A 144,179-nucleotide genomic window follows, 5' to 3' on the forward strand; every position below is an offset into this window, starting at 1 on the left:
TAAGGATAGCGATAAGATATAATTCATAAACAATTGGAATATACTTATCAAAATAAAGTTAACTGCAGACATTTAACTGGATAATTGGTAAGAGGTCAAGTACAAACTACAATCCATTTCAGTTTCTACTCGACCTTTTAACAGCACTGAGGAGAACTAAAACTATTTCAGGCTGCGTTAACTTTGGACGTTCACGCGCTATAAGCTTCGTTCTATCTTTATCGCTCATTACAAGCGTTCATTTACAAGGAAGATAGAATGAAGCTTACAGCGCTCAAAGCGTAGCGCCTAAAGCGAAACGTCTGCAGGTTAATTAACTTCATTTCGATAAGTGTATTCCAATCGCTCGTGCATTATACATTAATTTACGCATTAACAACCGTGAAGACTCACATAGGAATTTTACTTGTACTGGATATGAGATTAATCTAATGATAGATATGTTAGATGTATCCAATGTTGGGTAGTATCTCGATACATGTATAGAGATACATTTTGTGTATCTAACCTGTATCGGAGGTACATTCAAATTCGAGTATTTTTATCTGTATCTAGATAAAAAAAACACAGCATCTGAACTGATTTTCAAATACATTTTTCAGATACATTTCCTCAGCATAGTCATAATTCCATTTTGTATATGTATAACTATTGATTGATTTCATTTCGCAGAAAAAAAGCAGCTTTGCTGTTGCAAAATTCTATAACATTATTGGTCTTTTCCCTTAGTTCCTCACTGAATCTAAATGCAAATCAGTCATATTAAAGAATTTTACAGTTACACAGCTGCTTTTTCTGCTGACTGCAACCAATGATCTTAGATTGTGGAATTTCTAACGCATGTATAGTTAAGCTGGAAACACAATGTTTGAAGCATTTTTAATTTGTAAAACTATGATGAATAATGATGAATAATATCGTCTTATAATTCTTATTCTAAATCGTTTTACGATAATTATAAATTTTTTTAATTATCTAAATGTAACAAAAATGAATCAATAAACGATTCATTTAATAATTAATACATTTTTTACACATTACCATTATTACAATAAAATTAATGTAAGAGTATCTGAAATGTATCTGAAGATACTTTTAAAGTATCTGATATCTCTCTCTGTACCTATATACATTTTAATATGTGTATCTATATCTGTATTTAGATAAATTTTCATACATATAACTGTATCTGTATCTAGATAAGTTTTAAGAGTATCTTACCCATCACTGCATTTTTATTTTACTGCAATTATTTTAAGTTCGAAAATTTTATTTTTTTAATGTATAAATAAATAGTACTGTATTTTTTTCAACTAAACAGAAGAAAAAATTTCATGTTATTATTTACCCATTTTGAATATCGATTAGATGAAAAATGAACAAAACAAAGCATTAGGTCGTACACTGAAAAAAATTTCTGGTTGAAAATGGACGAATCAGAATTTTTTGTTAAATTTATTAGAATTCTAATTGAGATAACTGAAATTCTGGTTGATACAATATTTCTGGTAAAATCTATAAGAATTCTTATTTTTACCAGAATAATTATATCAACTAGAATTCTAATAGACTTAACCAGAAAATTCTGATTCGTCCATTTTTCATCAGAATTACTATTTAATCAGACCATTTTTCTCAGTGTATCCGACTTTATTTTGATAAGATTCTGAAAATCCACCGTATATATCGTTATAAAGTCTACATAGAAGAGAGGCTAATCACATGACCCTGAGGAAAAATTATTTCAGCCAAAAATATAGAGAATGACGTGATCAGTTGACGCCTATTAAGAATACAAATCGTTTCCATCATATGGCGTTCAGCATGATCAACAGTTGAGCGCTCGCTGTTATTGGTATATTCTTCTAGATCAATCAGACTTTTACATCAGATTTTTAGAAGAATACAACAATAGCAGAGAACGCTCACTCAACTGTTAATTCTGCTGAACGTAGTCATTGGTCCACGAGAGCAAGAAATACACTGACTCATCACAAAATAGCTGCAATGATCACGTGATGAAGACTATCAGTCGACGGTTTCCATCAGGCTCTCTATGCGGATGCGTTTCATTTGGCGCTTACAATGCTCGCGAGCATCATTTGTCCTTGTTTAATTTGATAAACAACAAGGATGAAATGATTCCATGAGCGTGGCGAGCGTCAAATAGAACGCATTCTATGTTAGAAGATTAACAGTCGAATAAATTTACACAGGTGATAAATTTATTTTATACACAATTGAACGTTTCGAGTTGCACGAGTCATCGCAAAATACTCAAAATCGCATTAGATCACGCGCATTGTTTCTCAATTGAAATCGCGCGGCATGAAATAGAAAGATACAATAAATGCGGGCGGAATGGGATGTGCATTGTCATAAAGATAAACGTATGACGCTGTAAAAGTTGCAGCGGCCTATGATACATGCACTATCATCCGCGAAGCATCCTCGCGGAACCAAATTCACAATTTCGCGTATAAATCTTGGTGGAAGCGCCGCGCTGACCGCCTTCCCCGATGTAACCGCTGCACCAATATTGCGATGCTGGCATTTTCAGTGCATAGTACATGCTGGATTCGCATCCCGTACGTGAAGCTGATACGTACGACTGCTTTAAGCGCCGCATATATCATCGGCAGTTCTTATTCGACACAAATGTCGGACGAAATGCTCGTAAGCTTCCAAATGGACATTTTTATTGGTCATCATCAAGACGCGAATGCCAAAGGAATGCATAAACGATAAACGCATCGTAGATCTGCAACTGCAGTCTACAGATAAATATAAATATAAAATGGCCATTATAGTGCGACGTACGATGGGACGGTATTCTCAAAAAATTTATCTTACGATAAAGTCCGATAATAAACAACGGATACTTTAAAGTCCATTAATGTATAAATAAGTAAATGTATATTAATATTGATTGGTTATAGTAACTTTCGTTAACGAACATGCTCGACTATAACATAGGTATGTCAAGAAAGAAAATGTAATTTCAGGCTAACTGAAAACCAATTCCAAAAAGATAAATACCTCAAAGGCGACAATAAAGTTTTAATTGTGATCCTACGAAAACCGTTCCGCTATTTTAACCGTAAGCGCAAGAGATTAACGAGATCTGTGAAGTGTAATATAACTTGGCAGGCGTGGTAACAACCGACGTAACGTCGACGACGTGACTCTGTGGACAAACAAATAATTATATCTCTATGAAGAGAAGCGCTGTATTCTATTTGGAGAACACTCCGCTTCCGGTGCGCGCAAGTTGCACGCGCGCAAAAACACGGAGAAGAAAGAGAAGGAGAGAACGTAATCAAGGAACAAGAAAGTTTCGCGAACGGAATCTCGCCTGCGGATCGTCGGAGGAGTCGAAGAAGCTGAGGAGGAAGGCAGTCGAATTAAAGACAATGATAAGTTACGGTCGCAATTATTGAAGTTGCCTCTCTGAAGAGCTTCACGTCGCACATTTAGAACAAAGAGGACAGAGAGTTCTCAGGACTTTTTTCACCTCAGTCCCGAGAGAAGCGCCATTGAAAACTTAAGAAAATGTATTAATTTGTCAGCGTCCGCACCCAAACGAAAACGCGGACCAGTTCCGCAAACTGGCAGGACGTTAATTGCGACCGAAAATACTGTTCTTACATTCACTAAGCGAATGCTAATCGTGGAAGGTACCACATTACCTTTTTGTCGCGTAACGACTGAAGGATGGGATCTTATCGTCGCTTTGCACGTGTCGCTAATAAAGATCCCAGTTAATTCCGGATTAAATTTTTCCTAGACTCAAGCCGCGTCGCACACCTTCTTGTGAGCGAAACGTGGTCGGAATTATCTCACTTGATTTGATCACGCATTCTGCAATTAACTAAATTAACCTTCCAAATTGCGACGTATATATACGGTATAATGCTAATTTTGCATTATTTTGTACAATACTTTTAATAAATTAAAACAATTACGTCCAATAGAGAAAACTAATCAGTGAATGCTCAATAATTCTTTAATATGATTGGTTCTTACCTTTGGTTCTTTGCTGAATCTAAATGTAGAAACCAATCATATTAAAGAATTACTGAGCACTCAATTTTCTCTGCTGAATGCAGCCGAATATAAATCAATATTTTCGATATTATTAACCCTTTCAGACTCTGTGTAATGTACATTAAATTTGAAAACATTATCCGTTGAAATTATTTGATTCTATCAACATCATTTGAAATCTGATGTACATAATAACATATATGTTGAAAAAATATTCAAATCTTTGAAAAAATTATTTAGTATGAATTACTTATTAAAATGCACATGAATTGAATTTAAAAAAAATTTTAATATGGTTCCAATAAAATCAGGTCTGAAGGGGTTAATTTTTACTACAGTTACTTTGATGTAGCGCTCTTTTGTTCTTTCTTTGAGTTTGGAGTAAAAAAATCACTTCCACTCGGCCAAAAGCCCGGAGATCACGAGTTGGCTAAACCAACGGGCGACGCTATCATGCAGAAGCGTTAATAAACCATCATGAATGTGAATAATTAACCTCGTAGGCGGTTTTGCCACTGCACGATAATCCCGTGCAACGGGCGAGAATCGCGATTGCACCGAGAAAACGGGGGCTAACAAGTTTAACGCGGATGAGAACTTCTTATCGCTATGCCGTTGCACTTCGTTCTGCCTTCTCCGGAGGTTAGTTCCGCGCGCGATCATCTTGAGCTACTTAGTCGCTCATTAGTCATACGAGACCTGACAATTTTCCGGCGCGCCTTGGAGTAATCACGCGTTAATTAGCGCGTTTCCCTAAGTTCCGTTGTCATAGTTGAATTTCGTTGCAATTGCTAGCCATTCGATGCCATTTGTATTTCCTTCGCTGCGATTTCTTCAATTTTATGACAAAATTGCTCATTTCTATCTCATACATCGTTCATTTACTTTGAAAGTGCACAACTTAACGAAGTTTTACAAAGAACCATTTTTTTCAACTTAATAGTAAATTATTGACTAATCAAATAATATCAGCAAAAAAAGAATATACTCTTAGAAACTCTTATATGATAAATAATCATTTTGTTATTTTTGTTTCACAATCTTTAAAAAATTCTTTTTGAGTTGTGACGATTTTGATATTCTATAAAATTATAACAAACCTGAAGTAATTCATCAAAAGTATACCATAATTCGAAATATTTCCAACAGTTTATGTTTATCTTGATCAACTAAAGCTAAATTCAAAATAATACAATTTATTTAAATTTCGATTATCAAAACTGTTTTTTAACTCTAAATGCTCTCTGAGAGCAGAAAAAGTCTCTCCTTTTTATTCACAAAAACAACGCAACTCAAAATGTACCATTCTTGTAGAAGGTAGATATTACGATCTCCTTAAAAACTTTAACAACAACACAAATGATATTTGGCAGATATTGGAAATTAAGTAAGTTTATTTTTAATGATTAATAGAGTCATTTTTACCTAACTTATTCACGGTAATAACTATAAGTAAATTACATTTTTTAGTTGTGTCACTTTTGAAGTAAAGAAATACAGAGAGCATAACCGATCAAGAGGCTTATGTCTTGGTTAACGTAATTGTAGGGATTAAATTCTGAAATTTACTCCCAAAATCAATACGATATCGCATTAAGCTTCTGATCAAGTAATTCGATCTCAGATTATAATAGGCATCGTCTAAATCAGGCTTAAATTACATTAATAGATAGCGGATATCGATTTAGGTGTTCGCATAGTATGTAACGTGATGATGTAAGTTGCTAATCCATCGAACAATAACCCGTCGATTCGGTGATAAATTCGCGTACGCGGACGGTCCGCCGCCGATACGAAACGACGTAGGTATCTACCCGCGTTTATACCGGACGCGCATTATCGGTTCCGGTTGCGTCCCGTATTTCCCCTGGGCGCTACGTCGGGACTGCGATAATTCAGGTCTCGTTATACAAGGGTTTCTCCCGGAGAATTATTTCCATGGATATACCGACCAATTGTCGATGCTCAAGGTATTGTCTCACCAAACAGTTGATATCTAACTGGGGGGAGTTGCTCATTTTTGTACCGAGATCTAAATAATCGATAACAAATAAATGCGATCTCGTTAATGCGGGAATTGTGAATTTCGCGCAATTATCTGATACTTTGAACATACGAAATATTTTACTATATTGAATTTGAATTTAAAGATATTAAATTCTATTCACACAAAATAAATAATTCTTCATTTTATAAAAAAACCTACGATATAAAATAATAAAAAAAGTATTTCTCCATTTTTTATTTAACTTTTAACTTATTTATGTAGAAATATTTAATATTAGGTAAAAAACAAAAATATTTATTTATTATATTCGATATATTTGTTGTTTAAAAGAACATTTTTTTAATAGAAAGAACTGAGATTTAAAGATTAAATTTATACTTGTAATACTATTTAGCAATCGAGTTAACATCCTATTTAGTCAATATCTTTTTCCATCAAGAATGGACATCAACTGTAAATCATCGCGCTTTAGATCAAAGTCAATTGCAATTATGTGCTCGGCGGTTAAAAGCGTATGACTGATCGAAACGACGTAAAAGAGGAGAGAGAAGTCTTCGTCGAACTTCATCTCCGACAACTGAACGCTGATAAATGCATCTCGAACTCGCTCCGAGCAGTTACGGATAGCAGGAAATGTTTCATTTACTTTTAACTTCTCAACTTCTAGATTTACGAATTAATAATTGGATAATCTAATCACTCTACATTTATTCTAAAGTAAAAAAAATCTTTGACTCAATATTTAAAAATAAAAAATTTTTATACAAAGAATTCAGTTTTTAATTTAAAAAAACATTAGATAATTGGAGTAAAAATCAATAAATTAGAGTCCTATATCGGTTGAAGCTAGATCTTAAATGCTTAAATAATTCAGACTAGGTACAAGTGTCGTATATATGTCAAGTACATATACACCATATTTAGTGATTCAAGATTGAATTATTTAAGCATTTAAGATCTAGCTTCGACCGATATAGAGCTCTGATTCATCGATTGTGTTTCTCACATATACCTACGGCCTAAAAATGAGATTATTATGGAGTAAAAATGTTTTGGTAAATTTTTAATAAAAACTTTTATTTCGTGAAATTTTAATAGATCTTTCGTATTATTTATTGTTGTCCGTTTGGCCACTCTTGCATAATTTAATACCGATTTAATTTATTCGAAAAATATTTTATCAAACATTTTATCAGCATAACGAAGAAACACGTTTTCGTTAAAGTTATTTTGCACTAAGAATAATACCGCACAGCATAATTAGAAAAATAAATAGAACTGAGAAAGAGAAAATATTTACTAACAATAACATAGCAAATAATTGCTTTACTCTTTTTAAAAACAAATAGTTATTTATGTAAGCAAAAATATAATCTTATTGATATACTTTCCTAATGCATACTATTTTTTTGTATTATTTTCTAACGTTAGTTCTAATAAAAAAATATACGATATATATTACTTTAATAAAGAAAAACATAATTTATTTCAGAAATAAAAGAATTGCTGAATTCTTTCAGCTACTAATTGAGTTAAAGGATTACTTTTTATTTGCGCTCACGTTTCAGTACGAATTACTTTTCCGTAAAGAGATGAATCTGTAGATATTACTCGTTACAAACGCTACTGAGATTTCTCGCTGTCTCATGGAAAGCTACAAATGAAGAAAGGTTCGAGTTAAAGAGCTTTTGTTCTTATGCGCGTAATATTCTGAGTGGCACGAATGGCTTCAGTGAGCGGAGGAAATACAGTGAAGTTGATAAATAACATTTAAAATACGCATACGCGTTTTATTATATTTCTTGTACAATTAATCGCATTACAGGAGAATTCAAATGTCCCTATATCTCACTATTTCTACAATTGCAAAAGTATTATAAGATTATTCTATATAAATAGTACAGAGCTTGAAAGTAGGTACTACTTTCAAATTATTTAATGATAAAGCAATTAAGTATTTTTTTGTAATATAAAAGCAATGATTTAATCAAAATATTCTTGTTTCTTATACAGAATGTGAGATAAATATAAGAAATAATATATTATGAGAAAATTCAAAAAACAATTTTTGCTAAAATATCAGAAAATTTAACTGGAATCACACAAACCTAAAAATAATTTTGTTGAACTTATTAAAATAATTATGAAGAATTTTTGTTCAAGCAAAATGAACAATTTAACAATCAGTTTAAACATTCTACAAAATTATTTTTAGATTTGTATCTAATTAAATTTTAGATACTATAACAAAAGCATTCTGTGTGTGTGTGTGTGTGTGTGTGTGTGTGTGTGTTTAAGTTTAAAAATCGCGCAGTTTACTTTGTAGAAAATCCGTCAAACTAAACGTACAAGTAATCGGACGTGCATTTATTGTTACCACGAAATCAACATCGTCTATTTTAATAGCCAGCTTTACGCATTCTATCTATGGAATGGAATGTACGCTAAGAGAGATGTTGAGCAAACAAATTTAATCAAGTGCTCGACTGCGTTACCGAGAGGAGGCGCCATATCACCCTCACTAGCCAGAACTGACTCCGACCCACCACCAGAAATGGGTGGAGAGACGAAGTCACCCCTCTGAATGCTAGCACTCTACCGATTTGCCTGATCGACGTGGGTGTAGACAGCTATCCGAAGTTTACTAAGTTCGCCGCATCGGATCAATGAGCAGCGATAACGAAAGATAATAGCTGCACTATAGACGAAACTGCAAACGGGTGAGTCTGCATCATCAACTTCTAGAGAAGTCTCGCCAGAAGAGCGAAAATCGTAGCAACGTTAATAATTAAGTGAAAAGGGATATGAATAGCGAGTATGAAAAGATACTTCCAACTTCTCCAAATTGAAAATTTAATTAACTCGTTTATCATAATAATTAAGATAAATGATATATATATATATAAGCTGTTTAAGAGAACATCAGAAATCATAACTTTCTATCAAGCAATAAATTATCAACTGCTTCTTCGTTAAATGCTTTTAACTTATCACGTATAGGTACAAAGTTTCTAAAATGATCACTCACAATATTACTTAACTAAAATTATAGTAGATATAATATTAGCACATATGTAGTTCAATATTTAAGGATATATATCATAACTGGAAGCATTACAAAAATTATAAAAATTTCATAGATTGTTCTATTAGGTATTACATCTAACAAGGGAAGTTTCACAACTGTCCGGAACCGATTTGATTCTCCATGAAATATGTTGTTAAACACGAAAATCTAAGAGACACATATTTTTTATACGTGCGCTAATTCATGTTTAAGGGGTGAAACACCCCTTTGAAGAAAAACTGTGAAAAAATTTTTTTTTAATTTTGTTTGTTAACAATTGTTAAACCAAAAAAAATTTTTTTTTTCTTCACAACATTGAAGTACTCTTGAAACCGTACGACTTTTGTTTAAAAAATTTCTTTCCATCTTTTACTTCCGACGGTATTCGGCTCGAAATATATAGTAATACCGTTTTTCTTCAAGGGTTTCACCCCTTAAACATGAGTTAGCGCACGTATAAAAAAATATGTGTCTGTTAGATTTTCGTATTTAACAACATATTTCATGGAGAATCAAATCGGTTCCGGATAGTTGTGAAATTTCCCTTATGAGTAAAATTGGAACACAATTTTCTTATTGGTTTAAAAATTAATTAATTTTTTGTTGCTTAATTCTTATGTGAAACGTTTTGTAATATCTAATTTGATGAGGAAGTAGCATTACAAATTAAATCAATTTTTTTATATATAATAATAAAACTTTAATAAATATTCGTGCGAAAGTTCAGTTGAATCCACTTACTCATTTAAAAGTTATCTACCTAAAATTACAGCAAAATATGGTAACTGCATGAACCATTAAAAGCTAAATAATTTGTTATTGTATTTTTTGCAGCTGCTTTCAAGGTGTACCTTTTTATAATAAAATTTTTAGAGATTGGCTGATTTTGTTCCTTTTTTTTTGCTGATTTTTTAACTGATATTTTTAGCTGATATTATAAGTATCAGCGAAATATCCTTAAATCGATTGAAACTTATATTATGAAAAAAAAATACGTGCATACAAAGAGCACAGTGAAATCAAACAGTTGAACAATTACGAAAATGGACTATAAATTAAATACATATATCATTAAGATTATTTCCATTAGATGAAATAACAGCGAAATGGATTGCCTGTAACAACGCTCACCGCATGTATTACGAAGTTGCTAATGATCATGGACGTTAATAGTATAATTACGGCATGTTAATCGTGACTCAATGTTTATAGAAATTGTCAGAATGTGACAACTTATTGTGATTGACTGCATCAAGACAATCAAAATTTCTTCGAGAATTGTTATATTTTCACTGTTCATGTCCTACTAGTATTTTATGTTGTCTCTATATATATAAATGTCTTTGTACAGTCAGAAGCAATGAGGTTGCGACACTTTTTTTCCGATGAGTTTAAGAATATGCGATCAAGTGTAGGATGCAAATCCCTCTCATGTGCAATGAATAAATATGATCGTATGAGGTTTGTCAAATGTGTCTTTACAATGTGTAGCATAATTTTAAATGTTACGTGTCACGCGAAATTCATGAAACGTGTTAAATATGTTTAATATATATTATATATTAATTTATTAAAATTATTATATTGTTTATAATGTGCTCTACTGACATCGTATTTCATGAATTTCGCGTGACACGTAACATTTAAATTTATATTAATAATACAATGATATACAGATTAGGCTCCTATGAAGTACAATTTATTGAATTTTGAATAAATATATCTCCTGAAAAAAAAATCGATTTGAGATGGTTCAAATAGATTTTAAAGGGACCGTATAGTAGTAAATTAAGTAAATAATACCGTTAATGGATTTGACAACAAAAATTTTCTTAATTTTTAATTTAATTTAAAATATATCTAGTTGAAAATGGCTTTTTTGGCAGTTTTAAGTTAGGATATCTCGAAATCTTGACGTGATAGAGCAATTCTACAGTCGGATTCGAATTCAGCACACAAAATTACATAAGAAAACATTGTTACATCCCATTCAACAAAACCAGGCATGTGTAATTAATATCTCCTACGGTTTATGTCTTCTTCTTACTTATCCTGATCAAACCGAGGTATTATATAAAATTGTTAAATATCGAATTCGAATAGGCTTTTGTTAAATAGGGCATGTTTTTTAACTATTTCCTCGACGGCGAACACCTAGACATCCACTTCCTCGACGGCGAACGCCTAGATACCCACTTTCTCGACGGCGAATATGTAAACAACACCTAGACATTTAATTTCTCGACAGAGATTACCTAGAAACTTAGTTCCTCGACAACGAACACCTAGACGCTTAATTCCTTGACGGCAAACAGCTAGACATCCACTTCCTCAATAACGAATACCTAGACACCCACTTCCTCAACGGTGAACACTTAGACACCCACTTTTTCAATAGCGAATACCTAAACATCCACTTCCTCGACGGCGAACACCTAGACACCCACTTCCTCGATGACGATATATCTGTATAATTCCTCGACATCGATCGATCAACAACGAATCTCTGAAACCTCAACACTCAATCCTCGACGACGGTCTCGATTTCATTTTGAATAATTTGCACCGCGCGAGTCACAGCTGTCATGTGTGGACTGCGTTCGGAAACATCACTCGGGTGCCCCCGTGTATCGTTTTATCCTTATTTAACATTGGGTGAATAACAAGGATGAAACGACACACGGGGACAATCGGGTGATGTTTCCGAACGCAGCCCTAATCATATGCAAATGTGCAATGCTGCCAATGCTGGTCTGCTGATTAAATCAAAAGCCATCTATTATCAAAAAAAACGAACCGTACATTCTGGACGGTCGACGACAACAATAACGTATCTTAAAATCCAGATAAAATTCAGACATTTAGAACTTTATATCGCAATATCTCCGCTTGTAGGGCACGTAGAAAAAAAATAAAAACGCTTTTATTATACAATCCGAGCGGTAGCTATCGATTGAACGTATATTGAACTTGAGCCGTTATTGAGATCCGATAATCTCAATCACCCGCAACTCGCCGACTCGCGTAAAGGAAGCACGGCAGTGTCGCTGCGCTTGGCTTAGCACCGAGACACTACCGTGTCTCCAGATCTTGGTTTATATTTCCTTTACACTTAATTAGACGAAGAAATGAAATACTCGTTCGTTTAATTTCACACAAATACGCAAGTTGTTAATTTCAATAATTACGGATAAAATATCTTTCTTAATTACATTGCAGTTTATGTTGTTCATGGAGAATTATATAATACGTAATTAAAAAATAATGCACGCTAAGTACTTTGTCAAAATTATTGTTTATCATTTAATTGTTTCCATTCTCCATTATTTTACAATATTGTAAATTGCTATGATATTAATAATAAAAGTAAATAATTTTACGGTAATTTTATGTTGAAATAAATTCGGTAATATGCGCAAATGAGATTTTTGTTGTTTCAATTGTTTAATTTTTTCAAATATTCTATTTATATTTAGTCCAAAAAATATGTTTTCCGATAACATTTTGTTAATAATAACAGCGTTTAACGGAAATTCATTGCCACTGAATTTAATAAAGTTTATTAATATCTTAACTGAGCAAAGCGCTTGTTTGATATGCAATTTAGTAGTGTATCGAATGAAATAATTATTAACTATATCGTACAATTATGTACAATTAAAATTTCAATCTAATATTAAATGACAAGAATAATCGGTATTAATAAATCTCTCTTTAAACTGGAATATATCTTGTATTATGGTATTGAGAAGTCGACTATATCTTTCGTATTTTTCCTCGGCTTTTCAGCGCTATATTCGCAATCAAGTTCGCAAGCATGCATTAAACATTAACTTTTAACTTTATTATTTACTATTTATTATATTCATGCCAAAAATTTGTCAAGAAAAATAAAGTTGTAACTTCAATATATCAAAATAAAATTTGTTTAAATAAATAATAAAATTAATATTAATATTAGTTGAATTAAAAACTGATTAAATACACGAATATGTCGGGATAGTTGTCAGCAGAACGATTACATCTTTTTTGTTAATGAAAATCTTTATTATATTTCTTATTATATCACAGCAAAAAAAGTGATATTAATAATTTTATATTTTTGTATATGATGTCCCATTTTTGCATTCTTATTACAATTAGCTAAATCATCAAATTTTTCTAAACTATTTCTGTTTAAGCCAAGAGTTTCCATTTGGCAAAAATAGATCAATTTTTAGAATCCTCTTTTCTTAAATATAATATATTTTAAATATAGAAATTATACATATTTTAAAAATAGAAATTATTAATATAAAATTACATGAAAACCGAAACGTGACAAAAAAAAATTAACCTTCTTTACTATCTATAATCGACAAATTATTATTAATTATACGCTGTATTCATTAATTTTGACAATATTTACTACCTAATTCTTCTAAGCTTTAACAAAAAATGACTGAAATTACCACACGTTCAAAGGACACTAATTAACTCAACGATTTGACCAGATCAAAGTTCCTGCGACGAGTAGTATGTTAATAATCGACAATGAAGAACCCATCCACAAAGTGAAGAGCGATTTTAATGTGCCATGCGCTTCTGCGTCGGGTTCTGTGTAATCGATTCACGAAGGAAAGTTAAACGACCCGTTGAATATCAAAGATGCAAGAGGGAACAAATCCTGAATCTTCCCGATGCATGATTACAGCAGCAAGTCAATAACAATCATCCTCTTTTTTAAATTTTTACATAATACACATATTATCCAATATTCGATTATTTTCGCAGTAATTTTAATCGATATTCGATTATTAGGTATCCTTTAAGATACAATATTAAAATTTATGCCAAAAAAATGTTCTCTCATTACTAAGGAATATATTCCTCTTATTAAGTGGCCAGAACGATTTTAAAAAAAAAATGGCTACAAATAAATATATTTAATTATAATAAAACACATGCGCCTTTATTGTAATTAATTATATGCAAATACAAGCGATATTCTTGGGTCCATTCGGGATGAGTCGAATCCGATAGCAATAGAATCTTAAAAGTGTTACTAAAATATATTTAGCAACGAAAAACTTACGAAATTTTTATTTAGAACTCACATTTAATGAAACTTTCAAGTAAAATTATCTACATATCAGATAACATAATAAGTTGAATTGTCAGTTCTATTAATATCGGAGTACCTATTCGACTTGTCCCGAGTCCTTTATGTATATATCTGCATATTTTTATTAATTATATTCATGCAGTTATCAAAAGGATAAATCTTTTTCACAAAATTGTAAATCAATAAAATCTAAAAATTTGTTAAATAAGATTACAATTTGCGCATATATTTTACATTACAGAATAGTTCAATTATTTAAGAGCTAATCTCAATGTCCTCTTGATGTCTTCAGATGTCCTCTCAATAGCGGATCTTCTGAAATTGATTTTTTAAAAGAAACCAAAAAATTACAGAATAAAATATACTTATTTGTAATTACATTTCTTGTCAATTAATTGAAATTTAAATTTGCACGTTTTATTATTCAAATTACTCTATAAATAATCCCCTATATTCATATCTACTGTACCATTCTATTGTTACTAAAATAACATGAATGCTGAAATTAAGTTTTAGACGAGGAAAGGAGTTATAATAAGAGATTAATCTCTGAGGTAATTTTTAGAATAAACAAAAAACGGATTGAACTTGCAAAACGACACAGATTTACTGAGTCCATTGTATTATGACTTAGTCGCTAAAGATTGACGTAACTTTGTTTAATTTGCTGCTGATAATATGTATATTTTTATTTTTGACATTTTATGTTTACATTTAATTTTTATCAGTGGATATGCTCTCTATTTCTCCTATAATATTCCTATTGTACTTGACCTTCTCATTACAACGATATCTCTCTCTGTATTCACATCTTTGTAACAGACCATCGTTCAGCTTTTCGCTACGTAAGTTTTTAGTAATTTTGATTAATATAGTTTTTATTACAATTAATTAAAGTTCTTTTGAATCATTTATTTTAGTGGAATTTTTTGAACATGGACTGTTTATATATTCAGTAAAATATAACAGACGACTTTTTGGAGATTCAAACAATGACAATAGTTTAACGATGTTTTGACGATCGAGCGTTTTTACTTTAATTTGACATCATGAAATTATCTTAAACACATATTTTCTACACTGAAGAGGACCCAATACTAGGGCTGAAACGTCTGTATCACATTTTTTTAATATACATTTTGGACCTATACACAAACAACTGGTGTCGGCTCGAATTTGGCAATTCCTTTACACATTAACGTATCTAATCGCTTAATTTATTTGGAGAGTCTTTCGTATTTTTAATTTTACTGAAATTAATACTTATAGGAGAACATTCACAGAGGAAAGAATCTTCTCTCGGAATATAATATTGAACTATCTTTGTATAACTTGTCCTTAGAAAATGTATGGTGGTCATTGACTCAATGCTAAAACCATTACTGCCGGGAACCTCTGAGAAAATTCAGATTTAATTTTTGCCATGCAACAGTAATTTCTAGCTTTCAACGAGAACTAGGCGTCACGGATGGATCTCACGGAAAACGAGAAATAACTCTCCATGATGAAGAACATTACGACTTCCCACTGGTACGAACCACGCATTTGCTAGCGTCCACCTGACGCAAAGAACAGGGATAAAAAGATCTTTTCATTGAGACAAGAACGTGGAAAGAATATAGTGATATTTCATAATGGCATTTAATAAATGTTGATTATAAAATGTAATATCATTCGTCAAATATTGAATATATAAATATTGAAATTCGTGAAATTCATAAATATGTTTAAATTGAAAACAAGATAATATACCCTACTTTGTAAATTTTACAACTGACGATTCCAAACGAATCGAATTTTACAATAATTTCATCAAATATTTTTGGTTCAATAATATCAAAACAAGATTAATATATGTTTAAGAAATGAAGAACCAATATCTTCGTTGATTTTTCATATCCAAGTCTCACATTATCATTTAAAAAAATCTTTATTTATTATATATCAAAAGTACGAAATAATTTTTTAAACATAAAATGGTTTGATTAAGAACTTCCCGAATTTATATATTAACGACTTTCTAAAATTAAAACTAAAAAATTAAGAAAAAGTATTCATTTAAACGCGTTGTATTTAGCAAATTTCATCATCTTCTTTCGCGTCATTCACGTTAATTAATTCATCCTTACAATAACCTTTATTACACAATTTTAATATAACATACACTGTTATAAATCTATAGTGTAATTTAATCCATTTTAAGTCGCCACTGCTGCTCAATATGTCGTTATTTTCTACTAAAATAATGGTTAAATTTAACAGTGTCAAATTTAACTATATTGTTTTAGTATAAAATAACGATACATTGTGTGGCAACAATGGCGACTTAAACTAGATTAAATTGACATATAGATTTAACAATATTACATAATTAATTTTAATTTTTGTGTTACATTTATCATATAAATAAATTTAATTTACGTTAACGTTTATTTTGTTTAACTTTAATATAATTTTCAGCCTTGTACCTATTTTTTAAAATAAATTTAAGATAAGAATATTATATAATCTTTCTATTATCTTTTCAAACTTGAAAAGGTAGCAGAAATTTATGACAACCTTTCTCTACCCATCCGAGAAAAATGCTAGTTGCCCTACCTACCCGGAATATAATATGTGTACCGGATGATAATATACGTCTATCTATCCAAATTATAATATGCTTATTATCTGTATCCAGTATACCAATTACAATATGGATATACGTACATTGTTTACGCGAATACAATGACGCGACTTATAAGTCTTAAAACCCTGACTGATTCAACGAAATTCATAATCCGTGTGATCATCCAAAATTAAAGGAATATACTATATTACGTAAATTAGAATATTAATTTGAGAATAATAGATATATAAGTCGATAACGACATTAGGTATATCGTCTTTAATTACATGCCATCGCATGTATAACAAAAATACTTATGTAATTTTTGTTTTATATATTGTACATTGGCGTTGATATTGGCTATATTGGCCGTATAGATGCTTTATTTATACAGCTGTACAAAGATTCTTTGAGCATTGACCCTACCTTTTGTTGATCCTGGCAACACATTCTAGCTTTTCAGCCAGAGATAAAGGAGAAGAATTCCGTTTATCCATTAAACTTTTCTATCACAGATTACCATTCCCAATCTATTATTACTGGTCTACCATTGCCGGCAGATAATACGTCTACGAAAAAGTCGATTTTGAAGTATCTAAATATTTAGCTATAGATACAAATCTAAAAATAATTTTATCAAACCATCAAAATAATTATGTAAAACGCTTGAACTGCTTGTTAGAATGTCGACTCTTTCTGCAGCATTATACTCATCATGCTTAAGATTATTACATAATTGTTTTGATGATCCAACGAAATTATTTTTGAATATGTATTTAGCTAATTTTTAGTTACTTCAAAATTGTTTTTTTCGTGTATGCTCGATCGTTATATGCGTCGATCATACCACGATGCTTCGCAATAAATAATTAATTAAATAAGAATAATTAATTAAATAAGAATAATTAATTAAATAAGAATATTAATTTGCGTACAAATTATTTTAGTTGACCGAAAATATTACGCATGCATAAATCATACTATTGTAGAATGTACGAGCATTTTAATTAACAACTACTTCGCGTTATTTTTACACGAATAATTTCTATTTCAATCAACATTATATTTATAAGCTTGAAAGAAAGAACAAACTCGATTATAAATACCAAAAATGTATCTCACAAATATCAAGGATTAAATTTTTTGATATGAACAGATAAATGAATATTTAAGGATAATGAAAATTACAAAGCAAATTAAAAAACTCTATAAACCATTATTATTGTTACTCGAATATGATTTCGCATATAACGCCGTACATAATCCACGCAATGTAATGTAACGTCCGAATCTCACCGAAAGCAACTCAGATAAAAAATAGAATAATAGATAACACAAGATCCGGAAAGGATAATAAATTCCTCTCACACATATATGCATATACTGAAAAAATCTTTGGGGATACATATAGTGCTTTCCTACACCAATTTGTACATATAATATTTAATTTTGGAATTAAAAAATTGAAAAAAGAACAGAAAAAGAATAATAAATCAGCTTCATAGCAACTTCTACAATTTTTTCCGTATCAAATTTTTCAACAACAAGATAATTCTTCAATATAAAATATAACTATCTTGTTTTTTATTTTCATTTTTATCATTTATAAGAAATTAAGATTTTATTATATTCGGAATCAAAAAATAAAAAAGTAAATCATTAATTTATATTGATAACAAAATTCTATTAATAAAAATTGAATAAAATTATACATTTGAAAACTATCAAACTATCAAACTATCAAATACATCGGAGAAACCGGGAGAATGGTCAACCTACGGATATTGAAGACACCAAAAGAGTGCAAAACGTAAATAAAAAATACATCAATATAATTTGACGCAACTCAATAAACTCTATTTTATGAGCTCTGTGCATACGCGTGAATATATCTTCAAGCGTATAAGTAAATAATTGTGACAAATAATAAGAGATTCCAAAATTAATTATTTATCTCAAACTAATTTAGCATATCTATTTTAAGGTAATGGATCTATAAGATGTAATATTAATCTGTATTAATTTTATTGTAATTTGATAATTTATGTATCCCGATACATCTAATATATATCTAAGATTATCGTAGATCCATGACCTTAATAAAAAAAATTGCTTTTCACTCACCGACTGATGCGCAACGGGCAGAGTTATCAGCCACGTAATTATGATGATACTGTAACACAAACATATAAAATTTAAATTAAAACAACGTTCAAATAATATTTCATAATTTTTATGCATTAAACTTTTCATTCACTTTTCAATTAGATGTTTGCTAATCACATACTTTTCAAAAAAAATCTCTATAAGAGCAAATTTATAAAATTTGAAATTCTATCTTTTTCTCTAATCATTATTTGTAAACCAAGATAAAACAAATTGTAAACCAAGATAAAACAATTTGTGTAAATCGAGATAAAACAATTCAAGTAAATAATTAATTGTATCTAGAGAGATAAGAAATTGTATTCACCCCAAGGTTGCTCCGCCGGTGCCCGATGCCTCTCTCAGACCTCCTCCTCCTCTCAAGATTGGATTGTCTCCTTCTCCTCCACAGGACACTCACGAAACACACTCGCGTATAATACGTACGCTACAATCGCGTGCGGATTAATTATTAAAAGTCTTTCGCGCAATACTAGGATATTTCACGTTTATAAAATGATAGACTTTCTAGTTCGATCAATGGAATCAGATCCTCGAGTTGACGAGTATATGCGGGACACACAATAACTATCAAACAAAGGTTAAGACCCACGCGGAAGAAGACGATCGATTATATTGAGTTCGTCACCTCTATTCACAAATCACGTTTAAAATTGACTCAAGCATACGCCTTAGCTACAGTTCAGGTGAGACTCAAGTGATGCTGTACCACAAGCGATATCGATGAGGCAGGGTAGACGTGACAAGAGTCTCTAAGAGAAAGTACCATTGCCGATGTCTAACAACCTAGACAATCCAGGAAATGGGATCCAACTCTCGTCACGAGGTAAACCGACAGCTAGGCTCTGACCAAGTCAGATTAAACGCGATTCAATACGCCTTGAGAGTTGTTGGTTGACGTAAACAAGACCAAAGAAATGGGCAACCCAGAGACGAATCCAAGTCAATCGGTCGGACTCTTACCGCCTAGGACCGAACCGTTTGCCGACAGACAGAACGTATTTTCGATCAACCAACAGCAACAATAGTTGCTAAATAGCGCGACACTACACCATTGCAGAGTGCATAACGTTACGCGGCTGGAATCACCTCGTGCCCGAAGCACTTGGTGTGAGAACGTTGTTGTAATGACCGTGGCCATCCACGCCTTAATAAGATTCTATAGATACTGTTAAGATATCGAAGATGTGATTCCTCTGATTCGAACAAGAATTCAATCAAACGAGCTTTAAAAAAAATTCACTAGTCCGATAATTTAAATTTCGGCATCCCCGAAACAAATGCGCGACGCGACAAATCCGCTGCGGTTCGTTTATTCAAATAAATCGGCGATGATGGTTCAGATGAAGAATCTGAAAAAAATAATTATAAAAAATATTATTCTTGAGGCTTTCACGGGTGTTACCTATGTGACAATCTTGCGTTTCGCGGGTTTTCTCCGTGTTCAGATCCATTCTTGGATCTGGAGAAAACCCGCGAAACGCAAGTTTGTCATATAAAAAATATTATTCTACGTTTTCAATGATAGGCATTTGTACTTAAATCGGTAGACAAAATGATATTTAAATCAACGAAAATTTTTAGGCGCAACGTAAGAAATATTCAAATTTAGATATGGTTAATTATTATTATCCATAAAACTATAAACAAGAATTCTTATATCATATAATCATAAATCAATAATTCTTATTATCTAAATAAATACAAAATGCATAATAACTATTTCAATAATATTCAAGTTACCTAGATACTCTTACGGTGTATTAATCAAAAAAGTCAATCATAAGGGCTGATAAAATGAAAGAGCTTTCCTTCTTTACTTGTAAAGTGAAAAAGCTTACAAGAATGCTGTGTACTATTAATAAATCATATAATTTAATTTAATTTATAATTAAAAATAAGTTAAATATTACACATCGTTCCCAGCTATATTTATTTTTGTAAAAATCAATTTAATTTTGTATCATCAAATTTCATCCAATTTTACTTTTCAATATTTTTGAAAATAAATGATAAAATATACGTAATTCTATTAAAAATGTTCATACCTGCGTCCCTGATGTAACTAACTATTATATGTAATCGCGATTAACTACGACAAGCGATTTATGATGACTTATCAGATAGAGACATCCAGATATTAGATGGACTAATCCAGAAATCTGGCAAAATTTGTGACCGCTTAAGATTTTAAAGGAAATTTTAATCCGCGAATGATTGAGATTTAATCCGACGAAATCTTTTAATTTTCAATTATGTATATATCGAACGTAATATAATAATCCTCCTCTCATTATAAATAAAATGTATATACTTTCTAAAACTTTTACAGTGACTCTCATTCTGAAGAGCGAAATCTTAAATATTGAAAATTGAGCTCCGCTTTTTAAGACTCGTTCAATTTTCACTCGTTAGAGTGAAATTCTATTGCAAAGAATTTAGAGAGATAAAAGGTATTATGTATATTATTTTATTTAACTTGTATCCATTGTTGATATTGGCATTCTACTAAATTATGCTCTTTCAGTTAGATTGGATTTTTTGTTGTTTCTTGTCATATCGATTTTGACTATATTTCACTAAACATCAATAGAAAGGAAACAAATGTCTATTATCGGATAATCGTCATAAACATTATTCATATTAAGTGGCCTATAGACAATCAACATTATTGCACAATATTATTGATCACCTATGATCATCTAAGAGATTATATTGGCTACGTTTACACTGTACGCTTAATCCGCGACCTATACGATAGGTGTCTTTGTTTAATATACAGGATAAACAAGGACGTTTATTGTATAGGCCGCGACCTAAATGCATGGTGTAAACGTAGCCATTGAGCTTTCACGAGCTTTTACTGTTTTGAATTGTTTAAAAGAGGCATAAATAATATATTGTACAAAATGATACTCATTGTTTCTAGGAGCCATTTAAGACATACGCATCTATCATATCACGAAAGACGTATGATAATAAGAAATTAAGCAAGAATATTGATTGTACTATATTAATTGTATAGAATTTTAATAATTGCATAAAAGAATATTAATTGAACAATTTTATATTTTGCGTGATAAATCCGTTCTTGATGCCTACTTCATTTAGATTTGACTTACACACATACTTCATCTAAATTTTTTTTATGCCTACATTTCTTCAGCTTATACATATCTATAATTCATAAAAACACGGTTAATTAGGATATTTCATGATATTTCAAACTATATTTTCAATAATCAGACGTTATTTTGAGGTAGAAAAATAACGCGAAAAAAAAATACAATAGTCATAGAACACAATAACTATATTCAGCAGAGAAAGCAGTTTTGTAACTATGTAATTATTGAAAAATTCTTTAATGATTGGTTTATATTATATATTTGAATCCAGTGATGAACTAAGAGCAAAACTAATCATATTAAAGAATTTTACAATAGTTACAAAAGCTGCTTTTTCTGCTGAATGTAATCTATTATATGAATATCGCCTTCATGATGTGTCTCGTGAATTAACAGAAGGAACGAATATCAGCACGAGCAAAAAGAGAGTAGAGAGAAGAGAGAACAAAAGAAAGAGAGAGAGAGAGAGAGAGAGAAAAGGAACAAAGGAAATTGTAACAAATATCCGAAACGGTTACTAATCAAACTTGAACTACAAAAAAAGAGCATGTTGCTCCGATACACTCACGAATCACATCGATCGTGGGATTGCTCCCGCATGTTGCTAATTACACAATAATTCGTAGAAAATTCTCGCGTCTAATAGTTGCTCATAATTGTTCCGATCGCTTTTCGAAGAGTAACGCGAAATACACGGACTGGTTCGCGCCGGCGTCATTGCCTACCGTCCAAGGATGCGTTCCATTTGGCGCTTACGAGCATCATTTGTCTTTGTTTAACATTTGATAACAAGAATGAAATAATTCCAAGAGCGCTGTGAACAACAAATGGGACGCAGCCCGAGTGTCGCCATACGAATGACTGCGCGACGACTCCGCGTAAACAGCCGTACGCCGCCGGCCGCGCGATGCGAGAAATAAACAAACGCCAAGGTCGCATACCGACTGATAACGTTTACCGAGAAATATCTACAATACATACCGAATGCTCCGTTCTCTGCAACGAGTGATAATTCGTAAACACCGTATCACTCCGATACTTTCTTTGCACGACTACATTGCGCGAAGTAGTTGCCGCCATGACACACGCGTGAATCGTTTACCGCGTGAAGTTAGCTGCTCTCGCGAGGAACGATCGTGATCGCCGCGGCGCCGCTTTCTCGTTTGAATGTTGACGCGAATATAAATGATCGAAGCCACATATCACAAGGTTTGTTCGCGTCGCAAGCTCCAACATGCTCCAACATGATCCCACCATAGCTCCTACTCACTCTATCAAACGCGTTGGAGTGAATAAGAGCTATGGTAGGAGCATATTGGAACATGTTGGAGCATACGACGCGAAAAAACCTATAGTCGTCCTTATTATGAAATATTTAAAACGTTTTCATTGCGTTTAAAATCTAAATATTCTGTTTCTTGCATTACAAATTAATTTTCATAAACTCTATCATCGTAAATTAAGTTTAACGATTACTTGAACAAAATTTAGTCAAAATAGGTTTTTAAATCTAAATAAATCAAATAAGCAATCAAGTCGATGATTGTTATCTAATAAATAATATGCAAGTTACAATTATTTATTCCAAGATTTCTCCATTGTCATCCGACGCCTATCCTAGATCTTCTCTCTTTCTATTTCTCTCTCCTCCCTCTTTCCTCCCATTCTGAGATTAAGTTACCAAGTCCGATGCACACAAAAAGACGAAAACGGGGTTAATTACATTGATCGCACGACACATTACTCTCGAAGTTGAAAGTAGTTAAGATACGCTGAATAATTGCTTCTTGTAATTATAGTGAGATATAATCGCATTTCGAAAGATAATACGATAATACACGGAGCAGCATGACTTGTGCTGAGATCGTATCGACCAATCGATTTTATTATACGAAATATTTAACGAATGATGAAATAGATTCGAATGATTTGTCCTAGAGAAAAAACAAGTTTTAATTTCCATATAAAGTTACTCCGATTTTTATTTCACATAAAGAAATCGCACGAATTTTTCGACAAACAGATAATACTTTGATAATACTTATATGAATTATTTATCATGAAATTAATTATTCGCAAAGGATGACGGCGTTTTTGAAATAATGCAATAATGAGCTTTCCATACAATAAGCAATATTTCTGTTGGTATAAATGTATTCGCGACACACGTTTCTATCTGCAGCTTTCACAATATAATACAATATGATATATCTATAAACATCTTATTATTATAATTTCCTATATAAGCTATCTGAATTATTTTGAATAAACATTAAGAGAAATATATTAGATATATAGAAATACGCACTTTATTAAATATTTTAATATAACTCACATATAATTAATTCTGGGATAATTTATATACAACAAATTTGACGATAAAATATTTCATATTATTTTATGTTTTAAATAATGTAATTATTAATAAATTTGAATGGACAAGCTATCGAAAATTAAATACAATCGACATAAATAATACAACTAATAATTACATAATTATCTGCGTGTTTTTTTACTAAATATATTAATTTAAAATATGTGCTACGACTATGAAATATATTCGATTTTATACATAACATATATATATTTGAAAAACAATCTTATTTTTGCATCATCTTGTATAATATTTAATCCTGACAAAAATATTTAAACATTCAGATTTGTTCGTTATACGATTTGAAAGGACATGATTAATTACGATCGCACGGCAATCTCGATGGTCACATATAATTTTGCAATGAAAGAATACAGCAAAAAGTTACGAATTATAATTCCATTTATACACAAGGTATGAATCTCAAATAAATGTAAGATTAATGAGTGATCGATGTATTTATTAATTAAATTCGATATTGAAATGTATATTTCCAATAGTAGACACATTATCTCGATGCGCTTATAAATTATCAATTGCAGGAATTGACAATTAATCGCGCGTGCTATTAATAACGTAATTGTACGTAGGGAATGCTTTTGGCATTTCATACTTGTCGCAATTGCGTCTCGAGATGAAATGCGAAATACACGGAGTGGTTAGCGCTATACTGTCTGCTCTTTCGAGTACTGCCGTACGAATGATGACGCGACGACCGACTGTAAACACTGTGTGCTGTACGTCACATAAACAGACGCCAAAGCCACATGCCCCAGCTGAGTTGTCATTTTCATAAAATATTTCCTATATGAAAAGACAAAAATAAATACCAAATATTCCTTCCTTTACTTTTCAAAAAGAAACTTTTGATAAATTAACTATTATCAAGTATTTTTTAAATGTGTCATTTAGCGTACATCACGTCATTACTTCATGCTTTTAATTAAAAATTAGTGAACGAATTAAATTAGAAAATATAAAATTTAAAAGATACAATTTTTAAAAACCAATATTAGAGAAAACTCACTCGCTATTATCGCGTAATATAACGATAATCGTTGTCATTCTATCATTCGGATATTTGTTTGTATTGTATGAATTCATGCGAAAGCCTGATCGATAAATGCCTATTGCCGGATTTACGAGCTATTATCACAAATGTTAATAAATATCGAATCATTGCTAATTATACAGAATAATCACACAATCGCGTCTCAAAATACATATTTAATACTTTATAAAATATTTATCATGAATAAATTCTCTTTTATATTTTCAGTTAATTTCAAGAATTATATTATCAAAGCATCGACAACTGCATAATTAATATTTATTACAATCATTACGTATTAAAAATATGATGACTTCATGCACGGCAGAAGAAAATGTAAACTTGAAATTTTTGTCGAAATGTATATATTTTCTTTAAAAGAGAAGATATGTAAATTATATGTATACTTTTCGTATATGTATATATTGTAGCTATATTCTTATATTTTATGAATCAATTCTAACGCAAGCGGCAATTATAAAGTACGAAAGAAAAATGTTTAGCATAGGAAGAGACAAAACAATCACCAAGAGAGCTATTCATGTTGATCGCTCCTAACGGTGAAATCGCCGTCACCAAAATATGAAGATTATCCGTATATTCAGCGACACCCGAGAGAACAATGCAACTATTGAGTAGAGTAGGCATGATTATTGTATGTAGAGTTGAAGAGAGAATTCAGATTTGACTAGGTTAACATCCGTAGTTATACACTCCAGTATAGCTACTTACTATATATAAACTTCGGCCAAATATTACTAAAATATTATTAATAAAATAAAATATTATATGCATAATTCAATTCTTTACATAAAACAAACAAATTTATTAAATGATTATGATTATATATTATTAAATAAATTTATTTAATAAATTATTTATATTACATATTATCTCCCAAAATAATTTGCAGATTAACAAATTGTAAGAATTATTAATACAAAATTTTTTAAATAGATATACGAATTAAATGAGAATAATCGATTGATATATATAAAAATGTTACATCGTAGCAGGAGACCTCAAAGAATTCTTTTATTGTATTGTCAAATTGATATCCCACGTAATAATTTTAAGAGTTATCTATAATCAAATATATGGACAGAATAAATCCACAAAGATTAAAAATATTCAAAGTGAACATTCATGTAAAATATCTAGACAGAATTAATCCACAAAAACTAAAAATATTCAAATTGAACATTCACGTAAAATAGCTTCTATCTGTGACACCGTTTAAATTAATTGGCTATATGGAATCGTTGATTTCCTTCCAAGCGAGTGACGAAGATTGATTTGGCGAAAGAGTTTCATTCCTTAGAGAATTCTACGAACATAACGAAGATAAATTGATATGTCCACAAGTTATGATTTAATGCAAGTTTCTCATCTTATTGAATAGTACTCATATTATTGAATAATGTAGAATTAAACCTAAGATAGCATTAAATTTTGCAAAACAATATCGTACACGCTTTATTTGAAAGTTTGATGAGATAAGAGATAATTAGAAGGAATCTGATTTAACAAGAGGTAAACGCTTCTAATTAGGATAATTATTCTAAAATTGCATCATTACGTAATAATATAAACTTCTACTAAATCTATTTAACAAACTAATAATTAGATTTTGAATTGAATTGTTAACTTTACATAACTTTAAATGAGTAATACGTACATTGAATAAATAATTCACTTTACGTAAATTATTATAAACAACGAATTTTTAATATATCCAAAGCATAAATGTAAAACATTTTTAATAAAATATTAACATAATTAATGATCCGATTTCTTTTATAAAAAATACCTGTTCCTTCGTAAAAAAAAATTGATCTCTCGTGTAAAAACCATAAAGGTTGCAGCGGCAACGTGTTGTCAGATAGAGCCGGAAAATTAAAGTTACTGAACGAAGAGTGCTTTTGGAGATTAACGGCCGGATTACTTCAAAATGGATTAGTTGCAATAAAGCTGATTTAGAAAATGATATAATTTTGAAGAGTTTCATTTGATAAATTTACGAATAAAAAAGAAAGTAAAGTTAATTATCGGGGTCATGAAAACGACAGTGATGTAAAGAACGGAAAACCGACGTACCATGCATTTATTAGTTAAGCGATTTTTGAGCAGTAAAGCTCCTTTATTTAAGCTGCTTTTAAACGACTGAAGATTTCCCGGAATTTTATGTAAAGGGCAATACAAAATAAAAAATAGTCGATTACGATTTCATGTTATTTCCTGAGTATTTTTACGAAAGTATTAGTTTTCAGCACAGGAGAATATTAAAAAGCACGATCATCGGATTTGTAGATATAACGATAAAAATAGAAATAGCTTCGATTGTTCTATTCGCTGAACATGCTGATTGCTGCGAAAGAAACGAAAAACAAGCACAACTTTACAGATAAATATTGTTCGTCATAAGCAATTAAAAATATTTTTATTATTGATTCGCACTGTTAACCAATATTTCCTGTATTTTTAAAACAAACCTTCTAATAGGATGAAAATATAATATTTACAATGGATATTTAATTTTGGATCAATTGAACGTTTTACTAATCTAAGCTATTTATTAGCTTATTTTAAACAATTTTTGTTGATAAACACAATTTTCAGTGTTGGTTATTTCTGACGCAAAGTCAATGCTTTACTATACGAGAACGTTTCTGCTGAAGTACTTGCTGATACCGCGACCATGGTTTTGGCCGCGGTAATTATTCGAATTTAATTAAAACTCGCATTCGAAGTGAGCTATGCCGTGGTGAAGTCATTAATTAAATTTAGGGGCGAATCGCGCAGTGCCTTACCATTGTATATGTAGGTAGATATGTACGATAGATACGGAAGAGATCGTTATTGCAAGTTCACGAACTCGGTTATAACTTTCAATGAATTCAGTTTCTTTTAGTAGCGCCGGAATTTTCTTTTCGGATTCGTCTGTGTTACCAGTTTCATCTCTGCTTCCGATATAGACGCATTTCCCCGGGAATTCTATTCGCGATTCAAGTATAACATAATTCTGGAATAAATTTCTGTACTCTCTTATCGCTAGTAAAATGGTAGGCAATTAATACATGTATTAAAATTTGTTCAGCTACCAAAATTATGAGATAAAAAATCCAATTGTGAGAGAATTAAATTGTAAACAGAATCACTTTGATCAAATTTAATTTCTTTCATTTCAATATTTTTCCTCCGGATGTGTAATATTAATTATAAAAAATTAATAAAAAGTATGATTAATTAACCATAAAATTTATTTACTTATTTATCAAAAATACATGTTTAAATAAATTTTATCAACTCATAACTTTTCAACACAGAAATCAAATTCTTACGATAAATCTTATATTTGTATCTTCCTAAAGAAAGGCTTACATTTCAACATTATTATTATTATCATTATAACATTGTTGAAAATAATATTTTATTAGTGCATAATTATTTGGACGATATCTAACATCAATAATTCATGGCTGTAACATTATATAGTTTCTGAAATAAAAACTTTAATGTTTAAAAAAGATATTTATTAAATTGTTGCAGGAGCGATTTTCACCGAGGACCAGAAGGATAGTCCGTCGGAGTTGGCATTCAAATACGCCATTTACAAAATCAACAAGGATAAGACTCTATTGGCGAACACGACATTGGTTTACGATATCCAATATGTGCCTAAGGACGATTCGTTTCGCACGTCCAAGAAAGGTATGAAAATAATCAATATGGCCTCGTAATAAAAGTGTATAAACAATATTATTCTGAGAGGATTAAATATTATTTCAATAGTTAATCATTTATTATTATCGTGAAAGAATTAATTATTATTTAGAGAATAAATGATTATTCATCTATTACTCGTCTTCTTCGAGAGTCATGCCTGTATCTTGCAACTCAAAATAATCTCTATAGGGTACAGCGGGGCAAATTGGATAGCGGGGCATTTTGGATAGTTACAATTTCACGCATATGCTTGTTAGTTACGGGAGAAACGCTGCTAAAAATATAAAGTGTAGTAATATGAACAATATATTAAAGCTGAAAGAAAGAAGCAATTTATTTGCGGTAGTTGTTTTAGAATGTTCTACTAATTTCAAGTTTTTACATTATAAAGTTTCATTTTATTTCCTAAAAAAAATTTTTTCCTAAAAAAAGTTTTAAGTCTGATTTTAAATCTTCGCTTTTGTCAACATGTAAAGTAACCGGACCTTATACGGCATATGTTTTGTATATGTTTGATTAAATATACTGTGGGACCTCAATTTTTTCTAAAATACGAAAATTTTTTAACCTATCCAAATTACCCCTCTTTACTCTATGAGAACATATAGATGCATCGTACATAATATTGATAAGGCACGAATTTGTTATCTAGGTAAATTGAGAGTGTTTCGAATATTATTTGCCTCTTAAGTAAATTTAATAAACGAGAAAATATTCTTTATTAATGATATATCCTTCAGTAGACTGTAATATCATTATTGCTAATAAAAATTCATAATTAATGTAAAATAATTAAAATGAAATCATAATCATTAAAAAGTAAAACAGTAACAATTAGGTAGAACAACAGATGTGATTTTCTTATATCGTTAAATTATTGTTTATAAGTTGCACTTACAAGATACACAACAGCGATAATTTAGAAGTGACAATGATTGATAGCATCGCAAACTTACAATTAATATAGTTGATTTTAGTTACAGAGTAATTAATTGTAACGTATAACAGCTTTACAATATCACAGTCTTCTTATTTTTTAATCAATTTACTTTTATTCTTTTTTTTGTAAATAATGTGTAATTAAAAATGTATCTACTAATTTTTACTGTAACTGCATAACGATAAGAAAAAATCCGTCAATAATTTTTTCATGCAAAGGAATTGTTAAAAATTATCTTTAAAGAGAAAGGCGTCAACTGAATTCAGAAATATTGATTGCTTCATAATGTCATCGATTTGATCAAATATATGCATAATAAACATTATTTAGATTTATATTGAGATATGTTACATTAAAATAATACATCTTAAGTAGTCCACAATTTTTAAATTTCCCATTCAATTTTATTACTGTTTCCCATGATACATTATTTGAAAAATTAGACTAATACTTGAAAACACATTGCGAGAGAGATCAGAAATACAAATAAAAACGTTGATGAATGAGATCTCTATTAATGTTATTAAAAATATATATACCAATTCTATTAAATTGTTGCATGGAAAACTTATTCTCTGAATTACTTTGAAATCTGTACGTTTTTAATTAACTTTGCGATGAGAGTATCCATAAAGAATATAATTATTCTGTAATATATGGAATGTAAAGCATGTTATTCATTAATTTTCAAATGATGTATTTACAAGAATACTTCAACATAGCGTAGGATAAAACCTGAATTCATATTTTACGTGCAGTATTAAGTGCAAGAGCATACGAATATAAACCAAAATATATTTACTCCGTGCAATTTATACGATGTAAAATATAGGTATACCTGCTTCGCCAGCACGTGTCAGCTAGCGATTGTGAATAGTGACATACTAGCTAAAACCAGCTAATTAATTAATCCATTTTAATATAATCAAAAGACTGGCGGTTAGAGTATGACGTGAATCTCCTGTCATTGGAGCTTTTGACACGCGAGCTTAAAAGTTGGCAGGAAGCCTAGTGAAAGCAATTCAGTTAGCGACCGGCTATAGCGTGAATTACAGCGCGAGGACGTCGCACGCGACATGATGTAGCTTCAGATTTATGTAAAATAACACGAAACCGGATCGACTCCGAGAGCCGAAACCATAACAATGTCTCTCGCGCAATCGCGAACGCGGCGGATAAATCTCGACGAGCTCGACCAGTTATGAATTCGCCACGGGGCAATGTCTCTTCGAAATGTGTTTTCTTACAAAATTCTACACTGCGTAGTAGAGATTCCATTTGTTTGGTTTATCCCCACAATTCTCAAGTCATCTTTGGCAAACAATAAAGGACACAATAAAGAAGCCATTTTGTTATCCGAAAGAAATAAGTATACTCACGATTTAATAAAATTCCAGTATGATTGACGAGAATGTGTACAATTGGCATTATGGAGGCAAAAGTTTCTTTATATAAAGAAGATTCTGTGTAAGCTGGGAAGAACTGCTTATATACGAACCGTACGAATATGGTACAATGATTAAATGCAAGCATTAAATTATGTAACTATCCGGAAAGCACATAAAATTTTCTTCTTAAAACGTGCGGCGAAGATTCTCAACACACTGAACAAGCGAGATAAAAGAAGTCACGACGGACTCGTGTTTATGTCGCGAATTCTAAGTTCACTAAAACATATCTCAAGAGTCTTTTTTACAGAACAGAATTCAATAGAACAATGAATGGCTATAACAGGGTAGTGTCCAAGGCAAATACGAAAATAATGAATAGAGACGTATAAATATAAATGTCATGAAGTTCTGCTAAGGAAACTATTCAAGCCTCGTCTGTAAACAGCCAAATATATATCAAAGTAACATATAAGTGAGAAGTATACATTTATCAGCGCTTTTTCTCAAAACACCGAGGGGAATCTTGCGATCATTTACACCCTCTTGAATTTTCTCAAGCGGGAAGTATCTAGCCATAAATATGTCTATAAAATCCCATTACGTATAACAAGAATCCACGTATTTTTTTTCCTCCATGGCGTGCTTAAAATGATATCCACGGTTGGAAAGATTCCTCCGCATCCCTTCCGGCCGTCCTCACTGCTGCGTTTCCTCTCTCGCGGACGGGGTTGAGCCGTGTCGAACGGCGCAACTTTTTCAACATTTCTTTTGTAAACTGGCTCACCCCGCGATAAATCTCTCATGTCGCCCGGGATAGGTGCCTATATACATTTTCTCATTTCTGCACATCTCTACGCGAGTTTAATGTTGCGTACGCGCGAATTCGGTTGACTCGCGCCTAATATGCCGTGATGCATTTCGCCTAAAAGTAATCGCGGCTGATGCTCACGCCGTTTGCGTTATCTTCGCCTAATGTGTCCACGGCCTGGATTTCTTCATGCGAAAGTTTTCAAATGGATTTGAAACTCCACTCTGCTCTACCACGCGCAAAATCGGCTCCTACCGAGGCAGGATCGGATATTTATGTATCATGAAAACTGAATGGAAAAATTAAAACACCGTTCTTCCTCAATATATTTTATGATTAAAAAATATATTTTTTTTAGAACAAAACAACAATATACGTTATTCTTTTTCTCTCTCTTTTCATTCACGGAATATTCAAATCGTAAAATAAACAATCCTCCTCGTGTAGTCGGGCTTATCGAAGAGAGTTTTTATCATCAAATATAAACAAGTTGTATTTTAGAGAATCAACACAGGATTCTTCTGTTATTCTGCAGAAAATTGTTACATAAGGATTCTTTTTTCCGCACAATTATGTCGGAGCTCTCCAAGTCGAGAAACGAGGAACAAAGCCTCGATAGAAAATTGAATTTGCGGCGAAATACTCAACTCGAGAAAATCCTGTATGAATTTTTCAGGACATCTAGTACGGATTACAAAGTATTGTGACATCTTATTGTCGGAAGAATGAATTATATGTCAATTGGTAAAACAATTATCAGAAGAGCGCAATATTGTATTTCTCGAAGAAAAGACGAAAGCAAACAATTTTTCTTCTTCTATAATAAATGAATATAAAATATATTTTATTGCTACCTTTATCTTAGTTAAAATATTTTATTTATTTTGTTGCAACAGAAATTTAACTGGAAAATCAATCAATAAATACGTCAAAAAAGTACAGCAAAATGTAAAAAGGCAGGATCTAATAAAATTTAATTTACTTTTATGAAATTTTATTAAGTTGTTAGAAATAAAGTTGACGTATTATCGAAAACAGTTAATAACAAGAAGTTTTAAAGTAAAAGTTCATGCTTTTGCTACGTTGAGAGAAGTTTTCTTCTCTCTAACATCACGGATACATGACACAAAGTTCGTTTCACGCTTTTACATTGTAAAGAATAAAGTAAGTTACTCGGTAATAAAAAAACTGTATACTTCTTTAATAATTCCCTAAAAAAAATAAAAGATATTTTCATTTCCCGAGCTCGCATGGAAACAAGACATCGAACAAATTTCTTTTCAAATTTACGTCGTAGGTGTAATTCGTTCGGATCACTAAGAAAATAGAAAACAAAGGAAAAGATAGAAATCGGAAAGCCAGAAATGGCGTGCAGCTAACCAAATGACGAAGCGATTATTTTGCTGGATTTTATTTCTCAGTGTCTACGGGAAAACTCCGTTCGCACATTGCACTCGTAATCTTAATAGACAATCTCATCCTACCCGTCCGCCGCCCTCTTCTATTCTTCTAACGACTTCGCAATGGCTTTTTAAAGAGATTTGCAGCTCGTCATTGTCAGTCGGCTTAATCCTAATAATTCAAGCTGCCATATATCTGTACGAGATAATTTCGCGAGCATGCGAATGCACAGCTGCTTATGCAACTTTTAACGATGAAATTAACGAGAACGTTTACCGGATCATCCTTTAACCGCATTACAACGACGATCACAAAGAGTGTATCGCAATTAGTGTTTGCATTAATTTCATCTTTTGTATTAAAAAGAGACAAATACGCGTTGAGAATTTCTAAAATCAGATTAAACTTTCTGCTAGCAATAAAAACATGCAAAGGATTTAATTTAAATTAAACCTTCAGATTTAATATTAAAATATCACACAATAAGATAAAAAATGTTTCTTTTTCATTCTGTCAATTATGCAAAAAAATGTTATGTAATAATACATCTTATGTATATCTCTTTTTTATTTGTATTCTTTGTTCCGAATAATTAATAAAATACAAAAATTTGCTCTAAGTTCCATTAATTTCGAATAAAGCTAATCATTCCAAATGATTATTAATTTAACGAATTAAGAATCTGTAGCAATTTAAAAAAAACGTATTTTTTAAACCATATATAGCAATATCATCGTCTTAATTGCGATAATTCGCGAAATTGCGATCGCATCGTGCATTAAGCTCATAAAAATTATGAGAAAACACTGACGCAGTTCATTGTGCGGAAACCATGCCACACTCATTAACGTAAAAAGGATAAGTATCGGTTCGTTAAATACAACTGCGATATAACGAGGTGACGATTCTTATTTACTTCAGTTGGACTTAATCAACGATAAAATAACGTAATGAGAAATTTCAAATAACAACGAAATGTGCACTCCAGAAAATGGAGCGTTATATATTTGCGCCTTCTTACAAATCTTGGAACACAGTTGGAAAATGTTAAACTTAACACATTTCACGTGTCCCACTCGAATTTTTAACTTAATTTAGCACAAGATAATGTTAAAAAGTAATACAAATATAATATTATGTAAAAATTAACATAAAAAATGTAACATTTTGATACAATTTAAAAACAAACTATGAGAACATATTTCTTCAGTAAAATTAACATTTATTATTTGTTAAATTAACATGTACATTCATTTCTCTTCGAATTTATGTTTTAAAATTGCATTTTTTTTAAATTACTTTTTTTAAAAGTATTTATTCACTTACTCATGAATTGTGTTATTTTAACACCAAGAACTGTTAAATATTAATTTAATATCCAAATAAACACGTTAAAAACATAACAATTTTAACAAAGACTAGTTTTAAAATAGTAGAAAATGTTTTTTACTGTGTAGACAATTTAATTAGACGAACAGGTGTAGTACAAAAAGTATTATAAAGAATTATAAAGGAACAAATTAGCGGAAATCTCAGCTAAGCGAGCACACAGCAAGTATAATATTCTTTGCTAGAGTAATCGTCTTAGGTACGCTTTATATCAAAGGCAAATTAATTCAAAATAAATAGATCGCAAAAACAAATTATATAAAATTATTGTATCAACGCGTCTCTCTAAACAACAATGCTATGTAAGAGAACAACTGAGAATATTTAATCAAAATCGTTAGTATTCTTTCCCAAAGTATTTCATTACAATTATACAGGATTCTTTCCACAAAAGAAATCACGAATCTTTTTCCTTTCACCAAAGGAAATCACAAATTCATTTTATCTGAACATTCTAACGCTGTTGCTATACAAGAAGTATTTCTCATTCCGTTATTATTTCCTTGAACTACATTCTTTTTGATTAATTATTATCCAAGTTAACTAGATACTTTTAATAATATAATCACGTAATAGATAAAATACAAGATTGTAACCATCAAGAATATCATCGAGTAATAAGTAATTTAGTAGACAAATGCACAAATGAAAAAGTTAATTTCGTGAGAATAAACGCTGCTACGTGATGCAACATACGTGAAATTCAATGTAGCCGCAAGCTATAATTTCCACAATGGAAATAAAAAAACGCTTGTGAATAATTCAAGATAGCGATAAAACTCAGCCAGCGAGAATTCTTAGAAATAGTCGTAATACTACCAAAATCAAACTTATCCATCCTTCAATCCAACTCCCTCTTACAAGCGTGCCAGGAATAATTTGCAATGTAAGGAAAAATAAAACTGCAATCCGGAGGGCTTTTCCTTCAAGGATAATAGATAAGAAAACTGAGCCTTTAAAAGAATGTATCAATTCCCTGTCTGCTCACTGGAAAACGCGTACATCGAAAGATCGCAAAATATATAAGTATTACGTTTATCTCCGATAAAATTATCCAATATCACATGTTAACCATTATTATAATTATATTACATTTCAACTATGTTATTCGATTCTGTTTCTGCATTCAGCTTTTACACCGGCTTCATTAATTTATTTTCATTAAGGTATTGATATGTTAATTTTTTAAATAAATAAACGTAAGTAATATAACAAGTTATTATCTTCGATTTGTTACGGGCAACCTATCTATTGTGTGTGTGTGTATGTGTATCCTTTCTCAGTTGATTATCTCAATTAAAACTATCGTTTATTTATAATTATAAATTAATGAATTTAACAATCGAGTTTACAATGATAGAAAATTAATAAAATGTGCAATCAACAACGAGGTAGAAATAAAAATTCTCATTTGCGCAGTTACATTATATTTTACAATGTAACTAAAAATTAACTGAAAATTAAAACACTCTTATTAAAAAAGAATTCTTTATAATTTAAAAAATCCAATTTGTCATATTTTTTATTATTCTGCATTATTTACTATCTCTTATATACAGGGTGTTTCCAAATTAAATGGCAAAACTTCGGGAGCGTGTAGAGGAGTAAAAAACTAAGAAAAAAAGTCCTATAGACATATGCTCCTTTTTGCTTTGTTTCGCAGGAAATCACGAAAAAAGAAAAAAATATATTTAATTTATTATTTTAATTATTTTATTTATAAACTTTTTAATGAAGATTTTGTTCGAAATGTGCACCTCTTGCAGCAATACAAGCATTGCATCTGTCAAACACGGCTCTTGTAGCAGCCAGGCACTGTTCTTGCGATATTCTGTTCGCTGCAGCTACGATACGATTTCTCAAATGTTGCTCTGATACATTTTTTTTCGATTTCTCTGAAACGGAGCAAAAACGAGCATATGTCTATAGGACTTTTTTTCTTAGTTTTTTACTCCTCTACACGCTCCCGAAGTTTTGCGATTTAATTTGGAAACACCCTGTATATATAATTGTGCAAATTAAAATTTTTATGTCATTGTGATTTTTATTGAATTCGATAAAGGGAACATTTCAGAGTTCATTATTGATTCTTTCAAAATTCTATTAAAGTCTTTCAAAATGCCAAAGCTGTTTTGTAATAGTAATCTATTATGCAAGATTACGGAAGAACAGTAGCAAGGTTCAAAAGAGCCTGTCGACAATTTACTGCAACTTTCGCTGATACAGAACTTCCAAGTACGCTTCATCTAGAAATATGAAATTGATATGTCAGAGCCAGTCTCCGTTCTCCAATCTCCGTTTTAACACGCCCTCATGCCCCCATTGACGTCTTCCTCGCTCATCTTACAGTACTATATTGCAGTATTTATTTTTAATACATCAGTGAAATACTTCTAAGAGAGATCCTGCGTTTATTGATAAATTTCTAAATATGGTATATAAATTTATAAGAAATACGCTTCTAAATACGTTTATAATATTTCATTTAAAAAGAACCGATCAAAATGCTTTTTTTTTGCAAGTTCTGAACTTTCAATAAAACAACTAAACTTTCATGAGCAAAAATTATAAATAGATATAAATTAATTTATAATATAAATAAGAAGTAATTATATGTCAGTTACAAATTTTGATATTAAATTGCTCAAATCTTTCAATTTTTATTGCAGCCTGCAAGCAATTATCCAGATCGGTACAAGGCATCTTCGGACCGTCTGACCCACTTTTAGGTGCTCATATACAAAGTATATGTGAGGCATTGGACGTTCCTCACCTTGAAGCGAGGGTCGATTTCGAGCCTACTTTTAAGGAGTTCAGCATTAACTTATATCCCGCACAAGATCATCTTAACAAAGCATTCAAGGACCTTATTTCCTTTCTAAATTGGACTAGAGTGGCTATCATCTATGAAGAAGATTATGGTAAGTGAAGAACAATAAAATTGTCACGGTAATCCTTAGAATCTACACAAACTCATATAAATATTCAATGTATCGTGTTAGCAAAAATATTTTTACAAGAGTATTATCTCCTCTCTTCACATTAATATCTACATTTTTCAATCTTATTTTCAATGTAATGTTAATTTTTTATATATCGCGTAGTAATAAACTCGGACATTACGGGATTAAATCGGTATATATTTTTCCGAGTACAGAACGGTAAGAATGGTTCTAATGGAACGCGATATGCGATGGACTGTGAACACGAACATACGAACAATGCTACACACGACATCCAAGTTAAAAAGATTTCCCGACCGCATGGAACTCATTTTACCGTGACCAGCGGGCTTCGTATATGTATAACAACAACAACGTGGAAACTACTTCATATATATATACATACGGTATATATATACGGAAGAGGCGATCTCGTTAGCACCGTCGACGCGTTCATTACGCAGATGCGTTTTATTTTATTTTATTTCATTTTTTATTTCATTTTATTTTTGGTTTCTCCGCAGTGTCAGCGATGCGTCTCTATGCAAATAGAACGTCGGAATCAGGCGCCGGAAGTGGAAGCCCGCCACCGTCCAAAATGTCGGCCTGTCACTCGCAGAAGTAACGCACGCGTTTACATACGACGACGTAAACTCGCGACGACCGCTCACGAGATTGCTCTCTGTCACTCCCTCGCCACTTTTTACCACCAACTTAACCTCCTGGTCGCGGCTCCTCTTGGCGCCCATTTCCATTCCGCGACGGGCTGGCACCATTCGCGGCGACTCATCGAAATTCCGACGCGGCGTTGACGCATAATATCCACGCCAAAGTCACCTGTCATCTCCATTCTTTCCGAATCGCATTAGTATATTTTAACTATCGCCGTCCATACGGGGAAAATGTATGAATTCACCCGTATTTCTTCCATCCATATCCGTCTATCCGGGAAAAGCATTTACATTTATTTGCCTCGGAGAAACCGCAATCGTCATAGCCAAGTAATTATTTATAAAGCATCACGATTTGTATTATCAGAATTTGGAAATCAGAAGGAGAATTTCTTAAATTTACGCAATTTTTCGATTTAACGTATCCAAAGAGTCGCCGTTTGTTTTATTGCTATTGTTCAAGCCATGATCTTATAACGAATTCGGTTGGACGCACTAAAAAATTTTATTCTCCATTCTTAATATTTTAAGAGATAATGCTGGATATCGCAAATCTACTGCTTATACATTTACGAAATGAATCCTTCTGCTTATAGTTCCTGCGAAGGAAAAGTGGGAGATCTCCGACCTTATATCTTCCCTAAATTGCCGCTCTTGATTGGACGATGTAACTTGCCGTATAACAGGAGCACGAAGTAGGACGTTGCCGTTAGCGATAAAACGAGAGGAAACGGAAAAGACGCGTTTTTTTACACAAGCCCCTTAATATCTATAGTCCACCATAAATCCATGACAAGGGGATACGACAAGGCGTTTCAAAATTCCCCGTCGTAAAAGCAATACGCGTCGAAAGCGTCTCAACTATGGCTCGCTAGGAGAAATGTAACACCCTACGACCCAGATCACCTAAATATTCATCAGTCTAGAAAATCCGCGTCTCACGAATTCGTTAAAACTTCAACGTGCAAAGACAGTCGCTCACTTAAACGCCATTAAATATTAAGCAGTCAACGTCAATTGGGAATGATACGACTTACAATTTCAGTGAATGTAGAGTGATTTGTAAATTTTCAAACGATAATTATAGTTTAATAAGTTTAATTAGCGAGCTTCAAGTATAATGAGAATCGCTGCGAGATTTTGAATAAACCTCTCGAGCACTCTGCAAATTTGGCAAGCCCCCTGCGTCACTCGTTGTCATTTAGTTATTCATAGCCATAGGAGAAATGCCTAGTTTCACAGTTCGTTAAAACTTTATCGAGTATGAAAAGTTTTGTTTTTCGGCATAAAATAATGAATGGTTTAACATGACGACGAGAAGCTTGAGCCAACGAGCGAAACGTGCATGATTTCGAGACAGAAATACATATGCAATAGTGCGATATATAGAACTATTAAAGTTACTTTTACTTTTGAATAATTAATTATCACTTTGATCGAACAAGCAGTGCATATAGCTGAGTGCTCATTTAGATCTGCCTTCCTATTTTCTAAAAAAAAATTTAACATTTGATAAATTAAATTGTGGCATTTAATAATACTACTCATCATAAAAAAATTCTTAAATGTTTAAAACAATTTTTTAAAAAAGTTCTCAAACGAGTTAAATGTTTTTAAACGGATTTATCAAATTTGTTTATTAAAAGTCTCTATTTATTCTCTGAGCATTTCGAAATAATTTATAGATTTCAGTCTTTTAATAATAATGAGAATACGCGCGCGCGTGTGTGTGTGTGTGTGTGTGTGTGTATGTGTAATAAAATTATATTGTTTGACATCGTTGAAGAATTTACACAGAAACGAGTATTTTACATTATCTGCATTGGTGTTGTATCTATGATTTCAACGAGGTCAAGAGATCTCGCACATAAACATTATCGTCAAAATGATAAGATGAGAAAACGCAAAACTAGTGCACATTTTTCCTGAATTGTTTCCCTCTGTATCGTACAATGCCATCATAAATTTCCAGATATAACACTGTGTATAGCTACTGCTATCTACTGAGTTAATTTTGTAAACCAGACTACCCTGCGCAATTTTCCTACTTTCCCTTTCACACGTTTCTTGGTCGGGTATGATGCTCGTGGTAATCTTTTATATATAAAATATTCTAGGAGAGAGAGAGAGAGAGAGAGAACCTCGATCTTCATTATAACCCTTTATTATCTGAGATATTTCCATTCCCTCAATCCAAGTTGTTTACATAAATTTAACTTAATAAAGTTTATTTAAATACACAAATATAATTCTGTTATTTAATAAACTTGTTACGAAGTTATATTTACTACATTTCAAGAATCTCGTAAAATTTACTTTACTTTCAATCGCTTATAATAAGCAAGTTATTAGTGTCAGAAAATTGTCAGAGAATCTGGTTCAACACGGGAAAACTCAACACCAACTTAATAAATAAAAAAAAAACTGTCAGTGAAATTAAGTTCTTGAGTTTAAAAGCATCTTGTGTACAAGCGGAGAAGTATGCAAGCGGCCGTAATTGCTCGATTTGTTCCGAAAGTGAAGTTTACCATTTTTCATTTTTACATTTTGCGGAAAGTGCCAGCTCTCCTGCGAGCTGCGCTCGTTAACGCGCCAGAAAATTTATCTTCTTCTGCTTCTCTTTCGCCGTCCTTTAGCTGTTTATCCATCCTCTTCTTGCCATCGCTCTATTCGTTGCGATCATTACGAAGAAGTAATTAGCAAGCTCAAAGTTGGAGGCACCTATCTGGATGTCCAAGAAGTCTCTTTCAGAAATACGGAAAAGTAGGATTGCACCGAAGATCTTGCAACTTTATCAGATTTGTATCTTTGAGTAAAGTCCAGAGAAAACTTGCCGCTTGGAAATTGAAAGCGTCTAATGTGCTGAATACATTAACAATAGATCAACAATAATATTTTTCTTTCTCATTCGTTCTGCATCAACTTTTTTTCTTATGAAGCCATAAAATAATATAAAGTATTTTATCAATTAAATTATTCAAATACTATATATACCTGATTAATTTTCATTATTGTTCTCTCTTAATTAAAACAAGAAAAAAAAGATAAGAATTAAACTGTGATTAATGTCGATCAGATTGACGCGGAGAATGAACCGCGGGCGAATGTAATCGCATACGTATGTAATGGATTCTGTGCACGCGACGGAAATCTCGAGTCGACAGTGCAACTTAAGAAGTAGTCGAAGAACAATCGGATGGAAGTAAATTGTGAAAGTCGTGATACCTTTTTAGCTACATCTTCGCAAACCCTCTTAACGCTGTAAAAGTAGTTATGAAAAGTTTGTTATCAAAGTCACGGTTTTGATAGTTTAATCGCAAATCTCTCTCTGTAAATCAAATTAACAAGTTTGTGTTCCCACATCGTTCTTTTGCCACAGATGGTAAACGATGAGTATTTTATCAACTCGTCCATTTCTGTCATACAAAAACCCATTATTCTTACATTATGTCTGAACCCATACCTATATACGTAAAAATAACACGTTTCATTTCCATAAGAACATAGATGTCGGTTAGATTACAATGTACGAGTGGAGGATTGTGGAAGACTTCTATCACCATTCCAGAAAATTGGTTATTTCATTTATTACGCATTGCAAAGAAAATATTATCGAATTTTTATACCAGTGTTTCGAATTATTTTATTCATTTCTCGTTAACAGTATAATTTAGGAATAAATCCGCTATTTCCATCATTGTTAAAATAATTAACAAACAAAACAGAATAAAAAATGTCAATTTCAGAAATAATTAAAATTTTATTACTTTAATTCAACGCGTTTTTCAATTCGGGGCATATTAACTAACAAATTTGGCGAGGAGGGTACACACATCATTAAGTGCACATCATTAAGCTTTAGCGTTTATCATCAAACGTTTTTTATCAAATATCACCAATACAACATTCAGTAATAAACAGTGAAATTCTAATGTTATTATTTTTTATTTGATTTGATTGTTTTAAATTTTATTGTACTAACGAGATATTATTGTGATTAAAATAAGAGTAAACAAAACATACTTTAAGTAATTATTTCAATTTTTTAAATATTTTATACTTTGCATCTTATTCACTTCTTTACTTATTTCTAAACTTTAATTTTCCTATTTCTTTTTACCTTTTCTAAAATTTTCACGGCACATTTTGAAACTATTTGCGGTTAACCAGCCATGGCACACCAGTTGAAAAACTTTGTCCTAACTCATGAGAAAGTATTTCCATACTATTTAATATATGATATAAAAGTGATGAGATATAAATAGTGAGTTCGTATAAATATTTAGGATAACTGCAACAAGCAACGTCAATCAATTTGAAATACTAGTTGTGACGTAACTTTAAATGTTTCATAAAGGAAAGGATTAAAAAATATAACAAGCACGCGCAATGATGAAACTTGGCATTACGCCGAGGACCAATTTGCCGTGAAAAAATACCTCTCTTCTGTTTTTGCAGGGCTGTTCAAACTGCAGGATCTCGTAAAATCCCCGCCATCCGTGAGAACGGAAATGTACATTCGTCAGGCGGGCCCTGCATCCTACAGGCAGGTCCTGCGGGAGGTTAGACACAAAGAGATCTTCAAGTTGATTGTTGACACAGATCCAGCGCACATGCAGCAATTCTTCCGAGCAGTGAGTCTTAAACGATTCGATATTTAATATTGTTTCATAAAGTCTGAATGTTTAAATGTCGATATCGTTCATGTATCTTCAAAGATTTCAACAATCTCCATTTATATTGTACATTCATCATCTTTTTTTCATCATGTTAAAATTACATTTCGAAAACAAGAACACGAACGTATCTTTCCCCTCCGCACGTATGTCCCTCCTGCTATTTTTTCATACCGTTAATCTCTAGCATGATAAATCTTGACAAGTTGCTTTATTCAGATAGATACCATATATTTTTGCAATAAAATACGAAATATTATAAAAGAGTTGCAGACCGTGCAAACCTAAATCATTCAAATATAAAATCTCTCTGCCAGATTTGTGTTATTACGGTCACTTATTTTATAAATATACATATATTTGTTTTGTATGTCTCTACATTTTATTAATTTCCCCTTGCAAAACTTGAACACGTATCTTGTTATAAATTAATACGTATTAAAGTTTTGCAAGGAAAAGGGGAAACTAACAAAATGTAGAAAAACATACAATACAAATATATATTTAAGTGACCGTAAATATATATAAATAAGTGATCGTAATAACATAAATACGAAAGTATCTGAAATGAACAAAACAAATACATGCTAACAAAACGTTCCCCTTCAGACTTGTTTCACAAAAGAAGAAATATTAGAATTCCATCAACGAAAAATTTTGTTTTTTTCCGAATTGTTAGTACTTATTTGAAAAAAAAAAAAAAAAAATCGGAGAAGAAATTCCCGCACTGTCATCGATGCATCCGACGTGAGTGATATGGATACACACATGTGATTGTGAATAATTGTTCTTTCTCCGCGAGACACTTTAGTTTAATACCTGTCAAAAGGTATTAACTTCTTTTATACCGAATAGAATCGTTAGAATCGTATTGAAAATAAGGGGTGTAAAAAATACGGCTTATGGCGGTCGTATAGACGGAAAACATGTTGTTTACTGGATGCAAAAGAAAAGAAAAAGAGAAAACAAGCAAAAATCTGTACACGGGACGCATCGCAGCTCATAAATAACTTTCCCGAATCATGCAAAGGGACTCGGTTGCTCGGAGATTAAAAGGACTTTTGCAATAGGGATTAATGGCGACTGGTCGTTGCAGTTTTTCTTTCCAAAACAACGCTTCTTGTTGCCTTCTAGTTTTAGATTCGAAATGAAAATGCAGGGTTCAAAAAATGTTATTAAAATGTATCCTAAAGCGATATAAGTAGATATGTAAGTAGATCGCAAAGTAGAGTAAATTTAAATTTTAAATGTCTTTTATATTTTTAAATTATTATAGGTATATTGTATTATCTAATAACAGGTGAAGCTTTTAGAAATTTATATTTCTAGCAATATATTTGTATTACGTAGGACATATAATATTCATAACGGCGACGGTAATAAAAATTAACGATATCATGAAGATAATTCAGTAATCTAATAGATTACTGAAATATTTAATAAATTCTTTTCAAATGCTTTGACAATAATAAATAAATAATGAATATCAATTCGTGCTTGTAAAGTATAGAAGCTTCTAACGTATTTAATGTCTCTTTATATTTTATATTGCACAATTTATTTATTATTTATGCTCAACAGCATAATAATTTTTTTGGTTATATAGACCATTACATTCGTGAGCACTCACGATACAACGTAATATTTTTTTTTTAATATATGTAATTTTTTTGTAATATTTAACCACCTATTTGCAAACGCACGACGCAAATCAGCAAATCGTAAAATTAAATCGCTCGAATTGTTAGAGGTAACAAAACAAGGTGAAAATAATTCATGAAAATCGTATGCCATTTCACGCTCGCTTGAAGTGATAAAAGCACTCGATGTTTTTCCCGACACTTTTGGAAATGCTGCTGCGTGCGCGGCCGACAAATAGAAAAATTTGCATAATCGGGCAAGTGATCAACGTGCCGGAAATACACGCCTCGATTGCTCACTATTGAAACACGCGTTATCGATTCGTTTCTCAATTGTGAAGATGCTAAAATATATTGCTAAAAACGATAAAATTTGTTCGTTATAACTTAGGACAATCAATACCGTGAGAAAAATCGCGACTTGCCGTAATTTATGTACATAATAAACATGAGACAACAGCGCCATAAATTATTCAGTGTTTAATTTTCAATGAATTGTGTAACATAAATACAAAATAAAATTACATTCGATTGGGCCTGCATAATGTATGTAATGCAATTATATGCAGACCTCGTATAAATAATGTTGACGTAAAATGTTAGAATTTACTCTGTAGTAAATTAAATAACACATAGTCAATTAGCAAAGTGTGTAAAGTAAACAGGAATAATTTTATACGTGTGTAATAGAAAATTGCTATAAACAAAGAGATAATTACGAAATTATCAGACAATCGCAGACAAATATAAAACGAAAAGTAAAACAATTGTGCATTATAGAAAAGTATTCAAATCCAGGAAATGTGGTAAAACTTGTTCGCTATCTAAAGATTAAAACTGTAAATACATTGGAAGCAAAAGGGATTAGATTTTGTTCGTTTCCACAACCTTGTCAGCGGCACTCCGGAAAGCAATCTTGCTTCAGATGCGGTCGAAGCAAACCTGTTATTTGCATGCTACGTCCTTCGGGAATTTCCAAGGATAACCCTCGACCGGTCGAGTAATCAAAAAACGTCCATGCTTTCATGCAACGAGTCTCGTATATCCTTTTAACCTCGCACGCCCGTTTCGTACCATCCGCTTTTCCTTTCCAAGAGGTTTTTCCACGGAAAGATCCGCGCAAGACCTCTTTTATCTGACTCGCTTCCATCTCAGCTCGATCGATTTATACATATGGCCATGGCCTTACTACGGAGAATGAAAAACGACGAATTATATCAAGCTACAAAGGATGCAATATCAATGTGTAGTGAAATGACAATATTGCAATATAATATTTGTTGTGCAAATGTTCATACTGCAATATATATGGATAGGTCGAAATGTATACATAAAACATGTGTGCAGATCTATATCTAAAACGCCATCATAAAACCACATTGTCAAAATATTGACTACGAAACAATATTATAGGAGTAAAACATGGCAATATAAATTTACTTTTAATGGCATCGTAATACATATTTATGGCACGATGAAGTTACAAAATATATTAATTGTGAAATCCCTCAAATATAATTTTCTTTTTAATTTCTTACAGATATTGCAACTGCAAATGAATGACTACAGATATCACTACATGTTCACAACCTTTGTAAGTACATCTTCATACTCAGTTTCGTCAAAGACAAAAGGAAAAAACATTTAAGCTGTGCATATTAAAACTATTCAGATTAAGCTTGTGTGTACAAAATCCTTGGTTAAAACAAATTTTCTTATAATAACGTTGAAGATTATTTTTATAATAGAAAGAGTCCTATTTCTGGCCGAAACGTATCGGAAAGTAACGAGTTCCAGATTTAAATCCTTGCCGAGGCGATATATTTTTCACAATAATAAGTTCTTTGAAATGTCTAAAAGATGCTTATTAGCACCATTATTAAAGTTGACGATCAATGTAATATGTGATGTTATTTCCAGCTTCAGTTTATGATTGCGTCCAATAAACCGAAACGACGAGCAGTTTACAGAACTGAAAAAATGTATTTATAAATTTGCATATAAATATTATTAAACGATATCCGCTTCGAAATAAGATTCTTTCTCTTACTTGATCTAGTCTTTTCGGTCTAATTTCCACTTATGGTATAAGATTAATTTATTTTTGCTCCGCAATATTATTAACATTAATTTAATAAAAATTTTAATCTTATTTGTTAACATCCACTCAAAATAAAATAAATCCTCTCTAAATATTCTAATATAAAAATACAAACTGAATTACTACTCTTCCTTGATATAATTTCATTATCAATTCAATTCTCATATTAATATAATTACAATCAGAATTACATTTTGGTTCGAAACTCGATTCAATCTGCGTTTAAATATTGCATTAATGTATTTTAATAGGTAATTAATAAATCTTGCACATCTGTCGATTATAATGGAGCATCAAGTTTAATTAAGTGTATTACTATAGAATCATTGAACAGCTCATTGATTATAAATGATTATAAATGGCACTTGTGCATGAAGATTTATTTCACTCAACATTTATTTGGCATGCAATATCGCATAATATGTAAAAAATCAGTATCTATTTCAGACGCATATGGGAATACTTATAGACGAGACTCTGTGTACCATTCATCATCTTCATAACCGGCATATATCGCGCTTCTGTCGATCCCACCTCTCTTTGTACATTCCATGCAGCTTATTATGTGTATTACCCCGTACTTGTCCTAGAACATAGACGGTGGTAGGAATTAGACTTCCCACGGATGGGCGAGGCGGCGCATATATCGGATATTCCCCTGACATGATCACAGAAAGCTCGTGTCGCCGCGCATTTCTCTCTTCTCGGCCAGTACGCTCTTCTTTGACATATTACCCTCCCCGCCTTTTGAATCGCACACAAGCGAAATTCCAATTCGTCGTTTCATTCAGTGCAAATCTCTATCTTAAATGGAGCTAACGGCGCATACAAACCCCTAGGCTAGCCTAAGTTATGACATACAAATTCAAACTACAGACTGTGTACATTCACTGAAGGACAGAGAACTGTACATTCTTGCTTGATGCATTTGCACTCGTATAAGCATACACGCTCGACATGTCTCTCGCAAATGTCCCCTTCGAATTTTGCGGCTCATAACGACAGACCAGTACACGAAACCGAATCGCTGTTAGATACTGCAATTTTTTCTGCAAATATGTCGAGATTAATTAATGATAATAACGCATCTGATCGTGACGTTTACATCATAAAATGATTTCAGCAATATATTTGATTTAACTGGCTTCCATTAATCAATCCTTAATTGCAGGAAACGGGGAGCTAATTCGTACTACTAATAAATGCAAACACGGAGGGGGGGAGGGAATGAACAACAAAACATTGCCGTTGATACAAACTGCTACATTCCGGCATTTAGTTAGTTTATTAGTCAGAGATCGATGTATATTAGCAACAAGATAATTATAGTACGGAAACTCATATCACGAATGCGTTTATCGTTGATCAAATATCGATTCGACTATATTTCATTAGGCAACAGCAAGGGATGTGTATGTATGTATTTGTTAAAAGATATGTATGTACGTACATACGTATGTATCTAACTGTGAACAATATTGCATACGGTAGCAGTAGAGTTATTTGCAAAGTTCATTTCTTGTGATTATTGATTAACAATTGTTTGCTAATCTTTTTATATAATATTTACATTGTAAAAATATTTAATAATATAATATTTATATTATAGAATTAAAATAGAATAAATATACAGGATGTTAAAAAAAACCATTCAGCATTTATATTGTAAATAATACACATCATACTGAGTAAAAAAGTCTTAGTAAACAAAAATGAGAAACCGTGTTTACGATATAAACAATTTTGTATGTATTAATATAGAGGAAAAAAGGTGGTATTATGGCAACCCAGTTACACAATAACTTTGTTAATAATCAATATTTCAGTTTAACACTTGACAATTACATTAAAATGTCATTGAATCGATTCTAGACTCAAAGTTACGAAATATTTATTACTTAGGATACTATTAATAAAAATGTGGCGACATTACGTAATTACTCTAAGAAAAAAATGGGCGGTAATATGGCCTTCCATAAAAATAGCCTTAAAATATTAGTTTTGTTTAGAAAACAGTATTTGGTTACAAAATGAACAAAAATGAAAATCATTTTAAAATATATGCAAATGAATATATATACATTCACATAACTTCTGCATATAAGCTGCTCAGTACTAAAAATCTCAGTACTAAAAATAGTACACGTAATATAAACTATAGATTAACAGTAGAGTTACAATCGATTATTAAATAATTATTTTAATATGAAAACCTCAAAAAAGAGATCGTGAGTAATCAATATCCATAGAAGGCCACATTAGAAAAATGCCATGATATTGTTTAAATTTGTATGACTCAAAATATATATAGTCAAATAAAATGTTAAATAGCAAATAACACACTCAAAAATACATATGTATATTCGTGTGATAATACGCTCAAGTTTAAGAAAAATAAGGGGGGGAAGTAGGTGTAATTAAATGCTAAAGTGTACTTCAGAAACGTTTCGAAATACTTGAAAGTAAAAATGCGTTATAATAAGTGCTGGCTATTAAGTAGATGGTAATATTAGCGTTATGGTGTAACGGTGAGCTACTGAACTAATAATTCCATAAGTAATCATTAAGATTTGCTATATAATAGAAGATATTAAGGGAGGCCACAATATGTACACTGGCCATAATACCACCTTCTCTAATAAAAATTCGTTATAATTTCGTACTCTCATTAAAACAAATAATAATCTATATAGCAATTCATGAACGAGTTGAGCAAATTCATTAAAATTGTAGACAGTTTAAGCTAAATGAAGCTACACGAAACAATATGTATAAAGTGCTATAACAATGATAGAACAGTGATAAAATCATGTTGAACTTAAAATATGATTTTGAAAAATATTCTAGTAAATAATCAATTAATTTAATGGAATAAAAAATACGCTTCGTTATGATCCAATGATTCAAAAAATATCCACTACCGCGTGCAATCTCGCAAAAAGGTTTAATGCACTCCTGGGATGCGAATCTCCCATTAGACTCCGTATAAGGAGTGAGTACATCCGCGCGTCTCTAAATAAATCATTTTCAGAGGATGTTACGTAACTTTCTCCAAACAGCAAAAAACGGTGATACCGTGATTCAAGAGGGTAGATCGGATACCTGGGATTGAAAGTAACTCAGTACTTGTAATGCCATTATCGTTACAATTACTTTCTTGGTAACAGACTAGTAGCAATGTTACCTTCTTTTTTTTAATAACTTTAACGGTAGTTACATTTTTTTGGCAACAGTAACAAATTTTACAATTATTTTTATCATTACTTTTTGTATTTCAAACCTATTTATGACTATTAATGATAATTTTTGTATATTCAATCTTCAATCTTTGGCCGGTATTCATAATTCGTTCTTACATCAAGATCGTTTTAAGTAATTTAAGATGTTAATACGGTTCTTAGAATGTTATAAACTAATCACAGAACAGCAGGAGAATAACAAACTTCATGAATATCATAATAATCCATACCACAATAATCTTTAAGTTTGATCAAAGTGATGCCATGTACTAAAAAATTTATTGTGAAAAATGTTATCTCAACCGGATTGCATTTCAAAATCAAAATTTATCGTAAAACTTAAATATGTAGGTATACTACATAAATTCACCCTATATAAATTCACTCTGAAATATTATTATGTACAAAGTTTTAGCTCGGATTGAGAAAGCATTTACTTTTTTAATTATGTTTTCACATCAATTTTTTTATTTAATTACGTTTTCATATCAATCTAATATCATTGTTGTTTACTGCTTTTAAACTAAAAATACTTAAACAAAAAATATTGCCAAATTTTTTAGACTGACCCTGTTTCAACATTAAAACAGTAACAGAAAAGTAACAAATCGTTACTTTTTAAATAATAGTAACGTTAATTGGTTTTTTCTTGACTCGGTAACGAGCATAACGTATTTGGTTATTTAAAAATTAACTTTCCAATCCTTCTCGGATACACAGCGAGATGATGGGGTTAAAGAAAAAAGTAATATAGGTAATAATGAAAGAGACAAAAAAGAAACCGCTTAAGAACGGAAATGAAGCTTTATCTGCCACGATCGACTTTGTTATGCAGTAACTTACGTAGTTGTCGGTGAATGACCCTATGGAGAAGTCGCGTTATTTACTTTAACGATCTACGTCGTGAACGCTGCAGCACCGTATAATTATAAATCATACCCTCTCGAGGCTTCCTAGGCGAGACTGGCTGAGATTGGTTACGCTATAACGATTGCAATTACGACGATGACGGAAATCGTTGGAACTGCCTCATTTTTCTTCAATTTAGTCGACCTACCCCATAACTGCGCCGCGAGCGGGAAAGAATTTATCTCAGTTACATTTTCTCAAATACCTCGTGTCCGGTCGAATTCCTTATCATTTGAAGATGATGAATAAATTAATAGCCTTATGTATTTGTAGAATACATAAGTATACATACTAAATCGACCTAAATATAAAACAAGAAATTCCTTTTTTACAATTTTTACAAAATATTACTAATAACTGACACAGTGTTCGATATATACTTGAGACTAAAATTTAACCGTTATAGAATATCTGTCGCTTATTAATCTAATTAATAGAAATTATTGATGTTAAAATTAAATGTGTCACTGATTTTAATATTTAAAATTTTAATATTTAACATAACTAACTTTGTATTTATTTTGAATTTTATTATACATTAACGCAATTTATTGTCGAAAATTCAGTTAGTATTAAAATATAAAGATATTATAAAATATATTAAAGTTAACTCTACGGATACACATTGAATTTAATTGGATAAATTAAACAAAGCTTTTTCTCTACATTTGTTTTTACAGGATATAGAAACGTTTGATCTAGAAGATTTCAAATATAACAGCGTGAACATGACGGCCTTTCGCTTGGTGGATCTTGAAGAGCCTAAAGTTGCTGAAATACTCAAGCAGATGGAACGTTTCCAACCAGCGATTGGACATGCCATTCTGAACAAAACGGGAATCATTCAGGTTGATGGAAATTTCAATGCAACAAAGAATTAATGCTTTCTTCACTAATTCATTGTTATAGTACAGCGCGTTGCAGAAATTTTTATAAAATTTTGAAGATAAACTCACTCATAAAATTATGAACAAAACACTATTCTCTGCAATCTGACGTAAAATATACATTATTTAAAACAGATTCAAAATTCAATGAGTACTACAGAATAGTGTTTAAGAGCATAATATTTTTAAGATTTACAATAACAATTAATTACGAGATTACAAAATAGTATATGAATTTATGGTATAAGCTAGCTTCGAACAAATATAGACTAAAAGCAGAGGGAATTGAAAAGTCGAATAAACCGAATTGGTCAGCAGAGCTCTGTCCAGTTCGAGCTTTGTCAGCCCTTCAGTAATTAAGTGAGTTTCGCCCGCGGCCACCGCCGCAATGTCATTAATTCGGATCAATTGAGTGCACTAAGCACGGTTTTCTCTCAAGGACTTCGAAGATGGCCATCCCATCTGCTGAAATAGCTAAGTTTACCTCCCAGAGTTTACTCCCCAGAGTTCGCTCCTTAACATATTAATATGAGAAGATCGATATATTTAAATTCGTTCCTTCATAAGTTTTTTCTCACTAATGCTATCTCAAAATCTTACCAAATTTTAAATTCAACAATTGTTAAATTGAAGACATATCGACTTATAATTTTAAATTACAAAAAGCAAATTTTTGTGTAATTGATTTTAAGTAAAATCAGTGTTTTATATCGAATACATTTAATATTCTGCCTTACAAGAACAAACTTTGCCTGTAAAATGAAACAGAACTTTTGATTTTCAACAAGTATGAATAATAATCGGCCAATCATTAAGCTACAGAATTAAAAACGAGTCTCATTAAAATTTAATCACAATTTAGCCCGATCTATATTTGCATCAGTAGGTGCTGGCAAAGTTTTGTCCATGTAATAATTCTAAAGTTGAAGCTAAAATTTTTCGTACAACTCGCAAAGCACGAATTCTCGTCAAAAAGAAACGTATGTTTCAGGCAGAACCAGCTTTGGTGTACGATAGCGTGCAGGTTTTCGCGCACGGTTTGGCAGCTCTGGATCGTAGTCACGATTTAAGACCAGCAAATCTGTCCTGTGAGAAAGAGGAACCGTGGGACGACGGTTTATCACTCTACAACTATATTAATGCCGTACGTACGTTCTATGAATTTTCAAGCGAGCCGTTGAGCGGACAACTAATGCTAGTGACGCGAGTTTTCATATGCAATTATTTCAGAAAAATATCTTACGGTCTTTTCTTTAGAAAAAAGAGAGAGAGAGAGAGAGAATATGTAATAAAATAATTGAAAATTTTTTCTGCAGATACACAATATCTGTTTTTTGTGTTTCTTGAAAAATCATCAATCTTTGTGTTATGCTCCACTTAATGACTGAAATATTGTATAGTTCCTCCTACCAACTTGGCTACAGTTAATACCTTTAATTTATACAAAATATTAAAGATAATGTATATTATAATTTTGTAAAAAAAATTAAATATGAAATGAAAATTTTATCATAAATTAACATGAACTTTTTAAGATCAAATTACTAATATTTAAATATCAAACAGCGTCAAAATGTTTCTTAAAAAATTTCGAACACAATTTTTAACGTTAATAATCCGCAAGTAAAACAAAGCAAAATAATCGATCATGATGTGCAGTTATATACAGTTGCATAATCTTTATATTTTTATATTTTTGAAGATAAACACGGAAATCCTGAATATTTCCGCGTTATTTAATTTCAATCTGAAATATGTAAATAACAAATATTTACTCGAGTCGATTTTGATCAAAATTATATATATAATTGATAATACCTAAATTTGCATTATCGAAGAAAAAATATATTTTTCTCAAAATTTTTATATTAAGTCAAGTACTATATGAATGCATTGCGTGGTTAGAATAATTAAACAAAAACATGCATTGCGCAAGCTTAAAGGTAATGTTGTTTTACGCAAGAGAAATACTTCTAATCCTTTCCAAAATAGAGAACGATGTACTAAATCTTTTAATTCCGTAGCTATTTTTACTAACTGCGAGTCACTGAATAATTATGACAAAAGTAAAAAAGAAATATATATATATAATATAATAATACAATTTTATAATAAAAATTTATAATTGTATAATTTTAAGAATTATAATTTAATATATTAATTATTAAAATTTTTTAATTTGGTAGTTTTTAAAATTCAATTTAATTCATTAATTATTAATTTATTATTTCTTGTTAAATTTTATCTTACAAATTTATAATCAACGTTAATGTTAAAAAAACAAGTTTGCAGGGTATATATTGACATATTAGTAAAATATTTTTTCAAGAGCTTCGTTAAGTATCTTTTTATTCTGTCACAGGTTGATTGACCGAACGTGACTTAACGCTCTAGAGTAATTTAAACTCTACTTACATATATTCAGTGCTTAAGGAACTACTAAAGCTACTTATACTCCATTTTGCTTTTACAGTCTCTTCAAGCTTTTAAAATTTAACAATAATCTTTTTTGGTTAAAAATGATAAAAATTCATCATAATTCATAAAAATCTAAAAATGCAGAAATAAACGAAATATTTATACAATATTTATACAATATTTATACAATATTTACACGAATAAAACAAGTGACAATCTCTTTCTCATAGTTTACAAATAAAAGAATTATTTCGGCTAAAGTATTAAAACACTCGTGTTAAAATTCAAAATGTGTAAACATCTTTTATTACAACTTCACGGAAAGTTACGATTCTCCGAGACGAAAGGAAACAGTAAAAAATTGCTACTATCTTGACGATCGAGAATAACTCTTCGTTACCTCGTAGAGATTGGTAGTCGTCCGGTGATAAACCGCAAACATATATGTAGAAGGCAATGGAAGGAAAGCAACGTTGACACATGAATAATTGAACAACGTATTTAGCAAATAGCTACATCCCGGAAGCCTCACCTCGGGGCTTTCTCCTCCTTTAGCCACTATGGTCGCGCTTTCCATGCACGGCGACCATCCCGAATGCACGACCGCGTCATACGAGAGACACGTACGTAAACTCGCGCATACGTGCCACCCATGACTTAGATCCAACATGTAGCACCAAGTTTTATTACCCAAGTGCTACCGACACAGGACTTCCCTATTAGATGCGACAATGACGAATTAAGCGAAGCTTAAAGCTTCGTACCTGAATATTTTCTTATTAGCCGAGAAATCCTTAAATTTTACATTATATCCGCGAATAATAAATTCAGAAATTAAAAATATGGACAAAGAGGGATCTCTCTTTCTTCATATTTGCAGAGATTTATTTGAAATTCGCAAATTGGAATATTGCAAGATATGAGACTTTTAAATCCTTAAACAAGAAAGTCCTTAAACTTTTACTTAGTTGCCTAGTTAAACTAAATATTACTTGCCTAGTTAAACTAAAACGGAATTAAAACGTTGATTTTCCTCCGTATTGTTCATATTACTTTCATTAAAAGATCTACAAAAAGCTGTTATACTAAATCGTGCCAATGTAAACGTAACATCTTTCCCAACGTTGACGTATAATGCGATTATTTTTTTTATTAAGACTAAAATTCTATAGATACTTATAACAAGAAACTTTTCTTCTAAAAATATATGTATACACCTTCAATTATATGTGACATCTGCAATCTTCGAAGAACCATCACACAAATTCTTCGTCAAGAAAGGAGGATGTTCATTTTGATCCCTGGCGTTACGTGGTAAACTACCGTAAATGTGGATCACTTGGGACAAATGTAGGTAACTTGGGACAGCATATATTTTTGTTAAATTCAGTCATGGAATCCATCCATGAGTCTTTAAAGGAAGTTTAAAACTTAAATTTAACTTAACTTCCTTTAGAGATTTATGGATGGATTCCATGATTGAATTTAACAAAGATACATGCTGTCCTAAGTCATCTACATTTACGGTACACATCGTTGGAAAGGTATGACCTCTCTAGTAAAATATGGACATCAAAGTTTGAATTCAATATTTTTGGTATAAGTATCACTTCCGGCCTTCCAAAGTTCACTACCGAAAGTGCCCATATGTGTCCATACGCGCTCGTATAAACGTATAGAAAATATATAGGCACTTTCGGTAGTAAACTTTGAAAGGCCGGAAGTGGTACTTGCATCAAAAATATTAAGTTATATTATAAAGTTTATAAAACGATATATAGTTTACCGTGTAACGCCGGGAGCCAAACCGAGAGGATAATCACTAGCTAAAATGTTTACACACAGATTATATGATTTCATTTCATTTCATATAATTTCGTCTGATTACAAATAATTTTTTTCACTGCATATATGAAGTCATTTGGTAAAATATACGATTTTATTTAATATTACACAATGACTTCTCGTGATTGCGTATGTAATTATCGGATTGTACGTAGAGATTTTATATGAATTTTATAATAATTTCGAGGACTCTGTCCCATGATTACATTAAGTGATTACCCCTTCGGGCTGAACTCTAATGGAAAATGAACATCCTCCTTTCTGATAAATAACATGTATAATTAATAATGCTGATGCTTGTCATATTGTGAAATTATATTCAAAAAGACCGATATCTTTTTCACAACTACCTGTATGTTTATACAATAATGCATAAACGGCATTAATTCGAGTATAAAGTACGCAGTAACCGTAATTTTGATGAAAAGATGTTATAAACTGCAAAACCATTTTCATTAATATTATTATTGAATGGCATTAAACGTATTACGTAAAATGTTTATTACGTAAAATAATAGAATTAACAATATGAAATCACAATAATTTTAAATATCCTTTCGCGAAAGTTATTAAATTTTCTTTTTAATCTGGTATTATCTTTCGTAGAGTGTTTTACAAACGATGTTACGTTTAACGTATCAATATAAATTCGATATGTTAAGCTCACAACGTCGGATTTTAAAAACAGTTACATTATCGGAATGGAAAGCATAACGATGCGCATCGTTCCATGTGTCAGAGAAATTTATAAGTTCACACAAAGACGGCTTCTTGTATTGCAAATTATTCCTGTAACATTTTCTCTTATGCGGTATTATAAAGTTTCTCTTTTTTTACGACAGCAAAGAAAATTACAAGTTTGTAGAAAAGTTCAGATCCCCGGAATAATCGAAAACGTGCGAAAATGAAAGAAGGCGACATCGATAAGTCGTGACAATTTTTCAAAATTTTGTCGCTATACGGTCACAGGTTTTTAGCAGTATACCTTCGACAATTGCCAGCGAGAAGGAAATATGATATATGGCGGTATATAAACTGCATCTTGAGCATCGTTTAGTCTCTTGCAATCTTTTTATTATCTGGATGCACTGCGTTTCCGTTAAGACGTACAACGTTATCAGGCAATAAAAATATATTCAAAATAAAGGAAAAAGAAGAAGAAGAAAAGAGAGAAAAAAAACTTTGCCGTAGAAATTATAAAAGTTCCCGATAAGTCTGCCTGCTATATTCCTTTCACGTAGCATCTACTCGTTCGTAAATATCAACGCGCTCTCGTCTCGTGGCTGTGGTACTTTCCGAAACGTCGCTGCACCGTATCGGTTATCGACGTTCCTTTCATGTTAAATCCGAAATAAATAGCGTGCCGCGAAGAGATAGTATATACCGAGCGCGACTACACTATCGCGGTTGAATTCCGCGTATGCATTTAAATCCTGCGCGACGGTAAACTGGCAGCTTCCGACGTGACCATATCCTATTAACGGAATAATCGTGTCCGCCATTTCTGCCGTTCTGTGAATAACTGTGTAAATAAATGAGCGATCTGGTAAATTATCAATGCGAACGTACTTCTAGGTACCGTTGAGCGGATAATGGCCAGCTTAACATTTTAAGCCGGTATTACCATCATAGTATTTAAATTAAACAGGAAACCGTTTAATAATTTTATTACAAAAAAATTAACTGTCGATCTAAATTCTTTATCACTAAGCATCCTTTTTTTCACGTAATATATATACACGTTTTATTTATCACATCATGTGACTGTAATATAATTTTAGTTTTCCGTAAAATGTATTAATATATGAATATGATATTAATTATTTTATAATTCTGACAAATTTCACACATTAATTTACGCTTAAAAATCTTTCCGAACCTTACATCGTTTAAGCAACTTGAGCTGGACACTGAAAGGTAAAACTCGCTATAAAAGCGGCAAGATTAATGTACCTCAGCAAGTATAGGCAGCTTTGCCTATTCAGATATACTTCTATTTCAACACTCTAAAGGTGTAGAAACATGTATGAGATACACAGAAAAGAGAACACAAGCGAAGTAAATATGCGTGAATAAGAAACAATCGACTCTAATCCAAAGTATATAAAATAATTAACCAGTCACACACATTAAAATATATATGTAAATATGTTTTCAAAAATATGTAAAACGTAGAAAAAATTTAAATAAATTTAAATAAATAAAATGTATTGAATAAAATAAAAATTCATTTACTAGCAAATGGATTTTAAACATAATAATTTTAAATTAAGAAGCGCCATAAATGGATTTTAATTTAACAATAATTAAAATATGCATAAGTTTACTAAAATGTATATAAAATACAGAAAAATTATAAATAAATAAAATATATTTATTAAAACAAAAACGGGCGCAAATCAATGTTGCATTGAATATAACCAAGTCATACTTCAAACAAATAAGTATTGTTTATCTCCTACAAATGTATCGTGTAAAAAGTAATAATATGTTATACGTTTTATTCTGTTTTAATTAAAATTGTCAATGTACGTTACTAAACAGTATTTAAATTATTTAATAATCGTCATGCAAAATTAAGAATTTTAATTCAATTTTGTATGTATATTTCAATTTTAATTTCTATTAAAATTTATGTCGTTCCCCAATTTAAAATACATATAAAAATGCTAAATTGATTATTACAAATTATGTAAAACTTACCCTCTAGACTATTTATTCTACAGGTTTAAATAATTTATCGAAACTCAATATTCTTATTATACATAAGATAAAATTATAATTAAGTCGAGTACTATACACGTGTTTAATATTACGTGTACAAAAATAGCTATAATAGAAACACTTCTTATCTCAATGTAACAGCGATGTTAACGATGCCTTATTTCCAACATGCTTTGGTATCAGCTGGATAAGCGGACGTAGAAACAACGCAACTCCGTTACTGAACGCTAGGAAATGGATTTATGTGTGCTGCCGACGGAAATACAATTCACCATCGCGTACCCACATGAATGCAAGTTAGCGAGGAATGTCAGCATTAATTTTCATAGACAAATACTAACATGAAATACAGTAACTTTGGCAAAGTATAAGACAGCAATTAAGAATCTTGATTTACAAAGAAGTACATAATGATTAATCCTTTACAAAAATAAGATGTAACGTGTTAAATTTTTGTCTATATTACTCATTTCTTATTTATTTTTCATTTTTGTTATTAAACGTTGCTTATATTAAGCAACCGTAATCATATAAAATATTGATGAGGTACAATTCAAGCGACCGCAGCAACTTCCCCTATACTATTTTTATACAAATAACAAATTTTATTTTACAATGAACAATCCGGATATTCCGTATCAATCCTTTACAAATGATAGTTTCGCGTTTTATTACCTTTTTTAAACTATTCGTACATAGCGACATGCTTCCGCAAAATATCCTGAGTTGCATTTTCTGTTGCGTGCAATGTACGCGTGTGTAATGGTTTTACACGCGTGATGCATCGACGCACGCATAGCGTAATTAACGTGCGTATTCGTCGGACGGAGAGCACGTCGAGTACCGAAAATACATGTGGCGGCGCGCAGGTTACTTCCGGCGCGCTTACCATTTGTTTCGCGAACATTGGCGTATTTTTGATTTTGCGAACCGGCTCGTCGATGTCGATACTGACGAGATATCGCAACGGAGATTTATCGATCAGCGTACGATCCGCAATACCGCTACTGACAGCCAGATAAAAATCCTGACCGTAGAATCATTGCTAAAATTCTCGCGCCAGCTGCCGGATTGATGAAAGACGATTTCTTTTTTTCAAAATAATTTAACAATACGTTTCATGGAATCATAAAGATAAAAAAATACATTGGAGATAACTACGTGAAGCACGGACAAGTGGAAACTATTGTATTTCTGTATACGCCGGTTTTTACCAAATCGTGTTAACAACTGTATCAATCCAAATTCGTAAAACTTTGTAACTCGATTTAAAGGCATTTTTCTTAGTTAAGATAATTTAAATAATGTAATAACTTTTCACAGTTATATAGTGATTTTCTTGGATCATTAATGATAAATTTCAGAAATAGAAAAATTATATATATATATTTATTAAAATTTTTCAATAACAATATTTTATATCTGTGTATGATATCTTTCAGAAAAATATAAAAACCTGTATACAACCTGTATACAACAATTAAATTTTCCTTTAGTCTGGAATTTATTCTTATTGTGTAGTGGATTGAGCAATATGCGAACGAGATATTCACGTAAAAATCCGTTCAAATTCTTTTAATGTAGATGAAATATCGATCATTTTTATATAATAAACTCACTCATATTCCGCACAGCTTTCATCATTCCCGATTAAATTCGTATTACAAATGGAACACGAGATGAGTCTAAAGAGTTAAATGACCAGGCATCAAGCTACGATATTCTAAACATTCATGGATTAAAAAGACAACGGACAACAATATTTTATTGAATAATATCATGAAAATGCTGCATTGAGAACACTGTTAATTACCGGTCAAAAATGTGATAAAAATATTTACATAAAAATTCAAAAATTATACATAGATATACTAAAAGAAAAATTTTTCATATTTGTGACTATAGATAATTATATATTACTATCATTACGTTTATTACTGCTATAATTAATGTTAGTCGATGCCAGCTATATGTAATACATATATTTGTTGATAGAAGTGTACATTTTATAAATATATATTTTATTTTACAAAGTTATTATTACTAACGTTATAATAAGAATAATTATAATTATGATTAAACACAAATATAAAAAAACTTTTCTTTCTCTCTCTGAGTGTAGGATTTATCTTACTGTACTGATAGAATAAGTGATCAAGTTTAAGAAGAAGCACATTTTGGATAAACATTCTATCAACTCAACAAACGAATATATACTGAAAAAGAAAAAAGGTAAATCAAATAAACTGTGCGCAAATCGTCGGTAGACCGCAAGCGGTAATTAATGCGAAAAATTTCGCCAACTGTATACACCGGAAATGTAGGCCGTCAGCAATGAATCGTGTATACATGTATGCGTGTCTGTGAGCTACTGGACACGGAGGAAAAATAAATTTAAGCAGAATCAGACGCGCACATGATTTAACGAACGGTAAATCCGGCTGTTCGTTATTAAACAGTTATGAGTATAATGTTGCGTAAAAAAATTGTATTACTTTTCGATGTTCGTGACAATTTTATCTAGTGACAATTTAGATGGTAATATTTAAATTCGCAACGTTTCGCATATTAAATTCAACTTCGGAATATTGTTATCTTCTTCATGAGAGACCACTATTTACCATAAAAGTGCAATTTTTCTCACATCCTATCTATTTTTAAATAGTAGATATACAAAGCTTTGAAGAATTATACAGCTGAGCTACACACATTATCATAAAAATAAAAAATTAATCGCTACATTCATGCTCTATGGAGAGAAGCTTAAATGGTATTTCTGCAGTAATTAAAAAATAATAATAGTACGATTGGAAAAAATATTAATACATAAAATGAAGGATAGGTTGTCATTTATTTATTACTTATCGCAACAAACTAATAAATAACGAACTAATAAACCTAATTGACACGGATTTAGATTTATACGAGTGTTTCTGTTGCAGGCAGGCTTACACGGATTAACCGGACATATTGAGTTCAATGAAGGAAAGAGGAACAATTTCAAGTTGGATCTCTTAAAACTAAAAAAAGAGGAGCTTGTTAAAGTCGGCGAGTGGAAATCCGGGTCTGGTATTAACGTCACGGATCTAGACGCCTTTTATGAAACCACGACGACCAACATTACGCTCGTGGTGATGACGCGAGAGGTAATGATACCTTATATCCAATTTAGTCACGTTTGCGACCTCGTAGCGTTAGAATTAATCATTAAGCAGAATACTGCAAGTGTATGGATCGCATGGTGCTATGAAAGCTGCTCTAAATGGGGTCGGGTAAGTTTGTTATGTCGCGTAGAGATAGTGTCCACATTTAAACCACATAGCATCTTCAATATGTACTTATAAATAATATCAAATAACCTATGAGTCACAAAAGCATGTTAAATTACTTGGTACGTATATTCATATTAAATTGATCTTAAAATAATTAATATGAGATAAATAATATACATAGAAAAATCAGAAAACTTGATTTCTAAACTCTTGTTTCTATCTTTGTGGAGTGTTAAGCTCGATCTACGTAAGATGCAGAACGAGGGTCGTAGGTCGCAAAACTAGAAACTAACCTAATGTATTTTAATTATAATAGGTTGTAGGATGCAGAACGCAGGACGCAAGAAGTTGGGTGAACTTCAACTTTCGCGTCCTGTGTCTTGCGTCCTACGTATTGCGTACTATACAATCTGAAATACGTTTCTCTTGCGACCTGCGACCTGCGTTCTGCGTCTTATGTAGATCGGGTTTTAAATATTCAAACACGTAATTTGATTCAATTTTATCGTTTTCGTAAGGAAAAAAAATTCAAGTGCACTTTAGAAGGATTTTAAAAAGAAAACGGTAAAATCGCGAATTGTTATATTAAGAAAAATCTTAGTTGGTCGAGGAAACGTTTTATCGGCGTTATTGTGTATTCTCAGAAAAATGAAAAATTCATGGCTATGTCGCGAAAAGGAAATGTTTGAGGGACAAGCGATCAAAATGCTATATATTTGCATGGAACGGCGGCTTCTTTCCCACTTTTTTTTCTTTGATATAACCATGCATCTCACGTGGAAATAAGAATTTTTGAGGGTTTGCTTTTGCCTTTCCCCTGTCACGATGAGCACAATTCTATGATCTATCAGTGGGATCCAATCTTTCACAGGAAAGACCCTACGTCATGGTAAAAGAAGACAAGAATTTGACTGGTAACGCGAGGTTCGAAGGCTTCTGCATCGATTTGCTCAAGTCGATCGCCGTTCAAGTCGGTTTCCAATACGCAATCAAATTGGTGCCCGATCACATGTATGGGGTGTACGATCCCGAGACGAAAGAGTGGAATGGAATCGTGCGTGAACTTATGGATAAGGTAAGACAGAATACACAGATCGTGTTTTTCTTCCATGCGATAACTTGCATGATGAGATATATAGGTATAATATTAAAAGAAATAAAATAAACGTTAAGGTGATAATTTAGTTAGTGTTAACATGCGCTAAATTAAAATTAAAAAATTACATTATCAATAACACGTTTTGCGAATCGGAAAAAAATTTAATCAATATCACGAGATAAAATGTAATTAAGATATCGATTAATTAAACAGCTGCATTTCTATATCAATGTGGGGATCTGATATAGTTTTTCATAATTTATTAACAATTGTTTAAACAATTATTAACATTATTTTAAACAATAGGAACAATGAATAATCATATAATAAGTCAGTAAACCTCATTTTTTAATTATAAAATATTCTAAATAACATTAATAATTGTATTAGTGAAAATATGTGAAAATAATGTCGAATATTATTTCCTTTATCAAAACTGATTTCAATCACAATGTGTTAATAATGTTGTTGAAATTGAGCAAGCATAGTATATTAGGAGAAATATCGAGGTAGAAAGGAGAATGGGTACACGCGACCCAAGAGGCCGATTTTATATGCAAAGCAAAGTAAATTTCCGCAGACGTGTCGCAATAAATCCATCCCGCTAGGAATTTCATTACGCCTGTAGTCGGATACAAGAATCACCTGGATTAACTATTTTTCCCGTGACCAAACGACGGTATTTAATATTTCGATTCATAGATCAGCTCGCAGATGTTGCACTTTGTCATTTGAATTGTAAAATTGTGCAGTTATTAAAATCAAAGTTTTATATATGCACTTCCGCGAGCGTCTTTCGAATTTAATCTGTGCCGCCGATCCATTATTGTCTGCATGATCGAGTAGGCGCATACGCAATGTTCGCATAATTTGCACGGTAAATTGAAATTTACTGTTAATTGTTGCAATATCACAATTATTAAATTGGACCGTGCTGTACGTAATCTGCAAATTAACAGTGCATCAATATTTCAGCAGCTTTATTTTTAGTCAGAAAAGATTTTAGTCAAAAGAAATGTTTTACATTTATTATATAATCAAACTTCATTCGAAGTTTGATTCCACTGGGACAATGAGGCGGAAACACCTATAGAGATGCAAATTTGCAATCGAATTCTCAATACAAGACATACAAATATATTTATGTTTTTAAAATATTATTAACTTCATATTATTTGATAAACACCTACATTACAAAAATTTAATATTAATATTTGCTTCAGAAAACGCAACTTAATATCCAAATTTATGGAACCCTCATATTCATTGATTATTATATAATATATACATATAAAAATAAAACTACTTATCATTATTTTAATCATTTTTCTGCTATTCTAATTTTTTATTATTTATTTTTAACTTCCTTTATTAATAAAAAATCTATTAATAATTAAAATAAAACATTTAAAATTAAAAACAGAAAGAATCTTTATATTTTTTTCAGTATCAACAATTTCTTTTCAAATTTTGATTAAAATTCTGACTTTTCTGCGCTTGTATATATCTAGAGTAAGGTAAATATTGTCTTTCCGTTACTAGAAGAGAAGTAGTTCTCCATTCGTACTGTTTCCTGTTTCCTCGCGATCGCATCTATGTAGCCGGTATTAACAGGAAGAAAAAATACACGTTCATTCGCGTACGAATTTTCAATGAAAAATGGAAACATTATCTAGTAAACATTAATGCATTGGAAAGCGGAAATTTAAAAAAAGAATACTTATAGAACTTCAAGTTTATCACCGAAACAAGATGAAAACACAAGAACGTGATATATGAAACAGACCTACGCACATTTAAAAACAAAACCGTATGTTATTCGTGGAAAAGTCGCACATGCAGTTACTACGCAAAAATATTATTGGCGTAAGAATAAATCCGAATCCGTTTTGTGGTTCTAAAAATTCTGACAATTTTTAACGATGGTACAATTCAAACATTGATATTATGTATATACACACAATATATTATATTAAAAAAGAATGCATTAACAGCCAGATAAAAAATGAATATTTGCAATGACATTTTAATCATGGATGAATGGACAAAGGAAATGGATATACCATTTCCCAAAGTTTAATTTTTATACTCATAATTATTTTATTTTACACGTGTATTATTATTGCTGTGCATATGCGGTTAGCTGAACTGATTTTATCACATATATGTAACAAGCGCCTCTCTCCGAGATAATGCTTTGCTTTCATTCAATAGATAATTCAAGCATTTGTTACTGATAATATCGAAACATATACGTATTGCGTATGCATTTACACGATTGCTAAAAGCTTTTGACATTCTATGATCAATTTTACTGACTGTGATACATAAACCATTTAGCCTTTGATATAAATATATCTATCTATTCTGCAACATTTTATTATATAAGAAATGTATGATATATAGTAATAAAGATATTTCTATTTCAAATATAAATACATTCTAATTGTTTGCAAATTCTATTCTATCATCTTATAAATATATTATTAACGCACTAACAACCGCGGAGACTCATATAAGTAATTTACTTATTTTTTATTTATTTTTGGAGCCACGAAACTATTTTTATTTTAATATTTTCATATATATTAATCATTTCTTTAGCAACTAAAAATTTTTTGTTACTTATATCGCAATTAAAAACATAACGATAAACAAGGAAAGAGATAGCGAGGAAGAAAATAATTTAATATATGATTTTAGCTTTCTCGAAAATTAATATCAATAAAACCTATATCGTGAACAAATCATAATTGTTTGATATTATTAAAAATTTGTTACCGTTGATTTAAAACATGAGATGCAAAGAGACGGAGAAAACATGCACAAAGTTCGCAATGGTCGTCTCAGCGTGCTCTCTGAATACCGAAGATCAGCAGTTTATAAAACATGCAAAGCAATCTGCCTCTTGTGAAAAGGGATGATGCTTTAACCTAGAAACCTACGAAACCGTAGACGGATATTCTAAGGTCAGGAGGATGACGCGAATGATGTCTCATAGTCCGCGACACTCGCACGTTCGTAAAAAATTCATCTACGATTTCACAGAATAAACCAAGACTTAAAAGTAATTTTAAGTCCTCTTATTCACGATACATTTATTTGTTAAGAAGTACATTTGCTTGGTGTAAATATTTCGCGATACGTATTGATTATTTTTATCTGTTTAAGAGAAAGCATTCTATAATGAAACGAATGGTAAATACTTCTTTAATAAAAGTTCTTTGTGTGATTATTAATTCCTACTGTCTTTCATGATATTATAAGCATCTCTGTTTTTATATGACTTCGACTTCAACTTTATCAAGGAAATTGAATTCCCTTAACTCTGTTGAGTACTTAATTCTTTCAGAGAGCGGATCTCGCAGTTGCTTCCATGACGATTAATTATGCTAGGGAAAGCGTAATAGACTTCACAAAGCCGTTTATGAATCTCGGAATTGGAATTTTATTTAAGGTGAGTTAACACCGTGCATCAGCTGTCAATTTCTTTTAAAATTACATTTGCATGCGACATGATGTTAATATTTCATTATATCTCCATCAAAGTACGTATTTATGTCTCTATACATGTTTAATTCTTGATTATATTTCAGTATATGCGTTGCATTAGCATATATTAACAAAAGTGATTTTCATATGAGCACGTTATTATAACCTATACTAAATAATGAGAAACATAATAGATACTTTAATTATTCTACGGTAATATTAATCACAAATACGCAAGTATTTATGTAACCCAAGGGGATTTCAATTCGTTTAATTAAATACGAGAAATTAATTTGTCAAATAATCTGCATTGCATGTCTCACGACTTCCCTTTCTTCAACGTGCACTCGCGAAAAGAACCTTTGAATGTCCAGGATTGCCGTAAAAGTTGACTCGGCCCGCAGCGCCGCGCCGTACCGTACCGTACCGCGTCGCGTCGCGTCGCGTCGCACCACGAAACGGGATCCGTTTTAATTAAAATCGTAGCGTGACGTAATTTAGGTGCCGTCCAGTCAGCCGACACGGCTTTTCTCCTTCATGAATCCGCTGGCGGTCGAGATCTGGCTCTACGTGCTCGCCGCCTACATGCTAGTGAGCTTTACCCTCTTCGTGATGGCACGCTTCAGCCCGTACGAGTGGAACAATCCGCATCCGTGTCTGGCCGAGAGCGACGTGGTCGAGAACCAGTTTACCGTCAGCAACAGTTTCTGGTTCATCACCGGCACCTTCCTCAGACAGGGCAGCGGGCTCAACCCTAAGGTACACTCAACGAGGTGCTCCACCCATTGGACTACTTCTACCGTTTTCCTTCGTGTACTCACCGATCGCACCGTCGAGACATCCTTCATCCGACATGCCCGCCCGTTTCTCTCACGTTCACCGCCCCCGAACGCTGCACAGTACCCGTTCACGAGGCAGCGCGCACATAAATCCATCATCTCGCCGGAGTGCAAACAGTAGATGTCTGTTTGCAGGGCACACGTCAATTCGTTTATATCTGTTTATGTTGCGAGTCATATATTTGCAATATTACAGGGATGCTCACTGTAAAGCTGCGAGTAAAATAATCGAGCAAATCTTGGAGTCTTGTTACAATATCGTAAAATTTTTTATAAAGCATACCGCAGTCCCCATTTCGCTTTCAGAACTAAAAAAGCTCATAATGCATTATTCTAATTCGCATTGATAATTGAAGAAAGAATATCTTCTCTTTATATAATCAAAGATTAATATAAAGATAGAGATTAACCTTTTGAAAGTAAATTATTTAGAATATGCTACCTGATTACATTTTTTTAATGGACTATGCGTCTTACAATCCAATCTCAATTACCTCTTACGACGTCAGCGATCTCTCGTTAAAAAATAAAGCAGCACGTACGGCGATTGCACTCAGAGTGCACCGCCATTGTGTTCTGCTCGACGCGCACCGGAGAATAATACGCTTCCGTAATTCGAAATAAAGAATCGTCTTTCGAGCCGTTTGAGAGACTGAATATTGTTCAAGAAAGTGATGCGAGAGTTACAACTCGCGTCTTCAAATTATTTTTCAGCAAGGAACGCGACGTGATGGTTGGACATGAAGAGTACATCGTTGCATTCATAAGATTACATCTTATCTTCGATATCGTATCGGGTCGATCATATCAATTCTCGAAGATTAGTAACAACAAACGTCAATGCTTCAGGTAACCAAACGCACGCCACCGCGGCTCTTCTCGTTCATGACTCCCCTCGCCATGGAGATCTGGTTGTTCTTGCTAGGCGCTTACGTGGTGGTGTCCTTAACGATATGGATAGTGGCAAGATTCTCGCCCTTCGAGTGGGTGGAGCCGTCCCCCTGCCCAAGCTGCAAATGTCCTTTGCAGGTAGGCTCACGTCGAGTGGTGCGATCGATGGATTGTATTTAAATTACAAAACACAGAGTACTTTTTTTAAATATTATGTAATTCTATAATATTTTAATTAAAAAATAATGAAATGTAGGTATCTACTGTTATTCTTCAATTATTTAAAAAATTGTTACTTTAGTACTTCATAACATTTTTCATATAATTTTGTAACAAAGCTTATTTTTTATTTATATTTCATGACTTCATATTACAAGATATATAAATATTAGATGAATAAAGAAGAAAAGTTAATTAATATGTGAAATTATATGTGCTTTAATGCAACATTCTTCATCAATAACGCAAGAGAACAGATACTTTGTAAAAAAAAAATTTTATTTCATAAAGAAAATGTTGTTTACTTAGAATAAAAAATTCAGAGTTATTTCGCATCTGTATTTTCAGTCCTTCATAACATTATCCATGTTTGCATAGTATAAAAAAAATATATAAAATGTACGATGTATAATGTAAGTAAGTATAAGTTAAGTAGAATTAGTATAATTATTTTTAAAACTGCACCACTCGATGGGGGGCTCATCACATTGTCACCAGGACAGTCACGTGAGCGCCTTGGATCCGGACAGCGACGACATTCCTCTACTGAGAACTGTCAACGAGTTCAGCCTGGCCAACAGTTTTTGGTTTACGGTCGGCACACTTATGCAACAGGGCAGCGACCTCAACCCTAAGGTAAACGTGCCACCACGGAGTCAAACGCGTCTCGAGAAACATTCCTTTTTTTATTAACACAACATATGCGCAATTATGAATATTCTTAGCAGAACTTGCTGGAGAGAGATTTCTAGAAATTCATATTAAAAATACTTACTTCAACGACTAACTTTTACCGCACTAATTAAAAACGATCGCACGATTTAAAAGCGTATATACTTTAAACTTCTTTAGAATTTTTACGGCAGTAAAAGAATCACTTAAGTAGAATATTAGCAAAATCAGAAAGTAATAATTAATTACTTCACTGTGACTCACGCAATTTTTAATCAAAGTAAAATAGGTAATTTCTATATACCGTACTCCTATTTCATGTTCTGAAGTGTTGGTTCAGAAATTTTTACAATTTATAGAAATTTTCTTTTTATGAAATAATTTTTATCTGTAAATATTCACTTGATACATTAAAAAATTATAGTTTAAAAAAATTTTATATGAATATTTAACGTAAATAATAAGTATAAATATTTAACGAGGTAAAAGATACAGCTTGTCAAGAGTACACATAATAATGCCACATACTTTTCCATAAATATTTAATATATTTAATACACATATATAATTAAATATTATTTAATAGCTATTCATAGAATAGCAAATAATTATTGCCATCTACATTTTTTCTGTGAGTTAATTTTCTTTTTTCTTTTTCTTAGATTAATTACGTTCGCATTATCGGTCTATTTTTTTCGCATCTACTCTTACGCGCCGTGCAAGTCTATTCTACTGAAAACAGTTTTCTTTTCTTTAGCCATCATATATACATATTGAATATATATACGTACTTGAAAATTACTCGCTGTAGTTTAGTACATAATACTTATGTACTAAGTATGCGCCGAACAAGGAAAGAACTTTATTAGATTTACGAATATTTCGCGGAAAATAAAAAATATATCTAAGCGATAAGGTTAAGAGAAATTTGTTCTGAGATATCTCAAATAACCCATATTTTATATATATACTTTCTTACAAATAAACCTTCCATTGTTACAAAATTACCATTAATTCCGAACATATCTCACTTTAATTTAGAAAGTCGCGTGAGTGAAAAATTGAAATGACTGATCTATATCATTATTGTTAGTGTGTGGTAAAAAAAATATATACATTAATTTTTGCTTTTAAAAAATTCTTGCTTTTGTAGAAATAAATTTAAAAAAAATACTTTATATCCGTTCCATAAACACGCTGTCGTATTTTTACGTGTATAAAATGTCGCAAATCTCACTTAAATTTTTAAGTGGTTTTACTTGCATAAAACGCGAAATTCAACGTGTATTCCAAGACAAAAAGCAAATAAATGTCAGACACAAAGGTACCATATAAGTACGCTATACGTAATTATGGAAGATAAATAACATCGAATTTAAAACTAAGAGAGACTTTAAATACATGAAATGCATATAGCAATCGCAATAAATTTTTACAAAACAGCAAAATAAAAAAAGCATACACTGAGAAAAAAAGTTGCTGTTTTAAACAAATATTAGTTGATTCAACTAAATGTAGCGGTCACGGGCTGTCAAGTAAATATTTGTTAATTCAACCAGATATTTGTTAATTCAAGCAAATAACGAGTTTTAAATTACAAGATTTTGTTAATCTAAATATATAAATATTTAAACTAAATAATTATTACGAATTAAACGCATTTAGTCAAGTTAACAACTTTTTTTCTCAGTGTATTAATTTTAGCAAAAGAAATAATTATATTTCGCGTAATGATAAATACATAGATTATGATTAGGTAACTTAATAAGGTATTATATAAGATACATCTTTTATAAATTATAAGCGTTATAATTCGTGTATTATATTATAGCGTATAGATAGTAATTATAGCGTATTTTAGATATTAATTAAAAATTAACTGTGAAATAATTTATATAAAATTTTTCTATTCAGTAACAAAATATTGAACAACTGTCATAAATGATACAAACATAGTGTATTTATATAAATTTAAATATTTTTTGCTTAATTTTCGAGGTGTTCCTCAAACGCTACTAACTCTTTAATAACTTTATCGTATCGAAGAGGTAAAAATGTACGATAAATACTATACCTTTTATTTACACTTTTTTAGACAGAAATCAGCCTCTTTTTAACATTCTCCTTTTCAATTGATTATACGTACCTCGAAATTACTAATTTAAAATAAAAAAATTAATATAAATTGCAAAAATTAATAATAAATAACAAAAAAAAATGAAAGCGCCGTGTGGGCCTGAATATATGAATTCTATACAATATCTTTAGCCAACTTTGATCTTTATAACTCAAATATTATTATAATCATAATTTCATCTTTTTATCTTATTAATATCCAGAATAGGTCATTAAAGTATCACATGGTGATTATAAGATATCTCTCTCCTCTCTCCTTATAAAAAAATATAATATTTTCTTCGTCTTTTCATATAAATCCATTCCAAGAAATTTTCTTAACATTTGATTTTTACTTCCACTGCGTATAATGCGATGGGAATAGAATGAAGAATGTCAATGGTGCAGAATAGTGCACAATTGGCTTCTAGTTGTCGAATAATACGTGCAATATAGAGTTCCATCAAGAGAGAAAAGTATCCGCGATATGAACTCGGGACGGCACCGGCATTGCTATTGTGGACAATGGAAGTATTCGGAGGGAAAGAAACTACGTCATTATTCGCGCCATACTTTTCTTTTTTTGCCGTACTTACAAAGATTAAAAAAAGAAATGGAGCTTGCACAAGTAAAGCTTTTTTTTTTTAAATTTTATCTTATTTTATCTGCAACACAACTGTTAGTTATACAGCATTATATAAATGTTCAAAAATTTGTTAAGTAATATAGTCTATCAAATTATATAATAATCAAACAGCAATATGTGTTAACATAAATTGTTAATTCCAAAAATAATAAATTAATAATCACAACCTTTACAAGCACATGAATTATTAAATGAATATTGACTGTAATCAAGCTTGGATTTTTAGTCAATGAAAACAAAACTTGAGAGCAAATGCACTAGTTTATAAAATTATTATATGTACAATCCATGAATATAAAAAAAGTTAATAAAAAATATCAGCCCTGCATGCACATATAAGTCAAATGCTTTTCAATTCTTTATGTCTATGTTGTTATAGCAATTTTATTGGTTTCAATGATTAATTAAAATATCGATCGTCTCATTTTTACTGTAGTAGTATTCAAATTAGTTTTTTATTTTACAGTAACTCATACTATTGTTTTATACAACATTACTTATAATGACTTATATAATACTTTCTGTATTTGCAATTAAGGCGTATAATTTACATTGAAATAATTTTCCTCCTATTTTTAACATAAAGGTATATAACGTTTTGTAACAAGTAATCAATCATGTCCCTTGAGATTTTCAGTTCCATGAGTAATACTAAAATGGATTAAAGAGCAATGAACTTTATATGCAAGAAGCGTGAGATAAAAGTAGCTTTTGGTAAATTCTTGGTAGTAAATTCAACGTTCGATTCTTCACTTTTATGACGCGAATGACTGCTGCGGATATTCTTCCTGCAGCATCGAACGGTGTTTTCTGAACTTACTTGCTCCATATTTCATGTCATATAAAAGCAAGAAAATATGTTACACTAAGAAGCAGAACTAGTAGAAAGAACATTCCGGATTTATTATAATTCTTGTCGATCTACTATTATTATATAAATTATAACAAAATATTTAGAATAATAAATAGCGAATTAAAAATATATTTCTTGTTGCAAATAGTATTTTATGAATTATTTTTTAAAGAGGTATATTAGCGCATTAATCATTTTAATTGTCTTTTGTGATACTAATTCTGTAAAAAAAAAAATAGATATTGCATTGCAATATTTATCTGTACTAAATGCTAATTGCTGCTCTTGAAAACTTACCGGAAACACAGTAGCATAGATGCATGCTACTTATGTGGTCATTTGTTATAGAGCATGGAAATTCGCGAGGTTAGGTTTCACGGTGAGATTCGAGTTGGTGTTGTTTCTCTGACAATGCTAACGGTAGAAAGGAGGTTTTGTTTACACTAAGCTGCAATGCACGTGAAAACAATTACATGTCCTCAACAGCATCTCGCCTGGTAATATTCCCCGTGATACCTCACGAATTTCCACGTCCTCGTCATCATTCATTTGTATTATCACTGGCAAAAGCAATTACTAGAATACGAGCTATATACGCATCATATATTGTATTTAATATACCTGTTGCGAGATATCACCAGACTAGCCTACCAAAAATTTAGATAAATAACAGAAGATACTAATGCTGAGATGTAATGTTTAATCAAATAGATAATTAGTTTTCTAAATCCTACATGAGATTATCAATTATTCGCGAATAATTATCTGATTCAACATACAAACGTAAATTCTATTTTTGGACGAGTTAACTATTTTGGTTAAAAGGGTTAAATTAGGATTTAAACACGAATACATTACATAGAAAAGATGATTAAATTACATTAACTTTGATACGAATAATAACTTCGTTAACAAGACATTATCTTGCAAATATGTCCGTTTATCATGTCGTTAAATCATTGCGATGTAATGTCAGCTCTTCTAAACTTATAAATCACGAAATGCATTGTTTTTTTATACGCACCGAACACAGTTTTTCGCTCATATGTCATGACGTATAAATTTTAAAATATATTCCAAATGAAAAACGAATAAAATAATAGTTAAAGATGCGGAAATATACATATAAAGCTGGAGTCAGATCAAGCAAATGAGCATAAACAAATACGAATAATTTGCTTCAACAGTATCACGAGTACTAAATTATTCATATTTATTCGCGTTCGTTTACTTAGTCTGTGAATCCTGTTTAAGACAATGATAAACATATATGACTTGATCTATTATTACGTATATAATTGATTTCTTGAGCTAAATCAATTTCTCGTTGTATGTAACTGTACATTATACGCTTAGCAAATGTTGAAATAAATCTTAGGTCGCTATATTATATTGCATGTTTGCACACGTAAAACTTTGAAAAATTTATTCAACAAATAGGAGAAATTAAAAACTTCTGCACATATGAAATAGTTAAAGAGTAGACTCACATATGGAAATATCTATAGTACATCATATAATGCCAATTGACTCTGGTGGCACGTATGTACATGCGGGGTTGTCGTTGCGACTGTCTCGAGTGTTGGGAAATTATGTTTCATGTCAGTCAGATGCGCCGAGAATCGCGGTTTGAGCATTCAGAGCGAGAGTGTAATATTGCAAATAATATTAATGTGCGCGTAATATTGTGCACGCGCAAAAAATTGTTCTCTCATCGATTTAGACTCGATAGATAAGAGAACTCGTTTTTTTTTTATAACGCGTCGCCAAAAGAGCAATTCCACACGAAACCATGACTTACAAAACATGAAATTATATTCGACGTATGAATTAAACACATTCATTACACATCGTGAATACGCGGATTACCGTGCAAACTCTTTCGCGGGATATTATCGCGCAGTAAAATTAAATTCGTTCGCTCGATTCCCAAACGGCAGGTGCCGCGTAATACGAGAATGAGAGAATCATTCATGGGTGTTCTACATTCGACGATCATTTTCGCGTTGGCCTCGCCATTAATGGATCGAAATATCCCGACAGCGAATTCTAAACGAGATCCCGTATTGCATTCTTCGAATGCTACGAGGAATTTTTCAAGGATCGCGCCTTGTTGACCTCGTCACCTTGATACGTTCTAATGCGTTTTCAATCGATCTTTTGAATCTCCTTACAATCCTTCAAACAGAAGAGAAAAGTATCTGCCTCACAGTGCAGATGTATCAAAAGATTTACATGTGAGAAATCCTAAAAGTTTTAAACGGATGCTTCCCTCATGTTTACAACAATTTGATTTCGATACTACTGACTTGATCGATTGGATTAAACGCTCTCCGTTGTCTCAAGAGCACAGGAAAACACATATCACTTGATTGTTTGAAAACGCTGTATATTAAATTGTATATTGACATTACAAAAAACTTATTTTTAATTGGAAAGAATAATTTTGCTAAGTACCTAAAAATTTAACTATATACAGATCTAAAAATAATTTTGTTGGACTATCAAAATAATTATGTAGAACACTCATACTGTAGGATATCTTTTTGTAGCATTGCTTATGCTTGAAAGTCCTACAATTATTTCAATGGTCTAAAATTATTTTCAGAGATTTGTATTATATCTAATTATTATACCTAATCTTTAGATATTTCAGCGAAATGGTTTTCGTACACGTTTCTAAAATTATAGAAAGTTAAAGAGATTGTTAAAATTAATCAGTACATTTATTCGCAATAATTTATATTTATACTTCTAAACTCTTCAATTGATTAACGAACTAAGGTTCCCATAATGCAGTTTTATAAAGGAATAATATGGATTAAATTGATAACATTTGCAAAGCAAAAAATAATTTGAAATTAATTCCCAAATAATTTGGTATCGTCAAATTAGAACATCCATGGATTTGCTAAATAAAAAATTTGTTAAGATTATTCAAGATGAATACGAAATAAATCCTCGTTATCAGGCAACTAGTACGAGAATAGTAGGCGGCATTTGGTGGTTCTTCACGCTAATCATCATCTCCTCTTATACGGCGAATCTGGCTGCTTTCCTAACGGTGGAGAGGATGATAACGCCGATCGAGAATGTCGCTGATCTCGCGGAACAAACTGAGATATCTTACGGCACTTTAGAGGGCGGAAGTACGAAGACGTTCTTCAGAGTAAGTGCAGAAAATTACAGAAAAAGAATTGCTTTTATATTTTCTGTACAACTTAATAGCATATTTTAAAATGTCAATAATATATGATTATTATAACATTTTTAAGTATTAATAATTTTCTTTTATGTATTTCCTGTATTATAATATTACAATTTTCTCCTCCGTTTATAATATAATTTTAAAAAAATCATGATTTATATAAATAAAATTTTCAAAATGTAATGTATTTGTGTTAGACTAATAATAAGTTATAACAGACGACATGATCTGGTCTTTTAATTAGCAGAATTTCATAAAATATCTATTAAATAGATACATGTAAAAATACGTACAATGAATTATACAATATATTCGCGCTCTCTAAAATAAAAAGAATGTATATACATATATCAAATAAATCTGCTGACGTCGTACTAATGATTGATCAATTCGTGATATTCATTTATTCAAATATCGTATATCACGTTGTAAAATTTTAACAGAAAACTACATCTTTAAAACAAAAATACCGTTTTTTGTAAATCCCGTTCCCTCTAAGTGAGGACGTTTTTCCTTCAGAAAAATGAGCAAATTAATTAGCAAAAAAATGAACAAAAAATTCCAGAATTTAACTTTAATATTGACAACGTAAAAGCTCGACCATTTGCTCAATAAAAACATTTGATATTAATTCACGGATAAAAGCCAATTCTTTCAATACAATATTAACTTTTTCATTTTTCATGATTTCAGGGATTACTGTTCAATTTCAATTTTTGATCAAAATTAACTATGGAATATAAAATACAAACTGAAAACAAATCGTCACAGAATTAAATTTGCACACGGAAAGAAAGAACGGTTTTATCTAAAAATTCAACCAGATACTCGAAAATAATTTTGTAAAACCGTCAAACTAATTATGTAGGACGTTCAAGCTGCTAGAATATTAAAACTTTTTACAGTATTGCTCAGTATACTTGAGCGTCCTATATAATTATTTTTATGATCCAACAAGCTCTGTATCATAGTTGAATTTTTAGATACTTCTGAAAAATCGTTCTCTCCGAATATTAAATAATTTAATCACAGGATTCAAAAATTGGGATCTATCAAAAAATGTGGAGATTTATGGAATCGAAGAGTCCATCTGTGTTCGTTCAAACCTACGAAGAAGGAGTGAAGAGGGTCCTGGAAGGCGACTACGCATTTTTAATGGAGTCGACTATGCTCGATTACGCAGTTCATCGCGATTGTAATCTAACACAAATAGGGGGATTGTTAGATAGCAAAGGATACGGAATTGCTACTCCAAAAGGTAAATATGAATAAAGATAGCAATAAATAGAAGTTATATTTGAAAAGAGTAATTGCCAATGTATTTAATATTGAAAGCTAAGAAGTTTCTGAAACGGATGGTATCCAATTAAATTTCTGCTAAAGAAAAATTGGCTTTCTCAGCCGGTACAGAACGAATAGTTCAAAAGTACGCAGTTTTTGTTCATGAAATATGTAGCTTGTACAGTCAAATAATTTTACCAAAAAGATTATATATTTCCGTCTTGGAACGGGAAAAAGTTTGAAGATATTCTACAAAATTAAACCGCATATTTAACATACGTATATTATTTAATAATATATTCGACATATATCCAACGTGCAATGGCAAAGTTACGTTCGAGATTATGCTGTAGAAGCAGAAATTGCGAAACCCTTGGCCAGCCTAACGAAGGCTTTTTATATGCAGGTTCGCCCTGGAGGGATAAAATATCTCTAGTTATACTGGAGCTGCAGGAAAAAGGTGTAATACAGATCCTCTATGATAAATGGTGGAAGAATACGGGTGACGTATGCAACAGAGATGACAAGAATAAAGAGAGCAAAGCTAATGCTCTTGGAGTTGAAAATATTGGTATGTTTATATATAGCCAACCATATTTTTTATCAATCGAAATTATAGACAGGAACAATAGAAAAGATTAAACTAGCTAAGAAGAATAAGAAAATTCTTTCATTCTTAAATCACGCCTAAAAATGATTGTTTACATCAGATTATATAAATAACAGCAAGATACACATTTTCATTAACGAGTTGCATAACACAACATATCAAAGAATTCCGGATTAATTTTCATGAAATTGAATGACGAAAATGATTTCACGATGTGTGAATAACTGCTTAATCAATTAAGAAGTTATCATGTTTATCCAGGTTACCTATACTCATGCATGAGTACATTTAATAATATATTAAATGTACTCATGCAAAACAAGTTTGTGAAGCTGTATTTCATTCACAGCTATACGTACATCAATTATAGCACAACAAATTTGGATCATGCAACCTATCAGTTATATTTGCATGTTATAAATCTCCGTCACAGCTGCGGCATTGATGACATTTCGTATTATATGCACATATACAAAAGGGATGTGTTTAATGGTCATAACTTCCGCGTGTTCTACGTGTCTATTTAAGTTTCAGTCACTTTTACTATTCTATTTGCTTTTACGGCTAAAAAAGTTGTAAACATGTCGTTGTACAGCATATATAAATCACTAGTGCTAAAAAAACTAAATCCAAAAATTAAAAAACTAAGCTTTAGAGATTTATTTATGGAGAAAATGATACGAAATAAACTAGAAACATGATTCGCATTACGCATTAAAATATTTCACATAAAATATTGTAAAAAGTCAATTATCTGTTCATCTTTGAATAATTTGTGGATTTAATATTTTTCTTACGCACATATAAAGTCTTTAAAGTTAAATTTATTAGATGTAATTCGAAATAAATAAATATCGATAGACGGAAATATCGCACATAAATATTATAGCTGTCTTCAGTGTCAAGAAAGTTAATTTTTTACTATAGAAGACAACGAGATTTGGTTGAATACAAAGTGGACAAAGTGAATATTGAAAAAAAGAGAAGGTTTTCAAGCGCGACGGAATCTTGCATAAAGTTCGCGGATGAATTTTTCTTTGGACTCTTCGGAAACCGCTTCCGAATTTTTATAGAAGTCACAACAAGTTTCTTCTTTCTCCCCCCCACTTTTATTCGACTCTTTCCTTTTTTTCCTTCGCTCGCAGAAACTCTGGAGCTATCTACCTACTTTGCCTCTCTTTTCCCGTCGCCGTTTCTTTACCGCCTTGTAACTTGGATAAGTACCCATTTCACCGACGGTATAAATGTACTCGACAAGACAGAAAAAAGAACGAGCTGTCTCAAGTGAGATGCAAAAATCTCGCGAAATTATAGTTGAATTGCTAATTTTTCCGTTCTTTTCAATGTCTCTTGATTAGTTGCCATGAAAAAAGCGGTCGTTGTCGACTGACCTTTATCATGCTATTTTTATAAGAATAAGTAGTACTATCTCGAGGAAAGAAAGCTTTCAGTAGTCTTAAAGTAATTGAGAGAGAAATGTAAAATTAAATTGGCTTTTTCACTTTGTTGGAAGCTTTAAAAATGTAGGAAATCATGGAGTATAGCTTATAGTCTATGAATCTCCTTGATGAAATTATTTTAAATTAATATTCAGTTTGATTATATAATAAATGTTTTACATCATTGATAAAAATTATTTATCCAATGATAAAATTTGTCATAAAAATTAAAATTGATAATATAATTAAAATTAAACAATAGCATTTCTTAATAATTACAATTTCTTGTAAATAATGTTAGATAAATAATTTAATAAAAATTACCTATATTAATTATTAATAAACGATTTGAATTGCGTTTTAATTGTGTTTTAATCGTTAATTTGAATCATAGTGTGATATATTATTACAAAAATAAAAAAGAAATAAAAAAAAGATTGAATATAAAAATGTAGAACCATCAAATAAGTTTCATTAACGTTAGTTGTTTCAACTTTAATTTATATTTTCTCAAACTAAAATAAATAAGAATAAAAAAGAAGCGGGAAAACAAGCTAAGAATTCTTTGTGACGGTCGTAAATATGAATAAAAATAAACGAAAGCTGAAGTGAAATACAATCAAAGTTAACCAATTTCAAACTATATAAAAAATATATTCCATCATACAATATCGTTGTTGAAAATTATATTTTCTTATGCATATTGTATTCACTGGTCAATGAAGCAAAAGTGATAAACGTATTCTAATAGCGTAAGATGATAATATCGGAAATTCGCTTGAATCCACTTAGCGCGACCTTGCATTCTCTTTGCTCATTTGCCTTAGAATATCGCTAACTCCGCGAGTTTCCGAATTAGCGTGAGAATCTCTCGGAGAACGGGGTGAGCTCCGGTTAATCCCCGGTTCGTGCTCAAGTGTTTTGGCAAGAGTCCGCCCCGTCGTATGGAAAACTTAGGCATATATCCTGTAACTCGGTGAACAGAACTTCCCGCCGTGAAACTTGGATCAGCCTGTAGGCGTACAATGTCGCGCGACCTCTTTCCGGACCCAGCTCTTGATATCGTTTCGCAAAATAGGCGTGAAACACCGGTGATATCCAGGCGACCGCGCGAGAAACTTTCGTCTTTCCGGTGAAACGTCCGGACTGTCATCATAAATCACGGCGGTGTAGTTATGCAAATCTACTTTGCATCCCTCCGAGGTCCCAGCTCAGTTGTCTTGCCGTCAACGATAAGTGGACACTTTTTAGCCTGTTCAAAAGTGCCTCGATCCTCCATACTTTGTTCCCCATTCTTTCGACTTGAAATATATAGCTAAAAGTTTCACGGATAAAAAATGTTTGCCAGCATAAGTGAATGTATTCCATAAATTTTTCTCTATCTTATTGATGCCACACAGAGGTTCAATTATTATTTTATATAAATTAGAGTAATTGGTTGTTTTATGCGCATAATTAGAAATAATTTAATTATAATTATTTGAAAATAATTAATATATCATAGATTTAAAAGTACATATAAAAGGATGATATTTAGTAAAAATTATATAGTATGTATTATAGGCAATAACTGCAGACGGTGATCAATTACTAATGGCTTAACTCGAGAAACTGAGAAGTTTGCGGAAGGTAAATTTGCTGACTGCATGGAAACGGACTCCGTGCACCGTATTTTCGACCAATAAAGTGGAAACTCATCTTTGATCACGTACGAAGAAATATTGGCGAAAAAGTTGAAATGTTTACCAAAGCAGCTTGCTCAAATTTTATACAGCTAACCTCAAATTTTAAAGTTATTTCCTCATTAAATTTATTAGCTCCTAAATAAAATACGGAATATAAAATAATTTTGGAACTCTTTAAAAATTTTTTCAAATATTATTTTAATCGATAATTAAACAGAATATCGAATTCTACTTGAAGAAATAAGGAAAGTGGTATGGAGCAACTCATAAGCAACTAACATATATCAGTTCATGACGTGTGTTCGAGAAAGTTCCGGTTTTACGAATAATCTCACGAATCATTGTGGAAACAGCCATTAATTCCAAATGCAACGCTCTCTTGAACTTTCGCATACTTCCTATCCTTCCGTTTTTATCGGGGATAAGCTAAACTTCGTACCAAGCGTAAATATCCCTCCAGAGTTCACTGTTTTCGCACGACTCTTGCATCGCAATAAATACAAGCACCTCGCCATTTATCAGTATATACGTTTCCACGCACGCCCTACTCACGGTCGTTACCCGCGAATACTCTCCGCAAAGTTTCCTCATGAAACAGACCAAAAAGTATAATGCGCGATCGATCTGAAAGTGCACGCTTCGCTTAGATATTGCGCGCACGATTTTCCGCGGCCGCCACTGCGAGCCTTTTTTCTTTCGCCGTACTTCTTTTCTCTTTTCTTTGCTCCTCGAACCAGTGCTACAAAAGATGGTAGAGGAGGGGAAAGGATGAAGAAGTCACGAAGAAAGTTCGAGACGGGGTACAAACACGCCCCATCGTACTTCGCGGCTGCCAACGGCGTCTCGTTTGCAGTGAAATTAGAGAAAAACGTGCGGCTCCGCCGACATTAAAATAATGAGCTTTCGGTTTTGTCATTTCAGGCGGTGTCTTCGTTGTACTGCTCTGCGGCCTGGCGCTAGCGATCCTGGTGGCAATTCTCGAGTTCTGTTGGAACTCCAAAAAGAATGTCCAATCGGACAGGGTAAGCTAAAAGAGATGCCGGTATAAGATTTTATGTGAACGTGTTTGCATGAGTTGTACTTTCTCATGGATAGGCGAGGTCGTTTGAATCTTAATTCAAAATTCTGTCACCTTTTTGACTTTCGTGATGATCTTCTCGGCTTATTATTTCCTATACACTGCGAAAAAATGTACTAAATTATAATAAATATTTACTTGAATAGTATTATGACAGTAATAGAGTAAGTATAAATAGGTACTATAAATAGTAACAGTACTAACTTAACGTTTATTTACAGTAAATATTCACTAAATAAAAAAACTATAATTAAATCAAATTAATGATTATGGTACAAATAAATGTATGTTTACATTTAGCTATATAGAACTACAAATAGGTATTAAAATTTAATACATTTTTTCTCAGTACCCTTGACGCATTATTATCATATCGCTTTACACTGAGCGATAAGAGGCAGAATGCGTACAAAATATAGTGAGTAAAATTCTAGTTGAATGAAAAAAAAATACAATATAGTGCAACGAAGAATATAATCACATAAGGAATTTAATTCATATCTACAAAGTTAATCCTAAATCTTTCTATTCCAGGATCTGTAAAATTAGCACGACAGTCTATTAATATAAAAAAAATAATGACAGTTTCAGTAGCACTTTTTGTAGCTTTACAGTTCTACCTAAAAATAAAAAAAGTTCCGCATTTTTTATATAATAAAACCAAATATGAGACTATGGTATACTAACTTCACGAATATAGCATGACGATTTTCCTCTGAAGTACAAGAAAATTATAAATTAATTAGTATAAGTGACGAAAAAATATTTGCAATAACATTAACCCTAACAGAGTATGAATCATTACTGGACACGAAAGTATACGGAAAGCGAATCTGTGTACGATTTAAGAACGGAGAATGGGAAGATGTAACAGAGCAAAAAATTTGGAATGAAATACGAATTCAATGTGGTATAAATTTTTAAGGACATTATTTGACGCAAAGGAGGAGAGAGAGACGCTTTTGAGAACCTGCAGAACAACAAATTTATTTCTTTGGCAAATTTTAGCAAATGAGCACCAAATAAAAATATTAGTTTGGATTGATTCTGCTCACTTTGTTCCGCTAACTTACGTCTTGTAAATTAGGAACAATAGGCCTGTTCTTTTTGGCTGAATTTTTGTACCATTTCATCTTTTTTCCTCTTCTTTTCTCCTGGAGAGAAAAGGAAGAAAGATGAACTGGTGCAAAAATTCAGGCAAAAAGAACAGGCCTAATATTCATATAATAAAGCTGATCAACATGAAAATAACGTGGGAATTTGTTGCTGTCGAAATATCCTATTTCCAATCCATTACCTACGAAATAAGTATAGCATAAAACTCAGGACTAACGAGAACTGTCGTTAAAACTGGCTATAAGCAATCAGCACACGACACTTTCTTCGAGTATCGGGCCGTTTTCTATATATGAAATGTATAAAAATTGGAAATTGTTGGAAAATGTGTTAATATATGCAATTTGTTTGCAAAATGCATATATTAGTAGATCTTTAGTAGAACTATCGGGAACTGTTGCTAAAGTGCTAATATTTATCATTTTCTTGCATTTTAGAGGAAAATTGTTGATTTTTTCATATAAAAAATGCGGAACTTATTTTTATTTTTCGGTAGAACTGTAAAACTATTAAAAGTGCTACTGGAACTATCATTATTTTTTTTTTTATATTAATAAAATGTGCTAGCCTCACAGATCCTCTATTCCTCTCGTATATTCAAATCAAATATCTGCCTTCTCATTTTCGGTGATCTTAACGTGTATTTGATTTATGTGAGTTAAATGCATATAGACTGAATGTTAATGCAATACCCGTGGCAAGCATTTATTCGAAAAAACGTCTTGATGAACAGACGGCCTCACGCGACGGAGAAATCAGTCTTGCATGTGTTCAGGTCTCGTATGATCGTTTCGTGTATTGTCTCTTGGTGTATGTTGTACCTGTCGTATCGGCATCTGCTGCATCGTCAACGATTACTTCTTGGACGGTAAACACGTACGCGCACCTACGCATCGACCATCATTTAACCGCTCGACAGTCTCTCTGCGCCGAGATGGCCTCGGAATTGCGATTTGCCATCCGCTGCGGCTCCCGGCAGAGGCCCGCTGCGAAATCGCGCAATTCCGCGGCCGCCCGCGCCGGGCTGTGCGGCCGTTGCAGCCCGCGCTCTTCCAGGAGAAGGACGCGCCTCTGCTCCTCCGAACACGAGGAGACAACCTACATACCGAGCATCGAGATCCCGCGATTAAATGGTGTAAGTCTTGTCCCACATGACGGGCACGCGATCAAATTTTGCAATCGGCATCTTCGAGGAACTATAACAGTGTTCGAACCGCACATTCGATATCTTCCTATCTTTAATCAAATTTCAAGATAATAACGACGATTTAAATAACTTGCATCACGCGACACAATTACGAATTCTGCTCAGACACTTGCGGATTTAAATAAATTATCATTGGCGTACATATTCGTGAAAAAAAGTGGCGAAACAATCAGGAGAGATAGAAACGTGGCAACGGATTACGCGGGAGCTTTCCGAGAAGAGCCGATTGTTGGTCGCGCGGAGCGATACTCATTCCACGGTAATTCAATTTCGTCGAACAGAACCAATTACGCGAACTCTGGATTTTTCTCGTCTTTGTGTTAGCGAAAAAGTATTCCGGAGAGTCAATATGCATGTGATATCGGTCGAAGATTCGCGATTCGTATTACCGTGCTGAGAGTACAGTTTCCAAAAGCCCCTCTTTCTTCTAAATATTTCTCGTTTTTATATTATAGAAACTCGAATTCAGAGAAATAATGGATATTCCGCACATCATTTGACAAGGAAGTATTATAAAAGCCAGTTGCCTCCCACGCGAATTTCGCACGAATTTATTGTACACCCACGTCTATCTGTAAAGTGTTGTGACGATGTATATGTTTCTTTTTTTTTTACGATAGCCGTTGTATTAATTTTAGATTGATTCCTTCACGGCGCGAGTGCACATTATAAAACGTGTATTTCATTATAAAATATTTTTCGTTTGCGCACGTTTTATGTTTCGCAGTTAATGAACTGCCTGCAATGCAGGATTATGTCATACACGCTTACAATTGCAGTATTGTACGTTAGACATAATTGCATGCATAAACTTGCAACAACAACAGTGTGCGCTTTATTGCGCGTTATACCTTCGAGCGCAATTTAATGAAATTTCTATGGAGAATGGTTTAGTCTCATGATGCAAATATTACATGATGAGTAAAATCAATATCGCATATTTATCTTTTCGTTGAGCATATAAGCCGATCATGTTCTTGAAAACTTGAGAGGAACGTATGTAGCTTACACTTTTATAGAGAGCCATCTTTCAATGCAAACCTATCAGGAATATTTCATATAAAAGCACATACAAGAGTACTCTATAAATGTTAGTCTTAAAAACGAAATAATTTCTAAAAGAGGAAAAATATTCAAAGAATAAAATACTTCACTATTTAAATGAACAAGTGAAACTTTGCGAAAAAAGTTCGTGATACGAAAGTAATTTCTTCAAACTTACTCTCTTAACTGTTACTTTTATTTCTTTATGTATATCAAACTATAAAACATTCCATCGAATAAAAAATTTTAAATTATGATATCATTATATTTTGAAATAAAGAAAATTATTTGTGCTATATATAAATGCAAAATTCTCAATAAAAATGAACCAAAAATAAATAAATTTGATAAATTATAATTTCTAGAATTAATACTAACATTTTTGTTACATGATTTGAGTAAAAATTATTATTTTACACACAGAAAGATTTCTTTTTATCATTTGTAAAATATTTTCAAATTAAAAGAAAAATCATAAATTTGCTAAAAAATTTCAAAAGAATTACATGCATATTCTAAAGACTAAGCACTTAAATCGCTTTGTATGACGTTTAGATGATACGAATTAACACTTTTCATTAGCACTTACAAACTTTATGAATCACTGACGCTGTTAAAAAAATTCCATGTGATCAAAGCGACAATGTGTTTTTCTCTCATTCTCTCGTTTTATCTCTTTCCATTCTAATATCACGTCTCTTTCATCACGCAAACCTTTTCACCCGCTTTAAAATTAATTACAATCGCACTGAGGTATAATTAAAAACTCATTTAAATTCCATCAAAGCTGAACGACCCGTTCAAAGTCGAATATAACTTTTAGTTCTAATTCTAGTTCTCTTGAATGAAAATACGTGATGTATCTTTTGAAATACCACCTGCCAAATACTGCTACGATAATGTAAAGTGATAGACTGCAGAATCGACCCTATAACCATTCAAACTCTTCAATCATTGTCAGCACTCGTTCTTTTCAAAATAAAGGAATGATATTACTTTAAAACAAAAAAGTGATGCACAATTTCACATATACGAGCGAGAATCCATAAAGTATCCACAATTCAAAATGTATTGTATCGTAACATATAGTTCTATATTATGTAACAGCAATTAACTTAATGTTAATGTACCATTTGTCGATACGTAATGCATGTTATAAATAGGGACATTCGTATTGTTGAGAAAACGCAATTGTATTCCAGCGAATTCCACGCGTTCTGAATTCCAATAAACCACATTGACCGCATTATTCTGTCTACACCATTCGAGTATTCTCTGTTCATTATGTGTGACATTATCATTTCTCAAACCATGATTCTCGTGCTGATTTATAAGTATAATGGTAGATCATAACCCACATTCAAACAAAATTGATATATAACGTATTTAACATCTATACATATATATTTTATACAAATGCGAGGAAAAAAAAACTGATACCAAATAAAATGTCAAATTAAAATATATTTGATATAATATTAACTATCTTCGTATTATTATTAAAATTGTTCAGTGCTGAATTGTGTTAGTGTTAGTCAGTAATTTTTAATTATTTATGTAAAATCGATCTGCCTAGAATCTAAACTATTCGCAGAGAAATCCATTTTATTAACCGCAAGCTTCGCCTTCATATATAGCAGTCTTTTAACCAGCAATATGTCTGCGTGTATATTGTGAACGCTTCGCTCCATTCTGAAAACGTGATCCGAAAGCCATATCGGCGCTACCATATCCCGGAATTCCCGTAAAAAAAGACCGTTTCATGAAGCACGTGCTGGTCGTTCCAAACACAACTCTAAAGACATAGTTATCAACGTTGGCCCAATGATAACCTTCCTGCCTATCTTTAAAAACTTCTAACAACTTCGTACAACTTTTAATAACTCGTCTGTCCACTTGTCTCATCGAAAAACTCTGTTCTCCGCCTGATATAGCTAACACTTGCGCTTATTTATCTCTCAGCAGGAGGGTGGTGCGTTGTCGATGACGGAGATGAAGAAATCATTGAGCTTCGATCAAGTATCCCATGGCGGGAACACCTAGCACAGGCTTCATCCTCATCTTCGTCCTCAACAACAGCAGCAACAGCAATCACAACAACAGCAACCGCCACCGTGCAAAGCCACCCCCACGCACACACGTCACACGCACTGCCACTCACATTCACATCTTCACAGCCATCACTCGCACAAACACCAAGCACCTCCGCCGAGACAGAGACGGGGCTCTTCGGGCATCATCTTGGGTCAAGGTACAACCATCTATCTACCATGAGATTGTCCCGTCCTATTATGTTCGCTAGGTCAAGTGATATATTGATCATTACGGTTATACGTTCACATATCACGGAAAGGACGCTTTTGCTGAAGTCTCTAAAAATTTACCTAGATACAGATCTGAAAATAATTTTGTTGGACCATTAAAATAATTATGTAAGATGCTCAAGTAAGTTGCTATCATGGAGAGAATTTTTTCTTAGAGTTTACCCTGAAAATATGATAGTCGTGGGACAACAATGTATTTTCAAGAATATTAATGTAAATCTCTCTCATTCATTAATAAAACTACAATAAAATATAAAATAAATTTGATTAATTTTATTGAAGTGTATGGTAAAAATCTTTAAAATATTGTATTTACCACAACTACTATATTTTCGGGGTAAATTTTAAAACAAAATTCTTTCCGTGTAGAATATCAAAACTTTTTGCAGCAATGCTTGAAATTTCTACATGTTTTGATGGTCCAACGTCAGAAAATTATTTTCAAATCTGTATCCAGATAAATTTTTGGCTATACTTCAACAAAATTCTTCTTTCCGTGTAGATTAAAATTTGCAATATTATTATAGTTACAAGAGATATTATTATAGTTGCAATATTATTATAGTAACAGAGAAATCAAAAGAATGTTAATAAATTCACAATTTGTCCAAAAATATTAAATATGGAAAAAATGCTACTTTGCTATAAAATAAAATTATTATTGTAAAACTATTATTGTAAAACTATTATTGTAAAATTATTATTGTAAAACTTTTATGCTTTTTCGCGTTATGTTCTAAATATCTTCCTTCATTATTATTTATTAGCAATAATAAATTTCTTTCATTATTATTATTATTATCCTTTATTAGCAATAATAAATTTATATAGATATAAACGGTAATTATAAATATACCCTAAAAGGCATAAAATAATTGTCCATATATTAACTCTAGAATATATTGTAAAGATCTCTGTTTTATTTAAATATGGCGAGAAGATATTTTATAAACCCAAAGCTTAAAGAATTAAGATTATACATATAAAAATATATTAACATAGAATCGATATTTAAACTTTTTATTCAATAAATTGTAAACTATTGTACTGCATTAGGAGGTGACCACCCTGAAAATATTCTCTGGAGATTCGACTGCGATCTAGCGGGTGAACCAGACGTAGTAATTTCCCCACCTCCCCCGCCACCGCCACCCTCGGCAACAGTCTCGAGGACCACGACCCTTTGACCAATACTCGAAGAGGTGCCAACAGGTGTACCTGTCCAAAAGGAACTACTCACGCAAGCCTCCGTGGTCGTCAACGCTACAGATCAGAAAGAGACGTGCTTATAGCACATATAGTCGCCGGGGCGGGTTGGTAAACCGCAACGAGGGCCATCCCGCGCCGACGACGACGGCAAATCATCGAGAGCATGCAAACGAGAACCTGAGACTGAGGTCAATTGAACGAGAATGCCATGGTTAGAATTAGTGTTTCCTGCAAGATACGTTCTCCAAGATGTTTCGATAATGCATTCTCGTATTGTTTCAATGGGACTATGATAAATAGACGTGTGATACAACTAGCTCGATACTTGAAGATTAAGCAAAATCAAGATTACACGCTGGCACATATGATCCTGCTTGTATGCTCGATATCGAAGATATCGGGAGAGCCGATGTTAATGCAAGGATGTGTATCTAATCGGGATAATGGATGGAAACTACCTAGTTGCTCACGTGTAACTGTTTGAAGGACTTCTAGGTAGCATCGAATGAGTGGATCCCGGGAACTATCAGATTTGCCGGTCTATGAAGACAACGGAATGCTATTTCGCAAACAATGCATGTGCCTCATGCATCTGACCGATCATACATTTGACCAACAAATTGAGGCCGGTATCAAATTAAAAAGTGCCAGTGCGTGAATGTCACGGATCAATCGGAATAATGGGAACTGCATGGAAAATGAAATACCACGCGCAATGCCAGTTGACCAGGAATTGCCGGTGTTTCGAAATTCCCCGAGGCAACGGTAAAATCGAGTGGAAAACCGGATATTTGTTCAAAGTATCCGACTGGACAGACCAGAAACCGTCCGCGACATCACGACGGAACACAAGCTGATATTATAGCCGAATTTCAAGTTAAACATATCGAAGCGGATTTAGAAAATCGATGAAGCTTGTTAAATCGACTGGTTTTCACATATAGAATTGTATTCCACCTATATATCGCGATTCGTAGACTAAAATCTATTCGCGGGAACTAATAAATTATAAAACATCAAATTATCCATTGCAAAATATCTAAATAAATCACGATCTCTCATTCTCTTTCAACTCGGCAGTAACATGTAATTACGTAATATACGAAAATATAGAATACAGTCATAATATTCATTGCGATTTTACACAATTCTATGTGTGAATGCGAGCGTCAAGGTCACTGACATAGTTGCACGTTAACGTGATGCCAATGTCTATTGGAATGCAGTTTCCAGTGACAATAATTTCGGACCGCAATTTTGCAGCAGTCATAATATTCATGAGACACATATTATACCTTTCACTCAAAAATGCAAGACAGAAGGAACCAATAGACAAGTAAATGATCGTACGCTATAAACGGCTGAATAAAAATTGCATATAACTGAATATAACTTGCGAAAAACGCAGAGGATAAAAAAACATGGATGGCGCTGTATCTTATATGATTCGGACCAAATTAGTAACCACTGCCCGATTTAGCCTAAATAAATTTTATGCGTCCAATAATTTCGAACAAAAACGTGCAAATACAAAAAGCAAATTACAAGAAGTAAATGCGAGAACTGCTTATTGTTACAAAAAATTTACAGAATTATCTAATAATTTAAATGTTATTTCTAAATTTATAATAAAATATAGTTAATAAGAAATACAAGAGTCAAAATTAATAAAAAAATCTATTTTACGTATTGTTGTTTACCTCAGAAATTATTTATTTAATTAGAAGAATAAGAACATTTAGGCTGGAATTCATGGCAAATAATTCGTAAATAATTTTCAATCTTTGATTGAGAACATAATTAATTATAGATTCATATTTACAGATCGTTATTCAATTATTTGGATTAATATTTCACAAATATTTCTGTTTTATGTGAATCTGTATTTGAAAAATCTGCTACTATTTACGATTCATGATTTGTAAATGATTGTCTGTTACTGATTATTTGTTATATTATCGACAATGAATATCGATCTTTAATTTTATGTTATAACAAAGTGTCCAACAAATATAATATATAAATTTTTAATAATGATTAATATATGTATGCGTTTGACACATAATATACGAATATTCTTTCGTTACATGAAAAGTAGTGAATAAGTATGTTAATGTAAAATAAATCTTAAAAAAATATTAGCAGTTCTATAAAATTTGAAAAATAAATCAGAAATTGAGTCGTAAGATAATTCAAATGATAGGTAAAAGAATACGATCACTGGCATCAAACCCTTCCCTACTGTATTATAAATAAGATAGTGTACGCTAATTGTTGAGAAAAGATTTCTAAATCTTTTATATAAATATATGTGTAATTTATAAATACACTTAATACGCGTATGTATAAATCTGTATATGTATGTATGTGTCGACATGTGTGTGTGTGTGTGTGTGTGTGTGTGTGTGTATATATACGTACATATTACGCGCGCGTGCGGTAAACAAGGAAATCCGTGAAGCGTGCAAAAGCAACAAAAGACCTAGTCATATTTTGACACAATCGAATAGTTTATTATCATACTGGCATGTGTACAGCGAGTGTTTTTCACGAGAAACAAAAAGTAAAGTAGGTAACCCAATTAACTGTTTGACAATTTTTAGCTATACATTGCGACGTTCCGTATTGTGAACATATTATTACGTGCGTGTACCGCTGTTTGTTGAAGAGAACACGTCGTTCAGCGAATTTATTGATACGTTACTAATCGTTGAAAAAGAAAGAAGAGTGAGAACAATTCTGCAAGTGTGTATGTTACGAGGAAAATAAAAAAAAAAAAGGAGAGGTAAAAACATAAAAATGAACAATCTGTACTGCCATTTACAACAAACAATTCGCGATACACAGTCTCAATTCCATACGTTTATACGGCCACAATACACATTGCACGTAACAGATAGTTAAAGAGCGAAAGTCAAAATCAATGAGACCGTTAATAATATATTCGTCATGGAATTTATTAGCAAAGACGACGATTGTATATGTATATATGTGTGAATAATATATAAATTTTCAGTGGAGCAAATCTATATCAAAAATGTGTGTAACAAGAGAATCGCAACGCACTATACTTCCATTCTTGCATGAGAGATATTTCTATATTCTCACCTTCGTGAGAATTTTCTGAAACTTCCAAAAACAGTTGACTATTGTTATGATATATCTATAACGGTTATTACATTTTTTGACAAAACTAAGCTTTATTTTTTGTTGCATAAAAACGAAAAAAAAACGAATGATCTAAAAATCTAAAGCAACTGCTCAAAGCAAAAAGCTAAAAGCTGGCAATGATTTATCGGTGCGTTAATGATCAAAGTCTAGTTACATAAAAGGAATGTTTATGAATGTTTATCATCAGCGAGAACAACTGAGTACTTTCTCTACATCGAAATATAAACTTTGAATACTTGATTGTACAGTTTTTAATAATACAGGAAATAAACTTTGTCGATGATCGTAAAAATTTAAATCTGTATATAAAATTATAAACATAAAACATATTTCTTACCTATTATTATAGTAATGTAAATTTCCGTGGTTAACGCTGAAGACAAACTTTTTTTGAAATAAAAATAATTCATTATCAAAACATCAAACATAAAAAGAGCGTAAAATTGACAATGTCTTTACACTGAAGAAAAACAAAATTTGAATATTTAAAATTCTGTAATTTTTAATATTATTTTATAAAAACATGACTTTTGAGAAAAAAAATGTTTTCGTGACAGCATTACTAGATTACAAACTGAAAAACTACAAAGCTAATATGTTCTATGCTTTTCATTTTTTCCTTTTTTCGGTGTATTTTTCAATGAGACATGCTTTATTTCTACTCTTTTTCGCAAACTCTTATAGTTACACAATCCAATTTATTTCGTTATCGCACAATGATGTGACAGCTTTTGACTGTCTTTGTATAGTTTTTTTATAAACAGCAAATGTAGCTACCAATCTTTCGAAAGAATATCCACCGAACGTTTATTCAAGTATATGCATAATTCTATAGTTGTACTTCTCCATCAAATAATTCTGTCAGCACAGTATTTCACGGACAAAACAAAAAGTCAATACAACGTTTTGTCAATCACAAGTAACGCTTGAATAAAATATTTCAGAGAATATTCCTATTTTTCATCAATCATCCACCACTATAATCGCTATAAAGTTTATGCTAATCTGATTTGCGATTCTCGACAAATCTACCGTTGAGATGGTCCAATAGCGTGTCCAATGGTTCTCAACGACTCGCGGGACAGAGCGATTATATTCGATGAATTTCGAGGAAATTGTTACATCGCAAATCCGTAATCGTATCTAATCCGATATCCGTAGAACAAAGCAGATAAAGCTAGCAGTCAGTGAAATACGCACGACTGAGCGAATGTGCATCTCCCAAATTCTCTAATCAAGTCAAAGATTCAATTTATCCAACAAAACAACAATTCGAGCAGAAATCACGAATAGAATAAGCTCTAGCATTTCGTTCAAAAAATTCACTCGTTCACAGTTATATGATCCAAAAGTTTTTTTATTTTAATTTCAATGAGTATTTATTATTTCGTAAGATAAATATTAACATCACTATTTATCGTTTACTATAATATTATTATCATTAATAACAATAATTGATAATTTCGTTATTCAAAGTCATTATTTATAAAAATTAATGGATTCTACGTATCTTACGATTATTAAAAATTTATGAAGCCACATTAATCTGTTATTATACTTGCAATCATTTTTCAAAATCACGATATATATCATTAATGTAAAATAAAAAGAGGAAAATACTATTATAAATAAATTTCAGAAATATTATATCTTTAATTTTGCATTTCCATCGCATGCATTTCGGTGCGTTAAATTGTTAGAAAAAGACTAAAACGAAATGACATTACAGCTATGCCATATCGAAAATTGCATTCGTTTAGTCATGTCGCTTCAAAGAGAGTACACTAAAATCCAGGTCATTTCCCGAGACTAGTGAAAAAATGTAGAGAAGATACATGGAACGCAATCATCCCTGGAGTGAAGCTTTGATAACTTTCCGGAGCAGCTAACCATTTACACGGAATTTTATAGTCGACTTCTCGAAATATTTCTTACGGTGAATGTACTTCATGGAGACACAATTAATGAATAAAAATAAATTTTTTTAAATGTTTAATATATTAATACTTTTCTTGCTTGACCTTTTCCTAATTTTCCTAATAAAATTTGATTTTTTGTTAATTTTTATATTTATACACTATGTAATATGATTACACTGATATTTGATTGTCTAAATTACATCTGTAATTCTCGGTATGCATTGAAGTTACAAAATATTAGACGAATTTATTGAACGAGCGAGATTCATATACGAGAGAAAAATTTTCAATATTACTTAACGAGACTCTAGAACAAATAATTCTTTTGCTCCATTATCTTTTTCCTTTTCTTTCCGCTTTTATTTTTTTGTCTCTTGAGACAACTAAAACCAATGGAAAGATCCATTAATGTCCCCAATGCTTTAAAGTAGATGTCGTCTTTGCTTTCCTTTGTCTCGACACAATCACTCGTCTTTAGTCGGTTCGTTAACAAATCACACTTTACAAGCAAAATAACGGGATTTATTGTAGCAAAAACAAATTGAGATAAAACGAGGTAAATTATTGGCAAAATTAATTGGAAACGTGAAATTATGTGATAACACTGCCTAAAAATATTACGACAAGTAAAAAATAAAATATCACGAAAAAAAATAAAAGTTAGCAACAATTTCTTATCCGATATAAACTGTATATAATAATTCCTTACAATATAATTTATATATATATATATATATAACTATACATTTCATATCTACATGTATTTGGCATTGCAGAAATAAGTGTTTCGAAATAAAAACATATCACTAAAAATATATCACTATTGCGAACATATATATATTATCATTACCTCTGTCAAGCTTGCAGAATCAAATGAGCAAAATCGAAAAAATCTATTGAATTATTTAATGATTATTTTGTGCTAATTTGTGCTACAAAATATAATTTTGTACCCCATGCCATTTAAAAAAAACTCGTGGTTTTGCTAACTTGATATGAAAGTTGTAAATCACCTATGTGTGAAACTTCGCTTCGCGTGATGGGAAAGTTGTAAACCTATGTGGAACTTCGCTTCGTGTGGAAAGTTATAACCCCATGTGGAAACCTCACTTTGCATTAAAAAGTGCGTGGAGGCAGTGTATCTCGCCTCTTCCCAAAACTACGAATTTCTCCTATATAATGTGTGATACAAAATTATGTCTTGTAGCACAAATCAACACAAATTATATCTGCTAATTTTTTCTCTCCTTATCTTGTGATTCTGTTAACTTAATTTTAAGCTAAGCGCCACGAGTGTCTTCTAAATGACATATGATACAAAATTATATTTTGTAGCACAAATCAACACAACAAAATGAGCACTAAATAGTTCAGTAAATATTTTTCGATTTTGTTCATTTAGTCCTGCTAGCTGACAGAAATGTTACTATTGTACAATCTAGGAACTTTACTTAATTTTTAATTTAATTTAACCCTTCATGGCCACACTGGGTCAAAATGATCCGAATTTTTGTGAAAAATTTAATTTTAACACTAAAAGAAAAAAATCGTAAACATGTATTATAGAATTTAGCGTGAAAGCAATGTATGTGTAACTTTCACGCTAAATTCTAATACACACGTTTACGATTTTTTTTTAGTTAAAATTAAATTTTTCACAAAAATGCTACTGTTCCATTTTCTTAAAAGATGAAATTATATACCGTATTTTTTTAAATCATTGCAACTAATACTGTCGATTTGGTAACACTTTAAAGACAGGTCGGGTCATTTTAACTCAGAGTAACCATGAATGATTAACAAGAAAATGATAAAAAAGTATGATTTCTCTATGATTTTCTATTTTACGCTCAATCGAATTGATTGCGTTCTTTATTTTCAATAATTGTACCATTAAGCTCGGTTCGCTTAGTGCTTATGAAATTTATGAGCGAAATACGCCAGAAATTTCCCAGGGGAGTGTCATCTAGTTTGGATATCGATTGACAAACAGGACCTCTTATTAACCGTTCCGCCGCAATATCTGATCGAAAAGCATCCGCTGACAGATCCGTCGGCGTAAGCCCATAGATAAATCTACGCGAGTCCTATCCCGTTGATTGATAGAGCTCGGAGTTATCAGAGTGATTTGCGTTGATGATGATAGGAAATTCCATAATTTTCCTGATACCGACGTACCCATACTACCTTTATTATGTTACTCAATCCATTGTACATCTAATGTGTTTAGTTTAATTAATGTATACGTTAATTTAAATGCGCATAGATCGAATGAATCTGATATTAATAAAAGCAAGAAAATCTTAGTATATATTAACAGAAACTGTTGATAAAAACATATTATGTTTTCATTTATTTAGTGAAGAAGCAACGAAATAATAAAAAACAGAGTTTTGCATATAAAATGTTACTTTCTTCTAAAGATTTATATAGATATGTTCGATTCAAATTTCAAAATAACGCAATTATATGAATAACATAACAAAAATAATATACTGATTATATACAATTATTACAATCATTTTTAAAACTATTAATTCTGCAACATTTTTATTTTGTGTTTATATAAATCAATAAGTTTGAAATTATTTTAATATTGAAATATTAAATACACGTTTAGTAATATTCTATGAAATACCATAGAATAAAATTTTAAATAATTATCGTTAATAATGAGAAAAAAGATTTTTTTAAGAAAATATTAATTACTCTTTCAATCTTTGTGTGTTCTCGTATATAATTGGTAACAAAATCGTAAATCAATCTACTGTGTAATTACAAACTAAACCATGGAACAATAGTCTAAGTTCAACTATTACAAAGATGCACCTGCTTTGCTCCATATACACTTTGTATCTATAACGCAAGTTAACTAAGCTAGCAAATAATCAATATCAGAGTATGTATCATACTAAGATAAAACCTGTTTCATCATTCGATAATTATTTTTAAAGCTTTAATTATCTATTATTTATCTCACTACTAAAGTAATTAATTTATTATATATCAATAAATTTTATTATTGATAAAAAAATCTATATTGAGTTAATTGAAAGTATGATATTAAAAATAATAAAAAAACAAGTACCTATTATTGATAACAATTATATTATAATACCTATTATTGATAGCACGTATCCGTTATTTTATTAAGTTTTCAGTATTTAATTTATTATTAATTAGTCAGTATATTACTTCTATAGAAAGTTTAAAAATATAGAATGCAGTATATAAATTATCTATACATTTCTTTTATTTGCAAATTTATATACCAAAGATTCTAAATTTTTATGGTTTCCACATACTTGTCTTTATACAACATATAGAAATATAAAATCTACTTTCATGAGCTAACAAACATTCAATCATTCACAAGATGGAGAACACAATCTCTATTAATTCCGCTTTCCTTTAAGGATGTACTTATACGTTGCAATCTCTTCGGTGAATACCTTTAAGCAATAATATTAATTGTGAAGTTGAAAACGAAAGTAGATAAAAGATTAAATAATTTGTGTAAGTAAAAATGTTTCGTAAATTAAAAAAATAGTTTATAAATATTCAGATATTTTCTCACCCGCTCAACACTACTTTGTATCCTCTATACCCGGATGTTTGCATAGCTTTGTCAAGTAATTCATATAATTTCGTCACCGATTCGTCGGCCAACAAGTGTACCAAATATATAGTACTACCAGTTAATGATCTAACTTTCAATCGCAACTCGTTAGGTTTTCCAGTCGCTTCATTAATCTGACGTAATATTGGAGGCTGAAATAGTAAAACATGAATTTTCAAGTAGATCATGATTGGACATATCTTTTACATGGCATAATTTATCTTGTCTTTTTTCGTTGATATCTGAATATGTTTCTCACCAAACTCTTTCTTGCACAAGTAGCCGATCTTGAACCTCGAGGATGTTTCGTCGCGAAACACTCAGAGACAAGATTGGCAATCTTGAGCTCATCGATATTATTGACTTCCGCTGTGCTTAATGCTTTCGACCGTAATGTCGATTGCGTAGCTATACCCAATCGCCCTGCGGACGAACTGGCAGATTTCGAACGTAACCGACTATCAACGATTTGTGATCTACTGGAAAATTTAATTTCAGTACTTCATTTCGGTATATAAATGAATATAGATTATTTCATCTGGAAAAACCTTGATGATCTATCAGAAAAACTACGGTGTCTTGTCCTGCTGCTACTTGTAGATCTCAAGGTATCTTTCGACCTGGATAATTGTTCACTCATCGACATATCATATTCCACGTTTTTTGTAGCCAACTCTCTCTTTTCCAAGACACACAGTAGTAAAATATATAATTTATTTATATTATAATATTATATTCGGAAAATTTAATGGATAATAAGATTTACTTTTTCTCGTCGACTATTTCGTGCTAATTCAGCGTTAACGTGAGACTGAATGTGAGAACTAGAACAAACATTATTATGCGAAGCCAAAATCTGCGATCTCAAAGAATATATATCGACAGAAGGCGATTCTGAAGAGGTTCTGGGATCCAAACTAATAGGAATATGAAGATGCATTATAAAATTTTTAGCAATTTATCATAATTATAGTTAGCTACTAATTTCTTCATAATTATGAGATTAATTATAAGATAAATTTGCTTGATTTCAGTATTGTGGGATATACATATATATATATATATACTTTTCGAAACAAAAAAGTTAGCACTGGTTTAGATTTACTATAATTTAATATACATTCTTTGATAAAAAAAAGTTATGCATAGGTCTAGACCTGTGTGTAACCTTTCTATCAAAGAGTGCATATTATGCAATATACAATATTGTAAGTCAACTTAAATATTTGAGCGTTTCAAACAAGTAATGAGATAATACCGGCTTGGAAGTGATAAAAGCGGAATGTACTCGGAAGTGCTATCTTTCGGCGAAGGGTTTGCACGAGCATATCTTTGATAAATGCTATTTGATCTGCGTAAATTTGTCGATAACAAATTATCCATTGGAGATTGTTTTCCCAAACGATATCCTTGACCAGGAAAACTAGCAGAATCATCTATATGCAATTCTGTTCTATGATCTTCTATCTATAAGCGTAAGTCAAAATATTAATTGTGAAAAAGAATAGAGACTCTCTTTAACCAAATTTTTTGTTAATAAAAAACATTGTCTCACAATGATTTTAGAAAAAAGTTTTTTAAAAAATGCGGAAAATATCTCGTGTATATCCTAAAATTATATTCTACTATTCTACATTTACCATAAAGGGCACTCCGTCAGGATATTCTTGTTGCAATTCAGATGGAAAATATCCGTCTAGAATATCACGAATAAACGAAACTGCAGTCGGATCATAGTAAGATCGCAATGGTCCTCCATTGACGCACATACCATTTTTATAAAATTTCAATGCCATGCAGGAAGGAGTCTTTAGTTAAAATGCATTAAAAAATGCTGATTGACGATATAAATGATTACTAATTAGCAAATATATTAATTTCAATTAATCAGTAATAAATATCTTTGATATGTGTGACGTATATAAAAAAAAGTTTACGTAATTTCATGGATGTTAACATAGTTTTGCAAGTAATATATTCTACATTATATTTACATTCTTCTCTATGAAAGTACGTATTATGAAACTAGAGCATTACTTTGAATGTCGCTCCTCCTCCTTTCTCATTATGATGAATGTGAACTTCACCCTTTCCCGCAGCTAGGTTCAACTGATCGATATTCGTAACTAACTGTTCATAGCACGTGTTGATATAATTACTATAACGAAATTATTACTAATTATTAGAATTGCTACTTTTATTTCTAGCTAGTAATAAAATATTTATTTGAATTACTTGCTACTATCTACGTTTGTCGTATTTTTGACGTCACCCACCCATATTAATCCATAATCAGCCAAGAACTTCTGCAAAACGACATAATCGCTAATTTTCCTACTTAAGTGTTAAATATGTCAAACATATTTGAAATATAAATTTAAACCTCCATTTCGCTGATCTTATGTTCTAGCGTTAGACATCGTTGATAAAAATATTTTGAGTTCTTAGCCTGACTTCGTTGCTCCTTCTTTCGCAGCAGTTCCTGACTTTTATACTTAGTTTCCCACTCTTTAATCTACCAAAATAATGTGATATATCATAAAAAAATTTTTCAGTAGTTCTAAAGTACAGAAAAATATAAATAGAATACACGAAGAAATGGATTCGATGTTATAAAATAACTAAATTTAATAAACATACAACGGTTAAAAATACACAGATTAAAAATTAACTCTGCTAACCAAGTTAACTATGAATATAATGATAATATTATATTCTATAACGATAAGACTACATTCTTAGATTAAAAAAAGCGTACAGAGAACCTTCCGCTTTAAGCGTCCAATTTCCTGATCCTTAGTTCGCAAGCCTTCCTCGGCTTTCGTCAAAACGGATTGCATTTTTCGCATTTGTGACTCAGCTAAATGCAGTTGTTTAGTCAACATGCCAATGAGCTCACTTTCTGAAAATCGTTACATTACGTAATAACGAATATATAATGCCAAAAACTACAACTGCTCTAAATGCTTAATGTAATTGGTTTGTTTTAACAGTATTTCTTATATTATTACAAAAGATTATATAAAATACAATTTTCAAGTACAAAACCTTCTTCGATTACGTCATTTATGGCAAAGGAATTTCTGGTCATTTTGGACGAATTGTTCCATAATTTTCTCGCAGAAAGATTCGCATTGGAAACCTGATACCCAAACGTAATATATAATTTGACATAACATATTTTAGCATTTTATGTCTATGATATAAATGTCACACAGCTACCGTTTTATTAACGTAAGTAGATTTTCCATAATCAAGCATAATTTTGCTGTCTTCTGATAGATTTGTTTTCGGATCCGCCGTTGTAGGGTTTGATATACATGTTGACGAAGGTAATGGTTTTAATCTAGCAAAATATTATATTATTATTTCTTGAATGACATATTGCTAAAAAAAATGCATATTTTTCGTCGTTATAACCATAACATCGTAAGATAACCTACTTGCAATTGTTGTCGTGTGACAGGATCAAAGAATTTTTTGAAAACCTCTTTCTCGACTGAACTGAAGAGTTTCCTTGATTCATGATAGCATTAATTAACGAATTCGACAACATTTACATTTGAATTTTCTTACGTCGCCAAAAAGTAGTTATTCGCCCGAAGTTGTGTTTACATTATGCGACGTAAGAAAAGTCGATTCAAATAGAATTCAATATAAAAAGTGGCAACGATTTCTACACAGTACCACAGCATAAATATTTTACAATTATATTTTTCGTTTTAATTTTTCTTTTCGTTTAATTTAACTTTTCGTTTTAATTTTAATATCGGTCTATTTTTACTTTTGAATTAGATCAGAGAAATTAGGTAGTTTACTTACTTTCACTTATATTATTTCATGTTTGATTTCTTTTTCTATATCAATTTTTGTCTCTTTTTGAATCAACTAAACAGTGTTATTGATTTTTAACGACAAACTTTACGCGCTGTTTTGCGATTACAATTTATTACGAATGGATTTTAAGTCTTTAAGTTAAAATATATATAAAAGGATTAATATTCTAATTGCATCTTAAAATATATAGTCAAAATAAAGATAAAACCTTCCAATATATATTGCAAACTGTAATTCAAATACGCAAAGTAAATATTAGATTTTCGAAATTATTTTTTCAATTAGTAGAGTATCTCATAAAATATTGTTTATACATTTTAACAAATAAGTATCTAAATATCAGAAACACGAATTCCTAAAGACTTATTCATTAATAAACAACTAACTTAATAATGGCACATAAGGGTGTGATACTGCAGTCTCGTAAATAAGTCATCGGGATCATATCTAACTTGTTCATCATACGTTATATTATGCGGTAATTGCTTTCGCAGAATTTTAAAATTTCTAATATTCTTGAAACTTCTTTGAAACGATTCTTTAACAAATAGGGCCTAGTTTTGTATTCCTATATTCCTTTATAACATGAAATTCTTTATCCCACTGTGTTGCAATTTTGTATGTAAAAATAAAAACAGAGTGTCTAAACTTCTTCCCGAAATCGTCCAACACAACCATGATAAGAGAATCCTATGTAACAAATCCCTTTCTTATTAAATATTGACTTTCAGCCAGTTCTTATCCTTTCCTATAATTTTAGATTTCTCCTTCACACAAAAAATTAAACCAATCATCTTTTTTATATTAGAATGTGTCGTGCTATTGCTTATAATTATCTTAACAAGGATCCGCCTTTCTTAAGTGAAGATTCATCTCTTGATTGAACTACTTGTGAGTCTCAATTCTCTTCTATAATTTGTAGCGAATGAAACGCACTATACACTTATTATTAGATTCAATACTGGACATGTATTTGAAATACTTTTATTTAAAACACAGTATTTGCAATATAACTGTATTTTATATTTTCTATTTCGACCGCATTCGAGCACATGAAAGTATTGCGTTATTGCGTATTTTAAAATCGAAAAATTAAGAGTTTTTGTATTTTGTAATGCAATAATAAGATTGATTTTATCAATCTTAGTATTTGAAATAGAAAATACTTTCAATCTTTCAATATTAATACTGAAATGTAAAATACATGATATTTTTATATGTCTCGTGAAATACAATATACAAAATATAATTGTCATAAATACTGTTTTTCAAATAACAATATTTCAAATACATGCCCAACCCTGGTTAGATTATACTTTGACTAACTAAATAAGCATAGTATTGCATTTGATTACGCTAATTTTTTTGCCTGTATATCATGCCGAGTGAAGTTACTCGAGAGGGATAGTTTTTCATCTTCTCGGTACTTTAAAGAGTTACGTTGCACCTCACACAATAACAAAGGCTACGTTTACACCGTACGTTTAGGCCGCGGCCTATACAATAGATGTCCTTGTTTATCCTGTGTGTTAAACAAAGACACCTATCGTATAGGTGGCGGACTAAGCGCACGGTGTAAACGTAGCTATACTGCACCGCGTCGGCGCAATAAACCTCCATCGATCGTTTGGGCAGCTGGGGCACCGCTCGTTCTCGAGTCACGTGATCACGACAGTAGTTATCGTCATCAAAGAAGCCGACGCAAGCCGACGTAACGGTTGCGTCGGCACTGTCGGCAGCAGTCGTGCATTTGGTGCGGCGTTCCACCGGTGCTCGCGCTTCGGTTTGGTTCGCCTCTCCTTATCTTGCTTCCCACACCTGCCTCAATCTTTTTTGACTTATCGTGAAGCAACGCGCTTCTCTAGGCAACGTGGGTAAACACGCGCTGATATTGTCGCGTGTGCCGCCGCGTGGATGAAAATGCCGCGCAAGAGAGCATCCACGCTACACGAGACATCCGCTGGGCCCAGAAACGTCACTAAAGTGAGTCCACGTCGACTGTCCTTCGATTTACGCAATCCTTGTGACTCACTGCTTTTTAAAGCAGTTACAATGGACCACGTGCTTTTTAGCACGTTTGCAGAAGTTAGCGTGTTTAACCTCAAATCGCGCGGCCAGTGTGTCCATCATTCACACCAATATATTATACTTTGTCAGACGTTAGTTCTCAGACCCATGTTAACCTAATTTCATAGAATTGCGCGATTTGCGCAGTCATACCGTTCGAATAACCTTCAATTGTGATATGACTAATTGTAAGAGTGTTACATCATGTGACATGGATGAAAACAATACGTAACATTCATGACAGGTGTTTCAAGACTTTTCTTATTTTAAAAAAATATTGAAATTTTAGTATATTGTCCAAAATCACTGAATGACTGAAAAAATAATTTTCCTTTCGACAATGCACGGAAATAAATTTCTATTAAGTTAAAGTTTTCTGTCTCTATGTCTACTGTATGTAAAAACTTATAAGTGTAACCAATCAGTTTACTTTGGACAGGAATAAGTTGAAAGTGATTTAATGGTGTGTAACTTTAATGCATAAAAAAAATTGAAATTTCAAGAACGATTATCATAAATAACATGATTTAGAAGAGTTCCTTTTATCATCTTACGTTAAAATATTCATCAGCTAAGAAGCCAACTGCAGTTCTTTTTAATCATCATTAGAGATTGGGTTACGATAGTTGTAATTATGTACAACAAATCAAGAGTCGTTATAAGTCATTACAAGACCAAAGTTGTTATAAGTCATCTACCAAATGAATGGTAATCTTATTAAGACATATGAATTTGTGAAGAAAATTTTCCAAAAATTTGGGAACTAACTTAGCACAATATAAATAGCAGTCTACGTTTCTTATTAAAGATTGTAGTTCCAATATTATTAAACATATGAAACAGACATCATGCATCATCGTAATTTACACCAAACAAGTAGTAACAGTAATAATGAACTTGTTAATGCTCAACTTTAAGAAGTTATATATGTATATTACTAGGCATATCAGAAACCATCCATGTCTCTTAACCAGAGTCAATTAAAATTGAATCCAGACCTCTTAAGGTTTCCTACAGTAATTGATATGTTTCCTTAATTATGTTGCACAACCAGAAAATTGTAAAGCTGCAAAAAGTCGTTTTGGCTTGATATTTGTTGTACATAATTACAATTATCGTAACATGTTAAACTATATTATTTTATTTTTCTGCTGCTATTCAAACAATTCTAGCTTTCAAAATATAAACATATATTCTTAATTAAATAATATATTTATTATTTTGAATTTTCTTTGGCACTGTATTATCATTTTTCCTGTTGACATTTTGCTTTATACACAACAAACATAATACAAAATATTATCCAAACATAGCTTATTATCAACAACAGCTTATTATTTAAACATAATAATTTGTGTTATTACGTTTACTTGATAAATAGTAAACTAATAGTAAACTAAAAAGAAAAATAAAGTAAAATAATAGTAAACTACATTTTACCAATACATAAAATATGACACCTTTTTACAAACGGAAGCAAAATTCTATCATACATATTTATGAATGTGTTACGTACATAATTGTTATGACGCACATCATTTTTATATTTGCTCGGAGTGCAATTCGATTGGTCGAATTGTATGACCTGCCTTGCTTGTGAACCTAATAAGGTCAACTAAGAGATAATTAAGCCCAATATGCGGGCGATAAAATTTCTTCGTTATGATAATAATGATCGAACAAAACGTTACTTCACAATTGTGAAGTCTTCAACTCGATCGATTTGAACTATAAATTTACACATATTTTATTAACTCATATATCATCGAAAAAATAATTCATACTTCTAAAGATCCTTGAAACTTGTAAGGTCAAATATAAACAGATATTACACGTTATCATTTCTCGTCATGATACAACACAAACTATCGATCAAAGAACGGTCTCTATATTTCACTGCAGAATATACTTAAGAATGTTACAAGAACGTGAAATAATTTGTAAGTATGCGTGTGATGTGCTTTGTATTAACAGTTGTACAGAAAAAATAATGAAATACTTATGACGCGCACGAAAAGGCTAATGATAAAAAAGAAAATATTTTTCCTTGAACTAAATATCATTGCCACACTTAAAAAAATGCATATAATTTTACACGAAAATTACATATCTATGACCGAAAAATTACCTAAATATGATTGGAAATTTACAATTTTCAGTAAATTTCCAACCATATTTATGTAATTTAAGTAATTTTCCAGTCATAAATGTATAATTTCCATGTAAAATTAGATGCATTTTTTTTCAGTGTAATATATTCGCCAATACAGGAAAATGCACGAGTTGTTAAATCTATTATTAATGGTACACTTAATTAAATCTATTACTGATGATATAACCTATTCTTGGATGCTTACATCCATTTAACGTATATTATAACATGATCATTTCAAAGGTTCATTCTTTTAAGGAAGCACCAGTTATTTCTCAGTTAATTATTGTATATCTTAGAGATTCCATTACAGTGGATAAGTTATACGATAACTTTTTAATTTAAATCAACAATTACATCAGCGTTACCTCTTTATCATATTTGCTTTAAAAATAATCAAGTGGAACTAATATTTCCATAACAAAATAATTAATATCTTTTTATTATAAATCTAAATATCTTCTTCATTATTTCTTCATTATTTTTTTAGTCAATTATGTAAATATTTCTTATTTCCATTTTTTCCAGTCTATGTATAACTCATTGCTCATATCTTTTCTTATGTAATGAATGTATTTAATAAACCTGTTCTTTATTGATAAAATCTCTAAACTAGTGCACATGATGCATTATTTATATTTGTTTCACTTCAACTTACTATGTTGGTATACACCAGTTCGTCGATAAAGAACAGATGAATCATTCATTTAAAACTTCGAGTATAGCATGTGACCGTCAATAATAATCGACTGCTAAAAAATGTCACGTGTTTTATCCCTAGTATAATATAATATTTCATACGTGTTCCTCTCGTACTATAAGAACACGATCGAGAACCGGCGCAATGGTGGGGTCAATGAAGATATTCAACGTCTTGGTTCGATCGCCTCTCAGTGTCGACACTTCGTTCCGCCTGCAATCATGTCAATCGTATTGCGATTTCTTCCGTTCACCACACGCTTCGAGTCGCGCCTGTTGCATTTCGTAAAGTTGTAATCGCGTTCCTCTACGTACCTCGGAACTTTATCTTCGACGTAAGTGACATTTCGAACAGAGGCCAACGTGATGTTTTTTTTTACATTTTTCACAAATTTATCCATTTGTTGACTTATGATTTATTATACTTCGTTAGTTCTTATCAGTTGTGATACATCGACGTATCGAGGTCGTTTCTCACTCAACATGACTCGGAAAACGACAAAATATGCTAATATGATGCAAATCTCCTCATTCGCTATTGCTAGCAAATTCTCTCTCTCATCGAACTATATGAATTTGTACTAACTTTTCAACTTCATCGACATGATTCTTCGATATTGAAGATAATGACGCGTATGATTACTTGGAAAAAAAACCGATCGCACATTGTTATACTAGCGTAATTCTTTCCACACGAGAGATAAAAGATGTAATAATAATTTATCTTCATGAACATTTTTAATATAATATCATTTTAATGATATAAATTCTTCATCGTTAATATTAATACAACATAATATCCTTAATAATAACATTGTTTTATTCATATAAATTCTTCATTCAGAAATTAAAGTGTATTAATCAATTTTTTAATTTTATACATTATTGTCTCATCACTTATATCTCGAGATCGTTCCATTTCTTATAAAATGAAGATAGTGTTAACGTTACGATTTATGTAACTCTCTTATAAGATAAAAATTCTATTAAACTGAGCGGATGTAGACAGTTTTTATACAAAAATATTTCATTCACTGCGTAAGAATACTATGTAATCTTTAATTATATATATTTTCGACACTTATGCACATTCATTCAGCACTTTATGCACATTCATCATTATATGTGACATAAAAAGTCACGTTGTTCGTACTTTATCTCAACGCTCTTATACTCAACATCTTTGCATCCTTTTCAAATGTATATCTGTCTCATTTTAGGTTCAAAAATTTTAGGGGATTTTTTTTAAGCAACGCGAACAGACCTAATGTTATTATTCAGTGAATTATCCGATATTTTAAAACACTGTGAATGCAAATAAAATAGAAAACATCATAGCTGCAACTTAAATCTAAAATCTTAAATCTAGTCTAAAATTTTTCTGTTAATAAAATTATATATTCTATTAAAGAATAAATATTCTATGAAATAGGTTTCATCTGCATACAATGCTCAAAATTATTCTTTTGACTATGAATTCTTGCATAATTACCTGCCAAAATTTTTGTTGAGAAATTTATGCTTTTTTTTATATCATTTCATTCCTTTTTATAATTTTTTGAATTAAAAAAGTAAATTTTTATTATTTGGATTTATACAGAAAATTCACTTTCTCCGATATATAATTGTTCCATCAGAGAAACACGTCACTGTTCCTTATATCGATACCATCTCAGAAAGTTTTCTGCTCATTCTCAAAAAATACATAAAAATTGGTAATACATAAAAATTGGCTCTTAGAATCTATGGCAAGTATATAATCAGTTCTTATGTTAAGACCGTCTTAAGTAATGTCTTAAGATGCTAATACGACTCTCTGATGACATTTTAAGACTATATACTTAGACAGTTTTAAATATAAAAATCGACTATGAATATAATACCAGTCTATATCTCATAATCAACTCAATATAGTGTACAAAATTTGGTGTCATAATTACGATATTACATATGTTGGACAGACAAAACATCAACTTAAAACTAAAGTCCATAAGCACATCATTAACGTCAAAAAGAAAAGCGGTTCTCCTGTTGTAACTAACCGCAGTCTTGCAACTAATCACGATTTCAAGTGTAATGACTTGCAGATTTCAAACAACGAATCAAGCTATAATAAAAGATTAATCTCTGAAATGGTGCGTATAAGGAAACACGAGTTTAGCAAATCACAAGGAATTACTGTTTAAGTCACCCCTCCCTATCCTAAACTTTTTGTCTCCTATCTAATTTTTCCCAACATCCTCCCTACATTCTCCCTCCTACATATTAACCCCTCCTTTTTTCATATTCTATTCCTTGTCTTTGTATGTTTTTCGACCTCATTTCCATTATCAGTCTCACCGGTCAAACTTCGTACTTCTGTGTCGACCTTAGTATTTTCCATAGGTATGTTTTTCAATATCCTATTTTCTTTCTACGTTTCTGACATGTTCGTGCACACAATAAGAAACATTTAGTATTTATGTTACCGGTCTACTTAAGTTTTGTTAAAACTTTGAGTTAAATTTTTTTCTCAATATTATATAATTTTATATTTTTTGCAATAAAATTATTTATAAATTTTAATATATTATCCAGTATTAATAAGATCTTTATAAGATGTCTAGGAATATCAAATTAGTAAATTGCTAAGCAATTTAATTTGTGGTATTACTACTGTAGTTCAATCGGTTTGCGTTTCAAAACCGAAAAATCAATTCGGCGCACAATTTAAATGACTACATAGATAGATAAATTCACATAGAATTATTTAAGCATTTAAGATCCAGCTTAACCGTTAAAGATTTTCTTTTCTTTCTTGTTATGTGTTCATATGTACGGTCCTAGAAACTCTTTGTTTGTGTGTATAAATATTGTGTGTGTGTGTGTTTATATAGTTTTATAATTTATATAATTATTATATCATTTATATTTTTTAGAAATTTATTTTATTTATTTATTTTTTAGAGATGAATATTTAACATTTCTTGGTATAGAAAAAGTACAATTTATGAATAAATAAACAAATAACATGAAAATAATACATTTTTAAATGTAAATTCTAGGATAAATAAATAAAATACGTGTCAATTTAACATATCAAAAGATGTTAATTTTATTGAAAAAATATTCTTCCACAGTTTGCTTACAAATTATGCCAATTTTACGTTTTTGTGTTAATTCTTTTGCATAATATTTGTGTTACTTTCTAATTAAATATTCATCTTGTGTTAAAATAAAATGGAAAATTTGAATGGGCTATTCGGAACACGCGTTAAACTTAGCATAAATTTTCCATAAATTGCCCTTGTTCTTTCCTTGTTTTCTGATAAATTTTCCAGGTGCAATTAATGTTTTTTTCCAGGAAAAATAATTTTATTCTTTTTTTAATTAAGTCGTCCTTCGTCAATTCTGCATGTTATGTATAAATGACCGTTTCAACAATTTTTATTCTTGCGGAAGTATATATATAGAAGTTCCACATATAACTTTAATTATTCTTGTGCTTTATCTAAATAACGAGGATGTATAATTACAGATTATTAAAAATATATAGATATAGGTATAGAAATTTATTAAATACATTACATTGTGCGCAAAATTTAAAAATATATTGAATGACGATATTTTAAACGATGTTTTTATGTCTAATTTAAGCTTATCGAAAATATAATAGCACTTTTTTAGCCGTTTTAATAAGTATGAAATTTTTTTGTGAAAATGTAATTTTGTCATATGATATTATATATATTTATAGCGAATTCGGTTGGATGTATTAGTTTACACAAATGCACTGTAAAAAATGAAGTGTTAATTTTAACTTAAAGACGTATAATGGACTTTCTGAGATGTGCAAAAATGTTAAACTTAAATTACAAAAATATTAATTTTAACATTTTTGCATTTTAACATTTTTGTCTCAGAAAGTCCACTATACGTCTTTAAGTTGATATTAACATTTTATTTTTTTACAGTGTGCATATTAAAACCGTTGTACACTGATCTAATCTGTGTAAAAGTAAAATGTAAATATTTCGAATTATAAAATATAGATTTTACTTAATAGCACAATAAAATGTATTGAGAATTTCACGGTTTCATCCGTTTTTACATTTATATTAAACATACATCTTTATTTGTAGGTATATGACGACTTTAATATGCAACGGTTTTAAGTGCAATCTTACGTCCAATCGAATTCGCTATTAGTTGGAATTGCGTTATACTGTAATTTAAATAATCGCAGTAAAGCCTATTCTACAATTGCGTAAGTGTAATTGTTAGTGATTGTAGTTGTAAGAATTGACCAATCACGGTTGAATATTCTTCTCGTATTTAGTTGTGATTGGTGAATTTTTACAACTACGACCACTTACAATTGCGCTTACGCAATTGTAGAATAAGCTTAACTCACAGTTAAATTAAATAAATGATACAAAATTATTCGTTTATGCGTATCTATTATTCTATAAAATACAAAGGCTTCATGTATGTAACAAATAGGCACGAAAAATTTTTAAATAATAGAAATTATACTATTGCTTATATTTTGTTAATACCGCAGCAAAACCACGATATTTGCAAGATATTTAATAATTAAAAGAGAAAAAACTATCGTGTAGAAAGCTCTGTAAAGTCAAAAGAGAGTAATTATTTTTTATAATTAATATTTTTTTCAAATTCTTAATGGAATAGCACGATATTTATAAATAAATTCTTGCAGAGGCATCTACAAAGAACTTCAAGAATGTCGATATGAGTTTCGTGTTGGAATTTCATTCTGTTCTCATAAATCATGACCTTGATGCAATAGTCCAAATACCGTGAAAACTCATATAAACCGATATGTCATATAAAATTTAAAAAACTCATTCTTTACAAAATGATAATTATTAAATTCTCTCTATTTTACAGAGTCCAAGGTGATCTTTATGTACAACGGATTTGTTTTTGTACTCTGTTCAAATATCGAAAGCTTTATGCAAGGAATGGAAGAATCTCAAAGGTGAAAAACCAGATTTTAAATATATTCTTATTTTTATTCGTATATTTCCTTCACACAATTGCATTATTGATAATTTTTGTACGTATTCGTTTTAAATAGTATGTTCTTTGTTTTTATTAACATTTTTTAAATAGACATGTACTCGATACCACTTTGTATTTTAAGGAACTTGTTAATTGTTACAAGCAAAGTCCGCAAGTGGGCAATGTCGACATTGCCCGGGCAATGCTGACATTATATGGTAGGCAACTCGGGCATAGAGATCCTTAAGTAAGAGACTTCGAGACTAACTCCATTATGTGTCATATGTGTGTGGAGGTCGCCATGTTCTTGCAAATACTCGAAGTTCGCGAATCTCTTACTTGAGGATCTCTACTCGGGCAATGTCAACATTGCCCATTTGCGGATTGCCCGTAAATATACGTACACGGCGAAATTCGTGTGCACGCTATTTGATCCTTCCTTTATATATAAGCTAAAGAAATTTAATAATTTTATCTTATAGATATGAGGAACCTGATATGTTCAAGGAACAGCCACCTTGCAGTTTACGAAAATTGGGAGGTAATATTCTTTGTAACATAATAGCATGACACAACAGATTTTTGTTTAAAAAAAAAAATAAAACAATTTGTATTATCATTACATTTTCTACTGTAAGTCGATATGATTTACACAATTCTTAGTAATCAGATTGTATTGATTTTCTGATGATTTGCAGATATGATTCCAGCACGTGTCGTGCTGTACATGCTTTCGTTTTCCGGATTCCTCGTGTCTTTCATGATGAGAACGGACATTAATATCGCCATGGTGGCTATGGCGAAATTGCCGTCAACATCAAACAATGAAACCGCCATGATAACGTCTCAGTGCTACACAATATCAAATACGTCATATTCAGAGAACACTACTGTAATCAGACCGGAGGTACGATTACATAATGCATAGCGCATTGTTCTTTTTTATCCATATATTATTCATTTCGCGAGATCCTCAAAATAACAATTTTTTTATTTTCCAAAAAGATTACAAAAATTTTACAAAAAAGAAATCTTCTAATCTACACAGAGAAAAATATTTTGTGTTCTTTTACACAATTCTTTTTTGTCAAATTGCATTAATCCCTTCAAATCCTGTATACATTATAATGGATATCAAATTTGAAAATATCTATTGAAATTATTTAATTCTATCAACCTCATCTAAGAGCATATGTACATAATAATGTATATATTAAAAATTAGTTAAAATTTTGAAAAAAATTAATTGTTTAGTATGAATTACTTATTAAAGTTCCATTGAATTGAATTTTAAAAACGTTTTATTAACATTTCATTAAAATTCCATTAAAATCAGGTCTGAAGGGGTTTGAATGCGCTCATATTACCCTAAATATTTGTTCAGTCGCAAGCAGGTTTATTTTAGTCGGAATACTTTTGTATAGTGAACTGACAAGATCAATATCGTGATAATCTTTTTGAATACGATGGGTGTGGTATAGATACTTTGTGTGTCATGATATAACATAAATATAATACAAATATATTTCACGTATTGACGTTAAGACCAAGAAAAATTTCTTTAAGGAATATTCAGCGTAAAAATTTTAACAAAAAACGAAGCAAAATTATGAAAAAAATTCAATTGCAAATCAAATAAGTGATTGTAAAAGCAAATTATATTATTATCATAACAAAAAATATCACATTCACTCACAATAATTTATAATCACTATACAATAAATAAATTATGATGTCATTGTGAGATTATTAAAAGGTCACAATGTGTGACATCAGATTATCTTAATCTGTATATGTCATAGCAGTATCACAATGGAGTGACAATCTTTTATCATAGTTTCATACTGATGTCATAGCAATATCAATTTATGATAAAGCGGACATTTGCGCGTCACCTTGATTTTGTTGTGTTATTACTGTAACTTTTTTTGCTATGGGAATAATTTCATCGCCTATTTTATAAGATAATTCAAGCAAGAGTATATATAATGAGTTACTAAAAATTTGTCATCATTAGTAATGAAAAAAACAATCAGCAAAACAAGAAAGATTTTATTGTAAATTAAAACTATATCGTTTATTTATTCTTTCTTAAAAACTATATATCTTTCCCTAGGAAAGATTGAAACTAGTACCTATTAAACACTTCCTTGGACCCTCAATAAATTTAACTCTTAATAAATTTTTCCTTAATAAGTTTAACCTTAATAAGTTTAACCTTCTCTCCCCGTTTTGCAATCCAATGAAAAGCTAATCCTCTTAATTCAAGCAATTTGTAGAATATTTGCGCCTATATTGCACTACAATATCATATCTTCATTCTTATGAACAGGACGCTGGCGAGTTCGAGTGGAGTCCAACTATTCAATCAGCCATTCTCAGTTCCTTTTATTGGTGTTATATACTTTCGCAAATGCTCGGCGGTGTTCTCACTCAGTACTTCGGTACTAAAACCATATTCGGCGGATCTCAAGCCGTCACTGCCGTCTGCAGTCTGCTTATGCCGACTGCCGCGGAGATCCATTATGGGGCCATGATAGCGTTACGTAGTATACAGGGCATTGCAAGTGTAAGTTATTAATCGAATAAAAGGACCCCACACTAATTATATGGAAAATTGAGTCCCAGTAAAATGAATTAGTTTCCACATATGATGAACTTATAATGTAGTGACCAAAAGATCACAAAACTGAATAACGGAGTTTTTATGATGTATCAAAAGAGTAAAACTGGTGCTCACGGAGCATCTTTGACACGTCATAATTCAAGAATTATCTATTCTTTGATGTGTATGTAACATTTTTATTTACTACATTATAAGCTACAATATGGTGAAACTCATTGCACCTAATTTTCCATATATTATTTCCGTATATAATTAATCCTTTACATGATAAACTTTACTGTCATATATCTAGACAAGATAAATATTTGAAGAATATCATAAAGTCTAAAAGATATTTCAAATCTTTTGGATAGAACAATCTTTTAAATATAATTGAAATTTATTTATTTTGATTGGGATAGAAAAGAAAGATTTTCGTGACTTATGTTGATTTTTTTGTTGAAAACAGGGACTCACGTGGCCCGCGATGTACGCCGTAATCGGGCATTGGATTCCACCTGTGGAACGTTCACGCTTCATGTCTTCCTTTCAAGGTAAGTTATAAATTATCGGCTAACAGAGATTTTCGTGTGTTACAGTGAAACTTCGATACGTTCGATCCAAAATTAGGCGAAAACTATGCGCGTAGCCTCGTATTACAGTCGCAAGTATATAATGCTGTAAAATGAAACTCGCATATTTCTTTCGATTGTGTTCACGTGAATACTAATGCACGCTTCTTTCAGAATGGAATACGGAAGTTCGAATGAGAAACTACATATTATTGTTTCAGTCAAAATTCCGGATCAAGAAAATAATCTCTTGCTAAAATGAAAATAATTCTCTATAAACGTTGCGCATCGATCTGCGCCCGAATTGATCACTTGTTAATGATCCCGAAATAGTTCATCTCCACGAGGTTGCATTCGCCGGACCGAGGGGTATACTCAACAGCGACCGCTCAACAGCATGAGAATGGCCGAGTATACTTCCAGCTGGTAGAATCAGCCGGACTCGTCGAACATGTATATTGTCTCTATATACTTGTCTTTCTTATATATACAAATTCCATCTTTTGACTACATCCATTTGTCTGCAGTATGCGCGCGCGCAATTAATAAATCTAATCATCTTTCTCACTCAAACTTTTCCAGAGACGGACCACAAGTTTCATTTTGTACATTTGTTTTATTCACACTGTGGCACGTTGATTTTTTTCTGCTCTCTAAACCATTACACCTAAGCTATCTATCAGACTTTATTTCTATCAGCAAACAAAATATCGAATATTATTTATATCCTTAAATCCATTTTGCACAGTCTATAATCCGCGTCTAATTTAAGAGTAGAATGGATAGTTTGATTTTATATGTCGTGTATTTTTTAATACATATTTTATTGTATTCTAATTCCGTAAATGTTTTTTTCCGTATTTATATGGCATATAAAATTATAAAAAACGTTATCTTAAATTCTGACATGAATTATAAATCGTTTAAAGTGGTCATTAAACAAACGTTATTTAGCCATTTTGAATATGATATTTTATGATATTAAAAATATTAATTATGAACATACGTAAATTCTTACATGAGCATTTTATAATAACATAACAACAAAAGGAATGCCATTGTAGAAATAAAGATCTGCACTTTCTTCTTGACTTATACGCGTATACATAACTTCATTTTTTCAATACGATATATTTTTTGTGATTCCTTGCGTAAGAAAAGTGACACTTATTTTGCAGGTAGAACGAGTTTAAACTTTTATTATTTGCAGACATAGAAGTTTCATTGTCCCACTATTAACAGCTTCATCATGCCCTATCACCGTCCCTGCGTACTAAGTCTTTACTTGAATCGCTTTACAGGGTGAGATACGATACACCTCAACTGAAGAGCGATCATCACTACACATGAGTCGTAACAAATCAGGACGAAGACCATTCGACAAGCATCATGTTTCAGCTTCCTTCCGGATCGTAGGGTGAGCTATTCCTAATATCTAGGTTGTCTATATTCAGGGTTCAGCATCGGCATTGGATTGACCTATCCGTTGTGCGCGTTCATCATCGCCCATTTCGGATGGAGGATTGTGTTCTACACGACTGGCACCATCGGTCTCGTCTGGTGCATCTTTTGGTATCTTTGCGCCTTCGACACACCTGCCTTGCATCCCCGAATATCTAAGCCGGAACTTCGTTACATTCAGGAATGCGTTAGAACTCAAGTTATCGGAGCGGACGAGGTAAAGTGATTTATGGTAACTGACTATTAACTCTCAAACATCTCTCTACGGGAACAACACTAATGTATAGCATACCCAACTCAATTCAACTGCTTATAATTTTCATAAAAATAAATATATTAAAAAAATTCTTTTTAATCGAAACGTTAGACATTAAGAAACATACAGTTCCAAGCAAATGTATCTTTATTAATAAAAAAAATATTATAAGTAATGGAAAAAACATTGAAAAAAAGCCTAAGTATGCCATACCGAAAACGCATTTAAAAAATATCTTCTTAGTACGAACGTAACTACATATACTATTTTCTCTTAAAGGATCTGCCCGTTCCTTGGAAGTCTATACTCACGTCTTTGCCAGCATGGGCTATCGGTATTACAACCTTCGGAAGAATATGGGTACATTATGTCTTTATCATTCCCGGCCCGATGTATATGAAGACGGTGTTAGGATTCAGTATACAAGCGGTACGTGTATCATTCGAAAATATTCTTTTTTAAATTTTTTCAATATATAATGGCTAATACATATATAATAATAAACGTTATTAACTCGTTTAGAATGGTATCCTGTCAGGTGCACCATTTATCTGTAGTTACATAAGCTCCGTTATATTCTGTTACGTTGCGGATCTCCTAGTCACGCAGCAAATCATGACTTTAATAACTGTACGCAAGATATTTACCGCACTATGTGAGTTCATTTGTGACTTTCTTTAATCAATACTTGGAAGATAAATTGCAGCAATCGATTTTTTTTGCTTATAGCTCAAGTGGTTCCCGGAATACTTGTGGTCTTAATTGGATACTTGGGCTGCGATATTATCGTAGTTTTAATCGTGTGGTTTATAGCTGTTACTCTCATAACAGCCGGCTACGCGGGTGCAATGGCCAACATCGTCGACATCGCACCTAATTTTGCTGGTCAGTGCGCGTATTTTCAGGACGAATATATTTATTTGTATGGAAATATGAATTTATAAATCAATATTTATTATTTTCAGGACCAGTGTTAGCGTTCGCGCAGACGATTCACATGACCGCCAGTTTCCTATCTCCTATAGCAGCTGGTCTGCTCACACAGGAAAGCGTAAGCGTTATATTTTCTTCTTTTATTTTTCTCTATCCCTATCTCTTTCTGGAAAGCCAAAATAACGTTAAGTTTTCTACAGCAATCTCTCGATTCGTGGAGAAGAGTATTTGCCGTTACTGCAGGTGTATCTTGCAGTACATATATTGCCTACCAAATATTTGGTACAGCGGAGATACAAGCATGGAACTACCCCGATCAAAAATACCCTCAATCTATTCGAGAAGAATGCCTGTTAAATGATTCGTCAAAGAAAAAGAGCAAGATTGTTCCAAGCCGAAAGAATCCGTCAGAATAAGCGTGATGTATCTTTATTTCGGTTTCTTACTTTTCTGCTGTTGCCATTCCTTATATTAAAACTTAAGTCTTTTAACACGCAAAATACAGTTGAATATATGTACGAAAAATACCTATTTTCAATACCGTTCTATCACTGTAAATAGATCTGATTGTTGATATGAAAGAAATTATATAGTTGTCAGGGTATTATAATGAAGAGATATTTTTATGAAATGATTACCTCAGGTACATGACAAAATGTTTCAGTCAGATTTGACACAGATCAATATAACACAGATTGTATGCAGTATACTGATATTAATATATTGATACAAGATAAGATGATACAATTTCGAACATCGTACAATTCTAAACGAAATAAGATTTGAATCCAATTTTCGAAGTTCAAGTTTGATTTTTTCTTATTTGGTAACCTTCAGTACCGAGTTTAATATACCCCACACAAAGAGAGAATTACCAATCTTGAAAATCAGATTTTATTTCGTTTAGAATTGAACAATGTTGGAAATTGTACCATCTTAGTCTATAGATTGTGCACAAATGTTCAAAGAAATAATTGATAATAAATAGAGCGCATTTGTAAGATATCACATGTATTCCGCAATCCTAATCGGGTAATTCGAGATGCGGAATGTTTTCTCAACAACGCTAATAATATCTCCAGACACTTAGATGTGGACCACGCGCAATTTTTTTTGCGTATTATTGCTCAAGCTTAAATAAAATCTTTTTATTTTATTATTAGCAATCTCAAGAAAGCAACATATTTTAATTACCCGAATAGGATGAATTCAATGTGAAATCTCACAAACTTTTTTTAGTGACAAATAACGTATATAATGATATTCCTCGATTTTGCTTGTTTAAATTGCATTCTTTATTCTGAAGTTATTGTATAATAATTTATTTGAAAGATGACTTAAAAATGATTCATGAGAATGGATCTCGTAAGAGTACTAAACAGTTACTTATTTTTCTTTAGTTGTGTGCGTATGCTCCAGAACAATGATAATTTTATGTACATATACATAAAACTCTTTAATAGTTTAAACATATATACAAGCACATATACATATATATATATATATATGCTTGTATATAATTAAAACATGCGAGAATAATAAGTACTTATCAAGTTTAAAAAGAGATACTTAAAATATACACTTACTAAGCTTTTATTATAACATAGTTCTAGAATAGAATACAATTTTAATTATCATCCATTAGAAAAAATTAAGTAAAATTATGAATTAGGAGTATTTTTATTGGCACCTATACTTTTTACTATCAGTGCCTTGTGGTACGCGTATAGATAGATTTTAGTTGGTAATAAAATTCCAATAGAATTCTTTTGGGCTGCGTTCGAAAACCTCTGAGTATCATCTTATCCTTGTTATTCATCGAAAATTTTAAACAAGAATAAAATTATACTCGGAAGCATATAGTGTTTTTGAACGCATTCTTGATACATCTAATAATATATTAGATTTTACAAATTAGTGTAGATTTTTACATAACACCTGACAAAATGTTCACGATTGTAAATTATACTAACTTGCCATTATATCGTGCGGAATGCAAAAGAATATTTATTGCATAACGTCATGAAAATCATATGAAGCGAATAAATTTTTAAGAGCCTAATTTCATATAATATTAAAATAAATATTAATAAATATATCCATTTTATGAACGATGTAAAAAAATTATGTTACCGATTATTGTTTATTTCTCTAAAAATTTTTATATTTATAAATGCATTATATGCAACGATTTCGTTAGTCATCGTGTGTGCACATGTTCTAGAAAATAGTGAGAGTGCTGCAAATTTAATACTTAAATGGCTTTCATCAAAATCAACTTGATTTGTTTTTCTAATTTCATCTTGTTATTCGCAAATAAGATATTTTACATGTCGGTAACTTAAATATATTAAAATACGTAAATATTTTTGTAAATACGTAATTTTTATTCATATAATTGCGTCTGTGTAATATTGGCACACGTATACGTTTACGATATCTTTATCGTGCATAATATACTTGTAGAAAATGAATATTACACGTAGAAGAAAATGCTTTTATTTTTATTGTCTGAGATATATCATAAATAATTAAAGAAATTAGAAATAATTTAAAAAATATATTTTTTACTTTAAATTACATATGTTTCGTTTAATAAAGTTTATCAAAGTTTATCAAATACATCTACTATATTTCAAAGAAACTATAGTACATTAAATAAATAAAAGAATAACATGATAGAGAACAACCAGAGAATAACTTGATAGAGAATAACTAGAGGAGAGAAAAAATTTATTCTATTTTCTTTAACATGGTCAGTTCATTTTTTATTTCATATCCCATATATAAATGCAATCTCTGACGTAAAATATATTTTTAAAAACATGTTTATGAAAGCATTTTCAGCTGATATGTAACGAAATAACGGCAACAATATAACACATTAGTTTTTCTTTCCTATTCATTTATCATCATAACTAACGTGTGAAATTCATGAAATTTTAGCATTTTTTTATAAAGTCAAGGACCAGGAGCGCCGAGAAATATAATAGATTAGCAATAGTATATTGTACACATTTTATATAAGGTATAGTAATAGTATAATACTGTATTATGCGATAAAAAATGTTAAATTTCCCATGAGAGTTTAAGAGCCGCGACACAGATCTTTGCATAAAGCATAACGCATAAGAGAATCAACCAATCTGAATCCTTCCTTTCCTTCCACTTCGCGGTAAAGAAGAACTTTGATTGGTTGATGCTCTTCTGCGTTATGCGTTATGCAAAAGTCTGTGTTGCGGCCTTAACAAATATTAAACAATGCAAATATGCGATTTAATTCAAAATATATATATGAGTATATATAGTTTTATTAATTGTTGCATTTTTATTGTGCTTTGAACCATAGTTATCCCATTCCTGGTTAAATTGCAAATCGATTATATTACGCGTTATACATATTCAATTTTCTAAATTTAGATAGAGATAATGTCCATTGAATATGATTGATGATACTCGATATTCCACATAGCTTAAATTATCGATAACACAAATATTGTTTTGTTAGGAAACAATTATAGATTTAAACAGTGATGAATGAAGAGAATAAATTTCTGCTAATCACGAATGGCAAATGCAACAGATTTCTTATTCGGAAGTGAGTTACATAATTATGTTTGTCCTTAATGTAAAATAATGTAAAATAATTTTTCTGTGCGATGACTAAATACATTTAGTCAATCTCATATCATTTTAAATAATACAAAATCGAGTTATCAATAAATGTGGATGAATATATTACAGAAAAGAGATTAAGACGAAATATAGTACATTATACGAATAAATGCAATTAGTAATAATTAACTTGTTTCTTATCTAGAATTAATAGATAATGGTAATTTTATTAAATTATTTGGAATATATTATTTTAAAAAATTTTCAATTCTATTTACTTTTATGCCAAATATTTATTAAAAATGTTTGTGATATACTCTTTCTTGTGTGTGCATCAGTTTATATAATATTTAATTCTGGAAGAGAAACAATATAAATTGCGATCAAACGCAAATCTCATATTCTACTAAAATTTTTGAGATGAAAAAAGAAAATAAAGTAAGACACATCTAAATCTAACAATTTTTTTCTTTCATTTCCTTTCGATATTTACCATCCATGAAATATATTTAGATACCACGAAAAGCTTACAATAAAAGCATTATATTGTAAAAATATGTTATAATTGTATTTTACTTTTTTTCTCTTCATGCATCTCGAGAAAATCTTGAAATGTTTAGTAAAAAAACATAAAAGATGATAATATCAGAGAGATTTATTAAATTTAAAAACAATTTCTTGCAAAAATTACTCTAGCATTAATCATTTTTTGCCAAGTTTGATTTACCTATAAAATATTTTTTATCTTTCTTCTTATTTATATTCGCAATTTATTCTATGAATCTCTAACCGTCTAATATATCTTCTACCTGTCATAGAAGATACAAGTTTATGAGAGTAAATGATATTTCGAGCTCTATTTTAAAATCTCATTGTTGTGCATTTTCCTATATACCATAAATCGACGTCACATATTCCAGAATTAAATATATCAATCCTAATCTCTTTTAGGCCATCCATTTTGAAGCAACGGATCCGCAAGAAATGCTATATATTTATTTGTGATACATTTTCTCTTTTGATCCATTCCTTCACATTAAAATAAAAAATAACTCACAGGTGTGATGCGCAGCGGCGGAGTTGTTAACTGCGTTGCAATACCACGTCGATCTGTAACATACAAATTTGTCCAAATTATCACAACGCCCAAAATAATTGATATCGGAAATATTATGCGAATACTACTGCAATATTGCGTTAATGCAAATAATTACAATTGAAAGCAAAATAATAAGGCCTATTGTTACTTTTAGCTGAAATAAAAATAATGAATTATTAGACCTGCTCTTTTTCTTGCACGATTCGTCTTTCCTTTTTTTCTTTTCACGTTGGAGAGGAAAAGAGAAAACATGAACTATCCAAGAAGTTCAGTTAAAAAGAACAGCAACACAAATTACTCACCTCATAGTTGCTCCGCCGTTGCTCGATGCCTCCCCGGGCCTCGTCCTCCTCTCGAATTCTTCTCTTTCTTCAGATCCGTAATATTCACAAGACACTCACTCGCGAATTATAGTTAATTACGTACGATGGCACATATTAATTAGCAAAACACGATAATCGTACGGTACGACACTTCTAAACTGATGATGACACGCGACGCGCACATCGCTGTGTCACGACGGAAAAGTGACGCGATAAAATATGGAATCGTATGAAGCTATTATCAGTTCGCGACGTCTCTCGTAAATTAGTGGAATGGAATTAACGGAGGAGTATCGAGCGGTGTAGAATTCTAGCTTCCGAGTTACCCGCGGCACTCCGAATTCACGTAATGGAGAGTTATCAAAGTGGCAGATCAACTGCGGCTAATTAAACTGCACGGCGCCTCATTTTAGGCTCCTATTCCGTAACTCTTCGTTTTAGGCCCCTGTAATATTCCGTGACTCCTAATGACAGAATCGTTACGTTGTTGCGCAACTTCTTTTTTACTTACGTAACGATAATTGAACGATATCGTTACCTGCTTTTAAGTATTACAGGATAGAAGCCTTAATGACAATGGATGCCATTTCCATTTATCGTTATCTTTGTTACTCATGCAAAGAAAGATAGACATTTCTGTCGACTTGTGTCACTAAATGGAAGGTATATAATCCGATATCGTGCAATTGTCGTTGCGCAGATTTTGTACAGAGTAAAAAAAGCTGCGTAACAATACAACGATAGAGTCGTTAAAAAGTTACAGAAGGAACCTTAGGGCTGCCGCAGACAAAATTTCTGCAACAGTAACCTTAAGACGTGAACTTAAGCCGATGATCCAGTCAGGATACTGCTTTAGATCTACATAATCTGACGGAAATAGAGATAACAGTAAAATTATTCATAAAGCGAATTTCAGCCGGTTGAAATTCGTCTTATTGCGCCTTATGGATAAGTTTGCTGTTATTTCCATTTCCGTTAGATCACACAGATCCAAAGCAATATCCTGGTTGCCTAAAATTTACGTCTTACAGTCACTGTTACGGAATTTTGTGTGCGATAGCCCTTGATTCGGAGCCGATCCGTTCCGCACTTGCGGCGTTTCGCAAATGGCCGACGAATTCAAAAGGGAAGGCAGCTAACTTCACGCAACACTACGCGAGTCAATTTAACGGTCGGTTACAGAATTGGCCAAACGATCGAAATTCGCAGTTCTATTAGCACAACGCGAAATACTGCGTATCGCAAAGGCACGATTATTGTCTACAGATAATCGTCGCGAAACAGCGATTCAACGTACGTTCCTGTAATTTATCCCCTTTGATTGCCGCCCATGATCGAACGGCGAAAAATACCTCACCTCAATACGCATATCGATCGTTCGCCGTGGGGATCTAATTGTCCTCGTAATTGTCTTGAGAATAAGAACATTATTCATAGCCTATGGCTGCGTTCAGCAACTTTGCAACTGTTGTAAAATTTTTCAATATGATTGGTTTGTACGATCTGTAAGGAACCAAAAGCAAAAGCCAATCGTATTGAAGAATTTTACAACAGTTGCAAAACTGCTTTCTCTGCTGAACGCAACCAATGATCGCGAGTGATGTTTGGAGGAGAGAGAGAGAGAGATTAATAAGTTAATAATACACGTACGGAGCGATACGCGTCGTTACCTACCCGCTCGAGCTGCGCCGCGCAAATGATAGCGTCGCCTCCGTCGCCGGCCGCGGCAGCTCGCTGTGACGTCACGTAGTGTGACGTAGTAGGTATACGCCGCGCGCCGTACGCCGCAAAAAAAGACAATCATCAAGGTCGCGCGCCAACGGATTTATTTTTCGCCGTTCTCAAATATATTTTTCTACGAAATAAACTCTCCGAATATTCTATTCCTTCTCTGTTCTTCTCTTCCCATAAACAGCTGCGCAACTGATCCATTTTAAACTCGGAAAGTATTCGCCTTCTTAAGTTTTATCTTTTTTATGAATTAGCGTAATCTATTTAAAGCGAATTAGAAAAGAATTCAACAATATGTATATTTATATGGATGTATATTTGCATAAATGTTACTTGTAATAAGAGTAATGGTTAATTTGTATAAAAAGCAAAATATGATTTATTCTTATACAATAAAATATATATAAAATTAAGAAATAGAAAAGGATCGAATGGAAAAAAGTAGATACATTTTGAATATGAAAATATCTAACAAATATGTGGCGACATAAAAGCGAAATCTTTCGTTCAATACTTTTAGAATAGAAATATGACGATTCAGAAATTCATTTTGTAAATCGTGAATCATGAAAATAGAATTTTTTCTGACTTTTTATACTATCCGCTTTTACAGAAATAATATACTGGCCAATACAAAAAAACAGTAATTAATTACTTATTTTTAATATTAAAAGCACTGTTGTTCGTGAAGATTTTAGTACTCCAAATAAGTAATCAATCACTGTCTTTAGGTAATAAATGGTACCTAATTTCCATAAATGAACCATACTCCCAGGTTGCCTATTTCGAATTTTGTAAAATTCATTTTGTTGTTTAATTAAAAGTGTTCAAAAATGTAATGACTATATTACATAAATTTTTATGTATATCCAATACAATAGTTGAGGATATTTTGTTAAATTTGACACGGTTCTTCTTAGAAATAAGACGTATATTTCAGTTTACACAAAACAAAGGCACAAGATCAACTGCATTGCTTAAAAACTAATTTGAGAATACCGAGAATTTCAGTTCGAATCTGTAAACTTAAACCGTCATTATAAGACGTCATCTGCTTGACAAATATATGAATGAATAACAAAACAGCACATGATTTCGAGATATTAGCGGTATAAAAAGTGAAAACAAGTGTAATAAACGCATGTATAATTGGATCAGTGATTAATATTTGAGATTTTACTTTGAAATACAGTAGGTGCAAAAAGTACTCGTTAAGGCAATTTTTTATTTAGAAAAGCCTTATTTGTAGAAAATAAATATTAAATAACAATTTTATATAACGAGTATATTTTATTCTAATATAAACAAAAGAAGTTTGCGTGTTCATGAGCTTAAAAGCTAAATTTCTTGATTGTATAAATACTTGTTGCGTTCAAATAATACAATTTTTTATTTTCGCTTATTTTCGAGATAATACATTTTCGTTATTACATATCTTATTAGATACAATGATTTTGAGAAATGTACAATATATTTTACTTTTTGTCAATGAATTACTAATTAACGTTTACTTTTCAAAACTAAGGTTTCTTTTAAAATATTTTTTTTATAAATACTTGTATATATTCCTTCTTTTTATTATACATTTACTTTAACTCTATGCATATATTTAATTTATTTATACTATTAATTTCGATAAAGCAAAATGTAATTTTTAGTAGGAACAGGAAAGAAACAAAGAGATCTTGTAATTATTTTACTAGAAATTTTGTAATAAATTTGATATTGGGAAAATTTAAAAAGCAACGTACGTTGCTTTTTAGAAGAGTAGTGTTATAACTGTCACTCATTATTTATTTGAAATAGTAATTCCGACAAAAAAAATAAGTTAACAGTTTACGACGCTATATAATTTTAAGACAGATATTTAAAAGGAAAGGCATACAATTTTTAGTAAGAAAAGAAAGAGATCATAGGATTATTATATTACTAGATTTGTATAGCATTAGAAATTTAGCATTAAAAGTGTTTATAAAAGGCATCAAGTTATATGGCTTTTGTTAAAAGAGCATTATAACTATCATACACTCAAATTTGTCAATATTAGTCCATTCACAGACGTCATAAGGTATTTTTTTAATTACTATTTTATCGAGGCCTCTCGTAAATGAACACTCTCGTAAAAGTTGTTTATTATCTTTACTATTGTGTGCATTGAGTACTTATTAACGTCAGAAGCTGTGTACTGTCAGCCGATTTTGCTGTTGATATTAGATTAGATATCCGCAGGGTAAGATATCCATCGCGATTCAAATATATGAATTATATATAATTATTATATGTATAATTCTAACTACGAAAGTTAGCCGATATGTTACATCGTTACATGAAAATACATATATCTGATGGAAGCATAAGAGAAAATAGTGCTTATCATCTCAGTATCGCATTTTAAAGCACCTCAGGTCATGTCTGCGATTATATGCGAATTCAATCAAAGTGTTATATTCGTCTTTGAATCTCGTATTTTACACATGCTGCGCGTTAACGTTAAAATATTTTCCGTCCTTCCCTGAAGATTTTACACAGATAGCACTTGTGATATCAAATTCGCAAAATCACTGACGTATCACATTCGTTGCATTTATCAAGATATCTTTGACAACGTACGAGATATAAGGGGCAAGTAATACCTGAGCAGAGATAGTGTTACGTTAGACCGTGATACGTACGGGAAGAAAATCAAAGTGCGATCAAATATAATTGATACAAATAATTACCACAATGAGGTAAGGAGAAAGTTTTCTAAAACGTTCAAGAGTGGAATAGACATTCAACTTGCTCTTTGTGCGACGATCTTTTGTATGATTTTTCAAACGATACATAACTTTTAAAACGTTTTCAAATTTTACGAAGAAGTATAAATTAATCGTTGTATATTAGAGCTGCTAATTAAATTTAATTCAGAACAAAATGTTTAATTTTTGCACGTTTACGAAAAATAAATTAGAATAGACAGAATTAATTTTTAATCTCGTATGTCTCAAAATCTCTGATAAAAATATGAAATAAGAACACTAAATTTATCTGTACAGATTGTGGATATTATTGACTGCATTCTTGTTAGTTGCAATACTCTTTGCGGAAACTTCTGCAAAAAAATCGAGTAAGGATGTGGAATCAAGTAACGGTGGTGAAAAAGAGAGAAAGGTCGATGTAGAATATCGTACAAAGTAAGTAACTAATGAACAGAATAGAAACATTTATTCAAATTCTCGCCATAAATTCAACGTTTTTATTTTATTTTCTTAGTGTAGCAAATTTAATTATCCCTTCCGGATAAGATTTATAAATGCATAAATTTAGATTTAAACAAATACCTGAATAAATAAATCGTTATCTTTAAATTAGCCACATATTTCAATTGATTAATGTATGTCATTTATTTATTTTAAATTTGCATTTTTAATATAAATGTTGATTTCTATATAGTTTCTATATAATTAAATTTCTATGTAATTAAAATATTTTTCAGGGATAAGCAATCAAAGAAAAAAGACAAATATGTGAAAGAACAGAAGAAAAGGAAAAATAGCTCAGAACGGAACATCGAAGACCCTTCCGAAAAACATTTAGATGCGAAAAATTCTTATAAGTCAGAACAGAAATCGAGAAACAAGCGGACCAAACGTGAAGAAAATGGTAACGTGATAAATGAAGAAAGAAATAGAAATATCGAAAAGAAATTAAAATACTTGAAAGATAAGCCTAAAACAGAAACGCAAAATAAGAAAGACAAGAATGCTAAAAGACAATCGAAAGAATCCGAAACATTACTTGAAGATCCTCAAAAATCTGAAACTCGCCAAAAATCAAGAAAAAGCTTGAAAGAGGAGAAAAATAGGAAGAATTCGAAAAATAATGAGGAAATAGAAAATGTAGAGGAAAATTTAAATAATGATGTTCCAAGAAGGAAAACAAAGCATTCCAAATCAGATAATTCTGAACAAGTTAATGATGCTGTTTACCAAAACGAGAAGAAGACAAAACACGATAAGAGAAAGAGAAAGGAAGAGGTATCCAAGAATACAGAATCTAGGGGAAAAAAGGAAGAATTAGTCGAAGCTGATGTAACATCTACAGATTCCGAGCAAGAAGAAATTCTGGACAAGACAAAGACGGATAAACAGGAAACATCGATGAGAAGCAAGAAAAATAAAAAGAAGCGTGAAGTAGTGCAAGAAGAAGAGAAAGCTGATATAACATCTGCGGATTCCGGGCAAGAAGAGACTGTCGATAAAATAAAAAAGGATAAAGCTCAGGAAACATCAAAGGAGTGCAAGAAAAATAAAAAAAAGCGTGAAATAGTGCAAGAAAAAGAAGAAACTGAGGAAGAGCCATTGAAAGAAAATCTTATTATAGAGGAAGACAATGTAAATGAAATTGAAACAAATGAGAACGAATATAAAGATTCCTCAATTCCAACTAACGACGACATAGATACCAAGTACCTGGATACGCCTTCTGACTCAGAGAACTAAGTTGATAGAGCGAAAAAATATAATCTTCTATCCTTCTATTAGAATGAGATCACTGAGTAAACATCTATAACGCAATGATGAAGCATATAGATAATCAATTGATAAAAAGCACTACAAAAATGTGCAACGTTTCAAATTGAATTAAATTTTTTTTAATTGTACTAAAATTTCGTTAAAAAGATTATTCCAAAACGTGAATCAATTTCAACAAAATTTTTTCTCTAGCGAAATCATAATACCGTTGAATACTTACAAATGAAAGGAAAGATTGCCATTTTTCCTTCAATAAATATCACATTATCTTATCATTTTTGCAAAATTTATTGATTTATAACCTATAGATTAAAATGACGTTGCATGATACATTTGAAACTGTTGAACATGTCTCGTATCATCGTTTCAAACTCATTCGTCGTATATTTGGTACAACGAAGGATAAAAGATACATACAACCTGTCATTTACTGTCTCTTTTTACAAGGAAAGGCACATCCAGATATGCGATCTATGGATGACGAATATTGTACAGCATCAGAATAATAATTCATATATTAATGATAATAATATAATAATGTTCACATTTTAATAATGTTATTACGAAAGTTTTGAATAAATATTTATATATTAATGATAACATATCTTATTACGAAGATTTCGAACATAACGCTTTCTATAGCAAGCGAATTTATTTCATATGTCTATCGTAAATGACACATAAATTTTGTATTTAAAAACATTACTTTTTGCAGTCTTGATGTCTCCCTTATAAATTTTCTATTACGTCGATGGGATGCACTGAAAACGTAATTCGTAATTATTACCTTTTACCTCACATCTATGTGATTTGTAGTTTCCATAAAAGAATTTAAATATCTCATCGTGCAAAGGAGATCGTTTATTCTTACCAGTTGATTGTGCCATGAATACAATTACCCATCCCGATCCAATATTATTCACTGTCGAAGTATATTTAACGAGAACTCGATTGGTATTAGCCTCGAGTCTCGCTGGATCATCCTGTATAAAAAATATCTTTAATTATACTTGTATAATTAAAATATGTTTAATTATTATGTAACTAAATGCATTGTAAAAAAATATGTTTAATTATATATTTTATGAAAATGAGATTTTAAGAAACATTTGAAATATAATTTAAGGATGTATCTGATTGTGAGATACAATCGTTGACAAAAGTACCCCAAATTCGAAATATTTGCATAACTGCGCCAAACGTGTAGTAAATTTAGTGATAACTTATATAAATAGTAGATAATACAATATATTTATTTTTAAAAAGTTATTTTTCACTTTTTCAATATTTTATTAACTTTATTTGTCATTTTTCAACTTTCTGTAACAAAACATTATTTACCAGTGCAAAATGGAAAAAGTAATTGGAATATAATTAAAAAAGATAAATATGCATTATTTAAACAATATAAATATATTGTTATGGCAGAATATGGCAGATGAGCCGTATTGAGCCATACATACATATCGCAAAATTGTTATGAATAATAATTTCTCTGAAACCGTGTTGTGAAAATTAATCTAATTTTGCAAAAAGTTCCAGTAATTTAGGATCTATACGTATAAAAAAAAATTAAATTTTTGATACTATTTCTTCAATACTTTTATTACTAATTACATTCGACAAAGTTGCGTTTCCCGTAAGAAAACGTCTCTTATAACTCTTATAGAACTTTAATACTGGCCAATTAATCACTTATTTTCAGTATTAAAAATACTATTAATAATATTTTTAATTTAATTAATAACTTAAAATAAGTTATTAATTGACCAGCACCAGTATTAAATTTTTATAATCATCATAATTAAAATAATAATTACTCTCTAACGGTTTAGTGAACCTACACTTGAAATTTTTTTTAGTATTATATATTACAGATAACAAAGGAAGAGTTTCCCGAAATTTCATCAATTTGGTACTATTTTTGAAATAACTCAGATACATCCTTAAAGAAAAATTAAAAACGTAGTTACTATACAGAACAAATTCTCACAAAAATTCTCTAATCAGTTCTTTCAATTGTAGAATCTATCGATAGCGATATTTAAGAATGTATTATTTTACGAAATCACTTACTCCGCCGCAATACGTGCTATGTAAAAGTTCTCCACTGGGGACGACATCATAAACTTTGAGATTATTGTTGCTGCAGCTCTTCTTCGTGCCGATGTCGAAGACAAGGAATTGAAGAATGATATTAAAGCCTTGCGGTACGCTCACGTCCCAAGTGCACACGGTATTGTTGCGATACGTACGGGGATACAATGGCGAGGTGAATCTGCCACCGTAATTGAATATACGACCGCCGCAACCTTGACCTGCGCAATTTTGATTTTGAGATATTTTATATGAAAACGACACTGGGGCCGATCTGCGTGTACATTTCGTTAATAATATAACTCGCACGGTGTCTGAAGCAATGCCGCGAGATCGCAATCGGATTTCCGTGCGGTTCCCGCGAAAATAAACCGCAACATTTCACATAGCGCGTATCTCGAGGCGCCACAGTGTCGTAAATCATCTCCCGCGCGTTATAATTTCTCCGCATCTGGTAGCGTACATTAATCGGATGCAATGAGAGAGGACTTGTGCACGCTGCCGCGAACGCGTCCTACCTGCATCCGTGGTCGTGTAAATGATGTCATAACTTTGATAAGAGCTGGCGCTCTCGGTCCAGGAGTGTAAAGTGAGTTTGTTGCCAGTGCTGAAAATCGGGCTTGGCATCGCCGTGCTGCACAGCGTCGTTATAAGCGGTCCACTTGAGTCACCCTCGTGTACCTGTGAGACATATAAATTTATTTAGAAACTCGAACTTATAACGCGTATCAAAACGCGTTTTACGTCACTCGGGTTTTCAAAATAAATCGAATAATTTCTGTGTCCTCTCAAACGCGATTTCCTTAGCAAGCGCAAAGGAACGTACTTGCAGCGCGTTGCGCGTGCACTGGTCTGGGTCGTAAATGCTGAAATGATTGAAGTACAAAGAAATGGTACGATTTGCTGGAACGGTGACTGTGATCCAGCAGCTTGTAAATCCATTATGAAGGATTCGTCCCTGCTCGTTCGTGTAATTTCGATCGCAATTCGCTGTACTATATTCCAGCTTAAAGCCTTTGTGGTCGTTGGACATTGATCTAAATGTTATTTTGACTTTGTCGCTGTAACTGTAAGAGAGAACGTTTACAATTTAAAATTCTATTCTTAAAAATCATCGTAATCAACTAATAGAGTTAAGTACCTGTAATAATCGTGTGGTAATTCGCTGCCACAATATCTGTATGAGGCGAAAGGTAACCGGCTTCCCTAAAAGATAAAATAAAATAAAATATTTTATGTATGTAATATAATTGTGAATTACTAGCAAAATGAAACACAGTTCCTAATGTAGAAAACTTACCATTTCGACGGTAATTGGGTGGCTTCTTTCGCCACTATAAATAAAGTTTGTCCCGAATCCTTCATTTATATATTTCTGTTTGTTATAAAAAAAAAGATAATAATTTAATTTTTTTATTATTAGAAAAATTTATTTTTGACTATTAAGAGTAATTATATTTTTAAAACGTTATTATTTTTATCAGCCATTAGAATAATTATATTTTAATATAATATTAATAATAAATAGTATTTATACCAGTATTTACCTTTTTTTCAGTAATTTCTAAATACTCATCTTCACATTTGTCAGAATCCGCCAAATCAAAATCTATAAATCGGATTCGCATACTATCACTGTATTTATCGGAAAATTGCAAGGTCCAACGACATAGTGTTCCAGCTAAATGCGTATTTGGATAATCCGGCGAAGTAAGTACATGAATTGTTTCGTTTACTAATCGAGTACTTAAGCTGCACAATGCTGCAAGAAAATCACATAAGAAAAGTCATCAAAGAAAGTACATTGATAAAGTAAAATTTAAATAAAAAAAAATTCAAGAAAGTTTTATCTTTGTAACATTTATGTTTTAAATTTGTTAAAAGTATTTAACAAAAATTTTAATAAAAAAGAGACATAAATTTGTAGATATACAAATATAATTTATCGTAAAAAAAGATGCATTCGGATACATTTCGTTTTATACAATATGGTGATGTTAGGACAATTGATGAAGTGAGTATAAAATTCCTTACAATCAATACTATTCAATGTAGCTGTTGCACCAGCACCTTCAGTAACCCCGTCAGTATAAAATCTAATCCACAATTTGTTTAAAGTAGATATCATGGGAGATGGCACTGAATTACCGCAAAATTGACCAATAAGATCGGCATAAAGTCCACCACCATCTCGAACCTGAGAACAATAAAACGCATGTTATTCTTATAATATATATGTATGTTAATATAATCATCTCTGATAATTTTATTTAACTAATATTTTATATTTTCTGCATCTTCTTTTTTCTTGCAATATTATATATATATATATATATATATATTAAAATCAGATACTTGTATTGTACCTTACATATATGATGTTACAGGGAAAAAGTAAACAAACATTAAAGTACAATGCAATCTTATTATCAGTATTTCTAAAAGTACGTATCAGACGTAGACACAAATATTTACCTCGAGATAATCACCGCTGCATTTATCACGTTGAGTAATATTATTAATTGAGTTCTTGATATCTATGCTATTAATTGTAAACGATATACTTTTGGCTGGAGATGTCACTACAGTCCAATGGCATTCTTCGAATGGTTGATAAGTTGCCTCCTGTTGAGTTCTGAACGATTTAGATTGAATCGAAGTTAAATTGATTAACCCTCCGCAACCGCTAGCTGGACTTGTCGTGAATAGCACCTAAAGTAACTCATTATTATTATTATAGTTATAATTATATCTATAATTTTTAAATTAATTGAAAATATGTCAATAAAGTGGATTGCAAAAGAAACAGCAGATAATTATACGAAAAGGTTGCAGTTATTATTAAATCAAATAATTTCGGAATGACATTTAATATAACAGACTTTGTACCTTGGCTGTAAAACCTCCGAAATGCCTCGAACTGTCGGCATTAAAGTTAACGACCATGGAATTAGACTCGGATTTAAATGTTGGTAAATTACCAGTCAAGTTACCGCAAACCAGAGCAGTTCGTTTGTACGGATTAACAAAATCACCTTCGTAAACAGCAACGTTATCGAAATAACAACTACAAATTGATGATAAAAGTTTAATAACATTTTTAATAGAAACTCGCTGACATGGATTTGTGAAAAGCTTACTTTGTGCTGAACTCCAGAATGAACTTCTCGAAGCGCACAAGTACACTCTTGCCTTGCGGCGCTTTAATGACCCAAGTGCAATTCATACGTCCAAAGTATTCTTCTCCATGCATCAAAGGCTTAAGCTCGGTGGGCTTTGTGATAATACCACCACATCCTGTTAGTTACAACGGATTCATTATATTTCTTCATTTTTTTCTCTAATTATCTTATAATTTTTCTCGATATATCAAATCTGTATTTTTGATCATATTTTCTAACAATTACATTATTGTTTATATTTTAATTTTCATAATTGTCATTGATATACAAGAAACTTCAGAGATACTTACTATTGAGGAAATATTTAAACTGAAAACCGCTCCGCTGCACATATTTATCCGTCACGAAGATAATCCCTATTCGTGACATGGATCTTAAAAGTGGTGGTTTGCTGTTACCGCAATAAGTTCCTACTTCCTCTATCATATGCATATACGTACTTTCCGATATAGTAGTGACATTGTCAAAACGACAATCTCCACGAGCTATTAAAAATAATTCTTCTTAATTTTGTAACTTTCATCAAATTCTTTATTTTAAAGCTCTAGAGGTAGTAAAATTCATTTACGTCACGAACATATATTGTCATAGTTTCATGAAAAAATCTGGCATTACATTATGCTTGAAGAATGTACACTAAATCTCCGGGGTTTTAATATTGCCTTAAAAATCAGGTAACGTAGATATGATAAGTTCTTTTTGTTTGGTGCCGTATACATTCAACAAGTTTGTATTTGGATAAAGAGTTCCATTCTCTGGCCACTGATTCCCCTGATATTCCCCCTTTGAATTTCTTTCTCTAGAGGTATATCAAAGACATAGTTTTCTCCACCAAAGTGCCAAACATGAATATGCTTTATGCAATCGAATTGTGGTCGCTATTGTCACAATGACTAACGACATGCTGCAGTGCACCTGCAGTGGAACTATTCTATAACTCGTTATGCAATCGTTAGGCTAGGTCCACAACCTTGTTTTAAGAGGCCGTAAGCCGTAAGCTTTAAGTTGTAAGTGACGATATATCGGTCACAGAACTTGTGCTTTTAGGCCGTAAGAATTGAGTTTTGCTTAAGTCTTAAACGTTTAAAGCCTAAAGACTAAAGCACAAATCAGTTTAAAGACAGAAATTATTGTCACTTAATCTCTTTCGACTTATGACTTAAGGCTTCTTAAAACAAGATTGTGAACTTAGCCTTATGTGGTTATAACGACAGCCGCGCAGATATTTTATATGGTAAAAAAGCTGCGCAACTGTCATTATGAACTGCATAACGAGTTACAGAATACAGGCCCCGGCGTGAAGTGAAATACCGAATACATGATATTCTTGCCACTAAAGGGGCTCATGAGAGTTTGATAACATGTGGGAGTTTGACAATTTTTTGTAAACAAACTTTTCTAGTTGTTTATGACATTAAAAAAATTAAAAGTATATATATATACATGTTCATTTTTATTTCTCATTATTTAGAAGTAACGGAGGTTTATCGTGTACGTCCTGTATATAATATACAGAGGATATTAAAACTTTTAAAAGTTCCATGGAGATATAATAGTCATAAAAAGGATGCTATAGTATTTCACAGGATCTGGAGAGATAGTGATGACTATTAAAACTTACCGCGTTCGAGCTGGAAATCAGTAAACTCGACGACAATGTCATCATTTGGCGCAACAATGGTGTAATTACAGAAAATGCTAGATGGATAGAAGTTTGGATACGACGGTGATTGAATGATATTAACTTTCTCGGTTGCTTCAAAAACACCGCCGCAATTCTCATTCCAGATGGCATGAAAACCGTCCGATTGTACTGCCTCGTTCGAATGGAAAATCACCTTCATGCGATTTGATGTCGAATTAAAGGGCGCAGGTGTATTCCTGCCGCAAACTTTTCCAAGACTCTTCCATTCACCATTGTTATAGCTTCCTTCTTCTCCGATCCAATCAAATACCTGTAGAGTTATTATTATTATTACTTCTTTAATTATAACGTTCTCTATATTCACATTTTTCATGTCATTACGAGAATATTATTGTAGCGAATGAAATAAATTGCAAAGCGATCAAGAGAATTAAAGTAATATTAATAAATATTTGTTTATCATACGTATAATAATAATAATCAGACCTGGACATAATCTTTCTCGCAATTAGGACTAGTTTCCAGGCTGAACCGATCGACGAAAGTTAAACCTATGTGATAGCCATTTTCACCTATTATCTCCCACGTACATTCACCGTTGTTTGGATATTGTTTGGGGAATCTGAAATTGCAGAAGTATTATTAAATCATCTTTTTTTTTAAACTGTGTTATCATAGCTTTTGTTGTCTTAAGAAAACGGTAATTACTCCGGAGATGCGATTTCGCGACTGCGACCACGTAAAGCTCCACCGCAGCCTGTACTGGCGACCTTTACATCAAACTCGAAGCTGCCTGTACCCTCAGATGCAAAATATTCTATCCATAGCTGATTCGATATACTGTTAATGTTATATTTTTGAAGTTCACTTGTTGTATGAAGGCAATACTTTGCGATCTGCGGTGCCGTCGCTCCGCCATTCCTGATTATGAGCGATAAATGTACATTAAATAAAAAATTATTTGATATATAATATAAAATATCTTCAACACAAATGAATGAAGAAGACCAGTCAAAGCGGGTCTTGGTGCTTAATAATATTTTTGTGTAAATTTCACAACTTCCAGTTCGAGCAAAAAGTATCTTACTTGATAATAAGGTAATTTCTGTTACAGTTACTTTCAAGCTCAAGTTTTTTGAAAGAGAGTTTGATTGTTTCTCCTTCAGGATAATCTACGTGCCAAACGCAATTTATCGGATAGGACATATTCATTGGTGATCTAATGGTGTATTCTGATTCTCTCAAAACACCGCCACAAGGTTGCCATTGATATTGTAAATTGAAATCCATACGTTTTCCATAAGTACCATTCATTATCTAAAAGTTGAAATAATAAAATTATTTTTTTACATTTAATACTAAATGCAAATAACTTTAATTTATGTAGAAATTCTTGAAACTATTTATTTATATGTATCTATATATTATATAAGTGATAAGGTAAATATTAAGAACACACATTACCGTCAATTCATTAATTAATTTTGGACTTCTCAAATATCTGGGTTCTGTTATATTTCCACAAATCGTTCCAATACCTACGCAATTTTAATGTTAATATCTTATTTACCCACGATTTATAATAAATATTAATTGACTTTTATGTATTGTTTCTAATAATTGTTCAATGAGCGAGAATATCGAGTTATATTAGTGTTTTTTATTTTACCATGAACTTCAATATATTGAGGATAATTGCAGATTCTTCTAATAATTTGAAAATGCTCAGGTCCGCCCAAAATACCGGTAACTTTTATTGTCAATGTCAAGCGACTATCCGCAACAGAATTGATCATATATTCGGGTGGTTCCAATTTCCAGTTGCAAACATATGAAGATTGATTAAAAGGTGGACTTGTAGGACCTGTTATATTGCCTGCAATTGCTCTCAGACTTCCACCACAAGCTACGGTAAAAATTAGTTAAAATTATTTTTCATTACACACGTTTTGTATATGCCTAAGTAAACAAAAGTTGATATACTAAGTTAAATATACAATAGTTTGAAAATTTCTTTTGCATTGTCACACAAAGTACATTATGAATATATGGAAATGACGATAGTAGCTTTTGAAACTTACGAGCCGGAGCCTCAGCCCTATATCGAAGCTTAAAACCTCGATGTCCGGCGGAGGACCAATAACTGATAATCATGGTATTACTGGAACTTCTTATCTCCTCTGTATTAGTTCTCCCTTGTCCTAAGATTCTAATCCTCGATTTAAAGCGAAAATCGTTATAAAACTGCAGAAAAGGAGAATTTCACTATGAGAATTATATTATTCCTTTGCCGGAATAAATATTATTTATATCTTATTGACGTAGCATTTACCGTGAGTGCATATCCCACGTGTGACGGTCCAGGATCGTTAACAACATCTATATCCATAATATTCACCACAATTTGATAACCCATCGGTAATGTAATTCGCCAATCGCAATACCTACGGTATCATTAATTCATATAATCTTTATCTAAATATCATCAATATATTTAGATAAAGATTATATAAATATCGCTCCAATTTTAAATATACAAAAAATGTATGTATTATTATTATGCTCACTTAAATAATTAATTTATTTATAATTTTTATATCAAATAAAATAGCTTAAATACATTAATGATACGTTATTTTTTATAATACATATAAATATTCAATAAATAAAATATTTTGTTAATTGTTTAAAAATTTTGTTTAAAAGAAAATTTACCTTGGTCTTGTGCGTGGATTAGGATATCCAGGAGATTTAATTATTCCATTTAATGCGGTTATTGAACCACCGCATGCTATACAAATAGATAATATATGATTAAAATATTTTTAGTATATATATATATATATATATATATAATTCAAAACTGTATAAATAACGTGTAAATTAAAATTTATGATACGCAATAAGACATATTTAAATATACAGTTTAATATGTAGTTTTACTAACTTTCTTGGCTAGCAGTGAAGTTTAAATTGAAGCCTTTATAACTAACAAACGTTAAGTTATTGCTCTGGAAGTACACATACACTTCGTTTGACGATGTTTCTATTACGTCCGGTTTATAAAGACCGCAATAAGAACCAATTATTGAAACTGTGGAAAAATGTTTTCATTCAGTCACGTGTCGTAATAATGGAAAAGCCTATATCCAAATCTAATCAATCGTTGCCAGTCATTATACTTACTGGTATTATTTTCCACAAGCTTTTCCCCAATTTTAACGTTATCAGTCAACAGGCATGAACGTAAGCCAGGAAGCTGTATATCGCGGAATTCTAATTTCAAGTTATGATCCGTCGGCGCTACTATCAACCACGTGCAGTTTATGTTTGTAGGATACGAATGAGGATAATTCGGAGATTTAATGCTGCCTTTGGTAGTACGCAAAATTCCACCACAAACCTCTGTACAAATGTGTATACGTTATAAAATGTTTGTATTCTTAATATACAATTATTATTATTATATAATATAAATATCTATTTTTTTATTTAACAAAAGTCAATTGTTTATAATCAGTTTTAATATTAAAATAAACTTATATAAAATACATTCATTTTACTTACCTCCTAAAGTAATTACAGCTTTGAAACCATTCTTAGGTTCTGGTACATCTGTATAGAAGTGGACATATATCATGTTGCCATTAGTACTCATACTACTGGGTGCTACGTCTTTACAAAATGTTCCCATGAGTTGCGAACCATCGGTTCCACCGTCCCTTACTTCAACGTATTCTCTATCGCAACTAAATAGAAATTGTTATGGTAGAAACGATATTTTATAGTAAACTAAAATATATTTTTAATATTTTTTCTAGTAATTTGTTTTATTTTTCTGCAATGATCATATCTTACTTCTCGGAATGACTCAAATCAAATCTATCCAAGAAATGGATAGTGAGCCTTTCACCAGCTGGAGCAGTAGCTTTCCAAATACATTCGCTATAAGTTGGAGGGATGTTTGGATAATTGGGCGATGTTATCTCCCATTTCTTCTGTCTGTTTGTCAAGATAAACTCGCCGCCACAGCTCATGCTTACTTCTCTAAAATATAGAAAATAAATTAATGTTTCATCAAGTTAAAGAAATGTCAATTTAAAAAATTGTATTATGCAAAAATCACCTGTAAGTGAGCTTAAAGCCAAAATTAAGACCAACACCTGCAGCCTTAATATAAAAACGATTTCCGGTAGTTTCTAGTTCCGCTGGTGATACTTCACCACAATACTTTCCAGCGCCTAACAAAGGCGACAACATTCCTTCTCCATTTTTTAACTAAAATTGTATACATATAAATTATCTTTTTTAATTTCAAATTTTCTCTCTTTTTCTTTTTTAGTTACTTCTTTTGTTTATATTGACTCTAAAGTCTAATAATATAATGTGCTAACCAGCAAATAATTATCACCGCATGTATGATCAGACATTTCTTGTATTGACATTTCGTCAATCTGAACTTTGATAGTTCTGCCGGGTTTCACTGTCACAGTCCACTCACAGGTAAAGTGCCACGTGCGAATCGCCCTTACGAAAGAAGAATTGTCATATTCAATTACCCCGTTGGGTCCACTTAACTGACCTCCACAATCTACAAACATCAATGAGAACGTTTACGCATATTTGTAATCAAAATTATGATTTTATTAATAGACTAATAGAATATTTGCAACCTCGATATACATATCCGTTGAAACCAGTTTTATTGACGAACTCATCCGTGTCGAATTTTACAGTCATTAGATTGCTCCCGCTGATCAAAGACGCACTGGAGTTAGCCAAGCACAATTTACTTTCCAAATGAGCACCAGTTGTCGTTGTCAATGCATTTCCTGAATAAACGGAAACCGAATCCGCCTCGCAATTGCTAGTTTCTTCCAAATCCATAGTCATTATTCTCAATACCAAATGTGTTCCAGGTGGCGATGTGAAGACCCAATTGCAATGCAAATTGGCAGCATAGCCAGTCGGCCAACCAGGAGAACTAAAGGAATATGTACTATTGCGGTCACCCATTAGAGCTATTTCCTTGTTGCATTCTGACACTGCAGACAAATAAAATAAATTGTAATTAAACATGTGTATACATATGTATATATACATATATTTAACATTGGCGTAATTTACTTATGTGTTATTTACTATATTCGATATATATTGTCACACATTTATATATTTATATTATAAAAATGATTTAATTCGAAACGGATATGTAATAGCGTTCAAATTAGCTTTTGTTAATTAATATTGAGTTAATCATGAAAAATTGCATTATTTAAATATACTTATCTTTTATAACAACAAAATATTAAGAATACAGAAATTGAATCTTACGTCTAATCTCCTCGATAGTCGTCTGTTCGGAACTATTTCTCAATATTTGAAGCCATGTGAGATCAAACCAATGTCCCTGTCTGACAAAATCCGACGTCATCGTGATATAAATCACATTGCTGGATGAATCTATTGGTTCTGGCAAAGTATAGCCGCATATTTCAGATAGAACTGGTGCTTCATTATCATATCCATCATATATCTAATTAAATATTGTATTATATTTATCCCTAAATTGTGGTTGTTATTTACATTTTGTAACATCCTTGATAAAGATACTTACATTAATATGCGAGAAACAATATTGGCCAATGTTTTCTATGTGTAAATCTGTGAATACGAGACGTACAAGCCAATCCATTTCAACAGTGATACGCCATGAGAACGCAGCAGGTTGTCTATACGGTAATGGATACAACGGCGAGGTAATGCGTCCTGTAGGTCCTTCCAATTCGTTCCCTCCGATAATATTATATTCAGCCTTGAAACCCTTAGCAGTGCCTGAATCATCGCTCTTAAACTTAATCCATAGTTTGCTGGAAGACGTAATTTCCGCGGCATCTTTGCCGCAAGAAACGCTAATGAGCTTTCCTATTCCACTGTCTTCCCGTACCTCGACATAGTCCAAATCGCAATTTTCGCTCGACTCGACATCGAACTCGGAGAACATGAGAGTAATCCTATTACCGGGGGACGTATTCAGAATCCAAACGCATTCTGCGTTCAAGGGATAACTATTTGGATAACTGGGCGATGTAATTATTCCTTGTTGGGATGTGTAGTTTCCTCCGCATGCTGAAAGATACAGACAGGAATTAAAGACATTTTTTTTTAATAAACGTGCACCTTTTATGTATTTTAATCCAGTGTACCTGTATTCAGGACGGAGTACATAGCGACAAAGTGACCTATGAAATCGTAGAAAACGGTTAAATACAGTGTGAGTGAATTTCCGGTACTCGTAATCGGCGGTGGTGAGACGTTGTTGCACCATTTTCCTAGAGATGGTCCATCTATGCTCTCACCCTCAAATACCTGGAGGGAGAGCCAAAAACAAGGATTTGATTCGTGATATCCTGTGTCCCATCGGCTCGTAACATCAGTTGGATCAATCTCCATATGCGTAAAAGTAATAGTTACATGATCGCCTGCAATAAAGCATAGAACATAAAAAGCAGAACTGTTAAAAAAAAAAAAAAAAAAACAAATGTAAACATCTATGGGCGAAATGTGAATTAAGACAAAGTTAAATTACCTGGATTTTCAGCTATCAATGTCCATGTACAATTAGTGTTCTCATCATGTATATCGCTATTGCCCGTAGCGGGTGTGAGAAAACCATGATCCTTCACAATTATACGAGCACCGCAGGCTCTATTATATTGAGCTTTGAAACCTTTGGCTGAAATTATGCTATCGCTCTGCATGACTACTAACATTTGGTTACTACTCGAAACGTAGACCGGTGGTAGCTGATTGCCGCAATGAGTTCCCAATAATCGGTCATCTTTCGTTGAGCCATCAAAAATCTACGAAAATACGAGGTAGATTAACATTTGTTAACATTTGTTAGAATTAATTAAAAAATTACTTGAAATTATATTCTTATAAGCGATTTAATTTAAAAATTATAGCATACCTTAACGAAATCGTCACTGCAATTTCTACTATTCTCAACATCAAAGTCCAGAAACGTGAGATTCACTAGATGGTTGCTGTCGACTTCTAACAGCCATTCGCAATTCACAATATGCGGATAATTCTGCGGATAATTAGCTGAATGAATGATGCCAGAGATTGTTGTGAATTTACCACCACATCCAATGGGAACTGTCCTATAACTAGCATTAAATCCTCGGCTAGCGTATGATGAGTCCGAATGAAACTTGACGAACATTTTATTTCCATGACTAGTGTATATTACTGGCTTCTCCGAATAACAAAGCTCAGTCAGTTTTGGCGCATCTGCGTCTTCACCCTCATAGATTTGAACTTTATCAAAGAAACAGCCTTTGCGCTTCTCAGTATTAATCTGAAAAACAAAAGATTTCATTTTTACATTGTAACATCTTTACATTAGCACTTCTTTTGTATTAATTTTTGTATAATCTTTGCAAATACTTTTTTAGATTATACCTACTTCGTAAAATGTGAGCTCGACACTGTGCATGTAATCTACTTCGATTAGCCATTCGCAGTCAACATTCATAGGATAAGCTGAGGGATATCCAGGTGACGTGAAACTATCATAGGGTTTAATCAAATGCCCGCCGCAACCATGCACCTTCCATTCAAGCCGGAAACCATTGTAAGCAATAAAGGAGTCCGTAACAAACGTTACGAACACTTGATGTTGAGTTGAATTAATTTTCATTGGAAGATCGATAGTCCCACAGAATTGACCCAGTACGTTGTTGGGAGTGTCATCGTCGCCTTCCATGATTTGGAGATAGTCATATATGCAATGCGACGATTCTATTCTTCCCTCGAGATCAAAATGCGAGAAAGTCAAATTAATCGTGTTACCAATTGGAGCATCAATGATCCAACTGCAGTTTATCGAGTGTTCATATTTATTAGGGAAATTCGGTGACTCTATCACACCGTAGTAGCCGCGTAATTTGTTTTGGCATTCTGTATCATAAATATAACAATTCAACAGTAAAATAATTCTACAATAAGTAAATACAATAAAATTAAAAAATAAACATTAATTTTCAAATTCTTGCAAAATATGACCAAAAAATTACAAATTTAAAAGAAAGAATAGTAATAATAAATAATA

At 31.6% G+C, this 144,179-nt stretch overlaps 4 protein-coding genes across 6 annotated transcripts in view; 2 read left to right on the plus strand and 2 right to left on the minus strand.

Annotated features, from left to right (window-relative positions):
* The first annotated feature begins 19,917 nt into the window (after positions 1 to 19,917).
* Positions 19,918 to 89,479, plus strand: LOC108721397 (glutamate receptor ionotropic, kainate 2). The gene is made up of 21 exons (XM_018445935.1): positions 19,918 to 19,998; positions 23,747 to 23,801; positions 29,100 to 29,261; positions 37,875 to 38,126; positions 43,277 to 43,452; positions 46,675 to 46,728; positions 52,064 to 52,231; positions 53,262 to 53,414; positions 62,200 to 62,403; positions 63,401 to 63,604; positions 66,981 to 67,085; positions 67,622 to 67,879; positions 68,809 to 68,988; positions 69,568 to 69,705; positions 76,327 to 76,524; positions 77,596 to 77,821; positions 78,251 to 78,415; positions 82,500 to 82,600; positions 84,692 to 84,905; positions 87,986 to 88,274; positions 89,404 to 89,479. Exons 1-21 carry the CDS (start codon positions 19,918 to 19,920, stop codon positions 89,408 to 89,410), a joined length of 3,390 nt encoding a protein of 1,129 aa, XP_018301437.1. The 3' UTR covers positions 89,411 to 89,479.
* Positions 89,480 to 97,894: 8,415 nt separating this feature from the next.
* Positions 97,895 to 101,867, minus strand: LOC108721402 (uncharacterized). The gene is made up of 14 exons (XM_018445940.1): positions 101,709 to 101,867; positions 101,488 to 101,611; positions 101,314 to 101,407; positions 101,031 to 101,167; positions 100,649 to 100,780; positions 100,501 to 100,571; positions 100,303 to 100,423; positions 99,906 to 100,073; positions 99,524 to 99,732; positions 99,032 to 99,182; positions 98,814 to 98,944; positions 98,525 to 98,744; positions 98,224 to 98,417; positions 97,895 to 98,098 (listed from the first exon to the last, which is right to left on the minus strand). The coding sequence occupies exons 1-14, from the start codon at positions 101,819 to 101,821 to the stop codon at positions 98,008 to 98,010; spliced, it is 1,956 nt and encodes a 651-aa protein (XP_018301442.1). The 5' UTR covers positions 101,822 to 101,867; the 3' UTR covers positions 97,895 to 98,007.
* Positions 101,868 to 103,813: 1,946 nt separating this feature from the next.
* Positions 103,814 to 129,116, plus strand: LOC108721403 (sialin). Of its 3 annotated transcripts, XM_018445943.1 has the most exons (14): positions 107,244 to 107,355; positions 111,914 to 112,004; positions 112,510 to 112,568; positions 112,726 to 112,934; positions 114,360 to 114,596; positions 115,102 to 115,186; positions 116,659 to 116,882; positions 117,201 to 117,350; positions 117,444 to 117,576; positions 117,651 to 117,806; positions 117,887 to 117,972; positions 118,055 to 118,218; positions 127,658 to 127,795; positions 128,098 to 129,116. In XM_018445943.1, exons 2-14 carry the CDS (start codon positions 111,931 to 111,933, stop codon positions 129,101 to 129,103), a joined length of 2,721 nt encoding a protein of 906 aa, XP_018301445.1. In that variant the 5' UTR covers positions 107,244 to 107,355; positions 111,914 to 111,930; the 3' UTR covers positions 129,104 to 129,116. The 3 variants fall into 3 exon arrangements, with proteins under 3 accessions (XP_018301443.1, XP_018301445.1, XP_018301444.1); XM_018445941.1 differs by lacking the exons at positions 107,244 to 107,355; positions 127,658 to 127,795; positions 128,098 to 129,116 and adding an exon at positions 103,814 to 104,085 and having other exon boundaries at positions 118,055 to 119,114; XM_018445942.1 differs by lacking the exons at positions 107,244 to 107,355; positions 127,658 to 127,795; positions 128,098 to 129,116 and adding an exon at positions 109,358 to 109,405 and having other exon boundaries at positions 118,055 to 119,114.
* Positions 129,117 to 129,865: 749 nt separating this feature from the next.
* Cubn (Cubilin) overlaps positions 129,866 to 144,179 on the minus strand; it is a 21,823-nt gene continuing 7,509 nt past the window's right edge. Inside the window, exons 19-53 of the mRNA XM_018445939.1 lie at positions 143,535 to 144,028; positions 143,034 to 143,426; positions 142,650 to 142,923; positions 142,267 to 142,542; positions 141,678 to 142,189; positions 141,395 to 141,596; positions 140,734 to 141,105; positions 140,455 to 140,651; positions 140,187 to 140,338; positions 139,919 to 140,107; positions 139,628 to 139,809; positions 139,247 to 139,465; positions 139,008 to 139,154; positions 138,776 to 138,851; positions 138,393 to 138,504; positions 138,142 to 138,304; positions 137,730 to 137,966; positions 137,525 to 137,598; positions 137,148 to 137,377; positions 136,769 to 136,981; positions 136,547 to 136,682; positions 136,037 to 136,370; positions 134,706 to 134,900; positions 134,374 to 134,530; positions 134,123 to 134,300; positions 133,709 to 133,945; positions 133,268 to 133,430; positions 132,781 to 132,995; positions 132,534 to 132,608; positions 132,375 to 132,439; positions 132,060 to 132,300; positions 131,752 to 131,914; positions 131,213 to 131,454; positions 130,008 to 130,119; positions 129,866 to 129,897 (exon numbers count right to left, since the gene is read on the minus strand). Coding sequence (XP_018301441.1) covers positions 129,866 to 129,897; positions 130,008 to 130,119; positions 131,213 to 131,454; positions 131,752 to 131,914; positions 132,060 to 132,300; positions 132,375 to 132,439; positions 132,534 to 132,608; positions 132,781 to 132,995; positions 133,268 to 133,430; positions 133,709 to 133,945; positions 134,123 to 134,300; positions 134,374 to 134,530; positions 134,706 to 134,900; positions 136,037 to 136,370; positions 136,547 to 136,682; positions 136,769 to 136,981; positions 137,148 to 137,377; positions 137,525 to 137,598; positions 137,730 to 137,966; positions 138,142 to 138,304; positions 138,393 to 138,504; positions 138,776 to 138,851; positions 139,008 to 139,154; positions 139,247 to 139,465; positions 139,628 to 139,809; positions 139,919 to 140,107; positions 140,187 to 140,338; positions 140,455 to 140,651; positions 140,734 to 141,105; positions 141,395 to 141,596; positions 141,678 to 142,189; positions 142,267 to 142,542; positions 142,650 to 142,923; positions 143,034 to 143,426; positions 143,535 to 144,028 — 7,259 coding nt within the window. The remainder of the gene's footprint in view (positions 129,898 to 130,007; positions 130,120 to 131,212; positions 131,455 to 131,751; positions 131,915 to 132,059; positions 132,301 to 132,374; positions 132,440 to 132,533; positions 132,609 to 132,780; positions 132,996 to 133,267; positions 133,431 to 133,708; positions 133,946 to 134,122; positions 134,301 to 134,373; positions 134,531 to 134,705; positions 134,901 to 136,036; positions 136,371 to 136,546; positions 136,683 to 136,768; positions 136,982 to 137,147; positions 137,378 to 137,524; positions 137,599 to 137,729; positions 137,967 to 138,141; positions 138,305 to 138,392; positions 138,505 to 138,775; positions 138,852 to 139,007; positions 139,155 to 139,246; positions 139,466 to 139,627; positions 139,810 to 139,918; positions 140,108 to 140,186; positions 140,339 to 140,454; positions 140,652 to 140,733; positions 141,106 to 141,394; positions 141,597 to 141,677; positions 142,190 to 142,266; positions 142,543 to 142,649; positions 142,924 to 143,033; positions 143,427 to 143,534; positions 144,029 to 144,179) is intronic.

The sequence above is a fragment of the Mycetomoellerius zeteki genome, unplaced genomic scaffold, assembly GCF_001594055.1.
Source record: "Mycetomoellerius zeteki isolate Tzet28-1 unplaced genomic scaffold, Tzet1.0 scaffold169, whole genome shotgun sequence".
Classification (NCBI taxonomy): domain Eukaryota; kingdom Metazoa; phylum Arthropoda; class Insecta; order Hymenoptera; family Formicidae; genus Mycetomoellerius; species Mycetomoellerius zeteki.

What these genes read in the sequence shown, in the direction of transcription:
- LOC108721397 (XM_018445935.1), top strand. Translation starts at nt 19,918, where the DNA reads ATGGGCAACCCAGAGACGAATCCAAGTCAATCGGTCGGACTCTTACCG. An exon ending in CATCTATGAAGAAGATTATG is followed by an intron (nt 38,127 to 43,276) that starts GTAAGTGAAGAA and finishes CTGTTTTTGCAG; the next exon opens with GGCTGTTCAAACTGCAGGAT. An exon ending in AGAATGTCCAATCGGACAGG is followed by an intron (nt 82,601 to 84,691) that starts GTAAGCTAAAAG and finishes ACCGCTCGACAG; the next exon opens with TCTCTCTGCGCCGAGATGGC.
- LOC108721402 (XM_018445940.1), bottom strand. Translation starts at nt 101,821, where the DNA reads ATGTTGTCGAATTCGTTAATTAATGCTATCATGAATCAAGGAAACTCT. An exon ending in CTACTTACGTTAATAAAACG is followed by an intron (nt 101,408 to 101,487) that starts GTAGCTGTGTGA and finishes TTTGGGTATCAG; the next exon opens with GTTTCCAATGCGAATCTTTC. An exon ending in ATAAGATCAGCGAAATGGAG is followed by an intron (nt 100,572 to 100,648) that starts GTTTAAATTTAT and finishes GTCGTTTTGCAG; the next exon opens with AAGTTCTTGGCTGATTATGG.
- LOC108721403 (XM_018445943.1), top strand. Translation starts at nt 111,931, where the DNA reads ATGTACAACGGATTTGTTTTTGTACTCTGTTCAAATATCGAAAGCTTT. An exon ending in CTACTGTAATCAGACCGGAG is followed by an intron (nt 112,935 to 114,359) that starts GTACGATTACAT and finishes TCTTATGAACAG; the next exon opens with GACGCTGGCGAGTTCGAGTG. An exon ending in TAGGATTCAGTATACAAGCG is followed by an intron (nt 117,351 to 117,443) that starts GTACGTGTATCA and finishes TAACTCGTTTAG; the next exon opens with AATGGTATCCTGTCAGGTGC.